We start from the raw sequence: 137,763 nt of genomic DNA, 5'->3' as shown, positions 1-137,763 counted from the left end.
CAGCCAGGCAGCCCCGAGCGCAGAGAGCAGAGGCTCCCAGCTGAGGGAGCCGGTGGGGCAGGAGGCACTGAGGGCCTCCGGGGCCCTGAGGCACAGCCAGAGCCGGAGGGGGCCCTGGGCCTCCCGGCCGCCCAGGGAATGTCAGAGGTGATGGAGCCCGTGTTGGAAGATGAGGATGTGGCCCCGGGGGATGGCCGAGCCTCCCCAGAGGTCACCTTGGAGTTAGAGACGGCCATGGGCAGGTCTGCGGGAGTGGAACGAGGACCCGAGCAGGAGGTGGTAGGGCTGGAGGACCCAGGTGGCTTGGCCAGAGAGGAGGCGATGGAGCCACCCCTGGGGGAGGGAGGTGTGGAGGCAAAGAAAGTACAGGACTTGGAAGGGCCCAGAAAGGAGCTGGAGGAGGCAGGCACTCTGGAGCCGGAGGTCTCCACACTGCCGGGGAAGAGCAGAGACCCGCTGGAGACTCCTAGGGACTGGGAGGATTCAGAATCTGGGGCCCCTGGGAAAACAGAGGAGACAGTCTCAGCTGAGACCTTGTGCCACGAGGGAAGTGATACCCCTCAGCCCAGGCCCCTGGGGTCAGAGGGAGCAGAGGAGGATGCCAAGCCGCTGCTGGGGCCCCCCAGTCTGAGGCCCACTGAGTCCTGCTTGCCCACCCTAATCCCTGAAGATGCCCCTGGACCCCAGCCCCTGGCTGAGGGGAACCAAGAGGCCAGCTGGGGGCTGGGGGGCAGGGCTGAGGTCCTGGGAAAGGCGGACGGTGAGCAGGAGGATCTGGGCTCTGGGGGGATCCCTGCGGGCCTCCAGGAGGAAGGGGAGGAGAGCAGAGAAGAGAGCGAGGCGGATGAGCTAGGGGAGACCCTTCCTGACTCCACTCCCCTAGGCCTCTACCTCAGGTCCCCCGCGTCCCCCAAGTGGGACCTTCCTGGAGAGCAGAGGCCCTCCCCTCAAGAGGAGCCCGGAAAGGAAGGCTGGGGTCCTGCAGTCCCAGCCTCCAGGGGCCTTGGGGCCCACCCCTCAGAGGAGGAAGAAGAGGAGGGAGATGAGGAGGAGGAGGGACGTGGCCGTGACTCTGAGCTGTCGGAAGAATTTGAGGACCTGGGGACTGAGGCTTCGCTCCTTCCCGGGGTCCCCGGGGAGGGGGAAGAACGTCTGAGCCAAGTGCCCCAGCTGCTCCTGGAGCCTGCAGCCTGGGATCGTGATGGGGAATCTGACGGATTTGCAGATGAGGAAGAGAGTGGGGAGGAGGGAGAGGAAGAAGACGAGGGGAGGCAGCCAGGGGCAGGGCGCTGGGGGCCAGCGCCCTCTGTGGGCAGCCTCCCCGCCCCGAGCAGCCCTCAGGGAGGGCACCTCCTGGGGTCTGAGACCGTGGATGTCAGTGTCCCCTGGGACGATGGCCCGAGGGGGGCGGCACCCGACGCCCCCATGACTGCCCTGGAAACTGAGTCTCAGAACAGCACTGAGGCCTCGGGCTCAGAGGAGGAGTCTGATGCTGCTTCCCTGGAGAGGGAGGACCAAGTCCCTGGCCCTCTGGGGACCCTCAGTGGGGTGGAGGACACCCTTGGTGGCGGTGGCCCAGGCCCCAGCCTGAAGGAAGAGCTGGAGCACGTGAATGGGGGTGTGGTGAATGGGCTGGAGCAGTCCGCGGGGGTAGGCCAGGGGAAACCGGGGGCCGCTGGGGGGCACCGAGGGAGCCCCTCGGAGGAGGACGGAGGTTCCTTGAAGGCCCCTTGGGCAGGGGCTCCTCTTCACCTGGGCCAAGGCCAATTCCTGAAGTTCAGTCAGAGAGAAGGTGATGGAGACTCCTGGTCCTCAGGGGAGGACTAGAGAAGGCACTCCTACACGGAGGCATTGGGCAGAGGGGTGTCCCCCGACCCCCTCCCTGCTCGGGGCAGCACCCTTAACCTATGCTCTCTTGACCTGTGGTTTCTACCCCAGAGGCCCGGCTGGCCAAGGTGAAACGGGTGTGGCAAAGGGACCCGGTCCAAGAGTGGAGACTCCGGGAATAGATCCCAGCCCCGGCCCTCTGCATAGCAGGGACAGCCTGCCCGCACTGTCCCTGAGGCTGAAGCCAACTGAATCTCTGTAGGACTAGTCCCTCCTTTCCACTGCACCTCCTTTCCTCCCCATCCCAGTAGCTGCAAAAGGCCAGGGCTCAGTGGCCCCTCCAAAGGGAGGGGCTGTGGTGGTCTGTGTGCCAGGGCTTACCAGCTCTGCCCTTCCTCCCTGCACCCTCATGAGATGGTTGGCCGGTGGCTAATGAGGGTGAGGGGGTGCTCCTGTGTCCTGACCCCCCCATACACCTGCCATGCTGTGGCCCCGTCTGGCTCATCCCTGCCTAAATAAAGTAATGCCTCCACCTACAAAGTCTGGACTCTTCCTTCCTCAATTCAGGGGGGCCTCAGGGTTGACACAGAGGCAGAAGAGCCAGGGTAGGGGGAAGCAGGAGACACTGGTGTTGGGGAGGGGCTGCCTGCTGGGGAGAGAAGATTCTGGAAGGCCTCATGGTGGAGACAAGCCAGGCAGATGAAGGCTACAGGCAGATGAAGACTGCAGGCAGCAGTGCTGGGGACCGGGGGAAGGCTGGGGGTGCTGCTTGATCGGGAAATGGGGGTGCCAACCCAGGTGACCTTGGCGCCTGCAGAAGCCAGGCTTGTCATCATCTCTGCCCACAGCGCTGATTACAGGGATTAGGGCTTGGGGCCACCCCCACCCTCACATGTCCTCCCTGCCAGCCCCTCAGCGCCGCCAGCATAATAAGCCCCCTTGCCCCCAAACCCAAACAATTGTCTGGCCTTCTGTCTGCTCAGACTGGCTGGGTCAGAGCCGGGTGAGGGAAGAAGGAGGTCTGTTCTGCCTTAGTCTGGCTGTGTAGCCTCAGGTCAGTGCTTAACCTCTCTGAACCTCAGATTCTGCCACACAATGACAAACATGGGCCTCCCAGGGCACAGAGAGCAGGGAGCAGACTTAGGGGAAGCCAGAGGCGCACAGGTTAGATCTTCCTTGCAAGCGGAAGCAGGAGACAGGGAAGACAAGAAAGTGGAGGTGAGGGGGGATAAACTGAAGCTGTCGGGTGAAATGAAAGAGCAGTGACCGGCTATGCTGATGCCTGGGGTTAGACTGGGGGTCCACCCAGCCACAATGTCTCCCCAAGAACACTCCCCTCCCAGGAGTTCTCTGGGTCCCTGTATAGGGCCAGGAGGGACCAGGGCTGCCTAGATTAGGCTGGGCTTGAAGGCCTTGTAGTCAGGATACACAAATAGAAGCCATTCCCCATCTGAGCTCTGGAGGGAAGAAGAGCAGGCCAGCGACACCTTAAATATTCTGGGTGGGGGTGGGGCAGGAGCTGCCAGATGAATGTTCCCCGATGGAGAGACAATCCCAAGGCCAGAGGCAGGCCTTTTCTTTTCTTGGGCCTCAGGCTGAGGCCAGGGGAAGATGAGATGAAATCTCAACCCCTCTGACTTCAGCCTGACAAGGAGGGGGTGGACAGGAGGCCCCCAACAGGACCCCACTGTCTGCTTCTCTACCCACACATTCTCCACCTTCGGGGAGTCTCTGTGTTGGTTATCCAGGCCTCATGTCACACACACCCTGGCCCTTGGGATCTAGGATGCTGGCGGCCCTCCTGGCCTCCACTCTCCTTCCTGTACCCGTTGCTAACAAGGCCATGTCTGATTTCACCAGGCTGCCAGGCTGGGGGCCAGCATGCTGGCATCCGGGCAAATAAGGCCCCCCTCCCTGCTCCTCTGATGGGACAGACGAACCCTGTACTTGGTCTCCCCAGGCCCTCAGGCACCCCCACTTAGGCGAAGGGCCAAGGACAGAGGCTGAGCCCTTCCCTGTGTCCAGGCCATCCTGCTAACCACCCCCCCACCCACAAACACCAGGGCCCCTTGTCCCCTGCAGAACTACCCAAACTATAGCCATTTCTGCTGACCATCTCTAACAGGGGGAGGAATGTCAGTTAGAAGTGAAGACTCTAAAGGAGGTATGCTGTGGGAGATGTGTCCTCTCTGGCAATGGAAGTCTGTGCAGCAGGAGAAATGACGGTTGGACAGCAACAGGGCCTGTCAGCTGTTAATGGGGCATGTACTGTGCGCCATGGACCACGCAAGCACTGGAAGTCCGGGGTTCCTGACCCTGAGAGCTCTGCCTTTTAACTGAACAAGGGCTTCTGAGTGGAAATCATATTCGCAAACAGAGCCAGGCAGGAGACTGTGGGAGCATACAGCACGCGCCCACCTGATCTGAGCCGGGGGAGGCTGGGAGGAGGTGGTCAGGGAAGGCTACTCTAGGAGCCTAAAAGAGGAGCAGGAGCTGGCCAGTGTAGGGAGGGGAGGAAAAGTATTCTAGCCAGAGGGAGCAGCATGTACAAAATCCTGGGGCAGGAAGAGAAGTCTGGGCCTTTGAGGAACAAAGAAGGCTTGTGTGACCAGAAGGTGGAGAATGAGGGGTGAACACGTTCACAATAAGGCTAAAGAGGAGTTGGGGGGCCAGGGGCTAGGGCCGCCCTCGGCAGCCAGCAAGTATGGCTTGCACCCTGAGGGAGATGAGTCTCCTCTGAGGTAGTGAGACGGCACGCACGTCCAGGTCTGCGTGTTAAATAGAACTTTCCGGCTGCTGCGTGAGAGTGGATTGGGGTGGATAGGAGGGCTTCAGGGTCTCGCTGTGGTCCCGGCAGGGGATGAGGGTAGGAGCTGGACTGGAGAGCAAGCACGGAAGGGAAACAGAGTCTCAGGACTCGGTGATTCATTGTGGGAGACAGAAAGGTGGTGGCGCAGATGGTAAAGAATCTGCCCGCAATGCAGGAGACCCAGGTTCGATCCCTGGGTGGGGAAGATCCCCTGGAGAAGGAAATGGCAACCCACTCCGGTATTCTTGCCTGGAGAATTCCATGGACAGAGGAGTCTGGTGGGCTGCAGTGCCTGGGGTCACAAAGAGTCAGACACTTCACTTTACTTCTGGCCTAGAGGTCACCCAGGACAGAGCCCCCAGGAACTCCAGCTGGGAGGAGACACTTGGGCAGGAGCCTGAGAAGGAGGACCAGGGGACTGTGGTCCCTCGGAGACGGTGTTGTCTCGAAAGCCCTGGGACAGCGTGGCCTTGGTCTGACACGGGGCCTGGGGGCCCGAGGGTGCTCAGTAACCACAGGCTGAAGGAATAAGTGAATGAGTGAATGCTTGATGAGGTCAGACAACAGGAAGCACTCGGGAGGCTGGAGTCCCAGGGGCGGGACCCAGGCGGCAGCTCCCGCCATCCCCCGCCCTCCCCAGCACGAGGACAAGTGGGAGGTTATTCTGGGGCCTCCTCTGGGTAAATATAGCCTCTGAACGGGGTGGGGGCAGGGTGGGGGGCCGGAGGTGGCTTCCTCGGTTTGTTTGGAGCAGTTCCTTATAAGGCTGTGCGGGCGAGGCGCCTGCGAGGGTGAGGTCAGGGGCTGAGTTCTCCATTCAGCCCAGCCTGATGCTGTCCCTGCCACCCGGCTGCTACCGCTGCCAGAGTCGCAGAGGAAATCAAAGGCCTGGGCTTTGGGCTCTGGCCAAGGGAGCTCAGAGGGCCTCTTAAAGGGCCCCTTCAGCCTCATGTCTATGCGGGGGCCCAATCTAGGTGGGACAGGGGGTCTGTCCAGGGTCCTCTCGGAAAGTGATGCCGGAGGCCTCGGTTTTCCCATCTGCACAGTACGGCTCAGACTGGGTCATTCCCTGAGGCTCCAAGCAGCTAGGAGACCCCGCGGTCTAACCTCTACCCTTCCCAATGCAGGGTCCACACGTTTTGCTCTGATCTCTCCCTGGTAGCTCAGCTGGTAAAGAATCCATCTGCAATGCAGGAGACCCCGCTTCAATTCCTGGGTCAGGAAGATCCCCTGGAGAAGGGAACAGCTACCAACTCCAATATTCTTGCCTGGAGAATCCCATGGACAGAGGAGCCTTTTGGGCTAGAGTCCATGGGGTTGCAAAGAATCGGACAGAACTGAGCAACTTTCACTGAGACCAAAGACTCAGAATCCATTCATTGCTTCCCAAGGGCCTGGTCCCTCAGCTCCCCTCACTCCCCACTCTCAGCCCCTCAGCTCCCCTTGCTGCTCCCCACTCTCAGCCCCTCCTTGGGGGACCAGCTGCTGCCACTTGGCCCTGTGGTGTCACAGCTGCTGTCAGAAATGCCGTCCTGGCAGGCAGGGCTGGAGGAATGTGATTTAATTTCAGCTGGAATGTGCCCTCTGCGGCTGCCCCTAGAAAGGGGAGCGAATGGACACTAAGCCCACCTAAGCCCAGGAAACCCAAGAAGGCTCTGGGCTTGGGGACAGGCCCCTGGGTCCCCGTGAGGCCCCCACTCCCAGCCCAGAGGGAATGGTAAGTTGCAGGACAGGTGCTGCTGCAGAAGACGTCATGTGAGTGTTGCTCGAGCGGATCAAGGAAAGACCCGGGTACCTGCTCCAAAGTCCTCAGGCCCACTTGGAAAAGACAAAGGGGAGGCTCAAGTGGGCCACCGGGGAAGGGAATTTTTGGCTCAGGGGCAGGAAGAGGGACAGAATGGCCTCAGGTGAGGGCCCAAGGAGTCTGCGATCAGAAGCAAGGAAAACACCATCCTCTGTTTCCTCTTTGATGATCCAAAGATTCCACATCCACTTCTCCATCCACGCTGGGGGCTCCTCTCCCTTCTCCCCTCCCTTTCTAACACAGCACCCCCACAGCCAGATCGTGTTTCTTTTCCAACATTTGAGAAGTAATAGACTCTGCCTCCTGCTCCCCGACCCTCGCCCTGACCCCACCAGCCCAAGGTCTCCAAAGTGGACGCCCCTCCTGTAACCCAACTCCTGTTTCTCACGCTGCCACGTCTGGCCCCCCTCTTTCCCCAAGGTACAGACCCCAGGCCCCAGAGTCCCAGGTCCGAGAGGCCCCCCCGTCTTCTCTTGCAGTCATAAGCCCCCTCCCGCAGCCCTTATTCACTCTCCCCACCCCCATGACTCAGCTGTGGCACCAGAAATAAACCGAGGCAGGTGCCAGGGGCCACTGTCGAGGAACCGCCTCCCAGCAGCTGCCGGCTCAGCTGCTGACCAGTGGAGCCCCAGGGCCCCAGGGGGGTGGAGAGGTGTCTGGCCCCCTCCTCCGTCCTCCCTGCTAAGGAGAGACACCCCCTCGCTGTCAGCCTCAGAGACCCCCTCTCCTTCCTGTCCCCCCTTTCTGCCTCTCCTCATCTTCCACTCTTCCACTTCCTCCCCTCCCTCCTCCCTGGCTGTTTCCCAACTCTTCAATCCTTTGATCTCTCCTGGATTCCCTCTTTTTCTATTGGTCTCATTTGCCTGGAAGTTCTGTGTTGAAAGAGAACTTTGGTTTACCTTGATGGGGATAAAGGTGCAGATAGACATTCTTGCCAAGAATACTAAGAATCCTTAGATACCACTTGGGGTCCAAAGAACATGGGCCCGGGGGTGTGGGCTGCTCCTTGGCTCCAGTCCAAAGTGGTCAAGCAACAGGCTTCCCTCTGTTAACTGCTTCTAAAGACCTCGAGGAAGAATCATCAGGGAATAAACACAGAGGTCACAAGATCTACCCACTCAGACTACTGACAAGAGTCTAGAATCTTTCAGTAGGGAATTTCTTCCCAGAGTTCTCCCTTCTCCCTCTTTGTTTTTCTCTCCTCTCCTTCCCAGGCCTTTTCTCCTGCTCTGGCCCAGGCTTTCAGTTCTCCCTTCCCAGGAGGAAGCAGGCAGTTTTACAGGAGGCAGACAGGAAGTGAGATCTCAGGAAGGACCTCTAGCCTGGGGAACAAAGGAAGCTTTCCACTGCTGGAAGCCGGGTACCTGGACCCTCACTCCAGGCAGGGTCTGACTGCAACTCCTGGGGAAAGCTCTCCCGCCCACGGGGGTCTGACAGGCTGAGCATTTTTGGAAGTCTTTGGGAGCTACTGTGTCGCAGAAGGCAGCCAGGACAATGGGGCCCTGTCTCTCTCTGCACAGGAGACAGGCTCACAGACAGAGCCTCAGGACGGGGACAAAGGCCCCAGTGAGGTCAGGACAGTGTGCGGGAGTCGGAGTGGGAGAGTGGGAGAGGAATGGGGAAGTGGGATGTGGGTCAGAGCAGCCTGAGCAAAGCCAGGGACTCTGGTGGATGGAGGACCTCTGGAAAACCCTCCTCCCTGGGCTCTCAGGCCCATTCTCAATGCTCGAGCCCTAATCTAGGCTGGGCCTCCTCTCTCCACATATACCCAGACATTCTCTGACCTCCCTCAACCCCAGGGAAAAGGAAACCCTGCGGAGGGACCCCATTTTAGACATGTGGGAAGGTGGCTGGGAGCTTAACCGCATATCCAGGGGCTTGGCAAGGGTGGGCACGTGGTCAGCTGTCTGCTGTGTCCTGGAGGCAGAGGTAGATACAGGGGGGCCCCTATTCGAGCCGCCCAAAGAGTTGGGGCTGACACTCCATGAGGGGCCAAGTCCCCCTGTTCAATCCAAGAGAGGCCACACACACACACGCGCACACACACACACACACACACACACTGGTCCAGGGGTTAGTTTCTGTACAGGGTGCTGAGTCATCTCTAGATGAACTCTCCCTTCCCCAGGAAGCCCAACAAAGCCAGGAGAAGGCTTCCGTTTCCGGCAGCCCTGCCTCAGCAGCTCAGCAGGTGTCAGGGGAAGACGGGGGAGGATTCTCGCTCCAGCCCTATATCTACCTCTGGAACTCTCTTCATCCACCGATCAGTGATGGCGGATACCTGCCTACTGCTGTCCTGGAGATTCAGAGAGAAAGCTGATGAAAAGGCTAGGAAACCAAGGCCCCTTCCAGCTCACCACAAGGGTCTCTCGGGGAAATTCAACCTGCTACCCAAACTCTATCTCTGTGAGGATATGTTTCTCAGACAACCTCCCATAAGAACCCAAGGACAGACACTGCCCCTTCCTCAGCCTTCTCCTTTTCAGACCCCATCTTCAAAGGCCCACTTTGGTCTTGATCCACTTATAATTCCAGCTTAATGCTCTTGACCTCCCTAACAGTGCAGTGAGTGGGCAATACAGGATAAAGTGGGGTTCTGCTCTGGCCCCAGGATCATCTTCCTGGCAGCTCCATAAGGAACAGCCCCACTCCCTAACCACGCTAGGCTGGGTCACAGGGGGAGGACAGAAGCTGGGACAGGAGAGCCTGGGGCGCAGAGAGGAATGTGGTGCTTGGTGGTAGGTAGGTCTGGGAGGTCAGGGCTGGCATCTCAGAGATCAGCTGGTTCGGGGTTTACATACCTGGAGAAGGCCCAGCTAGGCAGGAACAGCCTGGGAGCCCCTAGCTGCCCCAAACAAGCACTTGTCTTTCTAGGTCCTCTCTCTCTTCTCTGGGTCTCTTTACGGCGCCCCCTCTAAACTTGTTGCTCTTCTGGATCTGTCTCCCTGTACTTTAGTTTTATCAGGTTTTGCTGACTTCTACAAAAGAGAAGAAATGCCTGCTTGTATGAATGTGGTGCAAGAGTGGGCACAAGCAGAAGTGTGTACACACGACAGTGTGCACACGTGTATTCATGAGTGTGGCCAAGTGTGGTTAAGTGTGAGGAACTGCAGCAGTAAGATTCACCCCCATCACAAGACAGACGGCGTCCTGACACACACTTTCACCAGGAGGCACAAGAAGGCACAATTCCGAGCACTGCGATGAGGTACACACACACACACACAGCCGGTCATTCTCTCTTCAGTGTTTAGTGAATGACCTCATCATCTCAGTCTCCGCTGACTCACAGACCCCAGGGCCAGCTCAGCCTGGCCGGAAGTCCTACCCTCCCCCTGTCCCTAGCCCCGCAGCCAGCCACCCAGGCGCTCCGCAGAAAGACAGATCCCCGGCGCCCCCTGGCGGTACGCTGGGACGCCTACAGGTCGGCTCCACCCACGCACGCGCACACAGGCGCGCTCAGGCCGACGTGCCTGCAGCCGCAGCGCCGTCTGCTGGCCATAGCCTATGGGCCTCGCAAGTCATTCCCCAGAGCCCTGCCTGCAGCTGGGCTGAGGAATCTCTTCTCTGCCCTTATCTTGTTTCCTTGTTCCTGCATCTCTCCTGCTGGAATAAGCCTGCTTGAAATGTAACCCCCTTCGTTCCCTTCACGCTCACACTCCTCTAGAACCTCAGAATGGGGACACCAGGCACCCACCTCTCTGTCTTCCTCTCTGAACCCTCAGCCCCTTTCTCCCCAGGCTGAACTTCTCCAGTCTGTTTTACTGGACACCCTGGGCACTCCAGCTTCTTCCAAATATCCTTATGCTGCTTCCCAAACCCTGCGTTTCATTCATTCCATAAACACTGGGCTATTCTGTGCCAAGAACTCATATCCACTGACATCTTGACTTCACTGACCTTCAGAAACTAATAAACACAGAAGGTCTATATATCCTGTGAGGTCCGGCGGAACTCCACTTTTTCCTCTCTCTTTCATACACACACACACACAGGCATGAGACTTGTTTGGGCTCAAATGCAGCTTTATTTTCTGCTTGTTTTACAGGTACCCTATCCTGCAAACCCGTTCTCTTGGGAAACTGAGAATGAGTGGGCACGGGACCTCCAGGGGAATGGAGGGGACAGGATGGCTGGCAAGGAGAGGGCAGTTGAGGCACTTAGAGACCTACTCAAGGCCATGAGGGAAAAACCTGAGGCCCAGAATAGGAGTGAGAGGGCCTAAGGCAGGACTGGAGATGCCCAGATATTGATGTTACAGAAAAAGCCAAACAAATTTTTGGCCAACCCAATATTTCCCAGAAGCCCCTCCAGGCACTACCATGTGGACTTCAGCTCCACCCCTCTCATGCTGTCACTCCCTGAGGTGGAAGCGCATGGGTCTAGGGAGGGTTGGTGGCAGAGGGCAGATCCGGGGGCCTTGCCCCTTAGGGACCTGGAGAAGGATTGGGAGAGGTGTTCAACCGAGCCTTCCAGTGCCCCACGAGCCTCCTCTGACGTCCTTCTTGGGCCTCTATTGGGCGCAGAGCTCGAGCCTGGGAAAGACACACACTCACCCTCCACCCTTGGACTCCTTGTCTTTTCTCCTCTCAGAGTCTGCCCTCTGGTGTTCTTGCTCCTTGACCTCTGATCTCATCAAAACACTTTCCCTGACTCAGCCCTTAAGAGCCCAGACTGTGGCTGCGTATTCTCAGACAGCAGCACTGAAGGGGACCCCAAGAGCATTCAGCCCACCTCTTCTGTGCCCCAGTGAGCGGCAGTGATAACTCCAAGTTTACCTAGCCAGTGATGGACAGAGCTAGGACTGGAGCCCAAAGCTATACGGGCTGGTGTCTCCCACCTTTCTCCTCCTGGCACTCACAGGCCTGCGGGGCACACAGGAGATCTGGGGGGGGGCCCAGTGCCCATTCTCCTGGCAGCGGATCAGTGGTAGGTTGCGCTGGGTCAGCCCCTCCCGGCACCGGTAACGAAGCACTGTGTCGACTTCATAGCGCAGCCGTGGGCGGCCAAATACTTGAGCCAGGGGCAGCTCTGGTGGGGGCCCACAGGACACTGCAGGGAGAACACAGTCAGGAACTGGGAGCCCGGCTCGAACAGTTCCCAGAACTGGGATGAAGGAGGAGAGGAGTAGGCCACAGCCTGACACACAAAGAGAGCAGGTGGCGGAAGAGCTTCCCTGGGGGCTCAGGGGTAACGAATGAATCCACCTGCCCATGCAGGAGACATGGGTTTGATCCCTAATCTGGGAAGGGCCCAAATGCTGCGGGGCAACTAAGCTCCCCACGACTGCTGAGCCTGTGCTCCAGAACTCAGGAGCCGCAGCTGCTGAAGCCGGGTGCCAGGAGCCTGTGCTTCTCAACAAGAGAAGCCGCCACAATGCTCGTGCACTGCCGGCAGAGAGTAGCCCCCCTCACCGCCACTGGAGAAAAGCCTGCACAGCAACAGAGACCCCGCCCAGCCAGAAATAAATAGAATAATAACATCGTTTAAAGGAGCAGGGGTTCCTAGTGAACCCGTCTGATTTGTCATCCCGCCCGTGCTCACAGCCTGGGGCACATTTCTGCTTCCTCTGTGGTTTTCCACTCCTGCACGCACAGCAGTTCCAGGATTCCCTGGCCCCCGCCTCTCCTTCCCCTTGCCTGCCCTCACCCAGCCCCATCTTGCAGGTGTAGGACAGGTGGTAGTTGCAGGGAACATCACTCCACTGTCCCCGATCGTGCCACACCATAACCACGCAGTTCTCTCCGGACAGGAAGTAGCTGTCTGGCTGCCCAGGGTTCCAGTTCTCATAGAGCTGGGAGGGTGCGGGGAGGATGGAGGAGGCAGTGAGGAGCTCCAGCGCCAGGGACTCGGGGAGGAGTGGACCTGGAGGACTTGAGAAGGAGGTCGAGGAGGGGCGCCGAGACAGGGGAGGTTGCAGGGGGCCCCGACGGGAAACACGGTCAGGGGACTTGGGGGTAGGGGTAATGGGAACCAGATGAGAAGAAAAGAGAAGGGGACACAAGGAAGGGCCAGGAAGAGGGAAGGGTAAAGGGCCAGGAAAAGGAGACGGAGAGACGGGGGTCACTGGGGGTACAGGGTAGAAGTGCTTTGAAGAAACGACCTAGCCCACGTGAGGGGCGGTCGGAACCTCTCACCAGGGGGACGCCATCTGACCACAGGAAATCCCCTTCGATGGTCCTGTCATTGAGCCCGATCCACTGGTACTCCCGGTATCGATCTGGGGAACAACCGCGGAGGCGAAAGTGTGCAGTGAGCTTCGCCGCCAGCAGAGGGCGGCCGTTCCCCGCCACTGAGCGGTCCGTGGGCGCTCGCGGGGCAAGTCCCCGCAGCCCCAATCCACGCTTCCCGGTATCCTTATTTCTCCCTCCAACCTCTGCACGTGGGCAGGGGCGTCGGGGTGAGGGGAGAGGGAAAATATCACTAGGGCTAGAAAAGGGAAACTCTGGAAAAAGTTAAAACTTTCAACAGCGTCAGAGTCTGGGAGAGTAGATGGAGGCAGGAGAGCCAGGGAGGTGGGGAGCGACTATAAACGAGCCCCCAAGGAACCGCCAGGCTTATGCAGGTGCATTTTCTGCGTATTTCTCAGCCCTCCCCTGCCAGAAGCCCCACTGCCCACGTGTGGAGTGGGAAGGAGGGAGACAGGAAGGAAAAGTGAATGAATGAAGGAGCTAAACCAAGTAGTGAGTACCTGAATTAATGTATAAGGGAGTTAATTAACACACTCTTTAACTGACTGACTGATGAGTGAGTGAAAGTGTGGATGAGAGAACAGGTGACCAGGGTCGCCTCCCTCCCTGTCCCCAGCCCACTGTTGATGAAGTCCTGTTCCTCCGGCGTGCTGATGCTGGCGAGGTGCGCGCCATACATCCGGCACTTGTTCTCCGCCTCCTCCCAGCTCCTTCGGGTAGAAAAGTGCTTGTAGCAGGCGCCCTGGAAGGCGTCCCAGCCGGGGCTGCAGAAGTGGAGGCCTGGGACACAGAAGGGCAGGCAGCTTAGCGGGGAGGACCCCGGAGCTCCGAGAGGCCGGGTCCCGAGGCGGAGGCTGGGCTCCTCCCAGCGCCGCAGAGCGAGGGGGCGGGGCTGAGGGCAGGCGGGCGGCGCCCAAGAGCGGGCGCCCGGTCAGCAGCTGGCGGGGCCCTCGCGGAGGGCGGCCCTGATGCCTGCCTTCTCTGCAGCGAGACACCAGGGTGAAGGCTGGAGTCCCGACCTGAGTCTCCGCCATCCTCCATTCGGAAGAAAAGCCGAACCTTCCTCTCCTCCCAGGAGAATGGAAACCGACAAGTGCTGACTATGCCTGCCAAATTCCAGGCTCACAGACTCCCTGAGAGAGTCGTTTTTGGTCCCACTTAACAGATAAGGTAATTGAGGGTAGGCCACAGAGAAGTGTGATTTGTCTAAAATGGTAATTCATTCTCTGCGTTTCCACTGCAGGAGGCCTGAGTTCATCCCTGGAAGGGAACCGAGATCCCGCCAGGCGCGCGGTGTGTCCAAGAGCAAGGACAACAAATGGAGGCTCATTAATGACAAGTCCAAAGGGGTAGTGTCCCCTTCCCCCTCCGCCCCCTCCCCCAGAACTAGTGTACTGCAGCAGGGCCTAGGCTTCAGATCTCCCCCAACCACAGCCCCTCAACACACTCACCAACATCGCACAGGTCCCCCCCATAGCCAGGCAAACACAGGCAGCGGACCCCCTCCTCCTCCTCCAAGCACGTCCCGCCATTGCGGCAGGGGCTGGGGACACAGCCACCTGAGGGGGAGAGAAGTGAGGTGGGGGAGCAGGGGAGCGCAGCTGCAGCCAGCCCTCCAGCCCTGGCTCCCTTGTCCCGGGGGCGATCACAGCATCCTCAGTGTTCCCCCTGAAGCCTGAGTTCTGGGTTTCTCCTCTCCCCACTGCCCCGTTTCAGCACTGGCTCAGTCCTATGCTGGTCATTGTCATGTCCGCCAGTGTGGGCTCTAACAGGGACCAAGGGGGTGTGTCCAGGAAAGCTCTCAGGATATAACTCCACCAAGGGGAAAGCTATTGGGCTATCAGTCACGCATCCTGGACTCTTACCTAGCTTCTGGCTCTGCTGGGTGACATTGAGATGGTCACTTTACTTCCCTAGGTCTAGAGTTTAGTCCCCCACCCCCTGTCATTGTGCCAGGTCTTAGCATGATTCTGTGTAGTCTAGACAGGCTGGGTGGAACTGAAGGAGAGGAGAGTCACCATAGCAATAGTGAGTTGTGACCTGCCCTTTACTGCTTCTGAGACCTGATACTGGGGTGGTCCAGGAGGGAGCTAACCCCCTCCTCCTGCTGTCCATTGGGCAGAGTCAGGCCCAGAAGCTGTTGGGGGAAGAGCCAATGTACTTCCTTCACTCTATGCCCTCTCCTTCCCCACTGTCCCCAACCCATCCAGGGAATGGAGCTCAGCAGCTCCCCCTGTCCTGCAGCACTGGCTGCACACATTCTCTCAACATCATCCAGCCTCTTTGCCTCTCCTTCTTATCTCTTCAGACTCTCTCCCTCACCAGGATCCCCTTTCCCCCTCCACTTGGGGCCTCCTGAAGGTTCCCCCAGCCTAGGAACCCCTTCAACTCCTTCCTTCTGGTTCCCTCTCCTCCAGGCAGTCTTCTTGGACTAACACACTACCCTGAAGGCCTGCAATCTGTTATCTAGGTCCAGCTCCATCTGGCTAGGCCGTCTGCCTCCTTTTCTGGACTCTCTCTCAGGATCCTGGGTGGCTGCCCTTACACTGGGCCTGGGTGCTGAAGGGGCTGACAAATTCGACTGCTTTCTGTTCTGGATGACTGGGAGAAGATGACCTCACAGACTGACAGGACAGGTCAGGGTTCTCAGCCCAGCTTGGGGCGGGACCTTCAGACCGTGCCATCCACTCTTAGTGGCCAAGGCCAGTGCCCACAATGCTTCACTCTGGCCCAAGATCCCACTGCCTGGTGGGGATCAGAGCAGAGGTGGGGGGAGGAGAAGCTGGAGTTGGTTCAAAGAATTTTTCTGGGATGACCTAGCTGTTTTGGATAAAATGAATCAGCTGTTCCAGCACCTCTCCCCCTGTCATCACCCCTTCTGCCAACAGTTTCTTCCAATCTGGTGTTGCTGCCTCCCAGGGTAAAGCAAGGAGGGGAGGTGTTTTACTTAACTCTTTAAGCACCAGGTCCTACAGAAGGTAGGAGTCCTGAACTCCCTTTCTATTTCTCACACTTTTCTGCTCCCCCTCTGATTCTCTCTGCCCAACCCTCCAGTCCTGGCGGACAAAGACTCTCAAACTTGGTCTGTGGAGTCCCACCCAAGCCAAAGTTCCCTCTCCCTGGCTGTGAGTGGCAGAACCTGACCAGGAGGGGTGGCTGTGTTGGTGGTGAAGGAACTTCTCAAGACTTTCTGGTATTCCCATCCCCCTAGCCCTTTTGGATCAACAATTATACACACTCAGAAAGTTCTCCCTGCCTTCCTGCTGCAATAGTGGGCTGGAGCACCACTCACTCATCCCCCAGGTGGGGTAGCTAAGACTTCCAATGGTGCTTCCAATGGTGCTCCTCTCCCACCAAAGCCCCTTCCCGTCCAAGGCAGCACTCAACTCCAAGGCCAGTAGTCAAAATGCATGAGCCCAGGTGTGATGCAGAGACCCTGAGCCCACCCTGGACCATCTAGAAGAGTGGTCCTGGGACTAGGAGGATCCCAGCCTTCTCCAGAGATCTCCATGTGGAAATTCAGCCTTCACTGACTAGGTAGGGCTTCTTGCTCTCAGACCCCAAAACCTAACTCCCCATTCCCCCTCCCTTCACACTTTCCATCTTCCCCTGCTGATTTGTGTCTTCTCCAACATTAGAAACTTTGAGATCCTTCGGGTTCAGGGAGGGTAAAATAGGGGGTGAGGGTAGTCATTAGCGCAGGAGTTAGTGGAGGAGGGAGAGATCATGGGCATGAAAGTGAGATCCTAACCCCCTGTGGATGTTTGCGGGATGGGAACAGGGTCTTGGAGCACCTGGATGCCAGGGAATGGCCTCCACACTAGGATGGACTCTCTCTGTCAGTACTCTGTGTGTGCGGCTCTAGATGGGAGCCATGAGGATGGGTCAGAAATGAATACAAAGGGACACATACGCGCACGCACACACACACACACACACGCACACCTCTGGGCTGCAGAGGTTTCTCCCTGTCAGAAGTGAGGGACTACAGCTCCCAGCACTCCCACAGACTGACAAAGACTTCTCAGGGGGTAACGTGTAAATCTCAGGAGACAGGAAGGAAGGCAGAGACAAGCCTGAGGAGAGCATGAAGGAACAGCAAGGGGCTGTTAGACCACTAGGACAGGAAAGGGTGCAGGCTGAAGATGGAAAAGGAAGAGGCGCAAAGACACACAAAGACCTAGGGAGAGAGACAGAGAGACAGACATGGAGCCACAAGAAGCACCAAAGAGCTACCCGGCACACAAATCCATGGAATGAAAGGGGCAAACAGCTGGGGGTGGAGACAGAGGGTGCCAGAGTTTTGGTTATAAAGCAGTTTAATAGAGATTTATTTCCAAGGCTTGTTTCCATGAAACAGTTGAAAAAAGTACTTCATAGAAGTAGTTGCTTAAGCTCTGTGGGGATAAGGGCTCTCCTGGACCCCAAAGGTTGAGGGGTGGGAATGGGACTCCAGGCTTCCCTGATACCAGTGGGAGGCAGCTGAAGGGGGGAGGCATACAGGATGGGGAGGGAGCAGCAGGGGAAGGGCCTGGGCCTTGAAGAATGCAAAAGGCTATGAGGGCATCCACTGAACAAGGCCTGAGGGTGCTCTATGGGGCCAGTGAGATGTGAGTCACAGGTCGAGAACTGAAGCTAGGAAAAAGTTCCAGGTGGTTGGTGGTGGGGCTGGGGGCCACACTGAGGATTTCAGAAACAGGGAGAGGCCACAGGGTGGGAGTGACGGAGCTGGGGGTTACAGGGTGAGGAGTCAGAGAGCTGGGGTGGTAGTCACAAAGTGGGGCATCCAGGGGTGGAAGCCTGCAGGTAGCGGTGGGTAGGAGAATGAAGGTCAAGGACGAGAGAGTCTGGGGCAATGGCGGGTTAAAGGACTGTGGGTCAGGCGATCCAGAGCTGCAGGGGGAGGAGGAGGAGGACAAGGAGGGAGGCTGAGCCTTGGGCACAGTTACCTGATGAGGGGGCCACGGCCACTCCACCACGGCTGGCACTGTCAGTGGGCAGCACCGGCTGGGCACGCACTGAAGTCCCTGCTGGGACAGTTCTTCTGGAATTCTCTTCAGAGGGGGTCTCCAGATCCCTGGTATCCCCAGGGGCCCGTGTGGCTGGAAGCAGGGAAGGGGCATCCTCGGAGCTTCCTGTCTCCTCACTCTCTCCTCGAGGGGCTCCAGAGAGCTCAGGACCCCCAGTCTCCTCCTCTATCTCTCTTGCCCCAACTGGAGTGGAAGGTGGTGGGGATGCCAGGTTCCCCTCCCTAGGAGTGGGCAGGGTCTTGGTGGGTGGTCCAAGGACCCTTGGAGGCCTGGGAGCCTCTGGCTCTTCATAGGGCAGTGGTGATGCATCAGGCTGGAGGGCAGCCCTCACTGGAGGGGATGCCTGGGTGAGTGACTCCTCTGGAGCTGGCTCAGTGGGGAGAGGGGCCTCTGGGTCCAGGCTGCTGAGCTCACTGGGCCAGGCCCACAGGGCCTCATCCTCCACCTCCTCCTCTTCTTCTTCCTCTTCTTCACCTCTGTATTTCTCTTCTTGTTCCAACACCTTGCCTTCCTCTTCTGAGGACCCCAGCGGAGGCACAATGGATTGGGTTTCAAATTCTAGGCAAAGCACAGATGATTCAGCACCAGGGACAGCACCCGCCGGAGGACAAGAAGAAGGAAGGGGAAGTGGGGAAAGAAGTGGGGCTGGGGAGAGTGAACCCTGGGGGAGAGGCAAGAGGCTGCCCTGGGGAGGAATTGTCTTTGCTCTGAACCAGAAGAATTTCAACCGGAGTTGCAATATTGAGGCAACACTTGACAGGGCTCTGTGAGCTGTTGTTAGTCCAGGAAAACCTGGTGGTTGCATCTCCCTCTACCAGTCTGTTAAAATTCTGTTTATTTTGGATAGGTGATGGGGAGGAGGGACCAAAGAAAGGAGATCCTTCCTTCCCAAAGGGCAGCTCCTTAGTCCAAGCATCCCAGACCTAGCTATTTGGGAGTAGGCTTTGCTGAAAAAGCAAAGGTTGGGAGAGGGACAAGGGTGGTGCCTTGCACTACTGTGCTGTTGAGAGGGCAGAACCACGCTGGTGACAACCCTGGCCTCAGCCCAGGCTGGCCCTTCTGCCTCTAACTTCTTCCAGGTGAAGACATCCCCAGGATGAGAGATTTGAGTTACCTAGGAGGGTTCTAGGGGCCTCTGCTGGGTCTTCTGGAGTTGAGCTTCCACCACCTCCATCCTCTATAATGGGAATGGAGTAGATGGCTCCTCGGGACTCGCTTTCCACAGTTTCCTGGGGAAGTTTCAGTTCCTCCAGGGTCTCAGTCACTGTGACAATGGCTTCCAGTGCATCAGAGGCCAGGTCAGAGGCTGGGTTGGCGGCCTCAGGGATGGCAGAAGGCTGGGCAGAGTCTGTGGCAGAAGGAAAATGCCAGTGAGAGGTTAGAGAGGTGGCCCTCCCCCCAACCCATGCCTGCATGTGAGGGCTCTGGGTTAGACTCAGAGATCATGGAATTCTCTTAATTCTCTCTCATCCTCTCTGTGGAGCACTCATGGCACCCAGGGAGCACCCTCAGACTTCATCACTCCTTCCTCAAGCATTAATCAAGTGTCCACTATGTACCATGCCAAGCAATCTCCTGGGCACTGAGGACAGAGTGCAGAGCCAAACAGCATGATGCCGGCCCCTACAGAATTTATTATATTCTAGATACAGATAAACAAATAAACATACATTATAATTTTACCATCTAAAGAACGATTAAGCAGAGTAAGGAGATGGGAAGTACTACTTCAGATAGACTGAGATAGACTTTTCCAGGAGAGAAGTCATCCCTTGGAGACAGAAGGATGAACAGAATGGCCTCAGCACTTTGGGACCCTGGGTTTGGGGCAAGATGTGAGGGATCCCAGTCATTCTAAGACTTTAGAAAAGGATGGGGACAGGCTGCCATCACCATAGGAGAGCTGAAGGACAGAGAACAGGAAGGACATTCCACCATCACCACCAGACGATCTCAGTGTTGGGGCAAAAGGGCAAAGTATGAGCAGACCTATCATTTCAGGATCCACTCTCTTCAAATAACCAGAGTTTTAGAATGAATTGACTTGTTCCTGGGGAAGGGAACCAAAAGCAGAAAACCAATGAAGGGAAGGTGGAATTGGGCTAAGAAAAGCCCTGGGGGCTGTCCTTGCTCAGCCAGACAGGACAGGACAGCATGTCCTGCCTGCCTTTGTCACCTGCTCATACCAGACAAGCAAACCTGTGCCCTAGGCTGCTTCTGTCTCCACCTGCTCCCCACTCTAGTCATCCTCTTCCCTAGCCCCTTCTCCTGATTCAGTTCCTCCTTCCATTTCTTCCCAGAATAGTGCTTGGCACATAATTGTAATCAGTGTTAGAAATGTCAGCCACTGTTATTATGACCATCCTCACCACCATTATCCACGTTCCGGTAAGCCTATTCAGATGGACCTGTCTTCCTGTGGACTTGACATCCCTACTCCGCCCAGCCTCAGGCCAAAGCTGTCTGGAGATCAGTCCCAGTGGAAGTAAAGCTTTTCTCCCAGTCTTTCCTCATGCTGGGAGTGAGACATCTTGCTTCAGTCAGAATGGGGGCTCCCATGGCAGAAGTTGCATCTTCCTCCGTCAGACTAGGGGCTCCCTGAGGATAAAGACTGTTTCTTCTCCCCCCATTTCTGCCTCCAGCCCTGTACCAGTACTACTGAGGGCTCCCAGCTGGGGCAAGGACTCAGATACTCCATGGCAATGCCTCCCTGACTGTCAGTCACCCTTGGCCTGGGCCGTGTGCCTCTCCTCTAGCTCTCATATAAGATGTGGGCAGGAAGCCATCTCTACACCCAATTGTCCTTAAAGATCTGCTCCCTGTGAGGGGTGGGGGGTTACGTCTGTCTGTCAATATTTGGTGTTAAAGAGTTGATACCTTCAAGCTTAAGCTGAAGGCTCTGGAAACCCCGCTGAGGGCTCTGGAGGATATTTGGTTAACTGAAGTGGATCATTCCTTGGGTTCAGGGAATGTTGGTCATCTCTTCTCTGTTCATGAGCTGACCAGAGATGGAGACATGATTGGCAGCCCAGTAGGGGAGAGGCAGTATTGCGACAGAAAGAACAAGGCCAGAACTACTGATGTGGGGGCGGCTTAGGCAATGCGGAGAGGTGAGCCCTCCTTGAGGCCACGCAGACCAAGTCAGAGGGCACAACTGGAGTGAGAGAGCATCGCCCACAGCACCGTGAGGCAAGTGGCAAGGACCCAGGAGGAACTGGTCGGGGCTGGGGTGGAACCGGGGGGCTCGACTGTGTCTGCCTGAGACTGGTCTCTGCCTCTGCAAGGGAGTGGGCTCACCTCGGAAGCAGTAGACGTTGAAGCGGCTGTGCTTGTTGGGGAAGCCGGTCTGGTTGGGGAAGAGGAAGAGAGTCTTGACACCAGGGAGGCCCCCACCACAGCGCTGGCTGGGGGTGATGATGGGGTAGCGCACACTGCCATCAGCCAGCCAGCCAGGGCTGCAGCGGTCCAGGCCACCATCCCAGGCTGCATACAGCTGGCCAGTGGTTGCAATCTTAGCACCCCGCTCCTGGCAGTATATGCGTGCCTCCTCCAAGGTCAGCTTGTCTGGAGGGGCACCCAGGAACAGCTCTCCTGGGGAGGAAGAAGAGGATGGGTTACCAGGAAGGTAGCTCCTTACACCCGGGGCTCCCACTGGGACTCTGGGCAAGCTCCTCTGGGCCTCAGTTTCCTCATCTGTGACATGGAGCCCATCACCCTACTTTACAGGATCGAAGTCTTGATAGAACCTTAGGATGGATAACATTGCTCACAGGAACCTGGCCCAACTTCCTCATTCTGCAAAGAAGGAAACTGAGGCTCAAAGATGCTAAAACATAAAGAGATGTATGGAACCTTCTGTGAGTCCGACGGTAAAGAATCAGCCTGCAATGCCGGAGACTCGGGTTTGATCCCTGGATCAGGAAGATCCCCTGGAGAAGGGAATGGCTACCCACTCCAGTATGCTTGCTTGGAGAATCCCATGGACAGAGGAGCCTATTAGGCTATAGTGCATGGGGTCGCAAAGAGCTGGACACGACTACTGAGCCACTAAGATTATCCACCAAAGAGACGTACAGCAGGTGGCAGCAGAGTCAAACTCAGGCTCCTATCCCAGTCCCCTGTCTGGAGGCTTCGGCCGTGGACCTGTCTCTATGACAGTGTTTGGAGAGAGGGACACTGTTTCCCTTACTCCTAGCTGCACACTTAAACACAGTATGGTAAGATCCAGCAGAGGCTCCGGAGGGCCTAAGGGCAGCCCTGGAGAGGGTTCTCTTCCCCTGGGAACCTCCCACCCCACAATCACCATTTAGTTCTTCAGCATAACAGTAAACATCATAGAGGTCATCCGGGTCGACCACTCCGTAGTTCCGGACGCCAGGGAAGCCATCCATGTCTCCATAACAGGCCTCTCGTGGCGTCTGGATGGGATACCTGGAGAGGAGGTACAAATGCCTTCACCAGGAGCCGTCCCGTGGTGACTCCTCCAAATCACATTGCTTTCAACGCAGCCAAGTGTCTTTTCAGCTTTGCAGAAAAGCACCCCCGCCAGCACACGGTCCTAACCCGCCCGCCGCAGACCAACTTCAGCTCCCACAGGCAGGGAGCCCTGTATGGCCCGCCTGAGGCAGCAGCCGGCAGGCCCTGGTAGAACCAGAAGCCACAGCCCCCTCAGAAACAACTAGAAATTCGTGGTCGATAGCCCAGCCCACCTCACGGTCTGGTCGGACAGCCAGCCAGCGTCACACTGTTCATAGCCCCCGAGGTAGGCGGCATAGAGCTGCTCCGGAGTCGCGATTCGGGCTCCGATGCGGGCACAGGCCTCCTGGGCCCCAGCGAAGGAGAAAGCGTAGCGGGCAGAGCCCTCCCGGTACAGAAAGACGACCCCTGAGGGGCAGAGAGGACCCTGAGGCAGGATCACCCAGCACACTGACTTCCCCTTCCCCTCCTTGTCACTCCCCTGTAGCCTCCTTGTCACTCCCCTGTAGCCTCCTTGTCACTACCCTGTAGACAAAGGGTAGAGTCCAGATTGCGCTCACTCTGCAGCCTGAGGGACTTAATTTAGACTGTGGGTAGAATTTTCCTCCACCTGAAGAAAGGAGGTAAACTCCTTTTCCAATTCGGTCTGCGCCTTCTAGGTGTCTGCTTCCGCCCCACACAGTGGCTCCCCTCCCCCTCTCCGTCTCCGACCTCTCACCTTTGACCTTGACCTCCACAGCGTCGCTGCTGTCGTCGATGCCGTGCTGGACCTCGCAGCGGTAGATGCCTGAGTCGTTGGGCCGCAGCTCGCTCAGCACCAGGGAGACGTCGGTGAGTGACGCCGGGTAGGCAGGCAGTGCCACGCGGAACCGGTAGGCCTCGCTCACCTTGACGCGTAGGCCCCGCGCCACCAGCACCTCGGCCTCCCGGCCGCCGGACAGGAAGGTCCACTTAACCCGCGGGGAGCCCTGCGCGGCCCGGCGGCTCGGCGACGGCCGCAGGTAGTGAACGTGGCATGGGATGGTGAGGGCGCCGCCCAGCACGCCCTGCAGCGGCGCGTCGCCCGCGATGCGCACACGGAAGGCCCTGTCCTCTGTGGACGGGACGAGTCGGCTGGAACTTCGCGTGGTGGATCTGCGCACCCCATCCCAGGATCCTGACGCCCCGCCCTCGGGTTTTCGTAACCCCGCCCCCCAGGAACTCGGGGCTCGGGACGCTGAGTCCCGCAAACTCACCTGTAGGTCCCCCAGGCCCACCCCTCAGGGTCGATAGACCCATCCACAAAGTCTCTCAGCTAGTTTTGCCCCCAGAGCCTCCCAGTACCACCCTAGGATTCCTGGGCCCTACTCTGGGTCCTCAAACCTCACCCCTGGGTCCTGCAACCCTCTTCTCAAAGTTTCCCTAGTCTGTTCCCTTCAGAGTCCCTTTCTGGATTTCTCTCAGTTCCATCCCTGTTCAGCCTCGCAGCCCCATTCATCGTCCCGGAGGGTCCCCCACCCTCCACCCTGGAGACCGACAGTCTTGTACTTAGTGCCCCACCCCCGCCCTACTCCCCAAATTCCATCACCCTTTCAAGGGCCCACAAATCATCCCTGACTTTCAAGTGTCCTTGCATAGGCCCTCTCCCACCGTGCTCCCAATTCCTCCCTGGTCCCTCGAGGCTGGCAGAGGTTGCTTAGGGCTGGACAGAGGCTCCTTCCTACCACAGGGGAGATGTAGGAGACAAACGGTGACCCTGAGTGGGGTTGCTTACCTGAGCTGTCTCCTTCCAGAGCATCAGCCAAGGCCACAGGGATCCAGGCCAGAACAAATGTTGCCAGGAGGGGCAGGAACAGTAGGGCCATGCTGCAGGATGAGGAGGGACTGGAGGAGGAAAGATGGGGTTAGACCTTGGGATGGACTTCTGACTCCCTACCGGATACACAGAAATCATACATATCCTGACTCCAGGAGCCCACTGTCCCCACCAAACTATTTATTAACACTACTTCTGATCCCTCTCTCCCCCCAGGGGATTCTTATTCAGAACCAAGACCTGGGTGCTGTCAGCTCACCACGTGACTTCAGGCAAGTTCTTTACTCTCATTAAGCCTTTATTTTCTTACTTGTAAAGGAGCACCGTTATTACCACTTCACAGGTTGTGATGAGGCTATGTGCTTTGAGAGTGCTTTTCATCAAAAAAGAAAAACAACAAAAACAAATAAACCCTGCATACCGTAAGAGCTCAATAAATGCTTATGGCATATAGCATAATGGCAGATACTGTTATGCTTAGAGTCCCCTCTGTCCCTCCCAGGGCCAGATTTCTTTGAACCCTCCTTCCCTGGTGGCTCAGACGCTAAAGCATCTGCCTACAATGCGGAAGACCTGGCTCAGGAAGATCCCCTGGAGAAGGAAATGGCAACCCACTCCAGTAGTCTTGCCTGGAGAATCCCATGGATGGAGGAACTCAGTAGGCTACAGTCCATGGGGTCGCAAAGAGTCGGACACAACTGAGCAACTTCACTTCACTCCACTTCACTTCCTCGCACAATACCCATCCAATTTTTCCTCATTATAGCTTCCTCCCTGAGTACCGTACCCACCTAGCTTCCTCCAGGAAGACTTCCTAGACTAAACCCAGGCAATGTACAGCTTCTCTCCAGTCTAACCCCTCCTTGACCTCCCCGCTCTACACTGCGCCATTACTTATAAGGAAACTCTTTACCCCCCAGCACCCTCCACCCCCTCCTTCTTGGCTGCTTTCTCCCTCCTTCCCAGCCTTTCCTTTCTGCCTGGCACGGCCTTTCCCACCAAATCTCCTGGCTCAGAAACCAGCTGGGACAAAGCCCCTGTCTCTGCTAGTCTGGCCTCCATCCAGCCTCTTCCTCCCCCCAACTCCAGCACCAGGCTAAGGGGGATGTGTGAGAATAAATGAGAGGGACCATTTCCCATCTGTCCTTGGCCATCAGAAGCTTTGAGAACTCAGACTATTCCTCCAAAGAGCTCAAGGCACTTATTACGCTCTCATAATGGATGGATGGGAGTGGGACACTGAGAAAGGGGCTCAGAGAGGGATAGGGTTGAAACTGAGTCCCCAGTGAAACCAAGTCAAGTACCAAGCCAGTGTGCCCCAAGGAGGGAAGCTGCAGAGCCAACTTCATTTTTAATGGTTGGCTTTTCCCTGGTGGCTCAGAGGTTAACGCATCTGCCTCCAATGCGGGAGATCCGGGTTCAATCCCTGGGTTGGGAAGATCCCTGGGGAAGGAAATGGCAACCCACTCCAGTACTCTTGTCTGGAGAATCCCATGGACGGAGGAGCCTGGTAGGCTACTGTCCACGGGGTCGCAGAGTCGGACACGACTGAGCGACTTCACTTCACTTAGCCTCAAAAGAGCATGGAGTCCCAAACTGCCATGGAGAGATGAAGATGAAAAGAGAGAGATGAAGCAGGAGAGATGAAGGTTAGACTACAAGCAAGACTTCCTTGACATCAGGCTTCTTCCTACTGGCTACTCCCCATCTTCCCTGACCAATCAGGCTCTTCCCTTGTATATATATCCCATTTCCTGAGCCTGAGCTGATAGGAAATTACCCTCTGCTCCCAGATCCTCCCAAAGATCCCAGATCCTCCTAAGGACGCCTCCCCACCACTGTGATCTCCATTTCCCCCAGGATGGCTGGGCATCATTTCCTCAGGGTCAGAGATGGGGGTGGAATGGCAGGAGCCAGATTCCCAGAGACTCTCTTTGACCTTTGAGAGGGAGGAGGTTCTTGCTGAGACCCAATCAGAGGATGCTGGGAGCAGCTCTGGGCATGGGAGCACTTGAGAGGACTGCTCTCTGGGGTTGGAGAGGGGACCATTTGGCATGAACAGTCAGTGCCTGCCGGGTGCTTGGGAGACTGTTTTGCCATGCCTTTGAGCTGTGCCAGGTCCTGAGCTAGGCCCCTCTCTGGCGCCTTCCCTCCCCTCTCCCTGGGCTAGAGCTGGAGCGACTCACAGCTCTTTGACGGGCGGCCCAGAAACCCATATAGTTGGAGCCACTCTGGGACCAACACCGAGGACTTCCTTTCACCCCTGTTATGTAGGTGGGGGAATGAAGGGAGAAAGTCTGAAGCTGATGAGGACCTGGATGCGCTGAATCATGGAGCGTATCCCACCCCTCCCTCCAGGATTGGGAGTCGCTGATTAGCAAGGCCAAGAGGGTGGCCCTGATTGTGTGGTTCTCAGGAGCAGAGAGTTCTACACACCTTCCACCCCTTCACCAGTCCCACCAAGCTTGGGCCTCAGCCCCTTCCTTCTAGGAGTCCTGAGAAAACTTAAGCATCCCCTCTTTTGGACCAAGATTTAGACTCGGGGATCCAAGCCTTAGCCTCCATCCCACACATCCTACCACCTCCGTTCCATCTTCTCATCCTCCAGAGCTGGACACACCACTCCATCTCTCACCTCAGGAGCTCAGCAGTCTTCCTGTCCCTTCCCCTGATGCCACGCCATTCATTCCTCCGCTCCAGCTTCTGGATTTCTGCCCTTGTTTTGAGTTTCCCCAGCTGTTCGGGAAACTTCCTTCATGTTACATTACCATTCCTGTCTGACTATGGATGTCTATCCCCTCACAGGTTTCATAAACCCAGTCCACAGAGAATCAAGACCATGCTGTGTGTGCTGTGCATGTGTGCGCCCAGTGCCCTCCATCTCCATGCTGAGTGTCCACCGGCTGGCAGTTCAAGGTCTGCCCCATAGGAACTGAGCTCCAGTGCTCAGCAGAGACAGCAGGGATGCACAGGAGGCCAGAACTTTGGTCACCTCAGGAGGGAAGCTTTCAGCTATCCCCTTTGAGGCCATGTGAGGGGCAACAGGAACCTACACAATATCAATGAGGCCTTAACAGGGCCTACAGGAGTAATTGCAGTCATTGTAGAAAAATAGGCCTATTTATTGGAAGCACAACTAATAATATGATTAGCAACATCGCCAGCTGAGCTGTTGTGTAGTATAAAACCTGAAATGTGGGTGATGCTGTTATCCACGGCAAAGTTAGCCATGACAATACAGGCGCTGGTAATACTTGGGGTGGGTCTGGGGTAAGAGTGTCCCTTGATCTCACTGGTATTATCTGGAATAGGAATAACACAGATGCTAATGGTGCTATAAAATTGATGGCAAATCTTAGTCCTGTTAGAACCCAGTGGGCTGAGCTATTCTGATAGGAAGGGAGTATGGAAGTACTTGGCGGGGGAGGGGGGTGCTTCCCAGCCCAACAGCAGTGCTAGGAAGGAAAACAGGAGTGGTAACTGGAATCCCAGCTAACATTTCTGACGGTCTACCTGAGCCAGGTCTCTTAACTAAATGCTTCCCATGTATGCCTGTGTTCGTGCTAAGTTGCTTCCAGTCCTGCCTGACTCTGCGACCCCATGGACTGCAGCCTGCCAGGCTCCTCTGTCCATGGGATTCTCCAGGCAAGAATTTTGGAGTGGGTTGCCATGCCCTCCTCCAGGGGATCTTCCCCACCCAGGGATGGAACCCTTCTCTCTTATGTCTCCTGCATTGGCAGGTGAATTCTTTACCACTAGTGCCACCTGGGAAGTCTTTTCCATGTATAACCTCAACTTTAAGAAAAATACTCTTTAGGCATCACATCAATGAGGAATCCGAGGTTCAGGGAGGTCAACTAACTTGCCCAAGGTCACTTAGCAAGTAAGTTGGGATTCCATTTCCAGTGGGCGCCAGGACCACCCAATACAACTCCTATCGGCTGTCGCGCGAGCTACGAGGAGATTCCCCTAGGGTGGCCCGCCTCGGCTCCTCCCGCACTGCTGCCGGCACCGTGGGTACCCAGCGGCGGGGCATGAAGGTCGGAAATCTCGGCCGTGGTGCTGGGAGTGGAGCCCGCAGCAGGGAAGACGCGAGAACCCAGAGGAGCGTTCCCATGAGCCCGCGGACTCGAGGGGGCTGCGGGTTAGACTGCAAGCAGCAATGGGGGTGCCAGCGGCAGAGCTGGAGATGGCAGGATAGCAGGGACCGTGGGCGCTCCGAGCTGGCCGACAGCGGACCTCGCCGAGGTGTCAGGGGTCTGCGGGGTGAGCGCGCCCGGGCCGCGGGAGGCAAAGGCTGAGGGGTCGGGGGCGCAGACCACAGGGCAGCCGCCGGGAGCGCCCTTCTCTCTCCCTCCCATGTCTGGGAGGCCGGGATGGCGTCACACTCACCTACCGGCAGGCAGCTGAGGACCGAGATGGGGGTGCGGCACCGCGAAGTTTGCCGCCTCCTCTGGGGGTCTCCTCTGGGTCCACGGCACGATCCTGCAGCTGCGGCCGAGACTGCGGCGGGGACTGCGCGGACGCGAGGAGAGGCTGGGCCCGCAAGACGCTCGGAAGAGGGCGCCGGGCCGCCGGGCGCCGCACAAAACCCCCTTTCTTTCCCCCCGCCCCCGCCCCGCCCTTCCCCGAGGCCGCCCCTGCCCCCAGGCTGGGAACGCGGGGGGCTCGGGAAGATCACACGACCCGCTGCCTTCTCTGCATCGGTTCCCGGCGGCGGCAGCCGCGAGAGCAAGGACAAGCGAAGTAGGGCATCGTCCTGGGGATGAGAAGCCGAAGTCTTGGAGTAGGGAGGGAGGGAAGGCAGAAGGGGCGGGCAGGGAGCGCTCGCGATCTACAGGATGATGTTGCAGCTAGAGGGATGGAAGTTAGACTGTCGGAGGGACTTCCCGTCTTTCAGGGGGAGAGGAGGAGGGACTCAGCCAGTAAAGAAAAGGATGAAGGGAGAATGGGAGGGAGGCCTTGCTCCTGGAGAGACATCACACTTATAAGTGGGGGAGGGAACCTCTTTTTTGGAGGCAGGATCAGGTGCAAGTGACCTTAACCACCTCCCTGGAGGAAGCTCTGATTGGGTTTTGTCTTCCGCGATGCTCCCACTCCCTGCACAGAGGAGGAGCTGACTTTGCAGCTGGAGGCACGGAGGTTAGGCAGCAGATTCATGGGTTAAGGAAAGCAAGTCAGGACCTCTCTAGACATGGAGGAGGGGACGTGGCACTGTGAGCGGACATTACCGGTCATGCAAACCAATGTGCAAAATGCAGGCGTTGCTGGGAGCCCAGAGGGCCCACAGGCCAGAGCTGTCGCTGATGAATGCACAGCCTGGTGCCAGGGGGTGGGCCTTGAGAGCTGCCCAGCGGCCGGGGACTCCTCAGCGCCCAGAATACCAATGACACCCCCTCGACAGCCCCAGAGCCTCTGCCTCCCTCCTCTTTCCCAGGCTGTCTCTCCCCTTCCCTCCTCCCTCCTGGGATTCCAGGCGAAGTCCATGGTACAGACCGTGGGCAGGACAGCCAGCTGCCTGGATTCTCTCCCCTGGATACCAGGGATGGCATCGAAGATCGATTGTCAGGGGCTTTGAGCCCCACAAACTCCAGCAGCACCTCCAGAATATCCCAAGTAAAGCGGGCTGCCTGTAATGCAAATGCAACCTCAAGGCAGGTCCCTTGCCCATCCAAGTCCCTTTTGTATACAATTCTGAACTGCACTCTATTGGATGCCCCAACTGCCCCACTCATCACTGCCTGGGCTGCCATTCCCTGTGCTGTGGACTTGGCTCCAAAGGTATTGAGAAACTCACAAAACATACAAACAAAAAAATGCCGAACAGAAAACCCTCCTCTCCAAATCCTTAAGGATCTAAAAGGCATTATTCTAGCCCTTCCCCAGAGACCCATCTACTGTAGAGACAGGGCAAGAAAACCAGGCAGTAGCAGGTTGTAAGGTCCCTCAGTAAGAGACATGCCCCAGGCAGGGATGCAAAACTGATGGGGACAAAGCAAGGTGCCTGGGGAATCTGGGGAGAAAGAAACCTCAGTAAATCCATTTCATTAAACAAATATTAAGTGAGTGTCCATTATGGACCAGGCACTATTTTAGGTCTTGGGAATGCTGTCACATGTTTTCTAGTGGAGAGGAGGGGATCTGAGAAGGCCTCTGAGGACAGATCTGAGCAGTACCTGGGTAGTCCTGGGACCTCCCTTTGCTCTCCTCAGACCTTGCATCCATCCCCGAGCTGAGAGACAGTCTCAGCATTGGTGCCTGCATCCAGCCTAACCCCCTCTCAGGCTCATCTCCACATGGGGCTTGATGGAGCTTGAGCACAGCCAGGCAGAGCCAGGCAACTGAGTGGCTGAAATTCAATCCCGGTGGTGGCTCACATGTAACCACAATTCTTGCCTCGGGGAAACCTGGCTGTGACCAGAGAAGACAGACAGTGACCTTCCTCGCCACCTACCCTTGTGACTAGAAATGTGGGCACACATTTTGGCGCCCTGGAGGAGTCCAACCTCCAGCAGCACCTGGGTCTGGACAAAGGCTGGAACCAGACAGTCTGTTCCAAGAGCCAGGCCCCTGGTGGGAAACCAGACCTGGTGAGAGAACAGTCGGCCACTGCTGTAAAGATCTTGATGAGAGCAGCACTCTGGAGTCATGGTCAAACTCCTGTACCACCATTTGCAGTGACGAAACCTTGGAAAGATCTTTGTTTCTTTGGAACATTTATTCTTGTGTGCAACAGGCTGAATAGTATCTACTGCCCTGGGTAATATCTACTATACTGGGGATGGGTAAGGGAGGCACCTGACCCATAGCTTAGGTTCAGCAAAATCTAATTGTTTTTTTCTTTTTTAATTGAAGTAGAGTCATTTGCAATATTGTGTTAGTTTCAGGTGTACAGCAACACAATCTAAAATCTAATTATTTTCCTTTACTGATCATACACACAAACTGTAATCTGCACCAGATTTCCTGGCCAATTGACCAGATGGCCACTCCCCTGTAAATGGGGTAGAGGGCTCATTATTTGAGAGAGGATTCCTTTCCCAGGGGAGGAAATGTGCACCATCCCAAGACTTTCCATTATTTCCAGATGTGAAAATTCATACCAAAGTCTAATCTTGCCCTTGATCTGGCAACCTTTAATCAGGGACTTTCTTTACTTTCATCTTGACCCATGGCCATGGGACAACCGCTGCCACCATCCCCCCCGTCCCCCCGCCACTGCCAATTTCTATCCTCTTTCTGAGAAGAGATGAGAACCAGGACTTTCCCTTCTAGGACTCAGAAAGGGATCCCCAGGGACTGGCTGGAAGCAAACAGGATTAATGGAAGCAGGAAGACTGAAAGTCAGTTTTCAGGTAGAACTTTCTGCCCCAGTAACAGGAGGAGCATGTCTCAGGCAACCTTAGTATCTTCTGGACGAGGAAACTGAGACTGGAATGGTGAAGTAACTGTCTAGAGTCACAAGGCATGTACTTGACATGACCAAAATCAAGTCTCCAGACTCCCAGGCCCGGGTTCTTGCCAGGGACTGCAGCTGTCTTTCTCAGGAGAGAGAAAATGGGGGAGGTAGAGAGAAGAGAGGAGTAAGTGGGGGCAGCTCTCCTTCCTCTCCCACGTGCAATCCAGCTGGCTGTCTCCCAGCCTCCTGCACCCTGGAGAGTTTTCCAGTCTCTCTGGATGAGAACAATCAATCTCCAGACCACTCCCCCCAACCCCCACCCCGCCAATATCCTCCATCCAGGACAAAGCTGAGGCCATGACCCAAGTTCAGGAAACAGAATCTCCCCTCTCCTCTCCAAGTTCTAGCATCTCAACTACCCCCACCTCCCCCCCACTCCCCGCCCCGTCTCCTGTTAGCCCTGGGCCTTCCTCACTGGTCTGCCAATCACAGTCACAGTGGCCACTGAGAGACCTTGTCCTTCCAGCTTCTTGGACACCTGCCCCCACTTTCCCAGACTCGGGGGTGGGGGCCCAGGCAGCTTGGTTCCTCTCTGAGGCCCTGCACACTGCACAGGCACCTGGATCCTGTGCCATGGGGACATGGGAGTGGGGCTGAGACGGGGGATGGGCACGGCGCTGAAGGCTGGCACAGCTGTGTTTGGAGAATAGGGGCTTTGATAGCTTCTGAAAAGGGCCAGGAAGCACGGGACCCCAGCCCTAGGGAGGGAGGGCACAGGAATGGGCTCCTGAGGGCTCCTGCAGCTGACTGTGGGTGGGAGGGGAAGTAGGGTGGTGTGGAGACAGTGCGGGAACCTGCAAGCTGACCAGCGCTGTGGGAGAGACCCTGCAACGTGAGCGGGAGCCAACTGTCCCCTCTGAGCTGACAGACCCTCGCTCTGAGGGCTGCAAACTCGTGTTCAGAGGAGACCACAACTGAAGGAACTGGAAGCCGTAACCCTGAGTACTTCCAAACCTAGTTCTTAAGAAAAAAGTCCATGCCGTCTGCAGGCTCCCTGCTGCCCCTCTCCAGCCTCCTGATGGGGAAAGACAGCTCACTTTTTCTATTCTGGAGCAGGTAGGTACTCTCTGAGTCTCAGTTTCTTCACTTTTAAAATGGTAATAACACTTTATTTTATGATTTTGATGTTGGAACCATATAAATGCTTTCTATAATTAGAACAAAAAATTAAACTGGAAGAAATTAATTTTAAATTAACTTAAATGGAGGAAAAGTGATGCAATCCCTAAAATTTTAAAACAAAATGAAACAAATTATATATGAAGTTGGAGGTTAAACCACATAGAAGAATTTTCTTTCAAGTGATTATAACACTCAGCATTTTCTATAGATCCCCAGGAACAAAAAGAACCATGGAGATATCTTACTGTTGGCATTATTATTTTGAAAAGTGCTATTTATGGTGATAAAGCAAACAAGTAATTATAGTAATGGTGTTCAGAAATAAGATTTTCAGTGCAAGAAAGGGAAAACTAAGCAAAAACTGCTCATCTTAAAACTGAAATGGAAATAATGGCATGAACTCATGATTTACATATCTATCTTCTGAGAGAAGTCTCCTGAAAAGGCTTAGAAGCAATGACAAATCAATAACAGTGAATACCTCTTATGTCCAGACTGTGGTCTCTAAATAGTACTTTTCACTAAAAGGAACTCTTTGGAGAAATTCCAGGTCTGGGGCAGGAGAGTTTGTTATACTTGAGAATAAAGAAGTTATAAGACGCAGGTCAAGTTCATGTGAAAAGGACCCAGTAGCCAACTTGAGAAGATTCCCACTGGCCAAAGATGAAACAACATGGGCATTAAGCTGAAATGACTGGAAGAGATTGAGACATGTGAAATGGATCCAGAGTCTATGAGCTTATAATGATACTACAAAATAGGATCACTGGTCACCTCTGGATAGTGATAAGACATCAACTCAATTTTGAAAATGAACTGGGTACAGCAGATCCTGTTGGTGGCCCCATCCGTCTGCCCTTAGCAATCACCTCAATAGACCAAAGGCTGCTGACTGCCTAAGGATTAGTTTCTGATGCGCAGGTACGCCTGGCTAAGTGCATCGCAAGCCAGAATGGCCCTGGAAACGGCCCTCCATCAGTGGCAGAGGGCGAGCTGACAGACTGAAACCCAGCCCCTTGCCTCTCAGGAAGGAACACTGTGAGGCAAGTTCCTGCCAGAGCTCCCAGCAGCTTTAAGCTTCAGCTGCCCTCAGTCATCACCTGCCTAATTTTATTTACTGAATTATTAATTGGATTCCTCCCCTTCCTATTAAGGTCTCCCTTTCCTATGGGAAAGATGGGAATACCAGACCACCTGGTCTGCCTCTTGAGAAACCTGTATGCAGGTCAGGAAGCAACAGTTAGAACTGGACATGGAACAACAGACTGGTTCCAAATAGGAAAAGGAGTATGTCAAGGTTGTATATTGTCACCCTGCTTATTTAACTTATATGCAGAGTACATCATGAGGAACGCTGGGCTGGAAGAAGCACAAGCTGGAATCAAGATTTCTGGGAGAAATATCAATAACTTCAGATATGCAGATGACACCACCCTTATGGCAGAAAGAGAAGAGGAACTCAAAAGCCTCTTGATGAAAGTGAAAGAGGAGAGTGAAAAGGTTGGCTTGAAGCTCAACATTCGGAAAACAAAGATCATGGCATCTGGTCCCATCACTTCATGGGAAATAGATGGGGAAACAGTGGAAACAGTGTCAGACTTTATTATTTTGGGCTCCAAAATCACTGTGGATGCTGATTGCAGCCATGAAATTTAAAGACGCTTACTCCTTGGAAGGAAAGTTATGACCAAACTAGATAGTATATTAAAAAGCAGAGACATTACTTTGCCAACAAAGGTCTGTCTAGTCAAGGCTATGGTTTTTCCAGTGGTCATGTATGGATGTGAGAGCTGGACTGTGAAGAAAGCTGATCACCAAAGAATTGATGCTTTTGAACTGTGGTGTTGGAGAAGACTCTTGAGAGTCCCTTGGACTGCAAGGAGATCCAACCAGTCCATTCTAAAGGAGATCAATCCTGGGTGTTCATTGGAAGGACTGATGCTAAAGCTGAAACTGCAATACTTTGGCCACCTCATGCGACGAGTTGACTCACTGGAAAAGAGTCTGATTCTGGGAGGGATTGGGGGCCTGGAGGAGAAGGGGACGACAGAGAATGAGATGGCTGGATGGCATCACCGACTTAATGGACATGAGTTTGAGTGAACTCCAGGAGTTGGTGATGGACAGGGAGGCCTGGCGTGCTGTGATTCATGGGGTCACAGAGAGTCGGATGCAACTGAGCGACTGAACTGAACTGAACTTTCTATTAAGGTCTGGGCATTTTCAGACCCCTGAGTCCTGAGCACACATGGGTGGGCACAGCTCCAGCCCAGTTGTGCATTTGTGACTGGGTGTGAGTACATGCAGAGACAGGAGAAAGCTGTGTGAGCAGGAGGCCCGGCCCCACATAACCCATCTCTGCTGCACCCCTGCTTCTCTCTCAGCTCACCCTATCACCTTGTGTGGTTTGTCTGTGATTAGAATTCAGAGGAGGAGGTTTATGCCTGGTCCATGGCTGGGTCACTGTGACATATTGATGGGAGCTAAACACAGGCTGTCACCACACTGCAGCCCCACCCATGGGTGGCCCTGAAAGGCAGTGGTGAGGGAATATCCTCCCAGGGGGTTGTTTCAAGCAGTACACTGGCCATCTACTTTGCAGGGAGAGAGGTGGCTTGAAGGCAGTATATACGTGGACTCTTGAGCAGGGCAAATGGCTTGTTGGTTGATCAGGCCAGGGGAGGGCAAGACTGGAAGGTTGGAGGTAAGGAAGTCTAGGCAAGAGCCATAATGGATGGACCCTCAGGAGTGGGCATTGTGTCTGATGGCAGTTCCATTTAAGAGCATTCACTGCAGAGGAGACATTGAAGAGCTAGGGAGACACAAGGACTCCAGTGGATAATAGCCAGCCTTTGTCCTCCACCATGCCAGGGCTTGCACAATGGGCCTGTGAATGGAGTTACTGTGGTAATGAATGTGGAGACTAGATAAGGGCTCACCAGCATGGGCTCCCTGTCACCAAGGCTGATCTAGCTGCTGCCAATGCTGGATGTTCAGCCTGTCAGCAGCAGAGACAGATGTTAGCTCAACATGGTACCATCCCTCAAGGACACCAGCCAGCCAGTGGGGAGCATATTGATTACAACATACCTCTTTCAGTCTGGAGGTGGGGAGCAGTAACTCCTTACTGGGATTAATGCATATTCTGGATTTGGGTTTGTTTTCCCTGCCCAAGTACCTTGGCCGTCACCAATATCTTTATTGAAGGACATAAAGGAAGGGTTTATCCATATGAGATGCCATGCAGTATCACCTCTAACCAAGGGGATCTACTTACAGTGAAGTAACTGTGCCAGTGGGCACGGGACCACAGGCTCCACTGACCCTACAATATGCAACATCTCTTTGAACCTGCCAACCTAGTAGCACATTAGTGTGGCCTCTTTACAGCATATCTAAATACCAGCTTGGGGGAAACATCCTCTGGTGTTGCGGTACTGGCTTTACAACGAAGTATATGCATTTTAAACCAGTGGTCATTACGTGGTGCTGTGTCCCAGTTAGCTAGAAATCATGGGTACAGGAACCAGGATATGGAGGAAGCAATACCCCCTCACCAGTGACCCACTTAGGGAACTTGTGCCTCCTGTCCCTATAAATTTAAGCTCTGCAGGATTAGCAGTCCTAGTTCCTAGGGCAAGAGATGCAACTACCAGGTGTCACAGGAAGGGTATCACTAAACCTAAGGCTGTAGCAGCTTGCGGGTCAGGTTGGGCACTTCATGCCAACTGACCAGTAAGGAAAGAAAGAATTCTATTGACAAAGATATTTGATCTTGATCATCCCATGTCCAGTGGTAATCATGAATAGGCAGTTCCAGCGATGTCGGCCTGTTAAGGGCATGATGATGAAAGACTGAGGCCTTTGGGGATGAAGGTCAGGGTTTCTCCATTTCAAGGGTTGGTCCATTTCATAGACCAACAGAAGGAAGGGTAGAGGAGGGAGAGGTTGCATATTGACTACAGCCTTGGAACCAACTGCAGGCACTGTTTGTCCCGCTCACCCTCCTGTTGTAAGACTTTCTTTTTAAAAACTTGTTTGACGATACCACAGGGCTTGTAGGATTTTAGTTTCCCTCAGTTCAGTTCAGTTCAGTCACTCAGTCATGTCCGACTCTTTGCGACCCCATGAATCACAGCACGCCAGGCCTCCCTGTCCATCACCAACTCCCGGAGTTCACTCAAACTCATGTCCATCGAGTCGGTGATGCCATCCAGCCATCTCATTCTCTGTCGTACCCGTCTCCTCCTACCCCTAATCCCTCCTAGCATCAGACTCTTTTCCAGTGAGTCAACTCGTCGCATGAGGTGGCCAAAGTATTGAAGTTTCAGCTTCAGCATCAGTCCTTCCAATGAACACCCAGGATTGATCTCCTTTAGAATGGACTGGTTGGATCTCCTTGCAGTCCAAGGGACTCTCAAGAGTCTTCTCCAGCACCACACATCAAAAGCATCAATTCTTCGGCGATCAGCTTTCTTCACCAGGGATTGAACCCTGGCCCTAACAATGAAAGCACTGAGTCATAACCACTAGACTACCAGAAGAATTCCCAATACTCTTTTCAAAGAGTTAGAGATTGTGATCAGCTACCACCTTGAAGAATCGGTGAAGGAACAAAGTGATCTTGTTATGGAGACACAAACGGGTCTGAGCAGTGCAAAGTGGGGAGCATGGCTGTGGGCCATGTCCTTCGCATCCACCCCTGAAGTGGAAGGCTTCTGGGAGAGCATCTGTGACTCTACCTGGGGGTGTTTTCTCCTGGTCTTGGGGGCCTGTCTGTGCTCAGGGCTAGCCAGGAATGCTAAAGGGTAATGCTCCCAGAAGCAGCCCTCAACTTTCAGACAGGAAGTTGACCAGTAATACAATAAGTACTCTACATACAAATGAGTTCCATTTGGAGAGCACTTCATAAATCCAGTTTGTTCATAAGTCCAACAAAGTTAGCCTAGGTACCCAACTAACACAATCGGCTATAGAGTGCTGTTTTGTAATAGGTTTATAATACTTTATACACTAATTCAGTTCAGTCTCTCAGTCGTGTCTGACTCTTTGCGACCCCATGAATCACAGCACGCCAGGCCTCCCTGTCCATCACCAACTCCCGGAGTTCACTCAGACTCATGTTCATCGAGTCGGTGATGCCATCCAGACATCTCATTCTCTATCGTCCCCTTCTCCTCCTGCCCGCAATCCCTCCCAGAATCAGTGTCTTTTCCAGTGAGTCAACTCTTTGCATGAGGTGGCCAAAGTATTGGAGTTTCAGCTTTAGCATCAGTCCTTCCAATGAACACCCAGGACTGATCTCCTTTAGAATGGACTGGTTGGATCTCCTTGCAGTCCAAGAGACTCTCAAGAGTCTTCTCCAGCACCATAGTTCAAAAACATCATATATGTACATAAAAAACCAACACAAAAAATAAAGGCAACATTTTTAACTTTGTAGGACAGCACCTTGAAAGTACAGTAGTACAACACAACAGCTGGCATACAGGGGCTGGCACCAAGTGAAAAGGCAAGAGGAATTATTGACTGGAGGAGGGAGATGGGAAAGCTGGAAGACTGTCAGCAATAGGAGACAGAGGGCAAGCCACAGTTTCACTCTCAGCTGACGTTGATGGCATGGGTTCTGGTTTCTCTATGGTGTCAATTCTATCTCCCCTCTTGAAACAACAATCCAGTGATGAATGTTTGCATTTTTGAAAGCTTACAACTTGAAGGTTCGTATCTGGGCACTTACTGTACTTTAGTTTCTTTGCCCCTCAGGTGGTATTTCCTGGGACAGGTTCTACACCGCCTTCCAGAATTCCCAAGCAGGATTCAGCCCCGGTCGCTCCACCAGCTCTATCACAATTTTTCACCAGCTTTCTCCCTTTTCCTGTCTCTCTTTTTCAGTCTTCTACCAGTGCCCCTTGGCATGACCCCCCAGATAAACTCCTTGCACTCAAAGTCTTGACTCACATCGGCTTTTGGGGAACCCTTTTGTCTTAGTCAGTTCAGGCTGCTAAAACAAACGACCACAGCTGGGGTGGCTTAAATGTCTCACAGTACTGGAGGCCAGCATATCTGGCGTCTGGTGAGGGCCTACTTCCTGGTTTGCAGACAACTGTCTTCTCATTGTATTCTCACATGGTAGGGAGCGGAGAGAGGAAAAAAGCTCTCCCAAGTCTCTTCTTATAAGGGCACTAATTTCATCATGAGGGCTCCATCCTCATGACCTCATTATCTCCCAAAGGTCCCATCTCCAAACACCAGCACATTCAGGATTAGGATTTTAACATAGGAACTTTTAGGAACAGGGAGACAAACATTCACTCCATAACACCTATCAAAGACAAGTGGAAAAGAATCAAACGTTTAAAGATTTTATTTATTTGGCTGTGCTGGGTCTTTGTTGCAGTGTGCAGCCTGTGGTGTGGTGTAAGGGTTTTAGTTGCTCCCACGGCATGTGGGATCTTAGTTCCCTGACCAGGGATTGAACCCACATCCTCTGCATTGGAAGGCAGATTCTTAACCACTGGACTGCCAGGGAAGTCCTGAGAATCAAACATTAATCCTACCCTCCTGAATGGCTTATCTGTCGGGTTAACAAAATAGTCGATAAGGAACATTTTTCTTTATAGACAATTCACAGCTAATAACTGAAGGAGGAATGGCAAAATTAGAACATCTCCATTTCACACTCCTAATAAAATAATGGATCTAGAAAGTGATCATCAGTGGCCATTAGATAAGAAGTTGAGGAGTGTAGCGGGTTAAAAAAGTGGCTACAAAAAGATATGCCCACATCTTAATCCCTGAAAACTGCAAGGGTTAACTTGTTTTGAAAAGGGCCTTTGTGGGTGTAATTCATTACATGAATTCACTCCTGAAATGCAGTTAATGTTTTTGAGAAGGGATCATCCTGGGTTAGCCAGGTAAGGCAAATGCAATGACAAGGATCCGAATGAGAGACAGGAGAGGGGAAGGAAGCGGAGAGTTCAGTGAAAGTCAAAGTCGCTCAGTCGCATCCGACTCTTTGCAGCCCCAAGCTATACGGTTCATGGGATTCTCCAGGCAGAATACTGGAGTGGGTGGCCATGCCCTCCTCCAGGGTATCTTCTCAACCCAGGGATTGAACCCAGGTCTCCCACATTGCAGGCAGATTCTTTACCAGCTGAGCCACCAGGGAAGCCGAGAGATTTCAGTGATGCAGCCAAAAGAGCCCAGGAATGCCACCCGCCCCCAGAAGATAAAAGAGACAAGAAAGAATTCTGAGAGCCTCCAGAGGGAGTGAGATACTGCCAGCACCTTTAGTGTGGACTTCTGGCCTCCAGACTGTTGTTAAGACAACAATTTCTGTTGTCTTAAGCCACCAAGTTTGTGGTAGTTTGTTACAGCAGCCATGGGAAACTAATACAGTGAAGAACTTTGTAATGAATGGATTGGACTCACACCACCTGAAGTTACTGATCAATCTTAGCATCACTATTCAGTCCAACAACCAGATACCATGTGCCTCCTGAGGTGATGAAGGAGGAAGTACACAGTTGTTGTTCAGTTGCTACGTTGTGTCTGACTCTTTGCGACACCATGAACTGCAGCATGCCAGTTATCACTTATGAAATATTCCTAGGGAAAAGAGTGAATATAAGCTTAATCTGAGCTACTGAACTGAACTGAACTGACTGAAGCTTAATCAAACTTCCAAATGTAATTACAGGGGTTGGAGGGATATATTTAATGACACTTCAAGGATACACTCAGCCAGATCCAGAAGGTGAGAAACTTGACAGGAAAGTGACCTAGTTTCATAAACAAGCAAACAAGATGGCATAAAAAAAAATGAAAGAGGAAGAAGTGTTATGGTTTAAAAGATACTTAACCAAAAAAAATCAAATGCAATATAGATCCTGGTTTGAGCAAATAAACTATAAAGTTATATTTTTTAGACATTCAGAAGAAAGTTATTTGAACTAAATATTAGATAACATTAATTTCATTTTATTGAGGAATATGATAGTAGAATTATGATTTTTAAGTCACTATATATTAGAAATACAAACTGAGTATTTACAGGTGAAATGATATGCTGTTTAATATTTGCTTTAAAATACTCCAGCAAAGAGCAAACACAAATGAGAGGACTCAAGAGATAAGAATTTTGAAATCGTCAAGCTGGAAGATGGAGTCATTTGTTATTCTATTCTATTTGGTGTATGTTTTAAATTGTCTATAACAAAAAGATAACAGTAATAGCAATATGAAGAGTAGTTGTAAGAATTCATGGTTATATATTTTAATGGGCAAAGAAACAAGGCTTTGCAGCAAATGAAAAGCTTCTCCCATGACCATTTCTCATATACCGAAGAAAAAAAGCTATCTTCTTACAGTCTGAGTTGCAAGGCCTCAGATATTGACGTTCTGGGACTCTGACTACATAATACACTAGAACTTAGAAACCCAGAAGAGTAAGGCAGTGGGTGACTACCAGTAGGTCCCAGAATTTAGACTGCTCTCCTTGCTGCTGGTGGTAGACACGGGTGCTTTCTGTTCACCAGGTATTTCCAGTTCTTTCAGGCCCTCTTGTGGTGGAGCGGGACCCGTGATTAGTTCTGGAGAATGGACAAGACTGGTGTCCCTGGGACCTGTAGCTTTTAATTGCTTGTATAAGACCCTCTGCTGCTGCTGCTAAGTCGCTTCAGTCGTGTCCGACTCTTCGCGACCCTATGGACTGCAGCCCACCAGGCTCCTCGGCCCCTGGGATTTTCCAGGCAAGAGTACTGGAGTGGGATGCCATCGCCTTCTTCGATAAGACCCTCTAGAGCTCTTTTATTTTTTCCTTCTGGTGTGGTGATTGATGACATATGACATGGTGGCTGCTCTATCAATCCGGATAGATACCTGAATGACTAAAATGAGAAGAGTCCACTTGTTGACCATAATGAACATGTGGCCAATTAAGAAATAAATCTTTATGTTTTAAACCACTGAGATTTGGGGGTTGTTTGTTATCAAAGCATAATTTAGCTCATCCTGACTAATCACCGCTGTACAGCAACAAATTCCACGGGCTGCCTGCTAAGAACTTGAATAATAATTATTATTGTTATTCTGTTACCATCATTATTACTCATTAATTATTAAAGGGACCACTTACTGAGGGCCTCTTATGTGTATCAGGCATGTACTACCCAGTCCATGCATTGTCTCAATTACTACTCACAACAAATTCAGGAGGCAAGACCAAGATGAGATGACCCAGATGAGAAAATCAAAGCTTAGGAACTGTCACAAATATTTCATTTGCTATATGACAATTCTTGAAGATGATATTCATTCAATCATACTTTGTCCCTCATATAAAGTCCCATGGGATCAATTCTCTTTATCAATGATTGCAAGAATCCTCTTGGAAAGCCATCTTACAACATGGATCAAGCATCATCGAAAATTCATACTCAAAAAAAAAAAAGAAAGTTCTATTCTTTTCTCCAGTCATGATTATTCTCTAGCCCAGGCTTTTTGTGGTATAGTTAGATTGCTTGAACAGGGAATTTCCTATCAGTCCAGTAGTTAGGGCTCCCCACTGTTCACTGCCTGGATGGTGGGGGAACTGTGGCACAGTCCAAAAAGAAAAAATTGCTTAAACAGAAATAAGTAAATAAAATATATAATATACATTAAGGAAAATGAATTAATGACATTGGAGTTTGTCTCTTGAGTTACAGGTATATTTCTTTTAGCCTGATGTTAAGAGTGTTCCCGGTTCAATTAGCCCTTTTGCCCTGGCGGCCATGGCGGTGGTGAACGCTAAACCAAATGCACAACCCCCCTGAAGTATTAGCCCTCTGAGGACTTTATTTTGTCAGTTTGCCACCTCCTCCCGAGTTTATTTCCTGTCAGTTTTAACAACGGAGTGACTTTCCTGCCTTTAACAGTAGTCATGCAAACTCTTCTGGGAGACTGGCAGGATACAAACACATTTTGAAATATATTTAGGTCCACCTTCTGTTTGTTTTGCTGTGCCCAGGGGCTAGGCCTGGGGCTTTGGAGCGCTCCTAGCCAGGAACCTTAGGTAGGGGTGTGGCGCCCCCGCGTGGTGCCTGGCACAACATCACTCTGAATTCACTATCCAAGGCCAGGCCGCCCACGGTGTGTCCAACTCTCCTAAGGTCTTTTGGTGCCCTCTCCTCCTTCCAGTAGGTGGCTCCATGGTACAGAATCTGCCTGCAGTGCAGAAGCGGGAGAAGGGTTCCATTCCTGGGTCGGGAAGATCCTCTGGAGGAGGAAATGGCAACCCACTCCTGTATTCTTGCCTGGAAAATCCCGTGGACAGAGGAGACTGGCAGGCTACAGATCATGCGGTCGCAAAGAGTCGGACACGACTGAAGCGAATGAGCACAGCACAGCACCTCGAAATCCCTACTCTCTGGCAGGCTCATCCCTGGGCAGTAGCCCCTCCTTTGCCTCTGTATTCCGAGGCGCTGGCTCAGCACGCTGGATCCAACGTGATCCCCCTCAACCCGCGCGCCCCCAGGCCCACGCCTCGCTGACAGCTTCACCCAACACAAAAAGTCCTCAGGTTATTTTATTGCCAGACAGAAGTCAGTTACTGCCCCTGGGACGCCTCTCCCGTCACCTAGCCGTGGCTGCGTCGTCTGCCGCGGGGTGGGGGCCGCGAACCGCCTCGGGTCAAGGGTTCGCAGCTGCGCGCTACCACCCGGGCGCCACCACTTCCCTTCCCCGACGCCGGGCCAGCCCGGATCCTCGGCCCGCAGCCTTCGGTCGAGAAGGCGGGTCAGGAGGAGCTGCTCCTCGCCCGATGGAAGGGGAGGCTCTCGGGAAAGTGGCGAGAGACCCCCGCCATGACTCCCAGGCTTTGTCGCGTGCGCTGGAGGGGGTGCGGTGGGCTCCTATTCGGAGTAGCAGTAGGTCCCGTAGGCCGCCTGCTGCGGTCTGGGGAAGCCGAAGCTGCGCACTCCGGGATCCGGGAGGCCCCCGCAGCGCGGCCGAGGCGTCGTGATGGGGAAGCGCACGCTGCCGTCCGCCAGCCAGCCGCCGTCGCACTGGTCCAGCCCGGAGAACTTCCAGGCGGCATAGAGGTGCCCGACCTTGGCCACCATGGCCCCGCGCCGCCGGCAGGCCGCGTGGGCTTCAGACAGCGTCAGCCGCCCGGGCACGAAGAACACGTGACCTGGGAACCGAAGCAGGTCGCTGACTGACCAAGAGCAGGGCCGGCCGGGGCGGGGCGGAATTGAGGCTCCCAGCGGGCAGAGTCGGGGTGGGGGAGAGGGGCAGCTGTGGATCGGGGGCTCCGAGCCTGGGTAGGAGTGGGAGTGTAGAGACTGGGGGTGCAGGTGAGGTTGTAAAGGACAGGCTGCGGGCCGGGTGGGCAGAGTGACGGAGGGGTGAGGCCTTCAGGGGGCCACGCAGTTGGCCTGTAATCTCGGGCCTCTAGCCGTCTACCTTCCCGGCCGCCTTCTCGAGGCCCGAGTCCTGGCCCCCTCGCCCAGCCCCCGCCTCCTTCTCAGGTTGGATCCTCCGTCCGGTGAAGGTCAGGCCCGGGCCGCTCCGAACGCGGAGGCTGGCCCGCCCCGGCCCCTTACCCGACAGCGCGGAGGTGAAGCAGAAGGCGTCGTAGCGGTCGCGCTTCCGGTCGCGGGGCCCGTAGCTGCGGATCCCGGGCCGACCTCGGCCACCGCAGGGCGCGCGCGCCGTGAGGACAGGGTAGCGCACGGAGCCCTCGAGCAGCCAGCCCGCGTTGCACCAGTCCAGACCCTCGGTCCACGCTGGCGGGAGATGGCGGGGGACGGAGGAGGGGTATCGGGGTTAAACGCGTCACAGGCGGGAGCCAAACCCGGAGTTCGCCTCCGCTGGGGTCCAGGCGACAGCCCGGAGGGAGCCTGGGCGGTGCCCGGGCTCGGCCACTCACCCTGGTACAGCTGGGCGTAGGTGGCCAGACGTCCGTCCTGCTCCTCGCACGCCTGCTTCGCCTCGTAGTAATTGAACTGGTACCGGCCCCGGCTGGGCTGGTACGGAAACACCACACCTGGCAGTGGGGGGCAGACAGCCTGGAGACGGCCGGCAGAAGGAGAGGGGGAAGGAAGGGCGGTGCAACCTAGGAGAAAGGGCTGGGGACTCCGGGAGCAGGCAGGGGGAGAGGCTGGAGAGGAGCCCCGGGAGACCTGAGACGGGACGGCCAAATCACCGCCAGAGGGGAAAGCGGCAGCCACCGAAGGGCCTCACCCTCCAGGCGCAGGGTCAGCGCCACGCTCTCGTCCTCGATGCCGTTGATGAGCTCACAGCGGTACCGGCCCTCGTCTTCCAGCCGCACGCCCGCGATGACCAGGGAGGCGTCCAGCCGATGCCCTCTTCGCATCCTAGCACGCCCCCCCAGGGGCCCGTAACCCCGGGCGTGCAGCCCGTTGGTGATGAGGATGGGCGTTTCCCGGAGTTCCCCGGGCTCCACTTTGCTCCAGCGCACCTTGTAGCTGGGAGGCGGGGCGCCCAGGACGCAGGGCAGCGTGGTCGTGGCCCCACGACGAGAGTGAATGACGTCGTGGATGGGGGGCAGGAGGTAGTGGGGGCCAGGGTGGGGTGCTGAGCAGAGGGGGCCACAGTGGCAGGAACCCCTTGACCCCCATTTCCCCAAGTGCCTGTCCAAAGCCAGTGTTCCCCAGACCCCCCCAAACCTCTCTCCATTGCTCACTCGGAAATGACTCTCAGTCCCTGAGGACCTCCAACAACCCTTCCCACTTTCCCCACCACTGTTCTCCAGATTCTGGGCCGAATTAAGGTCTTACCTTGGTCCCCCAGGGCTCTGTGGAAGGTGGCGAAGGCCCAAGGGAGAAGGAAGTGGCAGAGAGTAGGGAGACTGATCCTGCTTTGCATGGTGGGAGTCAGCCCAGGCTGTGGGGCACAAGGTTGGGCATTCCTGAGCTCTAAGGGAATGGGGTGGGGAGATGATGAACTCCCATCGGGATTCCTCAGAGGGGACTGCTTGGCTGGAAGCCAGGCGGCAGATAAAGGGGCTGAAATTGTTAGCAAAGGAAGGCGACAGGCAAGGGGCAGTAACAAACTCTACTCTCCCACGCCACCCCCGCCAGGCTTCCTGGGCCATCCTTTTTCCTCTCTTGTCCCTTCCGTCAGCAGGTCCTGACTGAGCCTCCTCTCCCTATCCATTTTCAGCACAAGGGCTCCTTCCCAAGTCTTCCCTTCTGGATTGCCACCTCTGGTCTCTATCTTCACCCAACACCCATTCTCCATCTGAAACCAGAGTAAATATGATCTTGTCACTCTCCTGCTTAAAGCAGTGACTCCTCGTTGCCAATGGGGATCAAATCCAGTGTCCTAACCCAACTTCCAAGGCTCTCTGTGATCCAGCCTCTCAGGGCACCTCCAACATTGCCCCCTACCCCACTCCTCACCACCTGTGCCCTCGGCCCTATGCTCCAGACATGTTCTGGCTCCAGCACAGTCCGAGTTCACCCTCACCTTCTGACAGGCAGTCAGTTTGGGCCTCCCCTCCTCGGGGGAACCTTTCCTCTTGCCCCTGCTTCATCACACTGCAGCGCGCTGTGATCTGCCACTCTGGTTTTCCTACTGCTCTGGACTCGGAACTTTTTTCCTTAGAAGTATTTCTATTAGCTAAATTAGCAGTGTGAATTTGAAAGTTAAATACATATGCATATGTAGACTACATCAGTGAACTCCAGTAATTATAAAGTTATAAAGTATAAAATGATAAGGCTACTAAAAATTATTTTGAACACAGCTGTCTCTTTCAGTAGCTGATTTCCCCCCTTCTTTATCTTATCTATTCTTTATCACCTTGGCCATTTTTTTAAATAATCGGGCTAAAGACCCCTCAGCCTAGTTTTATCCCTTTTTAAGATCTGATTCCTCTACTTTCTAATCATATGACTTTGAACAAGTTGCTTAACCTCTCTCTGCTTCAATGTCCTCAGTAAAATGTGGGGGATAGTACCTACCTCATTGAGTAGTTGTGGAGTTAGATGAAGTAACATACATAAAATGCTTAAACAGGTCCTGATATCTATGGATAAGTGCTCTGTATATGCTAGTTGTTATCTGCAACTGCCGACATAGTTTCTGGCACATGGTCGGTGCTAAATAAACATGTGTGTTAATGAATGAGCTCACATGAAGGACTTTTGGGAAGAAGAGCAGGGACATGGCAAGAGGAAGGAAACTTTAAGGAGGACTCGGAAGGCTAAAGAGCCAAGCTCCATCTTCCAGCAGATGAAGATCAGAGCTGAGTATGCGGCAGGAGACAGAGGTTAGGTGCAGAAAGGACTTCCCAATGGCTAAGAAGAAAAGCACCTGCAACAGGGAAGTCAGTGAGAGAACATGTCTCCTGTACACAGGACAAGCTGGTAAGCACCTGGTTGAGACAGTGGGAACTGGTAAGAGATAGTGGGAACTGAGATCAGTTGAGGGATCCATAGTAACCACAGCCAGAACCAACACATTAAAGTTAAATGTGCCTGAAACTGCTCTAAGCACTTTTCAAGTACACTTTTATATTTACTCCCCTTAGCAATCCTATGAGTTAGGAATGGTTATAAATTCCAATTACACATGCTCAAAGGAGCTCCCATGTCAGGATTCTTGAATGAGGTCACACAGCTGTTAAGGGGAGGGGTTTGCTGGGACTTGAATCCAGGCTTGACATGACGTTCAAGCTCTTAGTCACTGGCCTGTATTTCTGTATCTCAAAGCAGGCACACACATTCCTTCTTCATGTCCCTTACAGAGAATGAGAGAGTGGCCAACAGCTCCAGTGCCTACTCCCTGTTTTGTTTTCACTCATAAAGCTTTATTTAAGAGAAATATTCAAAAATTTTATGGGATACTTTTAGATATAATACAAAATCATTTTTTCTGATTATTATTTTATGAACATTCTGATCAATAATATGCTGTAAGATACTTTGACACTGACCTGTTAGAAGCGGGCCTCTTCACAGAGATGGTGGGTGCAGTGATTGGCAGCTTTTTGTCCTGCTGGAGAAAGTTTCCAGAAAGTTGCCTGGGTCCTGGGAGGTCTTAAGTGTAAGAGCCTCAGGCTTAAGCCCCTGATCAGACTTGGGCCCCTGATCCGTGTGGCCTCTCCTTTTGCACCTTTGAGAAAATGCTTCTGCCCTGAGTTCAAAGAAGCCAAGGTACCAGAAACTTCCCCACTCATCATTCCACTAAGCCATGTTAAGTGACTCGGGTCCAGCTTTGCGACTGGGCACTGTGTCTGCGGTACTGACTGCCCTGGGCCCTGGGGGAAGATACAGTATGAAAAGGGAACCCAGGAAGTGGGATGGAGTGAAGGAGGCAACCCAGGAATAATTGCCTAAAATAGTGCAGACAGTGGGGTGCCTCGTTTCTTCTAGATGCTCTTGGACCAGAGAAGGGATGGATTGATTGGTGGGTATAAGGATGTTGGACTGCTGGGCAGGGGGATGAATTACAAATGAGGCTCAAAGATCTGTATGTCAAGTTCCAGCTGCCTCTGCTTTTCTATATGATCCTCTAAGCGGCACCCCTCTCCCTCCCCCAACAGAGTCCTCACCTCTGCCCTCCGGTGCCTGGGTGCGCATTGCCTATGAGAAGAGGCTGTCAAGGTGGGAACCAGACTTCCAGGACCTCCACTTGCTTCAAGAAACCTGACCCCTTCTGTCCAAGCCCCCTCTGTCTGTCATCTGTCTGTCCTTTCCTTCTCCGTCCCCTCCCCATCGGAAGCACAATTTCCCATTGTCTCCTTCTTTCCCCCTATTGTTGGATAACAGGGGCCCTTTCTTTATCCTCTGGGTAATGGCAACGAAATGTCAACAGCTGGGGATGTGGGATGCAGAACCGGCTGGCACACACCACCGGAAAAAGGGCCCGGGTAGGGGCGGGTTCAGAACAGGGACTGACATCCCCAAGGAGAAGAAAGTGGGGAGGGAGACAGAGTTGGTGAGAAGTTGAAATGGGACCTGCCTTAATACTCAAGCTTCAAGTCTCGAAAGAGATTTGGGGTAAGGCCAGGGAAGTGGCTGGGCGCCGAGGAGGGCAGAGTGACTAGCTAGCATTGCAGTAGGAGAGAATGGAAATTAGAGAGTAAGGAAAAGATTTTTCTTTCTCTGGGAAGGACTCGGGAATTTCTGAGGATGGAAGGACTTTGGAAAGCTCTCAGAGAGGTCATTTTATTTGTTCCCTAGTTCCTCACCTCCTCCTTCAGCAGATGGATGAAGCTGTCAAGAGAAGGGAGGTCCTTAATCCCCCGAGTAGAGAGTCACTTCTCTAAAATTCCCGTTATTAGGAAGTTCTTTCTGAAGTCTAAACTCCTAGAGCTTAAGCTCATTTTTAAAACCTATTGAGAGAATTTACAAACAACAAAGTGCAGATCGTAAGTGTGCAGCTCAATAATTTTGACATGTGTACACACCCTGGAACTACCCAGGCCCAGGTCAAGATTGAGAATCTCTCCAACACCCAGAATAGCCTATTTCTGTTTTGTGTGCTATCGATGCAAAGGGAGCACTCTCTCTCTAGTCATTTCGAAAAGTTTCAAGCTGCAAATTGCCTCTTGGCCGTTTTTTCCTCTGCCACCCAACATCGGTGGCTTCAAATGACTCATCCTACACTTTCAAAACTGGAGGGGACCTTGGCATCGTCAGCGTCCTCATGTACCAGGTGGAAGGGTAAGTGACTTGTCCAAGACCATACAATGCGGTTGTTGACTCAAGCCTAGAATGTTCTGCTTCTCCAGCTGATTCCTCTTCCATTCCTTTCTTCAACCTTTGGAGTCAGGCCCCCAGCTACAAGGTCTCCCCTGGGGCCATATTTGACAGCATGGTGCCCACCGGGATGATGCTCTTTAGGGACTGGATTGACTGTCTTATCTCATTCCTCCATCCCTCCCTAAACTCTTCCCTCTTCTTCCCAGAGAAAGGGACAAATGAAAAGAGACAAACAGCTGCCTGTCTCCTCTGCCAGGACACCCTGATCCCGTGCATCTGATTGGCTTCAGCCCAACACAAACAGCCTCCCGCAGAGAGGGAGCATAAAAGGCTCCACAACCAGTGGCTGAGCCCCTATTCTCCAGCTCACCTCTTTCTCCTATCACTTCTGAGTCGTGGTTTGGAAGTCTCTGGTGTATAAATTCGTAAAAGGCTGAGTTTGTCAAAGAGGGAGGGTTAGAACTGTGATAGATTCCAAAGAACCCTTTGAGTACGGAATGAGACAGGAACAGACCAGGAATAAATATACCCTGAGTAACCAAATTGTGTTTAGTTTGCTCAAGGTCACGCTCATTCTCAGTTCTCCTGGAAAGACACTGTGAGATTGCTCAGGCTTGAGATGCCATCTTTTCTAGCATCTTCTGAGGACAGGCCTTTGCCATTCCCACTGCCTACCAACCAGGATGAAGTGGAATCATCTAGGATGAGCCTGGAGTTACTACACCTCTCTCCCTGACACCCCAGGCTCAGCCCCCACCTTCCAGGCTCATTCAGCTGACCAATTTGCTGGATCTTTGGTGATGGCAAGCAGGGGCTCAGTTTCCTATGGGACTGTTGCATGGAGGACTGGAGGAGTTGGCAAAATGGTACTGTAGGGGGCATGGCAGAGGGACCAGGCGTGCCTGGCGGGGCTTCCCGCTCTTTCCAAGAGAGTTTACATTCACACCCAACCGCGTGCCCACCTCCCTGTCTCCCTGAGCACTGTCTTCAGCAGACGTTGCAGGGCCGTCTCGTGCTCCTTCTCTGATGGCTCTCACCCTTGTCCTCTTGCCTGGGATCACCCAGGCCTCCCTTTTTTTCTAACCCAGGCTCAAGCCTTTTATGGGGCTGGATTCTGGCCGCACTGCAGGACGTTGTCGGGGGTGAACATGCGGGACTCAGCCTTGTGGAGAGACATGTTTTCCTCTCAGGACACCTCAGTGTACTCTGAACAGTGTTTGTACTGTGATTAGAGTCAAGGGTGGGAAGGAAGGGGAAGATGTAGTCCCTGCCCTTGCGGGGGACCTGCCAATCTGAAGCGGGCATGAGGCCACGTGGCCTAATGGGAAAAATTCTGGACCATGAATCAGGAATCCTTCTCCAGATGCTGACTTCATATGAGGCTCTGCCAACCTCCTGGAGCTTCAGTCTCTGTAACTGTCAAATGGGCACCATACCTGCCCAAAGGGGCTGGCTGGTGTGAGGGTGATGGAGCAGCCTTCTACCAAGTGAAAGGCATGCTATGAATGATGTTCATTGTTGCAACAGTTGGTTCAAGTTAGAACAGGGTTAGAAAAGGGGAGAACAAGACGGGAGAGAGCCGAGACCCATTAGGCCCACTCACCCTTCAAGAACAGGGGCCCCCGCGTGGGGCCAGGGTCTGTGTAAACAGTGAGAGTGTCCCTCTCTATATGCCATCTTACTCTATTCCCATCTCTGTGGAGAACAGGAAGAGATCACCACCATGTCTCAGATGCCACATGGAGCCCTGACTGTCCCTCATCTCAGGCTGCCCAGCCTTGTTCCCTGTTTGTCACTCCAGCCCCTTGATTTGGGGCTCTTGAGAAGTGGACCCTACAAAACCCACTTCAGTACTGAGCAGAACCTAGAAATTAAAAGTGAAGATGTCCAGAGGGAGCAGCTGGTTGTCTCTAAAAGATCTTGGAAGACTGCAGTTGGGATGTCTTGCCCTCACCTCAACCTGGCAAATGCTCAGGTTTGTCAACCACCTCTATCCTTATGGTGGGATGGAGCCAGAGTAGGGCTTTTCTGAAACCCCTCTTTTCAGAAGGGCTTCAGGATATAGAGAACTGTTTGAGCAACTCAGTAAATGAACTTATGAAGCTCTTGACCTTATGAAGTGCTCAGTCTAGTGAACTAACACCTCTCCTGTCTTAGAGGGGCATGCTCACTTGCTAAGTTGTGCTTGGCTCTTGGTGACCCCATGGACTGTAGCCTGCCAGGTTCCTCTGTCCATGGAATTTCCCAGGCAAGAATATTGGAGTGGGTTGCCAATTCTTTCTCCAATCTCAGAGGTAGATGAGGGTAAAATAAAATGAGGGAAGGTGCAGAGAACAACAACAACAACATCTAGAAGCTATTTTCATGGTTACTAAGATTTAGCAAGATTTATCTTTTGTAAGATTTATATTTTACATATAACTAACCATGTTACCTTGGAGAAGGAAATGGCAACCCACTCCAGTGTTCTTGCCTGGAGAATCACAGGGACAGAGGAGCCTGGTGGGCTGCCGTCTATGGGGTCACACAGAGTCGGACACGACTGAAGTGACTTAGCAGCAGCAGCAGCAACCATGTTACCCACCCATTCTGTTTGTCCCAGTCACCTCGTGGTTACATTCAAGTGGGCCTTCTCTTTTTTGGCTGTGTGGAGTCTTAGTCGAGCCACTCAGGATCCTCGATCTTCACCGAGGCATGCAAGGTGCAGCATGTAGGATCTAGTTCTTGGAGCAGGGATCGAACCTGGGTCCCCTGCATTGGGAGTGAGGAGTCTTAGCCACTGGACCACCAGGAATGTCCAAGTGGGCCCTTTAAATTGTATTTCTGTGGTGCAGCCACTATGGAAAACACTATGAAGATGCCTCAAAAAACTAAAAATAGAGTTGCCAAATGATCCAGCAATCCCACTCCTGAGCAAATATCCAGAGAAAACTATAATTTGAGAATGTTCACTGCAGCACTGTTCACAATAACCAAGACATAGAAGCAACCTAAATGTCCATCTACGGATGAACAGATACAGGTGTGTTACATATATACAATGGAATATTACCCAGCCATAAAAAGAACAAAATAATGCCATTTGCAGCAACACAGATGAACAAAGAGATGATCAAACTAAGTGAAGTCAGAAATTGAAAGACAAATACCATATGTGAAGTCTAAAATATGACACAAATGAACTTCTCAATGAAACAGAAGTAGACTCATGGACATAGAGAATAGATTTGTGGTTGCCAAGGGGGAGGAGGATTGGGGAGGGAAGGATTGGGAGTTTGGTATTAGTAGAAGCAAACCGTTACATGTAGGAAGGATGAACAACGAAGTCCTACTGTATAGTGTAAGGAACTATATTCAACAGCCTGCGATAACCCATAATGGAGAAGAATATGATAAAGAATGTGTATATGTGTGTAACTGAGCCACTGTGCTGTACAGCAGGAATTAATACAGCATTGTAAATCAAATCTACTTCAATACATTTTTTTAAAAATTGTGTTTTTGACCTCTGCAAATTCCTTGAGTTCCCGAGTCCTCGTTTTTATCATCCCTTCTCATGCTCCCAGGCCTCAGGCTTGCTCTCTCAAATTCCTGCTCCTGTCCTTCAAGCCAGCCTTGGTGGGCTCGAACGCGATTCTGTACATAGTCTCACTCTCAGCTCCCGTGGCTCAAATTTAAGCCCAGAAGTGAGAAGATTTGCAGGTGTTAATCAACCATTCTCAGACCCAAATGTGAATAATTTTAAAAAGTTAAGTCCCTGGACTTCCCTGGTGGTTCAGTGGTTAAGAATCTGCCTGCCAGTGCAGGGACGCGGGTTGGATCTCTGGTGAGGGAGCTCCCACGTGCTATGGGGCAACTAAGTCCACGTGCCACAGCTACCAGGACCAGCGAGGTGCAACTACGGAAGCCCCTGAAATGAGAAAGCAGTGCACTGCAATGAAGGGTGGCCCCCACTCGCCACAGCTAAAGAAAGCCTGCGTTCAGCAACGAAGTCTCAGCATGGCCAAAAATCTTAAAAATAAAAAACAAATCTAAAAAAGCAAGCACCAAATTATTGCTTTACATCCTGTCACTGACAGATATAAATACTCTCACAGTATCATTCCCATTTTATGGATGAAGAAATTAATATCTAAAGAAAGTTACTAAATTGTTAGTACGTAATCCAGACAGCTCACCTCCAGAGCTAGATGAGTTCTTCTCTTCTGGAGAAGAATAATTCCTCCAAACTTCAGTTCAGTTCAGTTCAGTCGCTCAGTCGTGTCCGACTCTCCGCGACCCCATGAATCACAGCACGCCAGGCCTCCCTGTCTATCACCAACTCCCGGAGTTCACTCAAACTCATGTCCATCGAGTCGGTGATGCCACCCAGCCATCTCATTCTCTGTCGTCCCCTTCTCCTCCCGCCCCCAATCCTTCCCAGCATCAGAGTCTTGAAGAGGTAAAATGAGGATTGCTTCTTCTTTTTTTTTTTGATTGTTAAGGCTTCCCACGTGGTGCTAGTGGTAAAGAACCCTCCTGTCGTTGCAGGAGACATAAGAGACATGGGTTTGGTTCCTGGGTCAGGAAGATCCCCTGGAGGAGGGCATGGCAACCCACTCCAGTATTCTTGCCTGGAGAATACCATGGACAGACGACTTTGGCAGGCACAGTCCATAGGGTTGCCCAGAATTGTTTTGATTATTGGGGTTTTTGTTAGTTTGGGTTTTTTTTTTGGTGTCGCTCTAGTGGACTGTCTAAAAGCTTGCTTGACACTCAACTGGTTCTCTTGGAGATTGTAACTTTGCTGTTGAAGTGTATTTGATAAATAATCTACAATCAAAAAAGATAAAATATTAATAGTCCTGTAGAGTTAGTGGTTAGGCTTCCCTGGAGGCTCAGTTGGTAAAGAATCCACCTGCAGTGCAGGAGACCTGGGTTTGATCCTTAGGTTGGGAAGATCCCCTGGGGAAGGAACTGGCAACCCATTCCAGTATGCTTGCCTGAGAAATGCCATGGCCAGAGGAGCCTGGTGGGTTACAGTCTGTGGGGTCTTAAAAGAGTCGGATACGACTTAGTGACTAAACCACCACAACCATGGTTAGTGGTTAACTTGCTAAAGTTGATAAAACAATAGGGTTTTATTGCCCAATAGAGAAATTAACCACAAAGGTATTTTGGTTCTATTGTCCTGGAGAATTGACCAATCATATCTAAATTAGCAGTCTTATTTCAGTATTCCCTTTGTTTATTGACTATATAAATTCCCTGTTTCTCAAATGCTCTTCAAAGCAGCTCCTTTGTCTTCTTCTAGTTCCCTCATTAATGAGTTAAGTCAATCTTTAATGTGTGTTAACAAATAACTTAGAGAAATGTGTTTTTCCACTTCTCAACTTCCCTATACTGATGGCTGTTTTCCCCTCCAACAGCAGATCCACTTGTAGAACTAGCACAGGAGTGTCCTGCTAGCCTGAATCTCTCTGAGGGTAGGCTCCTTTGTATCAGAAGCCTGCAGAGGGCCAGCAAAGGCATGAGGAGGAAGTGGCCATTTGCAGCAAGAGTCCTCTACAGTACTTTCTTGTAGTTAAGGCTACAAAGGCTGCTGCTGCAGGGGGCCACCATTGTTACAGCAACTCAATTTCATTAGCTACATCAGAGACAGTATAATGCCTCCATTATGCTTCCTCCAGGAAGTCACCGCCTCCCCCAACTTAACAGCTTTCTCACATGGCATATAGGAGGCATTCAAAAAATGTTGACTGAATAGATAGATAAAATTGAGGTCTTCTTTCTTTAATTTCTGCAAGTTTAACCAAAAGGCAGGGCATAATGTTGGAGTTTCACAGGCTCTGGAATTTGAGTGTCTGGAGATAAATCTCAGGCAACCTACTAGCTGGATAACATTAGGCAACTTACCTTCTCGTCATTGTTTTCATAGGAAAATGAGGATAACAACATCAATAATTAGAACTGAGCCTGACTCATATTGGAGAAGGAAATGGCAACCCTTTCAGTATTCTGGGCTGGAAAATCCCATAGACAGAGGAGCTTGGTGGACTCCAGTCCATGGGGTCGCAAAAGAGTTGGATACTACTTAGCGACAAAAATAACAAACTGACTCATATAATGCACTCAGTATATTTTAGTCCTTACCGTTGGTAAGGGGAAGAAGTGTCAAAGGAACAGAATCAATCAAAACACAGATACTGATCGATTGATTCTAAGGGATCACCTGATCTTAAGCACACAAATACCATAAATGCATACAAGTCAGTGTTCCACTTATTTTTATCACAAAATACAACAAAATTAATGCATGAACAGAATAAAAAAGAACTAAACTACAAACAAAGGAATAAAATGAAAAGTAAAATCCTTCCTTCTTCTTACCTTCTCCTGGAGCAATTAAACTGCAGGAGGAGAAGGGGACGACAGAGAATGAGATGGCTGGATGGCATCACCGACTCGATGGACATGAGTTTGAGTGAACTCCTGGAGTTGGTGATAGACAGGGAGGCCCGGCGTGCTGTGATTCATTGGATCGCAAAGAGTCGGACACGACTGAGCGACTGAACTGAACTGAACTGAAGCTTCTTCTGTAAATGCCCAGAAAGTTTTAAAGAAACTTCAAGAATGCAGATAAATAGAAACATACATCAGGTATATATTCTTTTTAAAATCTATTTGAGATCACATACAAACTGTTCCCTACTTTGCTTTTTTTAACCTAATAATATGTTGTAAGCATCTGTTCCTATTAGTGCATGACATAAAACTTCATTCTTTTCCATGTCTGCATAGTATTCCAGCTGTGATCCACACAGTAAAAGGCTCTCACATGGTAAAGCAGAAGTAGATGCTTTTCCAGAATTCTCTTGCTTTATGATCTAACGAATGTTGGCAATTTGACCTCTGCTTCCTCTGCCTTTTCTAAACCCAACTTGGACATCTGGAAGTTCTTGGTACAAGAACTTCAGACGGCTGAAGCCTGGCTTGAAGAATTTTGAGCATAACTTTACACGCGTGGGAAATGAACACAATTGTATGGCAGTTTGAACATTCATCAGCATTGCCCTTCTTTGGAACTGGAATGAAAACTGATGTTTTCCGATCCAGTGGCCACTGCTGGGTTTTCAAAATTTGCTAACATATTAAGTGCAGCACTTTAACAGCATCAGTTTTTAGCATTATTTTGAAACAGCTAAGCTGGAATTCCATCACCTCTACTATCTTTGTTCATAGTGATGCTTCCTAAGGTCCACTTGACTTCACACTTCAGGATGTCCAGCTGTAGGGGGGTGACCACACCATCATAGTTATAGTTTTTTTTGTATATTTCTATGTATTATTGCCACCTCTTCTTATTAATCATTTCTGCTTCTGTTAGGCCCTTACCATTTCTGTCCTTTATCATATTCATTCTTGCATGATATGTGACTGTGTGGATCACAATAAACTGTGGAAAATTCTTAAGATACGGTTTACCAGATAACCTTACCAGTCTCCTGAGAAACTTATATGCAGGTCAAGAAGTAACAGTTAGAACCTTACATGGAACAATGGATTGGTTCAAAAATTGGGAAAGGAGTACGACAAAGCTGTATATTGTCACCCTGCTTATTTAACTTCTATGAAGAGTATACCACGTGAAATGCTGGACTGGTTGAATCACAAGCTGGAATCAAGACTGCTGGGACAAATATCAACAACCACAGAAATGCAGCTGATGCCACTCTAATGGAAGAAAGTGAAGAGGAACTAATGAGCCTCTTAATGAGGATAAAAGAGGAGAGTGAAAAAGATGGTTTAAAACTCAACATTCAAAAAACTAAGATCATGGCATCTGTTCCCATCATTTCAAGGCAAATAGAAGGGGGGGAAGTGGAAGTAGTGACAGATTTCATTTTCTTGAGCTCTGAAGTCACTGGTAACATTGACAGCAGACATGAAATTAAGACACTTGCTCCTTGGAAGAAAAGCTATGACAAACCTGGACAGCATATTAAAAAGCAAAGATATCACTTTGTGACAAAGGTCCATATAGTCAAAGTTATAGCTTTTCCAGTAGTCATATACAGATATGAGGGTTGGACCATGAAGAAGGCTGAGCAATGCTTTTGAATTCTGTGGTGCTGGAGAAGACTGTTGAGAGTCCCTCAGACTGCAAGGAGATCAAACCAATCAATCCTAAGCAAAATCAAGCCTGAATATTCATTGGAAGGACTGACACTAAAGCTGAAGCTCCAATACTTTGGGCACCTGATGTGAAGAACCAGCTCACTGGAAATGACCCTGATGCTGGGAAAGACTGAGGGCAGGAAAACGGGATGACAGAGGATAAGATGGTTGGATGGCATCATAGACTCAATGGACATGAGTTTGAACAAATTCCAGGAGATAATGAAGGACAGGGAAGCCTGGTGTGCTGCAGTCTATGGGGTCACAAAGTATCAAGCACAATTGAGCAACTGAACAATAACAACAAAGCCATATATAAAATAAAGAGCCAGTGGAAATTTGCTGTGTGATGCAGGGAGCTCAATCTGGTGCTCCGTGACAGCTTAAAGGGGTGGGATGGAGGTTCAAGAGGAAGGGGACATGTATATACTCACAGCTGACTCATGTTGATGTATGGCAGAAATCAACACATTGTAAAGCAATTATCCTCCAATTAAAAATAAGTACATTTTTAAAAGTGAAGCCAGAATGAGTCATAGAATAATAATTTTTAAATTGGAGGACCGCTTTTATTGCTTTCTTAAAAACGGATCCCACAATGAGGCACCTAATTGCAGACAATTTAACGAACATAAAAACATTTAAAAATGAAAATCCCTCTTAATCCTACCATGTAGAAAGAATTAAATTTTTACATTTTGTTGTCTGTCCTTCCAGATTTTCAAGGCATTTTTGTTTCTTAAGTCGGAGAAGGCAATGGCAAGCCACTCCAGTACTATTGCCTAGAAAATCCCATGGATGGAGGAGCCTGGTAGGCTGCAGTCCGTGGGGTCGCTAAGGGTCGGACACGACTGAGCGACTTCACTTTCACTTTTCACTTTCACACATTGGAGAAGGAAATGGAAACCCACTCAAGTGTTCTTGCCTGGAGAATCCCAGGGATGGGGGAGTCTGGTGGGCTTCCGTCTGTGGAGTCACATAGAGTCGGACACGACTGAAGTGACTTGGCAACTTGGTAGCAAGTTGGTTAGACTTTTTTCATGATTTAATATGCAATACATCACACAGCCAGCAGGTGGCGGGAGAAGGCTGCATTACCGTCATTGACAGGCCCTGCGGAGCGCTGGGCTCCGCCCTCGGCTGGCGTCCTGTGCCCCGCTGGAAGATCACCACCTGTTTAAGGCGGAGAACATTCTGAGATAGGAATACTACAGCAGACACTTTAAAGTTCTCGGGGCGTCGACCAGACCCAGAGTACCCTTCAGACTCTTGCTTGCCAAGGCTTAGCTTCAGTTCAGAGAGAGAGTCCCAGTTTCTCAGAGTGTTTTCCTTCTTGATATTTGCGGCAGCAGTGTCAAAGGAATGAGATGTTTCTCTTTTCAACTCAGGCCTTTTTCCTACCTCTGCTCCCACTCATGTTGGTGTCTTTCATATTTCCCCCGTTTCGAAATTTTTCCATGGCATTTTTACTTAAATTTTCCATTTCATTTTTTAAATATAAAAAACAACCCAAGTTGGAAGTATCTGCTGTCTTGAAAACTTTACTCCTCTGGGCTGACTCTAGAATGGCCGCAAGCACTACAGAGGAAAGTAGACGTCTTAGGTGGTTCGCCCCCTCAGTCATTCTCCCCACCCCCCCACCACGTCCAGCACGGACAGGCTCTGGGGTGTTCAATCCCCTTCACAGGAGACACTGAGGCCAGGGAGAGCCAGAGACGAGAACTACAGGGGCAGTGATGCCGGACTCTGAGAACGGTCTTGATCCAGACTGGAGAGAAGCATGGTACCAAGGAGCAGTGGCAGTGATGATTCAAAGAGAAATAAATGTTTGTTAAGCAGAACACACACTACTGCTGCTGCTGCTGCTGCTGCTAAGTCACTTCAATCGTGTCCGACTCTGTGTGACCCCATAGAGGGCAGCCCACCAGGCTCCCCCGTCCCTGGGATTCTACAGGCAAGAACACTGGAGTGGGTTGCCATTTCCTCCTGCAATGTGTGAAAGTGAAGTCGCTCAGTCATGTCTGACTCGTAGCGACCCCATGGACTGCAGCCTACCAGGCTCCGCCGTCCATGGGATTTTCTAGGCACCAGTACTGGAATGGCTTGCCATTGCCTTCTCCGAGAACACACACTAAACTGCGTCAAAGAACAACGGCCTGTGGCTGAGACCATTCTATTTCCTTTTTCTGTGCTGACTGGCCCTCAGGTTACCTACTTACAAATAGGGAAGATTATGTATAACATGGGATTAGGCTGAGAATCAAATATATTGATGTTTGTGAAAATATTTCAAACTGTAAACCACCGTTTTAAATAAAATCCACTATTTTTAAATAGCAGAGCACTCTACACAAGAAATTGTATTATTGTTATAAATTGTTATTGTTATAAATTCCAAATGGTTAATGGAGTAGGAAACTTAGAAACTGCCTAGGCCTGAAGATTAGGAAATACTATCAGCCTAAAGAAAAACTCTAAGAGACAGAAAAATAATATGATGTTAGGGAATTCCCTAGTGGTCCAGTGGTTAGAACTCCTCGCTTTCACTACTGGAAGACTGTTGGTTTCAATCCCGGGTGGGAGAAATAACATCCCAAAAGCCTTGCAGCACAGTCAAAGCCCCTCCCCACATTATACTAGATAAACATTGTCAATATTTGTGATACAAACTTTTTAAAAATCCCCATACTGTAGTTGCAAACACAAGTTCTTTTCTCTTCCCTCAATCTTGCAGATCAGTAATAGAATAAATAAATAAATGAGAAGAGGTAGAGGAAAATGTTATACAAGTTTATGCACCAAAAGTATTTGTTAGCAGAGTCTGATTTTTATGACACTGACTTAGAGTAAAGAAAAATAACCTAATAGCGAGTTGTTAGGATTTCATTCTGCTCCAGAAACTTAGAAAGATATTCAAGTGTTGGTCATCTCTGGGCCACACTCACCTCCTCTTGAAGATCCCCTTGTCACCAATCATTAAAAAAGTGAAAGTGTAAGTCGCTCAGTTGTGTCCGACTCTTGAGATCCCAGGAACAGTAGCCTGCCAGGCTCCTCTGTCCATGGAATTCTTCAGGCACGAATCCTGGAGTGGGTAGCCATTCCCTCCTCCAATCATATTTATCCTTATTTTCATACCAAGTTTCTTAGCACCAAGGAACTCTGATTTGTATCCATCTGCTGTTTTAAAGTTACTTTTCCTGATAAAATAGGTTAATTGTAGTAAAACTAAAATTCAGAAAAAAGTTACAAAGAAAGGGACACACCCACAGTTCTTTCATCTCAGAACGACTGCCTCTAACGTGTTAGCATTCTTCTCTTGTTCTTTTACTGTATATATGAATTTTTTAAGATAATTCACATACCATCAAATTTACCCTTTTAAAGTGTACAATTCAGTGAGTTTTAGTATGTTCCCAAGTTTAGCCATCACCACTGATTCCAGAACATGTCATCAAACCCAAAAGAAACCCTGTATCCATTAGTAGTCACTCCATTTTCCTCTTCCCAGTTGACCCATGTCAATGGATTTGCCTACTCAGACATGGCATGTAAATGGAATTAAACAGTATGTGGACTTTTCTGTCTGTTTTCTTTCACTTAGTATATTTTCATAGTTTATCCATGTTGTAGAATGTAGCAATACCCTATTCCTTTTGATGACTGGATGATATTCCACTGTGAATTTACTATATTTTGTTTATCTGTTCATCAGTTGAGAGACATTTGGATTCTTTCCACTTTTAAACTATTATTATAAACAGTGCTTCTCTGAACATTTGTGTACAAGTTTTGTACAGACATATGTCTCCAGTTCTCTTGGGTGTATGCCTAAGCGCAGGATTGCTGGATCATACAGTAATTCTACATTTAACTTTCAGAGGAACTTTCAAACTGTTTCCCAAGGCAGTTGCACTATTTAACCTTCCCACCAGCAGTGTATGAGGGTTCCAATTTCTTCACATCCTCACCAACACTTGTTATTGTTTATTTTAAAAATTACAATTATCCAGGACTTCCCTAATGATCTAGTAGTTAAGACTTTGTGCTCCCAATGCAGGGGGCACAGGTTCAATCCTTGTTGATCCCACATGCCTCATGGACAAAATACCAAAACATAAAACAGAAGGAATACTGCAGAAAATTCAGTAAAGATTTTAAAGATGGTTCACATTTTTTTTAAAAGTCTTAAATTACAATTATCCTAGCATGTGTGAAATGATACCGCGTTGTGGTTTTCACTTGTGTTTCTCTGATAACTAGTGATGTTGGGTATCTTTTCATGAGCTTATTAGCCATTTGCACATCTTCTTTGGAGAAATGTGTATCCAAATCTTTTACCCATTTTTAAATTTACAAATATTTTCTTCCATTCTGTAGCGAAACTTTTTACTTTTTTTCTTTCTTTTTTTTTTTTTCTAGCTGCACTGCAACACTTGTGGGATCTCACTTCCCTGACCAGGGATTGAACCCCAGGCCACGGTGGAATCCTAACCCCTAGGCCACCAGGGAAACTCCTTCTTTTTACTTCTTTATGGTGTCTTCTGGAGCACGAAAGTTTTAACTTTGATGAAGTCCAATTTATCTATATTTTTTCTTTGGTTGCTTGTACCTTTGGATAATTAAGAAACTATTGTTTAGTCCAAAGTTATGAAAATTTACATCTATACTTTAAGAGTTTTAGAGGTTTCACTCTAACTTTAGGTTTTTTTATTAATTTTGAGTTAATTTTTGCACATGATGTGAGGTAGGGGTCCAACTTCAGTTTTTGGCATGTGGCTATCCCATTGTCTTAGTACCATTTGTTGAAAAGATTTTTTTTTTTTCCTCATTAAATCGTCTTTGCATTCTTGTGGAAAATTAATTGTCCGTAAATGTATGGATTTATTTCTGGACCCTCATTTCTATTCTACTGATCTTTATATCAAGGCTGCGCCAAAACCATAGTCTTGATGATTATAACTTTGCAGTAAGTTTGGAAACTAGGAAGTGTTAGTCCTTCAACTTTGCTCATTTTCAAGAAAAGGGACCCCTGGCATTTCTACTTGAATTTTCAAATCAATTTGTCAACTGATGCAAAAATCCAGCTAGGATTTTGATAGAGATTGTGCTGAATCTGTAGACCAATTTGGAGAGTTAGTTCAGTTCAGTTCACTCAGTTGTGTCCAACTCTTTGTGACCCCGTGGATGGCAGCACGCCAGGCCTCCCTGTCCATCACCAACTCTGGAGTCTACCCAAACTCATATCCATTGAGTTGGTGACGCCATCCCATCATCTCATCCTCTGTTGTCCTCTTCTCCTCCTGCCTTCAATCTTTCCCAGCATCAGGGTCTTTTCAAATGAGTCGGCTGCAGTCCTTCCAGTGAACACCCAGGAGTGATCTCCTTTAGGATGGACTGGTTGGATCTCCTTGCAGTTCAAGGGACTCTCAAGAGTCTTCTCCAGCACCACAGTTCAAAAGCATCAATTCTTCGGCGCTCAGCTTTCTTCACAGTCCAACTCTCACATCCATACATGACCACTGGAAAAACCATAGCCTTGACTAGATGGACCTTTGTTGGCAAAGTAATTTGGAGAGTACTGTGATCTTATTAAGTCTGCCAATCCATGAACACAGGTATTTTTCCATTTATGTAGGTCTTCTTTTGTTTCTTTCAATGACATTTTTGAATTTTCATTGTACAATTATTGCACTTTTTTGCTATATTTTATTAAATTACTAGGTTTTTTATTTATTTTGATGTCATAGTCAATGAATTTTAAACATAGATGGCTCTTACTATTTAGGGACCAGTTTGTACCTGCTTTTTTCACTTCAATCATATTATAGGCATTTCCCCCAAATTATTAAGAATCCTTCAAATTCATTTTTTAAGACTATGTATTAGTGCACGGTATAGTTCCACTCTTTGAGCAAACTCTGGGAGATAGGGAAGGACAGGGAACCTGGTGTGCTGCAGTTCAAGGGGTCACAAAGAGTCAGACATGACTTAGTGACTGGGCAATAAGCAACAGTTGTTCCACTGTAAGTTATTTTGCCATTCTCCTGTTGTGGAATATTTAGGTTCTTTACATTTTTTTCCATTTTATAAGTATTCCTGTAATAAATATTTCTGTTGATCTTTCTATGTCTGCATTTCAGATTATTTTCTTATAAGTAGTCATGGCCCCTTCCACCACGAAAGAACACAGCAAGAAGCTGCCAGATATGAATCAGGAAAAGGGCCCTCACCAGAAGGTCATCAACCTGGTGTCTTGATCTCGGACTTCCCAGCATTCAGAACTGAGAGGGGCCAAGATGGAGGAGTAGAAAGACCCTGAGCTTACCTTATAAATAGTCATATATTTTTCCTCTCTCATAATGGCTTTTATTTTGTACAACTTTTTTTTTAAGCACAAACAATTTTAATTAGAATATAATGACAGAATGATATTTCATAATTTTTTAAATATAAAATAAAGTCAATGACTCAAAAAAGTTATCTGCTGCAATGAGTTTGAGGGGAAATTTTCATAATCTATACCATTACAGATATAAAGTAAAATGGTTCAACTTTTTAGTACTTGACAGGAAACATGATAAAAAGGTCAATATGAAATCATTTGATTATAGTAGCAATATCTAACATTTGAAATGCATCCATGCTCTTTTGTATAATCATATTAGAGTCAAGAATATTTATTTTCACATCTGTTATAACTGCTATTGCAAAGGAGAAATACTATTGTCTTATTTTCAAAGAGATATACACAGAGCAATTCTTTTCTCCGGGAACTTGTGCAAACCAATATAAGATCTAAATTCTTCACATAATATATAAAACAGGAAAAGCCGCTTCAGATTTATTTTTTGAAGTCTGGAATGCTGGCACTTTCCAATTAGGCGACAGTTCTTCATTCCTGTAATCTGGCTCAGAGCTGCTGCTTACTGTGGGTCTAAAGCAGAGACACGATTTCTTTTTAGGCTTCTTCTTTTCCACTGGTGTTTTTCTATTTATCTGTCTGACCAGGTCATAAAATATCTCATTAACATTGATCTTTGACTTTGCAGAAGATTCTAAAAAGGCACAGTTACACCACTGTCTTGCTAAATTCTGACCCTGTTCTTTGCCAACTACTCGCTCATCTTCCAGGTCACATTTATTGCCAACCAAAATCATTGGAACCTCTTCTGTGTCCTTAACTCGTAAAATCTGTTCCCTTAGGTCTTGTAAGTCATTAAACGTGGACTGAGCGGTAATAGAATATACTAGTGCAAACCCTTGGCCATTCTTCATATACAAATCCCTCATTGCTGTAAATTGCTCTGTTCCCGCTGTATCCAGGATTTCGAGCATACACTGTTGGCAGTCTACTTCAACTCGCTTTCTGTAGGAATCTTCTATCGTTGGGTCATATTTTTCAACAAAAATTCCCTGAACAAATTGAACTGTCAGAGCAGACTTCCCCACGCCTCCTGAACCAAGGACCACTAGCTTGTACTCATGCATGATGTGGTCTGTTTAAATACTGACAATGCCCGCGGTCCGGCACCTCCTCCACCTCCTCCCTCCTCTGGGCCGTGGCTCCTGCTCCGGCTCTACACGGCAACGGCGGCTGTAGCAGCCTCGAGAGCAGCGATGGCCTATTTTGTACAACTCTTGTGAGAAGTTTGAGACCCCCTGAAATTTTGAACTCCTGGAGGCCCATTTCTTCTTTTGCAACCCCACATAGCCCCCAGGGACAGGCCTGCAGGGGCCCTGACTTCTTCTCTTACCCCCACAGCACTGTGTTCTGACCTTGCCACAGCTCTCATCACTCACTGATGTTAAGTTCATGGTAACTTGTTACACCCCTACATGATCGAGAGGCCCAGCAGAACAAGGGCTGGACCTTTAGTCCTTGATCTATAGAAGACCCTTAATAAATGTTTATCAAATGAGTGAGCCAGGCAGAGCAGGAGTTCAGGTTCCTAGGCCAGACTCGGAATCTCAGCAAGTTATGATGTTGTTGTTGTTCAGTTGCTCCGACTGAACAAGTCGTGTCCGATTTTTGCAGCCCCATGGACTGACAGGCTTCCCAATCTTTCACTATCTCCCAGAGTTTGTTCAAACTCATGTCTGTCCATTTCATTCTCTGTCGCCCCCTTCTACTCCTGCCCTCAATCTTTCCCAGCATCAGGGTCTTTTCCAAGAGTCGGTTCTTCTCATCAGGTGGCCAAAGTACTGGAGCTTCAGTTTCAGCATTAGTCCTTCTAACGAATATTCAGGGTTGATTTTCTTTAGGATTGACTGGGGACTCTCAAGAGTCTTCTCCAACACCACAGTTTGAAAGCATCAATTCTTCGGCGCTCAGCTTTCTTTATGGTCCAGCTCTCACATCCATACATGACTACTGGAAAAACCATAGCTTTGACTATATAGACCTTTACAGGAAAGTGATGTCTCTGCTTTTTAATATGCAGTCTAGTTTTGTCATAGCTTTTCTTCCAAGTAGCAAGCGTCTTTTAATTTCATGGCTGCAGTCATTGTCCGCAGTGATTTTGGAGTCCGAGAAAATAAAGTCTGTCACTGTTTCCATTTTTTCCCCCCATCTATTTGCCATGAACTGATGGGACTGGATGCCATGATCTTAGTTTTCTGAATGTTCAATTCAACAAATTATGGCCATTAGGTTTTCAGAATGGCTGACAAAGAGTATGCTGAACAGAAATTATGGGCTGAAAAGGGCCCTTGCCCTATTCCTGAGTTTTCAAACTTCTTTTATGACCACAGTATAATATGTAATATTAGATATACAGGGGAGATAGAGTGAGGAAATGGTGGAAATTGAAACTCTATCTATGGAATTTTCTCAGTGCCCCTGAGACACTACAATAAAACCAAGTTTGTAAAGATTATTGCACTAGTCCAACATTCTAACTTTATAGACCAGGGAAAGGTTGCTCTTGAGCAGGAAAAGGACTCAGATCTGAATGCCATTTACGAAATGTTCCTTAATTGAATCCAACCTCTGAACAGTATATTTGAAGCATTCCACATCACTTATGAAAGCATCTAAAAGCCCACTAATCAAGATCCATTGTTTAAAGTATTGTTCCCATGTAGCATATTTTAAAAGTAAAATTAATTTCATGTAAAAAAAAAAAAACCCTTACTGGAATGAGGTAGTACGACATACTGAGCAATTGTGACAAAGCTTGAGTGAAATGGCAGCTTTTCTCTTTGAAGATCCTAGGGGGCGCTATAGGGACGAAAATAAGGGAAAACTTTTTTTTTCCTTTCAGATTTTAGTTCCCGGGTGGCTCAGTGGACCCTAAGAACACTGTGGGGATGAGAGGATGTGCAACCTCTCTTTCTGACTTCTTTGCAATATGTTCTTTCCCTCTCCTGCTCAATGGATTCTCATACTTACAAGGCAAGTCTGAACTCCTCAACCTGTCACGCATTCCGGGATTTTGCCTCTTCAGTCCCACTAGAGCTTCCAACTTTGATCGGGCTAGACGAAGTGCTCCTCGAAGTCAGGGCTCGTGTCTTATGCATCTTTATGCACCAGTACCAAAGAACAGGTCCTGGCACACAGTGGTGAATCAAAATGTGTTTGATGAACCTATTGAAGCCTCTTACCTCTAGGATTTTATTTAAAAAAATCAAAACAAAAAACTGTCCCCGCAGGCTGAGTATTCATCCCCTGAATTATTAATCACCTCAGAGGTACTACCTCCTTCTCTGCCTCCACGAATCTCTCAGGCCACTCCCGATGCTTTCACCTAAAATTTTCCTTTCTCATATCTGTGCCTGAGACTAGCCAATGTCGGACCCAAAGCGACTCTCCGCACCCCAATAGAGCCAGGTAGGGCTGAAGTCCCTTAGCTGCTCAGGGCCTGCTGGGAGGCAATAAGTAGGATACCTCTCGAATCTCCAGAAACGCGCTGGCTCTGGGGCTGGGTTTCTATGGCAACCATCCGGCAAGCCGGCCTCTCGGATAGTGTCTCTGGGGACCACAGAGACTCAGGCCCAGCGTGCATCTCTATGGTTTCCACAGCCTAGAAGGGTCGAAACAGCGCTTCCGGTAAGATGGCTGCGCACGAGTCACGTCTGTCACGTGTTTCTGCGGAGAGGACCTGGCAATGACGGTAAGGGGCTACAGTCAGCCTAATGGTGACTGTCGTAGCCCGGGCTCAGGAGCAAATGTGACAGAAAGAGAATAGTATTACCCAAGTGAAGCTGCGGTCGGAGGGCTGGAGTTTTAACCTCCACAGGAAGGAACCCTTCGGAAAGGAGCCAGCTCTTTAGAACCTCTGTAAGAATGGTAGCCCAGGGCCCCTTCTCCAGAAAACTCACGTTGACTGGAAAGAAGACAGTTCCTGAAAGTGTGCTCACAACCTTCGCAAAGACTGCGGAGCACAGCCTGGGATCTAGCTTCTGCCCACGGTTACCTGTTCTAGGTCGGTTAAGGAAATTCCTACCTGTGTCATTCAGTTCAACAATTAAGGACTGAACGCATTCAGGAGCTGCGTTAAGTGCATCAGGGGTTGGGGAATAAGACTAAACATAGGCTGTGGTATATAACATAATTTCGAATTAATGCGACAAGGCATAGACTATGGTATGTCTTAGAGTTTAAAGCGTAAATGGCTATGAGCCTGTGTGTAGTGATTGAGAACACGAGTTCTGCAGTGCCTGAGATCCTAGATCCAGCTATTGGATTTGTGCAAGTAGCTAAACTTCTCAATGCCATTTCTTCAGTTGTAAGTTACAGTAAAAACACCTCCTGGCAATTCCCTGGTGGTCCAGCGGTTGGGACTCTGCACCTTCACTGCGGAGGGCTGGGGAGTTCAGTCTGTGGTTGGGGAACTAAGATCCTGCAAGGAACCTGGGGCAGCCAAAACAAAAACCCAAAACACCTCCCTGTGGGGTTGTTGGAAGGATTAAATGCAATAATATGCGTAAAACAGTAAGCAACATGCTGGCATTGAGTAAATGCATAAGTGTTAGTTGTTTTTGTTATAATAGATCAGAAATAACTTCTGAGAAGAGACAGAGTTTTGAAATGTCCTTAAAGCCCTCAGCCTTCTCTGTTGGGACTCTCAGAGTCTCAGTTATGTTTTCAGGTAATCATCTTTCAAAGTAGAAATGTGAACAGAAATGTGAGTCACCCTAAATTTGCTACTTTTCATATCTAACCAGACCATATCCGCACCCCAATCATCATTCTTAAGCTTAATATGTAATGTTTAGGAGGGGTAGGTAACTTAACGACGTGTCTGATTTTTTTTTACTAGTGTACTTAGTAAACCTTCTTAAACACAAATGAAAATTTTAGCCTTCAAAGTCTTCACTTGGGGAGGCTAGGGGATTACTCCAGTAGTGCCATTGTTGTTGTTCAGTTGCTAAGTTGTATCTGACTCTCTGTAGCCCCATGGACTGTAACCCGACACGTTCCTTTGTCCATGGGATTTTCTAGGCAAGAATACTGGAGTGGGTTGCCATTTCCTTCTCCAAGGGATCTTCCCAGACCAGGGAGCAAACCTGCATCTCTTGTATTGGCAATCTGATTCTTTAACACTGAGCCATCAGGGAAGCCCCAGTTTTGCCATTAATCAACTTTTAAAATGGTTCTGCAATGCCTCTAATAAGTGATCTTAATACAGAAGTTAACTTTAGTAACTCAAATCAGCAGTGATTGTCTTAGTTTTGAATGTCTTGTGTAATAAGCCATCTTAACCATTTCAAGGCAAATTTTGATATATAAGTTCAGTTCAGTCGCTCAGTCGTGTCCGACTCTTTGCGACCCCATGAACTGCAGCACGCCAGGCCTCCCTGTCCATCACCAACTCCCGGAGTCCACCCAAACCCATGTCCATTGTGTCGGTGATGCCATCCAGCCATCTCATCCTCTGTCATCCCCTTCTCCTCCGGCCGTCAATCTTTCCCAGCATCAGGGTCTTTTCAAATGGGTCAGCTCTCCACATCAGGTGGCCAAAGTATTGGAGTTTCGGCTTCAACATCAGTCCCTCCAATGAAGTTGGATAATGGCATTGTGGAGTCCAAAAAGGAACACCTGAATTACTATAAAGAAATACAACTACAGTGGGCCCTTGAACAGCCTGAGTTTGAACTGCACGGGTCCACTTATATGTGGATTATTTTTCAATAAATACTACAGCAGTACCATTTTGGTTAGTTGAATCCTGGCATGTGGAAGACTGAGTATAGAATTTGGGTTTTGGTATCAACGGCAGGTCCTAAAACAAGTCCCCTGCTGATAACTGAGGGATGACTGTAGTTGGGAATGTAATAGAAGCAGGCCTACTATACAGTCAGGCATCCTGGGCTCATATTTCCAGCTGCATCTCTTAACAGCTGTATAGGAAACCAGGCAAGAAACCGAGACTTTATTTTTCTCCTCTATAAAATAAGGATAATATCTGTCTTACAGAACTGTCAGGGTTAAATGAGACAGTATAACAGTATGGGTCATCCCCCTGTTAAATATAAGAGCACCTTTCTAAGCTGGACAGTTTCAAAAGGGGTGCTCCAACAAGACTGAAAGACAGTGGTGGAGTAGCCCCCACACCAAGTAAGAGGACTGTAAATGCTGGGCACAGGCATAGGACACAGGCTGTATTAAGTACTGCCATCTTATAACTGGAGGAGGAGATGGCAACCCACTCCAGTATTCTTGCTGGGAGAACCCCATGGGCAGAGGAACCTGGCGGGCTACAGACCAAAGGGTCACAAAGAATCACACAAATGAGCACAGACATATAATTCAGGTTAACGAACATCTCATTGCTTTGCTTTGTTTTTAACATGGTAATAAATCATGGGAGATGTTGTCAGGTAGTGGTAAAGAGTGGGAATTCTGCAGACCAGCTGCCTGAGTTTGAATTCTACATGCATCAGCTGTGTGACCTTGAGCAAGTCATCTAACCTCTTTAGGCTTGTTTCCTCATTTGTACAAAAGGATAGTAATACTTTCCTGAATGCAAAGTTTAGGAAATCTTCCTGGACTGGGACGATTACATGAAATGACCCATGCAAAGCCTTAGCAAAGCCCACCGTGTGGTGAGCTCTCCATAAATTTAGGTATTATCGTTAATACCAGTCCTCCTTGACCTTCAGCATGTTGACCCCTCAGTGGTCAGGGAGCTCCCTAAGGACCAGGCCTCCCAGCTCGGTCTCTGCTCCAGCTCCAGGAAAGAATTCTTATAAGAGCAGTCAGGATGGATTTGGCACATGATTTGAGCACTTTCTCCTTTCCTCTTAAAGAGATGACAGTGACTGCTTCTTCTCCAGTGAGAGCCTGAAGACAGTGACTTTTCTCACCATGAGTATCACCCCCGAGGTCAAGAGTCGGGGGATGAAGTTTGCTGAGGAGCAGTTGCTAAAGCATGGATGGACTCAAGGTGATTCCCACGGGGCCCCTTCCACATCCCCCAACTCCCTCACTACCCTCTGCCCAGGGGCATTATCCTGGATTAACCTCTATGTAGTCTGTTCAACGGAAGAGGAAAAGTTAAAAGAGAAAATTTGCAGAGGAAAATTGCTGACATTTCCAGAAAAGGCAAGAAATATGACTGTGGATAGTGAGAAGGAAGTGGCTGAGAGAACTGGGAGTGGGAAAGAGATGACCTCTGTTCTGAGAGAATTATGGGAAAAGAGAGTTTGGGCTCAGACATGAAGACCGTATGGAGAGGTGCTGGAAAGAGTGGAACTGGGAGGGTTTCTGAGAGGGACAGGGCATGCCCAATGCTGGGTGTGTGGAATGACAAGCAGTGGCATGTGCCGGGGTTGCTCTGGGAGGCAGTGGAATAAACCAGGTCATTCACTGTCTTCTGCAGGCAAAGGCCTGGGCCGGAAGGAGAATGGTATCACTCAGGCCCTCAGGGTGACACTGAAGCAGGACACTTATGGGGTAAGACTGAACAGATTGCGGGAGGTCAGTGGGGATGGGAGATGGGGGCCTTGAAGATAGGGTGAGGGAGAGTAATGACAGGTCCTGAGTTCATTCTTCTCTGGCAGGTGGGACACGACCCTGCCAAGGAGTTCACCAATCACTGGTGGAATGATCTGTTCAACAACACTGCAGCCAACTTGGTGGTGGAAACTGGGCAGGTATAAGCTCTAATGGTAGGCGTGTAAAACACAAGGGCCTGGGACACGTAGGGGTGAGGGGAGACATGGCACCCACTCACTCATACTTCCCCACAGGACGGAGTACAGATAAGACGCCTGTCTAAGGAGACCACCCGTCAGGGTCATGCCAAGCCCAACTTGCTGTATCAGAAGTTTGTGAAGGTATTACACGCTGGGGGTGAGAGGGCCCATCCCTTTCCCCTTCCCTGGTCTCTTGGGGTCTGAACAATTGCCTTGCATGCCCTCCCTGTTCTCAGGACTGTCCTAAGTAGGGTCCTGTGGCTAACCTCGCTGTTGCTGACCTAGACTGCCCAGATCCTCAGCAAGAATTGAAATCTTCAGGCTGCGTGGATCCCTGCCATCTGCTGAGGGGGCTGCAACAGGGAGTAGGAGGTGGGGACAGTCAGGAGCTGCCAGAGGAGAGCAGGAAGGGGACATCTGTTTCAAAGGACTTAGAAGCCAGAGACCTGAGAGATTATCGGCCCCATTGTCTTTTACTTTGCAGATGTGGCCAGAAGGGGGGAGGTGGCTCACTGAAAGCCCACAGGTGACTAGTAACAATAAAAACCTGTTCTAGCCAAGGACTAGAACCCAGGTGTTCAGACTTCCCTTTTCTAGCATGCCAATGGAAGGGAGCTGACATTTAACGATCTTCTATTACCTGCTTACAGGCTCTATGTGTTATCCAGCAGATCTTTCCCATTCATCTCTGTGGCCATCTTTGCCCCAGTTCAGACAGTCATCTCCTGCATAATTTTTCACAGCCTCATAACTAGCTAGGCTCCTCACTCTAGTCTCAATCCCCATGCCAATCAGTTCATCCTCCACAAAGTATCCAGAGTGTTCTCTGTAAAACACAAGTTTCACTGTGTCACTGGCTCCTCCTTGACCTAGGATGACATAGTCTACAGGTGTCAAACTGGCTCAGATGGCCCTTTAGGCCTTGTCCTTGCCTTCTTCCCTGGCCTGTTTCTCGTCACTTCTCAGGACCTCTATTTACACGTTAACCAGACTGATTCGGAATCTTTTTCAGGTACCATGTTTTTTCACCTTCAAATTTTTGCATATGCTCCCTCTGTCTGGGACATTCTGCTTCCTTTACCTACTGACCTTTTCCTTGTCTTTCAAAGCTGAGTTACTTGTAGGAACTATTCCCCAAACCCTGAAGTCTGAGTCGGGTACCCCTCCTCTAGCAGAGAGAATTGTTGTTTAGTCACTTAGTCACGTCTGACTCTTTGGGAACACTATGGACTGTAGTCCACCAGTATTTTCTTCATAATTGCCTACATTCTGCCACATCTCCTTCCCTGTTAACCACACAGGATCTGTGTTGGCTGCACCCATCTCATTCTTACTCCACCCTCTATCCCCAGCCTTTTAATCCATAGTCGGTTCTTAACCTGGTTAAATGAAGAACTGTGCATAGGTCTTGGGCCAGGGTTGGGGGGCGCACAGGTTGTGAAAAGAACCATCTTTCTTGTCTGTTGCTGGAACCATGAGATGACCACCAGGGGGCACTTGTCCCACTGTGAAGACCTGATGACCCAAGCACTTGTCCCTCCCTTCTCCTTGTTCTGCCCACTAGCTAGCTGGCTGTGGGCCAGGGGGCCAGGACTGCCCCTGCCCCACCCATTCCCAACTGCAGCCCACTTCTTGCCCAAGTTGACATGCAAGTTGGCACACCTCAGTGGAGGTCTGTAAGGAGTGATGTTGGGGGCTGACAGATCTGTGCCTCTGGCTACTTGAGATGGTGGTTGGGAGTGGTTTCCAGAAGGGAAGTGGGATGACGGTGTTGTTGAGTGGGCCTTGTCCATCCCAGTGATTCCTCCTTCTAGACAGCCACACTGACTTCAAGTGGAGAGAAGCCAGACAAGGACTGGGAAAGCTGCAGTGATGATGACAGCCAGGAGCCCAAGCCTCCAAATGTGTGAGACTTCTTTCTAGTGCTGGGGCATATGGGAGGAGATGCCTTCAAATCTCAGAAGAAAGGACCAGTATAATGCTTGACTGTGGTCTTCTTGGGGGGTGGAACTGTTGTACTAATCTTTGGCACTTCCAGGTCCTGAATAGGAACTCACTGGTGAATGTTTTAGAGGGGAGGTCAAGCCTTTCCACCAGATCCATTTGTAATTCCTGATTCCCACCCCTCTCCAACAGTCTGACCGATGAGATGCTGCTCCAGGCCTGTGAGGGACGAACAGCACACAAGTAAGTAGTGGTTGGCTTCTTGGGCTCCCTTCTTTTCTCCCCATCATGAGCCCACCATTGAAGGTGGCCTGTGCCACTCTTTTCACCCCAGAGGAAATGACTCCTACTCTTTGGCCATTTTTGAAGCTGCCTGAAGATAGATAGCTCCTCCTTACCAACTTTCCCTGCACTCTCAAAGATTAGGCCTCTTTTCCCTGAGAGCCTCTCTCTGACTTGGGCCCCATCTATTTCAGGGCTGCTCGTCTTGGGATCACAATGAAAGCTAAGCTTGCTCGCTTAGAGGCCCAGGAGCAGGCCTTCCTGGCTCGGCTCAAAGGCCAGGACCCTGGGGTCCCTCAACTGCAGTCTGAGAGCAAGCCCCCCCAGAAAAAGAAAAAGAAAAGGAAGCAGAAAGAGGAAGAAGAGGCTACAGCAACTGAAAGGAGTGCGAAGGAGTACTCAGCACACACGGACAAGAGCGTCAGAAAGAGCAGGAAGAAGAAAAGACAGCATCAGGAAGATGGAGTCGCAGGTGGGAGAGCGGGCGCGGCTCCAGAAAACGAGGAGGGGGCCGCAGGGACAGACGGACCTGCGGAGCTGAAAAACAGAGAGCACGTCGACCGGCCCCGCAGGAAAAAGCGGAGGCAGCGGCACCGTGAGGAAGAAGACTTGAACACAGAGCATGGGGAAGCTGAAGAGGGTCTTCTGGATAGTGGGACCAGAGAAGCAGAGCGCAGATCACGCAGTGATCAGAAGAGGAGGACAGGCAAGAAGAAAAGACGGCAGCATCAGGAGGAGGAAGTCTTGGATGGACCTGGAGTCAACGCTGACCAGAGAGCAAAAAAGAAGAAACAGAAGAGAGACTGAAGGCCGGGTCACGGCGGGAGCTGAAGCCTGAGGGACCTGAGCTGATGCCGGTCTTATGCACCCTCTCAGTGAGGAGTCCCTCCCGAGGAGGAAACAGCTGTGGAACCGCTGAGAGGAGAGTGGTAGTGCCATGTCTTGAGTCGAGGGAGAGGCAAGTCCCCCTTACAGCATCTAACCCAGAGATGGTAAACTCAGGCACCTGCAGGGGCCAGGCAGCTAAGGGACCAGGATGCGGGGAGCTGTGGCAATGGGAATGCAGACATCTGAAGAGACATCTTGGCTAAAAGAAGCTGAAAATGTAGATCTATGGAAAATATACTGATTTTTTTTATTTTGAAGGCTAAGAAAACATGCAAATTCAGCCCAGAGATTGCCAGTTTCTAACGATACCAAATTGAATAAACATCAGCTTGTTCTTCGAGCCTGTAGATAAGTTGTGACTGTCATCTCCATTCTCAGCCCGGGAAGGTCCTGAATACAAATTAGTTTCCTTAGAGGCCTCCGAAGAAATTCCTTCTGTTAACGTCTGATAGTCTTGCTATGCTGTTAAGTGAAAGGAGAGAGTTCACAGAACCTCACCCAGCTCCCTGACTGCATCCCTATAAGAACGCTGTGCGTGTAAAGGATGCACACCTCACCTGGGAGCCTTTTTCAGCATCTGAAAGTCAACTGTCATTGCCCCCAATTGCCATAGAAACCTCTCTTGTATATTGTTCCCCCAGAGAGAGTGCACCACCTCTCCAGTGTTGCTCTCTGGCTATGCCACCTCCTAACCATTATTGTCAGAAGAGCTCCCAGGACTCCACAGTCGGGGGAGAGGCACTAAGTCTTTATTGAAAAGAATTCCCCCCACCTTCTCTCACTGCAGACGGTAGACACATTCGGTGGCAGGGTAGGGTGGTAGGTTCAGCTGGTACTTCTTTTCCAGAGCAGGTGGCACGAAGCGACCCCCCAGGTAGTGGTAACGACCAGTAAACTGGGTTGCAGACTTTTTGGGTGCTGTCAGGGAGATGAGCAAGTCTGGCTGGATCCCTCCAGAGCTTCCCTTCTCCACGTCCCATCCTGAAAAGAAGGTGGTAGTCAGAGCAGAAGGGACCAGGATGTCCAGTCCCCTTCTACACCTTGCTCTGCTCTAATCTTAAAGGAGTGGGAAGCCCCCTGGGTCCCCACCTGAGGAAATCATGTCCTTGGAGCTGCACATACTCCTGGGCTCTGGGCTCACAGTCAGCATGTAAAGGGCATTCCTAAACTCTCTGTTCCTCAGCCCTACTTTGGCTCTGTTCTGCACCTCTGGACTCTGTCTGAACCTTAAATCAGGAACAAGAACTCCTAGGTACCTAGCTCAAGACAGGGTAGGGCCCTGATCCCCCCAATCTCCTTGGACCCAGCACCTGAGGGAATGTCGATGCTGGCAATGGGCACAGTGAGTCCATTCAGGACGCTCAGGATGCTGCGGAATGGCTCCCGAACCTCACCCGTGAAGCTGAAGCCAAAGATGGCATCCACCACCAGCTCATACAGTTCATCAATCAGCATTGGCTGTGGGAGAGCAGGAGGAGGAGAAGATGTCAGAGCTAGTAGCTTCACAAAGAGCCCTTAACAGGAAAGGACTGTCCTCTGTACCCAAAGGCCATAGACGCTGGGAGAATTTTAATCTCATTCAAATGGCATTCTGAGGCCTAGAGTGCAAGTCACTGATTGAGGCCAAGCTGAGTCCAGTCACATTTTCCGCTCTGGGTGTCTGCCAACCACTGGAGAGGCTACAGTGTAGGACAGCCTGAGACCTGGAGTCAGGAGGGATGGGCTCTGGCCTTGCCTCTGCCGTGAACTGGTTTGTGACTTTGGACAAATCACTTACCTTGTTCTGCATCTCAGTCTCTTCATCTGTGCTAAGGAATTTTAAAACGTTCTCAACTTTCCCACTCCTAAATCCATCGTCTGAAGAAAGGGTTTAGGATAAGGTAGTCACTTCAGTTCCCAAGAGGGGCACATAATGTGTTTACTGCATGCTAGGGGAAGAGGAATTGGCTACAGCGTGGAAACAGTGACCAGGGGAGATTAAGGGGAAATAAAGCTTGAGAGAAGGGGGTGCTGGCAACTCATAAATGGAGCATACCCTATGACACCAATTCCATTCAGGTAGCATACTTTAGGCACCTGTGTCAGGCACTCTCCCTGCCCGCTAAGAGTTAATCTAGAGAGGAAGAGTTGTAAGTGAGCTCAGCCTGGAAAGGTGAGGGAAGAGCAGGATACAGGCAACAGTTACTGAGGAGGGCAGTGAACTGGAGCCACCTACCTCTGGGGGCATTTCACCAAGGAAGGGGATGTCCATTTTCTGGCACTGCGTCACCAGTGCAGTGAAAAGTGGCTTGTTAGGCCTTTTAGGGTAATAGATGGTCGGCTGGTAGCCCTATGAGGAAAGGAAGGGGAGTAATTCAAGCCCAGGTCTTGGAAACCTCTCCCCCACAACCCTTCCCCGGGCACTCACAAAGAGTTTGAGGTGTCGGGCACAGACCAGGCCATCTCCTCCGTTATTCCCAGGGCCACAGATGACCAGGACGGTAGGGGGGCTCCTGGACAAGGACGTGGTGGGATATGCCTGAAGGCAGAGTCAAAGGGGATTCAGAGGGTCTTTGGGCAGTGACAGACCAGGCTTGGCCTGGCCGTCCCTCCCCTCACTTCATTGTGCCTAGGCCAGGGCGGCTTGTACAATGGCTTGCCCCAAAGGTCGAGAGTTGTGCCACTGACCTTAGCAATGGCTGTGGCACAGCTCAGACCGGCCAGCTCCATAAGTTGGTCCACGCTGAACTGGTACTCATTAAACAGCTCCTGGTCCACGGCTTGGGCCTCCTCCTGGCTGAGGAAACCCACGGCCTGAGTCCCCACCCCTCAGGTGCTCCCTCGCGCGGGCGGCGCGGCCGCCCCAGGTCCCGCCCCCTTGGGTTCCACCCAAGTCCTTCGCCCCGCTTGCCCGCCCAGAACCTCGCCCACCTCAGGTACTTCACTGCTGAGCTCGCCATGACTCCTGAGTCCCCACGGCCACTCGAGATCAGCCGCTGCGGCACCCACCAGGTGGCTCCTGCGCGACAGGAGCCGGCCTGGACTCCGACGCGCGACAGGCGCGGGCCTGCAACCAGCAGCCCGAGCCCCAGCAGGGCCCGCAAACCGGACATCCAGCCAGCCAGGAGGGAGCCCGCCGGCCCGCCCGGCGCATGCGCCGCACTTGGCCCTGCCCCCGAGGGGCCGGGCCCGCAAGCAGCCTCGCCGGAAGCGCTCCTAGCGCTGGCAGCTCCGCCGCCTCTCCTCTGCCGACTGCGCGCGCCGACGCCCGGGTGCGTTCCCACCCCGGCCCCGCCTTCGTCAGGCCGTCTTGTCTTACGGTGTGGATCCCGGCCCATCGCCGGAGCATGTTCATACTGCCTCACAAGTGACCCGAAGTGCTTTGCTCCCAAGCGCGCGTCGATAGTAATTCTTCGTTTCTTCATGTTTTTGAGTGGCAGTTCTGTTACTGCTAAGCTGTATAGCATAGCAGTTAACCCGGGTTCCTGCCCTACTGAGTGAACTTGGCTCTCCAGATTTGCTGCCTGTCTATAAAATGGGATACGAGTACATACGGGGCTGTATTCCATGCAAAGCCGTAGACAGCAGCAGGCACATAGGGCTCAATAAGTTAATGTTCTTATTAACACTACTAAGCATGAGTTTGAGTGAACTCCGGGAGTTGGTGATGGACAGGGAGGCCTGGCGTGCTGTGATTCATGGGGTCGCAGAGTCGGACACGACTCAGCGACTGAAACTGAAGCGTTTCATATAACTTGGGACCCCTCTCCCCACTAAATTAGCCTCCCTTATCTCTGCTTACCTGGCTTCCCAGGTAAAGAACCCGCCTGCCAATGCAGCAGAAGTAAGAGAGGCGAGTTGGATCCCTGGATGGGGAGGATCCCCTGGAGAAGGAAATGGCAACCTACTCCAGTATTCTTGAATCCCATGGACAAAGGAGCCTGGCCGGTCACAGTTAGTTCATGGGGTCACAAAGAGTCAGACACGACTTAGCGACTAAACAACAACAGGATTGAGGGGGGTGTTTTTATGCTAGTTTATTCTTTTCCTGTAACATGAATTCCATTCCTGGCTAGTTCACTGAGAAAAGCAAAAACCCCTCCTATTTTAAAAGAAAAAAATTATTCTGGCTGTGCTGAGTCTTCTTTGCTGCCAGGGGTTTTTTCCTTATTCACAGCGAGGGGGGCTACGCTCTAGTTGCAATGCTTGGACTTCTCGTTGCGGTTGCTTCTCTTGTTGCAGAGGCCAGGCTTTAGGGCACGCAGGCTTCAGTAGTTGCAGTTCCTGGGCTCAGTAGTTGTGGTTCCCCAGCTCTAGAGCACAGGCTCAGTAGTTTTGGCACATGGGCTGACTTACTCTGCGGCATGTGGGATCTTTCTGGACCAGGGATCGAACCCATGTCTTCTGCATTGGCAGGCAGATTCTTTACCACAGCCGGAACCCCTCCTACTTTTAACTATTCTTCTGATGCTGTGTAGTGCTGTCCTTAGTCACTCAGTCGTGTCTGACTCTGCAACCCCGTGGATTGTAGCCCGCCAGGCTCCTCTGTCAATGGGATTTTTCGGGCAAGAATACTGAAATGGGATGCCATTTTCCTTCTCCAGGGGATCTTCCCAACCCAGGGATCGAACCAGTGTCTCCTGTATCTCCTGCATCACAAGCAGATTATTTAGTTACCCACTGAGCCATCTGGGAAGCCCATTCCTCTGATATTCTCCTTTTTTATTATAGGAGGCTTATGATCTCCTATTGGTTGTAACCTTGCTTTCATCTATGTTTATTTTACATGTCTGATGTGGAAAATTGAATGTATCAGACTGTGATTGTGGTGGAAAATTGTTTTGGTTAGACTATGTTTGTGGTTGACTCATCCTTGTTTTTTAGTTTATTCATCTTAATTGGAAATAGAGTTTACATAATCTTATCTAAGAATTCACTAATTTTGTTTTATAGCTTCACCAGTATATAAGTAGCTTCACTTTTATATATTAGTCATGACTTAGTGACTGAACAACAAGACTCCCTACAGGCCTACTTGAGAAAATTAGTCAATTCTGAAGATTCATTTCCAAAACACAATGTGAAGAATGTTTCTTTGACATAGATAACGTTTTGAGTATATGTACCCACTGCTGACATGAGTCTTCTCATTTTATCCTTACAACAACTGTTATTATCCCTGTTTTACAGATGAGTAAGTGAGAATGTCACTCAGTAGTATCCGACTCTTTGCAACCCCATGGACTGCACCCGGCCAGGTTCCTCTGTCCGTGGAATATTCCAGGCAAGAGTATTGGAGTAGGTGCCATTGCCTCCCCAGGTGATCTTCCTGACCCAGGAATTAAGCCCGGGTCTCGTGCAGTGAAGGCTGATTAGGAAACTGAGGCTCAAAGATGTTGAATGATATGTCCAATGATACACTGATAGCTGTCGGTGGAGATAGGACCCAGGCAGCTTGACCTAAAGTCTGCAGTCTTAAGCATTACTCTATGCTGACATGCCTCTCCAGATGCAGAGCTATATATCTGAAGGGTTATCAACTGCTGACTTCATTCAGGTGAGCTGTAACTATAAAATAATAAAACAAAACATATCCCACCATACACACTTAGAATTTATGAAACAACCAATGAAGGCTATCTTCAGGAAGGCAGTGCCCAAGCTATTCCACCTTGCTGCCTTTCACATTTTGGAGTTTACTCTAGAAAATGCCTTCAAAATCAATTTAAGAAGGGCATGTCGGGCTTCCCTGGTGCTCAGTGGTAAAGAATCTATCTCCAGTGCGGGAGACACAAGTTCAGTCCCTGATCTGGGAAGATTCCACGTGCAGAGGAGCAACTAAGTCCGTGCGCCACAACTACTGTGCCTGTGCTCTAGAGCCCAGGAGCTGCAACTACTGAAGCCCATGCGCCTAGACAACCCAGGCTCTGCGACGAGAAGAGAATCCATTGCCATAAGAAGCCTAAGTACTGCAACTGGACAGAGCCCCTGCTCAACACAACGAGAGAAAAGCCTGTGCAGCAGTGAAGACCCAGCACAGTAAAAAAATAAAAATAAAAAAATTTAAAGAAAGGGGGCATGAGGATTGAGTATTTGCTGAGTTCCAGATGTTCTGCCTATATTATCTAATTTGATCCTGTCCATCCTATGATGTATTTTTGTCCTTATGTTATAGATGAGAAGTTGAGTAGCAGAGATAAGTAATTTCCCTAAGGTAATATAGCTATAAAATGGTAGCGCCAATGATGGTTGATCCTGACCTAGGACCAATACTCCTGTGTGGCAGATGCTGCTACTTATCCCTCAAAATCATTCTCCTTTCTTCTTTCTTCATTTAAAGGCAGTCTGATTGGCTTTGTTACAGTCAATGAATCTACATCTAGTCGAGACATCTCCAATGCCTGACAAGATAATAAGCTCCATTGAGTTGAGGAAGATTAACAAAACCTGGTTTTGTGCCTGAAACCCAGTAGGTCCTCAGTCTACAAATATTTTAATGAATCCTTAAAATCTCACTGTGAAGTAATTCACAGTGCAGTAGAATGCCTCTTGTCTGACACGACTAGGACTAGATTATTTTATTTCAACAAATGTTCGTTTGCCATCTGTCAAAGTGTGACCAGGGTCTTGCCTTTGAGGATAAGGCCAAAGATCGTAGTTATCCATCTTCTTTCTTGCATAAACTTCGCCACTTACATATCACCTACCAGTTTGAAGTTTGCTTCCTTAAAGTGGAACAACAAATTGATGGTATATTTAAACCAATCTGAGTGTAAAATTCACCTAGATTTTTATGATGTCCCCCAATTTGTAACAGTCTCTCTGCTCACATCTAATTCAACAGCAGTTTTTAAAGTCACTCACCTGAATTGTGTCTTCTAAAGAGTCTATTTAGTTGTCATAGAAACAGCTTGTTTTCACACTCTTAGTTCATCAGTTTAATTACAAACTACAATAACACATACAATTGGAATAAACACATTTGGTATCAAACACGAACAACTGTTGGTAGGCAATGGCTTAACTGGGGGAGTTGAACTGCACAGCATCCTAAAAGGTACTCACTGCCTAGGTATGAATCTCAGCTTCACTTACTAGTTGTGTGACTTGGCAGGTAAACCACTTAACCTTTGTGCCTTCTTTTCCTCATGTGTGAGAGGGGACTCATCTGCTGTGAGGACTAAAGGAGAAGACACTTGTGAAGCACTTACAACAGGGTGTGGTATGTGCCAAGTGAGCAATGTTACAAAATACTGTTGTTGCAGTGGCTAGCAGTGGTACCACTGCTATAGGCCCGCGGTGCCCTGCACCCAGCATCTGCTTTCTCTTGTGAAGGAAGAGGAGTGCATCAATAGCCCCGTTAAGGTGTATCTTCTGTAGCATGAGATCCCCATTTCCCATGTGAGAAAATGGAGTCAGTGACCCTAAAGTGTCTTAAACAAGATGTCATGCTTTTAAGAACTGGCAAGGCCAGATTGTGAGGTTTGATGCCAGAAAGAAAGGGGAGAAATTTACCATTCATTTTCCTTTTTTCTTTTCCCTATTAAATCCAAAAATCCCAATGAGAAGCACCCAGAACGCCTTGGTGCTGAGACTGCCAAGCCCTCGTCTAGCCTGCTCGGGGGCCCCCTTGCAGACATTGTATGTATTCCATGCCCATGCAGTGCTCACCGGAAACGACGGGGAAGGGGTTCAGTCCCAGAAGTCCCTGAAGTGTGTCTGTTGGGTAGGTACTGCAGAGGCCATACTGTGGCCAGCAGGGGATGGTCACATGATTGTGCAGAAGCCAGACTCCATGGATCTCCTCTGAGGGTTCCTGCCGGGGGGTTCCCTGGGCTGTTTGAATGACCTGAAGGAGGCAGAGAGGGGCTTGCCAGTGGGAGTGACTAGGGAGAGAAGAGAAGGCAGCTTGCTCTGGCTCCAGCTTCTGTAACCCTCTCTGGCCCTACCTCTGCTGATGGGCTCCAGGGCAGGGGGCAGTACGCTGAAGCCGTGTGTTCCCCCATTCAGCAGGACTCTCCCTTTTGCCGAGGCCTACACTCAGGCCATGATGGAGGTGGGGGACACTCCGGACCTCCAGAGCTGGGTGAAGGTTGTCCAGATTGCTAAAGGGCAAAGTCAGAGAGGCTCAAAGCACCATGACCCCAAGCAACAGACCACCTCTTCCCCCAGCTTTAACAGTGATCATGTTCCATTAAAGTCATCCAAAGTCACATCCTCTCCTACTTCTTTTATCCATTCTCCAGGCTTTATCCCTCCTCCCAGGTACCCACCTATTGCCACGAGGCCCGTTGGGTACCAGAAGGCCAGGGTTCTCCATTCTGAGGGGGCATTGGCCTCCAAATGAGAGATGGGACTTGGGCCTTGGGCCTGGATGGAGAGACGAACACATTCATCACAGGCCTCACTGCCCCAAGAACCATCACGAGGGGAAAGAGACATCTTTGGGAGAAGAAGCAGGAGGGTGGGTATCAGGGGATGTTTTGGTCACTATGAGGAGGGTCCCCCTGTATAGGGCAGGTGCTTGGCAAACTTGGACTGACTAGATGGGAATGATTCACCAGTGTGCCTAATGCCTGGAAGAAAACACACTGAAAAGCAGACATCAGTGAATTCAAGTCACCAAGAAGCAAGGAACTCTGTCCTCAGAGTGCAAAGCCTTTGGGGGAAGAGACTTGTAAGCTAAGGTAAGAAAAGCATCCAGTGCCTGGCATGTAGTAGGTGTGGAAACCTTGCTGCTCTAAGTACAAAGTTCTAGATGTTAGGAAAGCCTCAGGAGCAGGGGGGCAGAGGCAAATTCAGGAAAGGGTTTAGGCAAAATGGTCCAGGGCCTTGAGAGAGGAGCAGAAAGCGGGGAGGGCTGGTCCTGGCCTTGGGAATATGACAAGTGGGAGGGTGGGGTAAAGGAAGTAAGAGCACTCACATTTGGAGGAAGGCGATGCTAGAAGCAGCCTCCTTAGACTCACCCTCCAGCCTTGGTGCCCAAGATGTCGTGGGAACATTCGCTGACTCTTCCTCTTTCTCCTTGTGGCCTTCCTCCAACTCATCTTCCCACCCACCGGAAGATCTGTAGAGGCAGGAAATGGGGCAGAGTGATACTCTGGCCAGGTCCCCTCCTCCCCATATCCCACCCACTGTGCCAGGCTGTGACACCTCCCAACATACCCCTGAGGCCACATCCATCCCTGAAGTTCTGCTCCCACCCTGCTTACCTATGCTGCACTCCTGGTGTGCCCCTGCCTACCCTGGCTGGGGTCCCTTCCACCAGGCCGGCTGCACCTGGAGCCGGGGATCTCCCTGGAGCTGAGGTCTAGGAATGAAGAGGGGTAAACGGGATCAGTTTGAGAAAAATGGCCATCCCAGCTGTGGTTGTGGTGTGAATGTACGTTCCTTCCACACACAATGGCCCCAGAGAGACAGAGAAGTGCTAGAGACATCTGGGCTGTGCCTTGTGTCTAAGGATGAAACTATAGGGCAAGACCCTTTGTTCTGTTAAGATGCCCAGTAGTAACTCTCAAGTTAGAACTCAAGCTCATGGACTATCAGACCCGGCCAGAGCTTGATGACCACCTCATCCTTCCTGGGGCCTCCAGGGACAGAGTCACAGAAAGTTGGTGGCCAACTTCGGATAGAACCTAGGTCTTCTGACCCCTAATCCAGTCATCTGCTTATACCAAGATAATTTTACTTGCAAACTATAAATATGATGTCCTAGTCTTTCAAATAAGAGAGGATATAGATGAAAAAGTGAAAGTGTTAATCACTCAGTCGTGTCCAACTCTTTGCAATCCCATGGACTATAGCCCGCTAGGTTCCTTTGTCCATGGAATTCTCCAGGCAGGAATACTGGAGTGAGTAGCCATTCCCTTCTCCAGGGGATCTTCCCAAGAGAGGACATCAGTTCCGTCACTCAGTCGTGTCTGATTCTTTGAGACCCCATGTACTGCACGCCAGGCTTCCCTGTCCATCACCAACACCCGGAGCTTATTCAAACTCATGTCCATCAAGTCCGTGATGCCATCCAACCATCTTGTCCTCTGTCGTCCCCTTCTCCTCCTGTCTTCAATCCTTCCCAGGATCAGGGTCTTTTCCAATGAGTTAGCTCTTCGCATCAGGTAGCCAAAGTATTGAAGTTTCAGCTTTAGCATCAGCCCTTCCAATGAACACCCAGGACTGGTCTCCTTTAGGATGGACTGGTTGGATCTCCTTGCAGTCCAAGGGACTCTTGAGTCTTTCTTCTCCAACACCACAGTTCAAAAGCATCAATTCTTCGGTGCTCAGCTTTCTTTATAGTCCAACTCTCACATCCACACATAACTACTGGAAAAACCATAGCTTTGGCTAGACAGACCTTTGTCGGCAAAGTAACATCTCTGTTCTTTAATATGCTGTCTAGGTTGGTGATAGCTTTTCTTCCAAGGAGAAAGCATCTTTTAATTTCATGGCTGTAGCCACCATCTGCAGTGATTTTAGAGCCCAAGAAAATAAAGTCTCTCACTGTTTCCATTGTTTCTCCATCTATTTGCCATGGAGTGACGGGACCAAATGATCTTAGTTTTTTGAATGTTGAGTTTTAAGCCAGCTTTTTCACTCTCCTCTTTCACTTTCATCAAGAGGCTCTTTAGTTCCTCTTCACTTTTTTCCATAAGGGTGGTGTCATCTGTGTATCTGAGGTTATTGATATTTATCCTGGCAATCTTGATTCCAGCTTGTGCTTCATCCAGCTCGGCATTTCGCATAATGTACTCTGAATAGAAGTTAAATAAGCAGGGTGACAATATATAGCCTTGACATAATCCTTTTCCAGTTTGGATACAGTTTGTTGTTCCATGTCCGGTTCTAACTGTTGCTTCTTGACCTGCATACAGATTTCTCAGGAGGTAGGTAAGATAGTCTGGTATTCCCATCTCTTTCAGAATTTTTCACAGTTTGTTGTAATCCCCACAGTCAAAGGCTTTGGCTTAGTCAATAAAGCAGAAGTAGATGTTTTTCTGGAACTCTCTTGCTTTTTCCATGATCCAGTGGGTGTTGGCAATTTGATCTCTGGTTCCTCTGTCTTTTCTAAATCCAGCTTGAACATCTGGAAGTTCATGGTTCACGTACTGTTGAAGCCTGGCTTGGAGAATTTTGAGCATTACTTTGCTGGCGTGTGAGATGAGTGCAATCATGCGGTAGAGACATAAAACCTAGCAAATAAATATAACAAATATTCAAGCATAATTTCAATTCCTGGGGTAAGTAGGTTGCCTGAGAAATCTCACAGGGTGAGGGAAGAGGCAGTTGAAGAGACATTGACCTGTTGAGAGAGGATGGGAGGTAGAGAGGGAGGGAGGAGGAGTTCGGAGAAGGAGGGGCACAGGTAAAGACCCACAGAGAGCTGTCCCCTAGAGAATGAGCAGAGAGAGAACATCCTTGGAGCACTGCTCCCATCCTGTGGCTCTTTTGGGAACTGCAGCCAAGACGAACCTTCCTGTCCTGCAGATTTGGCTCAGCTATCTTCGATGGTGTGCGTGCGTGCAAGCATGCTCAGTCACGTCTGACTCTTTGGGATTCGATGGACTGTAGTCCACCAGGCTCCTTCTGCCCATGGGATTATCCTGGCAAGAATACTGAGTGGGTTGCTATTTTCTCCTCCAAGGGATCTTCCAAACCCAGGGACGGAACCTGTGTCTCGTGGGGCTCTTGCATTGGTAGGCGGATTCCTTACCACGGAGCCACCTGGGAAGCCCCATCTTCAATGGCAGCCTTTGGCCTTCACCCACTGGGCTAGTTACCAATCAGCCAAAGCCCTGGTGTTGGGGATGTGTCACAACCCCTCACCCACCTCCCCACCCCCAGGTGGCCTCTGGAAAGCGGTATGTGTCCCACATGCAGGCCCTGGGGCAGATGAACACAGATGAGCAGTCAAGGGCAGCATCCTTGACACCACTCCACTCATCACCACCCCTTTCTCTGGGTAACCTCTCCCCACCCCCTGCCTCTTGTCTCGGGTGCCATCTTACCAGGGTGTGAGTCGGAAGCAGCCCACCCCGGGCCAAGTGGGTCCTTATTGCATCTGTCAGCTTGGCCACCAGCCGCTCTCGCACAGAATCTGACTCCTTCTGGGGAGAGAGTGGATAATGGGGTAGTGGGGAAAGCCTGGGCTTCAGGACTGGGGAAGAAATAGAAAAGAAGGAGGGGAGGGCCTTTGTCTCCTCTCTTTCTAGCCCATCCCTGTGCCTTTGCCAGCATCCTGCCACCACCTCCCAGAACCGTGGACAGAGGTGGATTCTTCCTCACAATAGTGTCCCAGGCCCCAGCACACCGTGTGCCCAATGCACATTTGATGAGTGAATGGATGGTGGGGAGAGACAGGAACATCAGCTGGAGAAAGCATGTCAGGAGAGCAACTGGAGGGCTATTGGGAAACAGTTCGATTCTGGGATGGAGGGTCTCACCGGACACCGGGCCAGCGCTTCCTTATAGTACTTCAGAGCCTGGTCATGCTGTCCCAGTCTGGCTGCAGCAGCCCCCAGACCCTCACAGGCCTGCCATTGCCCCTTCACGTCCCCTGGGGAAGACAGTCTGAGAGGTCCTCCCATGGCTCCCAACCCCACCGACCCTCCCCTCCAGAGGTCCTCCCACCAGCCCCAAGGATCCTCAGGCTTTGCCCCACCCCAAGCCACCTGCAAACCGCTCCCCTCACCAGTGTCCTGGGCAGCCTGCAGAGCATGCAGGTAGTTGTCTCTGGCGGCCTTGTGGTCTCCCAGCTGGCTCACTGCAAATGCCAGGCTGCCAAAGCTCCAGCCCTGCTCCCTCCGCTGCCCCACAGAGCCTGGGGACAGAGCCCACCCCATCCTAAGAGAGGACTTGGCCTGCTGGGGCACCAGAACCCTGCCCCCCAATGAGGAAGGGAGGGTTGCCAGGAGTCCTGGTGCACAACCCAGGCACACATACAGAATTACCATGAAGGCTTGAACTCTTGAGACCCAGCCTGAGTTTTGGTCTGAATGCCTCCCCAGGCTACTTTGAGCCACATAAAAACCCAGGGAGGCAGGCAAGGCAGGTATTAATAGCTCCATTTTTATACACATGCAACCTGAATCTCAGAAAGCGAAAATAATGTGCCGAAAGTCACACAATCATTTAGAAGAAGCACTGGGCTCCACTTCAGGCCTCCCCTTCAGCCTCTGGGCCCATAACCCTCTGTCCTGCCTGGCTATCCCATCTCCTGCACCCTCCCACCCCCACTCTCTCTCCCCTGGTTCTGGACTTCCCAGTCTAATTAGTTCTAAAGCATAACCATCATTGGCTCTAGAGTTCCAGCCTTGGGGCCCCAGCTGGAACCACCTCTTAGCCCCTTGGTCTCAGTCTCACTCCCAGTCCCTGGTACCCACCGTGCAGGTCAGCAGCCTTCTGGTGGAACTCCCGGGCTTCCTGATAGTTGCCGAGGGCATTGTGGGCCATCCCAAGGTTCCTTAGCACCGTGGCCTCCTCTCCTGGCTCCCGGCACAGGGGCAGGGCTTGTAGGAAGGCCTCTATTGCTAGCGGGAACAGCTGGAGATGGGAGTAGCCCAGGCCTAGATCGTTATAGAGTTGCCCTAGAGGGCATGGCCAAGGTCACTGGTCAGATGCTACTGAAGCTGTACTTGTGCAGCCTCTGTCCCCCCCTCCCAGGGTTCCCCCAGCCCTCAGAAATGCCTCTGCTTCCACCCCATATCTCAGAGCATCACCTGGTCTGAAATCTCCCAGATCCCACACCTTCTCAGCCCCAAGGCCTCACCCAGCAGTCCCCGCTCAGTGCTTCTCTCAGCAAGCCTCCGACTTTCCTCCAGCACCTGCATGACTTCACCCACCCCATGCTGCCCGCTCTTCAGCATACACCCCGCTGCAGCCCCCAGTGTCAGGGCTGCAGCCTGGGGCTGCCCTGCTTGGGCATAGGCCCGGCTCGCTTCTTGCAGGCAGTGGGCTGCTAGCCCAGGCTGTCCCAGAGCTCGGTAGCAGGCTCCCATTTTTGCCTGGGCTTGTCCCTGGTCACCTAGTGGCTGGTAGTGGCACAGGGCCTTGTGGTACCAGGCCAAAGCTTGAGGAAGGTCACCCAGGGCATGGTAGGCCAAAGCCACATTGAAACACTGGTCGCCATGACACCCGCCCTGGGCCGTCTCCTGAGGTTGAGCACGTAGGAGCAGCTCAAGGCCTCTGGCTGGGTCCCCAGTCTCCACGTAGGCAGCTCCCAGGTTGAAGGCACAGGCCCGGAGAACAGGGGTGTCTCTGATTTGTGGTGACTTGGAAGCCAGGAGGAAGGCCCTCTGGAAGCTGGTCAAGGCCTCATGGTTCTGGCCAGCCAATAGGCCCCTGTGGCCAGCCCTGGTGAGGGCTTGGATGGTGGCCTCTTGCTGAGACCACTTTCTTTTCTTCTTTTTCTTCTTGGAGCTTGAGGACGAGAGCGAGGGTTCTTGGGGGGTATCCTCAGTGTTGAGGGAAGACATAGTGCTGACAATAGGGAGCAAAGGGGTTCTTGGTTATCCTTGGTCCTCCAAAGGACCACTGTCCCTCTACAGCAGCTCAGCCCTACTTCTGCCCTGGTGTGACCCTCAGGGTTTCAAGGATTTCTCTCTGCCATCTCACTTTGCTTCACCTATCCCATTGGACACCACATCAACTCTCACTCTAATGTCCTGACTAATTGTTCATCCTCCAAGACTCATTTTAAGACAAGGAGGGGGCAGGGCACAATCTTTAAAAAGGTGACTTAGCCTGAGGACACAACATAAACTGATTGAACCAACTGGGTCCAAGATGGCGGACTCAACTTCCACTTGACCTTGAGCCTCAGGATACTCTCAATGTAACACACCCCAGGTGCCATGATGGTTCTAAGGATGACCACAAAATGTCAAAAAGTGGGTGGTGACCCAATTCCTTGAAATCCCCACCCCTTTTCCAAAACAACTGGAATACTCCTCCCAATCATTAGCCTATGTAATCACCTCAATACTGAGGATACCCACCAAAAGCGTATGTAAACATTGACAGCCTCACACACTCTGTCTATGAAGTGTGTTTCTTCCCTGAATAAACCTTCTTTCTCCTCACTATGGCTCAACATTGAATTCTTTCCTGTGTGATGCCAAGAACACATACTTGGCATCCACCCCAGGGACCTGAACCTGGGATGTGACCATCCTCTCTCCAACCACTCTCTTTCTTGCAACAATTTCAAGTAACAGCTTCTTTCAGAGAGCCCCTCCCCTCAACCAACTGGGTCCTTCTTCTGTACTCCCATAGTGCTTATCTGTACTTAGGTCTTTTACGGCATTTTCCACACCGGGTTAGGGTTGTTGACTTTCTTGACCATTTCCCCTACTAGATTTGGAGCAACTTGAATGTTCTAAAACAGTAGATTCTCAAAATATGTTTCCCGAATGAGAGGAAAAAGTTGTGGAGATGGATGGTAGTGAAGGCTGCACAACAGTGTGAGTATAAATGCTGCTGAACTGTATGCTTGCTGCTGCTAAGTCACTTCAGTTGTATCCAACTCTGCGTGACCCCATAGACAGAAGCCCACCAGGCTCCCCCTTCCCTGGGATTCTCCAGGCAAGAACACTGGAGCGGGTTGCCATTTCCTTCTCCAATGTGTGAAAGTGAAAAGTGAAAGTGAAGTCGCTCAGTCATGTCCGACCCTTAGCGACCCCATGGACTGCAGCCTACCAGGCTCCTCCATCTATGGGATTTTCTAGGCAAGAGTACTGGAGTGGCTTGCCATTGCCTTCTCCGGAACTGTATGCTTAGAAAAGGTTTAAAGTGGTGAATTTCATGTTAGATATAGATTTTTGCCACAATGAAAAAGTTTATTCAATGAATGAATAAACGAATGGATGAACCAACAAAGCACGGACGGGGCCTCTGCTCCACCGCCTCCTTCACTCTGCATCCAAAGACATCCACTCATAATCTGCATACTCCTGCTGTCTAATCTCAAGGTAGCGTTCAAGTCAGTTCAACAAAAACTCAGTGCGCTCCTGCTGTGTGCCAGGAGCCATACAAAGCACTAGGGGCACAAAGCTGACCAGGCCATGTAACTGGCAAGGAGCCAACTTTCAGGAGCAAGGCTTCTGTGTCTCCGTTTACTGCCTACTCCCTATTTCACAGGGAACTTCCCTTTCCTTGACTTTCTGTCTGCTTGCTAGTTTTGGTTGCTTAATATCCTGCTGTTGTCTCCAGGGCACTGTTAAACCCAAACACCTCTCTCTCATCAGCATGTGTTTCTAGTTAGTATCCCTCCCCTAGAAAGGCAAAGCCTTTTTCCTGAATTTTTCCCCCAAGAGACAGGAAAGGGCGTGGAAAAGGCCCAAGAGCTGAGTTCTCAGTCCCTCCCATTTTCTTCTTCTTCTTCCCTGATGCTTTTTTTTTTTTTTCCGGAGAAGCAAGCAAAGGTAATACATTCTCTTTTTAAAGAAACTACCCCTGCTCCTAAGAGCACCCAGAAATTCTGTTTCTTTGAGGCCCTCCTTCCTGGGCATTCCTGGCTAACCCCACCAGACCCTGGGGCCCCAGGCACAGGCGCCTTACCTTCTTTGATCTTCTCTGTAGCTGACTTTCTGGAATGGTCCCTCTGGCTAGGGTTACCTCTCTCAGCTCTTAGCTCAGAGCCCCTGGGGTTACCAGACAACCAGGTACCGCCCTCAATGCCTAGGGAATTCTTTGATTGACAGCTCAAATATCCTATCTTAGTGCTGAACTCTGCTGGTGTTTGGGCACAGATACCTGGATTTCTTTGCCCTTCCTGCCCCACCTCTCCCCACTCTTGCAGACACATGCTTCAAGTCCTTCACGTCAAGCAAGAATCAAAGCAGCAAGGGCTTGTTGCTAGTTATAGCTTCAAAGATTATCTATCACATTCCCTCATTTCACAGAGGAAGGGACCTCAGAAGAGCAGGTGTGCCTGAGGTCACAAAGCAGTCATGAGGCTGAGATTAGAGCCCAGGTTTTCTGATTCTGGGCTAACTAGCCTAAGGTCCCTTCCACTAACCGTGATTGCAAGTTTTAATGAGGCGTGGGTTGTCTGTCCCAGCAGTGAACCCTTTCGAACACACACGAACACACTCATACACTGTGCTTCTGTGTGATAGTTTTACATTTGGGAAGAGGGTGAAAAGTTGATGGTCAGGAAAGGCCTGGAGATCAGAAGAGCCTCTCTGCCCCCGGACTCCTTTTCCCAGCTCCACTGATCTCCACCTCCAGGTTCTGCTTAATGAGAGAACAGCAGGACCCAGGAAAACAGGCACCTACTGCCCTAACTCACCTAGGGTGACCTGCATCAGAAAGCAAATGTCCTCATTTATCTAGGAGAAAGGCCTCTTTTAAGTAGAGAGGCCATGGCCAGAAACACAATTATAAGAAGTAGTTGGGCTCACCTACATTTGCCAGGCAGACTTGGTTGAGTGCCTGCTGTGTGCAAGCCTAGTGCTGTGTGCCGCAGATAGTGCCCATGCCCGAGGCGGGCTCTCCTAGCTGCCTGCAACTTCTGCCCATGGGCTGGGCCTTCAGGATGCTACCACAGCATGCTGCTGCTGCTGCTGCTAAGTCGCTTCAGTCGTGTCTGACTCTGTGCGACCCCATAGACAGCAGCCCACTAGGCTCCTCTGTCCCTGGGATTCTCCAGGCAAGAACACTGGAGTGGGTTGCCATTTCCTTCTCCAATGCATGAGAGTGAAAAGAGAAAGTGAAGTGGCTCAGTCGTGCCCGACACTTAGTGACCTTATGGACTGCAGCCTACCAGGCTCCTCTGTCCATGGGATTTTCCAGGCAAGAGTCCTGGAGTGGGTTGCCATTGCCTTCTCCGTACCACAGCATAACCAGAGTCAAATATGCTGCTCAGTCTGTTGCTCACTGAGCAGCCTCTCTTAAAGGAAAAAAAAAAGATTTGGGAAGGGGGCAGGGACTGAAACTGATCTTATCAAGGTTACAATGACCTCTTAATAATCTAGTGATCATTTCTGGATCATTTTTCTTGTTTGACTCCCTGCTGTATCTGACATATCCTTGCAAATCTCTGCTTCCATGGCTCCATGAGCCACTGTGTCCTGGCTGTCTTTCTCCTGTGCTGACAACTCCTTCTCCATCTCCTTTGCTTGCCTTCTATCCACTTCTTTTTTTTAACCTCTGAGCCACCAGGAAAGCCACTTCTTTTTTTTAAATTTTTATTTATTTGGCTGCACCAGGTCTCAGTTGTGGCATGCAGGATCTTCTATCTTTGTTGTGGCATGTGGGACCTTTAGTTGCAACATGCAGGCTCTTTAGTTGCAGCATGTGGGATCTAGTTCCTTGACCAGGGATGGAACCCCCTGGCCCCTACTTTGAGAGCATGGAGTCTTAGCCGCTGGACCACCAGGGAAGCCCCTGTCCACCTCTAAAATACCAGTGTTCCCCAACACTCTGCCCTTTGCTCCTTTCTTACTTTACATACTCTTCCTCACTTACTTCATCCAGTCCTCTGAATTTTTTTAATTGAAGTATCATTTATTTATAATCCTATGTTAGTTTCAGGTGTTCAGCATAGTGATTCAGTATTTTTGCAGATTATTACCTATTATGTGCTGTGCTTAGCGGCTCAGTCATGTCCAACTCTTTGAGACCCCTTGGACTGTAGCCCTCCAGGCTCCTTTATCCATGGGGATTCTCTAGGCAAGAATACTGGAGTGGGTTGCTATGCCCTCCTCCAGGGGCTGTATCCTATTATAGGCTATTATAAGATATTGGATATAATTTCCTGTGCTATACAGTAAATCCTTGTTGCTTTTCTATTTTATGTATGGTAGTTTATATCTGTTTCTCTCATACACTTAATTTGTCCCTCTCCTCTTTGGTAACCACAAGTTTGTTTTCTGTGTCTGTCAGACTGTTTCTATATTGTATATACATTCATTGTATTATTTTTTATATTCCACATAAAAGTGATATCATATAGTATTTGCCTTTTTCTGTTTGACTTGTTTCACAAAGCATTATTACTTCACTGCTCTTACCAACAGCAATTATCTGCTCCCTCTGTGTATCACTGACCTCTGAGTTACTTGATCATGTATTTATCACTCAAGCAAGTTTCTTCAGGGCATTAACTGTGTTTGTTTATCCCTACATTGGGCTTCCCTGGTGGTGCTAGTGGTAAAGAACCCGTCTGCCAGTGCAAGAGACATAAAAGACGAATGTTAGATCCCTGGGTTGGGAAGATTCCCTGGAGGAGGGCATGACAACCACTCTAGTATTTCTGCCTGGCGAATCCCATAGACAGAGGAGCCTGGCGGGCTACAGTCCACGGGGTCGCAAAGAGCAGGACACGACTGAGCGACTTCACTTTCACTTTAAAGCGACTTAGCACTCACACATTTCTGCATCAGCACCACCTTGTTCAGGGCATAGCACAAAACAGGCCCTCAAGTTAGTGAGACCAAAGAACACTATAGAAACAGTTAATGGGAATATTAGGGGGAAATGAAAGTGGCAGGGGCAGAAGCAGAGGCTGCTTGAAATAAGACGGTTTAGCAGCGAAGAAGCCCTGGAGAAATAGCGACCCGAAGAACCGCAAGAACGGTCCTCGCAGCCTTGAGTGGTATCCTTCTTCCTACCAGGTGCCACACCGCCGAAACCTGGTACTACAAATCCCAGAGCCCCCTGCGGCATCGACCGGAAGTGTCCTGTCCGCCTGTGGCAACGGTGAGGGGCGGTGGCTGGGCGGCGGGAGATTCAAACCTGGAAGAAGGAGGAACATGGAGCGGAGAGGAGCGGGCCCGGGCCGGGCGATCTGTGAGTGCTAGAAGGGGCCGAGTAGGACCCGGTTGTGGTGCCACTGGTCGGGGACACGGCGGTCCTGGGAGAGGTTGGGGCTGGGGCTGGGCGCGGTACCCGCTGGACGAGGGGCGGCCGGACTGTTTGAGTGGAGAGGGAGCACCCAGTTCTGACTCTGGCGGGCAAGAGTAAAGCTGTGAGCTGCGAAATGCTCTGACTTCTGTGTCGCTTTTCAAAGCTTACAAAGAGTTTTCTCCCTTGTTCCCAAATTCTGAGGCTCCGGGGCTGGGAGAACGTAGGTGGTCTGGTTGGCTCCTTAAAAATTCAGCAGTTCATACTTGCCAAGCACTGCCAGGGGACTGGACGCCTAACAAAGCATGGGGGACTTCCTTGACTTTTTGGTGCTTCTTTGAGACAATGCCTCTTAAACTTAGAGCGTTAGCAACAGTAGGCCTCAACTTGTGTCCATAATCTGCGTTTATAACCGGCACCACTGGGCTTCTTCCTTAACCCCACCTGACTGTGATGCGGGTAGTCTATGTACCATATTTTCAAAAACGCTGCTTTAGAGTGAGGTCGGAAAAATGGAAGTGCAGAAATGTTTTCATCTGACCTGAGTGAAAGCAAAATCTTCTACTCCTTTCCCTTCTTCTCCATTTGGATTCAAAAAGCAAAGTCCATGTCTACCGATCAGTTGAAGGAAAGCTAGTTTCAGACCTGAAAAGGACAGGAAAACTGATTTTTTTTTTTTAAGACTCTGTGTATGTACAAAGTCCCGCCTATCTCTCACAGTCCTCAGTTCATAATTCTGGAGTGATGTCATTCACTTACTGGTTTATTTTCCATGCTTAGCAACCAACACTTGTTCCTTGTACACCCCCTCAGAGGAACTGGTGGATTTCCTGCTGTTGGCCAGTGCTTTCAAATCTGAACATGGAGGGGTGTGTGTGTGTTTTAACTTGCTTAACTACCAATTCAAAGAAGCCCTGCCCCTCCCCCAAGTGATATCATAGGATAAGCAATATAAGGAAAAGAGATAAAGAATCGGAATGACATAAAGTGCTGACTCAAAGACAGATTTGCTGAACTCTCTTTTCAAGTTCTCTGACTTTATTTTCTCGGTGTGTATATGTAGCTTTCTCTCATTTTGTCTGATTTTGTATTGTCTTCCCTAAGGAGACTGACGGATGGGAGAGAAGAGTTGGGGGAAGGATAAAAGGAGGCTATGGCTAAGGCAGAATATGAATGCTGCCTCATTTAAGGGATTTCCTGTTCTTGAGTTTGGGAGTCAAATTGTCTGCATTTTATTTAGCTTGGAGATTATTTTCTTCCTCAGGTGACCTATACCAAAAGGGAGAGTAAATACACCTTTGTGATCTTTTAAAATTCTCTGTCATTCCATTTAATCTCAAGTTGACTGGCTTTTTTTTCACATGGTACTCTGTTGAGTTGCCTTTCCTTCCTTTCTGCTTGGATTTCCCTGGTGGCTAAGATGGTAAAGAATCCACTTGCAAAGCAGGAGACCTGAGTTCAATCCCTGGGTGGGATCCCAGGGATCCCCTGGAAAAGGGAATGGCTACCCACTCCACTGTTCTTGCCTGGAAAATCCCATGAACAAAGGAGCTGGCGGGCTACAATCCCTGGGGGTCAAAAAGAGTCAGACAGGACTGAGCAACTAAACAAAAACTTCTCGAGAGTAGGGGTCCGCTAGTCTAGTGCGACATGCAGGAGGTATTGGTTGAATGAATGGTTGCTAACGATGCATCTTAGTTGGTTCTGTTAACCTAGTCTCTGGGAGAGTACATGAGGAGGATGACAGAAGTCCAGTTCTTGGAGAACTCAGAGCCTAATTAGGGATAAAATGAGGAGCCAAGTTCCCAGCCAAGGAGGGATCTGGACATCCATGAAGGGAGGCACTGAGGGAAGGGCTATGAAGTTTTGGGAAGGAGGAGGTCTGGAAGATGGCTGGAGAGGAAGATGGCTGGAAAGGGAAAGAATGCCTCCAGTAGAGGAAGGATCCTCCTTCTGACAGGGTGCTGACTAGGATATCTTTACTGAATGGGAGCAGAAGATTGGAGCCAGTGTCCTGGGAATAGGGGGACAGGCATATGGGAGCTGCCTCCAGTCTCTGAGCAGAGTTGCCTAAGAAAATCTACTAAGAAGAACCTGGCTACGGCCCTCTGTTTAATGCTCCCTTCTTTGACTCCTCAGATGAACGCCTCACAGCAGAGGAAATGGATGAGCAGAGGCGGCAGAACATCGCCTATCAATACCTGTGCCGGCTGGAGGAAGCCAAGCGGTGAGCAGAGGGTCTGCCTCTTTCTGGCCTCCCAGACATCTGCCCCCAAAGCAAATGGAAAAAGACAAGAGTCCTTTCTTTGGGAAAGGGAGAGTTGAAATAGCATCTTTTATTTTTTTAAAGACTTTATAGAGCTTATTTAGGTTCACAGCAAAATTAAGATAAAGATGCAGAGATTTTTCATATATCCCCTTCCTAGAAACATAGATAGCCTCCCCACCATCAACATCCCCCACAAGAGTTGTACATGTTACAATTGATGAACCTACTTTGACACATAATCTCTAAAAGTCCATAGTTTGCCTTAGAGTTCACTCTTTGAATCGTAGGTGTTCTATGAGTTTGAGCAAATAAATAATGACATGTATCCTTCCATAATTATAGTATTAGTTTCACTGCCCTAAAAATTCTCTGTTTCACGTATTCACCCCCCTCTCCCACCCCACCCCCAATTCCTGGCACCGACTCATCTTTTTACTGTCTCCATAGTTTTGCCTTTTCTAGAATTTTACTTACCTGGAATAATGCAATGTGTAGCCTTTTCAGATCGATTTCCTTTTACTGAGTAATATACATCTAAGTTTCCTACATGTCTTTTCATGGTCTCATAGCTCATTCGTTACTAGTGCTGAATAATGTTCCACTGTCTAGATGCAGAGTTTATTAATCCATTCACCTACTGAAGGTCATCTTGGTTGCTTCCAAGTTTAGGCAGTATGTTTTGCAGATGTAAGTTTTCAACTCCTTTGGTTAAATACCAAAGAACACAATGGCTAGATCACATGGTAAGAGTACATTAACCACCAAATGGCTTCCCAAAGTGGCTTCCCATCGATGAAGGAGAGTTCCTGTTGCTCCATTGCCTCAGCAGCACTGATGCTGTCAGTGTTCCAGACTCTGACCATTCTAATGGGTGTGTATTGGTATCTCATCATTGTTTTAATTTGCATTTCCCTGATGACATAAGACGTGAAGCATCTCTTCAGATTCTTACTTGCCATGTGTTTATTTCCTTTGCACATCTTTCTTTCTTTTCTTTTTTCTTATGAGAGGAGGATAAAGTTTATTAGAGTGGGAGATGCTGTTAGAACAGCAGGCCGGCTCAAGGGAGAGCCAAACCTGTACATCTTTTTTGGTGAGGTGTCTGTTAAGATCTTTATCTCATTTTTCAGTCAGGTTGTTTGTTTTCTTACTGTTGAGTTTTAAGAGTTTTTGTATATCTTGGGTAACAATCTTTTATCAGATATGTCTTTTTAAAAAATAATTATTTAATTTATTTATTTTTGGCTCTGGGATCTGAATTTCCTGACCAGGGATTGAACCTGGGCCCTGGCAGTGAAAGCACCGAGTCTTAATCACTGAACCGCCAGGAAATTTCGTCAGATGTGTCTTTTGTAAATGTTTTCTTTTGCAAATATTTTATCCCGATCTGTGACTGTCATATCATTTTCTTGACATTGCCTTTTGTAGAACAGAAGGTTTTAATTTTAGTGAAATCTAGCTTATTAATTATTTCTTTCAAGGACTGTGCCTTTGGTGTTGTATCTAAAAAGTCATTGCCACACCCAAGGTCATCTAGGTTTCCTCCTATGTTGACCTCTAGGAGTTTTATTCCAGTTTTGCATTTTACTTTGATGTTGATGCTCCATTTTGAGTTGATTTTTGTGAAGGGTGTGAGGTCTGTGTCTAGATTCATTTTCTGCATGTGGATATCTAGTTATTCCAGCACCATTTGTTGAAAAGAATGTCTTTGCTCCATTGTGTTACCTCTGCTCCTTTGCCAAAGATCAAGTGACTATATTTACTTGGGTTCTGTTGGTTCCACTGAGCTATTGGTCTATTCATTCACCATTACCATACTGTCTTGATTACTGTGGCTAAGTCAGGTAGTGTTAGTATTCCAACTTGTTCTTCGATCTCATGTTGGCTAGTTTGGGTATTTTGTCTCTCCATGTAAACTTTAAGAGTCTCATGCTCTACCAACTAAGCTAGCTGGGCGTACCTCCTTGTGAACTTCAGAATCGTTGTATGGACAACCACAAAATATCTTGCTGGGATTTTGATTAGGATTGAATTGACTTATAGCTCAAGTTGGGAGGAACTAACATCTTGACAATATTGAATCTTCCTGTCCATGAATATGGAATATTTCTCCATTTATTTAGTTCTTTGATTTCATCATCAGTTTTGTAGATTTCCTTATGTAGATGTATACCTAATTTCATTTGGATGGGGGTGCTAATATAAATAGTATTGTGTTTTTAATTTCGAATTCCACTTGCTCATTGCTGGTATATAGGGAAGCAATGGAATTTTATATATTAACTGGTCTCCTACAACCTTGCTATAATCACTTATTATCTCCAGGACATTTTTTGGTGTCATGCTTTCAGATTTTCTGCAAAGACGAGTGTGCCATCTGTGAACAAAGACAATATCACATCCTTTTATCCCCCTATATACTTTAATATATATCTCTGTATATGGACATTTGCCTTCATAACCACAATGCCATTATAACATCCACCTTAGTTATTCCTTGAAAGATCAACACTCAGGCCATTTTCAAATTTTCTTGATTGTCTAAAAAGTCACGTGTTTTTACAGTTGACTTATCCAGTTAAGGATCTGAAAGAATTCATATATTACATTTGGTTGTTATGGACTATTAAGTCTCCTTTCATCTAGAACAGCTCACCTCCCCTTTTCAGTTCTTTCTGTCACTGACTTGTTGAAGAAACCAAGTCATTTGTCCTTTAGAACATCCTACATGCTGGCTTTGTCTATTCACTTCCTGTCTCACTCAACTTGTTCCACTCTACCCCATGTTTCCTATGAATGGATGGATGTTGGCGCTTAAGGAAGGATAAATGCTTAATTTTTTCCTTTCAGTCAATAGTGTAATTTTAATGTTCTCCCAAAAAGTAGGTAGGATGGGGTAGATAGGAAATCAGGTGTCTGTGGCAGATAAAGCATAAAATGAAGTGTGACTTGCTCTTCCCACATATTGGGCTTCTCAGATGGGAGCCCTTATTCTCTCCCTTACACACTCATCAGCCATAATAATACTTGATATTTACATTCAAGGTGTTTTCACATTCATTAACTCATTTAATCACGGCAGCTGCCCGCTGAAGTGGAAGTACAGGTGGTATCTTCATTTTGCAGATCATGCAACTGGAGGCTCAGAGAGGTGAATTTGGGAGATGGTGTGGAAAGCAGGTCTCCTGACTCCTTTCTGTCTGTTTGTGCTGCTCCCCTTGCTTCAATCCTACTCCCCTCTTCGTCATCAAAACTGGGTTTTGGGCTGTGTAGACATGACCTTTGTGTGCCTGGGTTCTGAGAACATGCAGAATAAGAGAAGTGAGCAGGTACAGTTTGGTTCAGCACTCAAATGCATAACCAGGCTGAGTGAGAGGTTGTATCATGTAACAGGTAAGAGACTGATTAGGCCTCACTGAAGATGGCAGCTTCAGTATCTGTCCTGGAAGATGCATGGGGCAGGTGGGGGCTGAGGATTGGCCAATCCAGGCGTTTGAGGCAGCTTGGGAGACTGTGGAAACAGCCAGGCAGTGGGCAGAGGTGGGTGTTGGGGGCAGGGCAGGAGCAGGAGTCAGGGGAGAGCGAGAGGCTGCTTAAAGGGAGAGAGGGAGGGAGGAAGGTCCTGGGATTGGATGAAGTGCTGTGGCCTGCCCGAGTGGGTCACAAGCTGCTCTCATGCTCTCAGCTGGATGGAGGCCTGCCTGAAGGAGGAGCTGCCTTCCCCGGTGGAGCTGGAGGAGAGCCTCCGGAACGGAGTGCTGCTGGCCAAGCTGGGCCACTGTTTTGCACCCTCTGTGGTTCCCTTGAAGAAGATCTATGACGTGGAGCAGCTGCGGTACCAGGTGGGGAGCAGAGGTTTCTACCTTCTACATTCTTCCTCTCAAACTCCCTCTTCTCAGAGCTGTGAGAGTGGGATGACCATTAATTTATTGTCCAGACCTGGCTACTGTTGAGGATGAAAAGGATGCTATTAATCTTTGTACTAGAACAACAGGTTTCAATGGGTATCTCCCAGCCAGGCAGTGTGTATCATCCTTAATAGCAAAGGGCATTTGCTAGGTGGGTTTTGAGAGGCCCTGATATGAGAACCTCCAAGCAAACTTTTCTACCTATAGTCTACACTCAGGCTGTGGGCTTTACCACCTTGAAGGTACTTCCAGGGCACGCTTTCCCTTCCCTATGTTCTAGCCAGCCCAGCCTGCCTGTCCTTCCCATTCCAGTTCTGGACTCCGCTTTTCCCGGAAGCCATCCTGGCTTCCTAATCCCACCCCCGTGCCATCCTTCCCGAATGCCCCACTGGCACATCCATACCTGGTGGTGTCTGTCTGTCTGTGTGTCTCCATCCTGGCGGCATGGGAAATCCATAGGGCACGGTCCTCTGCCCTCACCAGCCTGCCTCTCCTTCCCATTCCAGTTCTGGACTCCGCTTTTCCCGGAAGCCATCCTGGCTTCCTAATCCCACCCCCGTGCCATCCTTCCCGAATGCCCCACTGGCACATCCATACCTGGTGGTGTCTGTCTGTCTGTGTGTCTCCATCCTAGCGGCATGGGAAATCCATAGGGCACGGTCCTCTGCCCTCACCCCTTGAATCTTCAAGTTCTGGTCTAGACTCTACCCATAGCAAACCCCGAGAACTGTGGAAATAGATTCTCTTCTCTTTCCTTCCCTTTCAGGCAACTGGCTTGCATTTCCGTCACACGGACAACATCAACTTTTGGCTGTCTGCAATAGCCCACATCGGTCTTCCTTCGGTAACTCTGGGCCTTAAGATTGGGGTTCATCTTTGCTCTTTGTCAGCACCCCCACCACACACATGCTTTATCTCCCTGGGACCCTTCAGTGTTCATCTCCATGTGTCTTTGAACCTTGTTACTTGGTCTCTGCCTCTATTCCCTGTGGGTATGTCAAGTGAAGGGAGGTGAGGGCTTCCTGGCCCAGGATGCATTGTTCCCATTAGTCAGTGAGGCCCCTGTGTATTGCAGGAGGTGGCCTTATGTTGACTGGCCGTCTTTCCACCAGAATTTCACAGCGTGAAGCAGGGACACACCACATTCCTAGGTGACAGACTTGGAAGCCTGGGCCAGGACCCCAGCTGGACACATGCTGTGTGTCCAGCTTTGACTCTCAATTTGTTTCTCGCCTATAAAATGGGGATAAGGATCCCCTCCATCTACCGTATAAGGTTGTTAGGAAGATCACATGATCTGTTTGATCTCTTTTTGTAGATTGTAAAGACTATACAAATTAAGGCGTGGTAAGACTATGCCGTGTTTTTCTGCACTATAGGAGAGAACTATAAGACAAGGAAATGGAAGTTAAGAAAGAAGCTTTAGTGAGAGGCAGAAACAATAGAAACATGTGTCCTTGGTGAGGCTAGAATGCTTTTAAGTCCCTAGATTTGGTCCTTTCTTATGTATCTAAGGCAACCGAGATGTATTGAGGTTAAACTTCATTACTGTCATCAGCTGGCATGGGAAATCATGCCAGGGGTGACTTGGCTCTTAGAGGGCTCCCCGCTGGTTAGAGACCTCTGGCTTGGACACAGTGATGGCACGTCCTGATCCTGTGTGGTTCTTGGCAATGTGTGTCTCATTGGGCCCTTTTTGGGGTCATGGCCAGCTCCCAGCATGCCACCTTTCTGGTGAGAGTCCAAGGTGAGGGGTAGAGGCTGGCTGTGTCTGCAGGATGAATAGAGGTACCTATTTCTCCTGGAGCGGGTGGCCTGCACCCTGTAGATTTGATAGTCTCGTCTGACGTTTGGTTACTGTTTGGTTTGCCTGTGTGTCCATGGCTGGGCCTCAGCTGCAGCGTGGCCCCAGTGCCTTTCTTTTACACTGAGTATGTGGATGAGTGCTGGCTGTAAAGAGTTGGGGGGATTGACCCAGAAGCCCCAGGCATCAAAGGAACACACTCTCCAGGTCAGAGCGGAAGCACCATTCCTCAGCCCCACTTTCCATATCTGGTGCTGCTTAGAAGTCTCCAGGGGCAGTAATTGGGTGGTTTCCCCTCCAGACCTTCTTCCCAGAGACCACGGACATCTATGACAAGAAGAACATGCCACGGGTGGTCTACTGCATCCATGCACTCAGGTGAGAGACAAGACTTTGTCATCTGGGTTCCTTGGGTGGATGCGACCGACAGTCAACAGCAACAAACGCTGACACAGGAAGGACGGAGGGTGGACCACCGGAGCACTTCTCGGAGTGACGTTTTCCATCTACCTAGTTTTGTCTGGATTTGTGTGTGTGCCGGAGGGCACCTTTACGTGTGACCTCTGTGGGTGAAGGGAAAGGGCAGGCAGCGAAGAGTCTTCAGCTTGTGACTGGGGTGCAGAGAAGTCCAATTAGGATGTAACAGGAGGGTCGCATGCTGTCACAGTCAGTGTGAAGAGAGAAGGCTGTTTAGTCCTGCTTACAGCCAGCCATCGGCAACCAGTTGGCTAAATCACAGAAAGTGGTTGACCTGTTCCTGTGTCCACCACGTCATCTCCTCCTGACTTCATTTCTCGCGTCCTTTCAGGAGACCATGCCTTAGCTCAGCAGGTCTCTGCTTGCTATGCCCTTTGCATCCTCCAACTCCATCCAGTGACCTGCTGCTGCAGTGTGTCCTTCTCTGTAAAGCCTTCGCAATCCCCACAGACCTCCTATAACATCTTACTTATCTGCTCCAGCATTGCCTTGGGTTGACTTACACTGCCCATCTCCCTGTAAATGGGGGATGAGCTGTGGGTGGGCGCTGAATGGTCTTCATCTCTCAATTCCCATAGTATCTTCTGCAAACCTATTCTAGGCAGCCTGTCAAAATGAGTAGGCCCCAATGCCTTCCATTCTTTTCCAGTCTCTTCCTCTTCCGGCTGGGATTGGCTCCTCAGATACATGATCTATATGGGAAGGTGAAATTCACAGGTAAGCTCAGCTCCTCCCCCAAACTTCACAGTCTGCGTGGGGTCTTGGGGGTTCGGAGCCTGATGAAGGGCACCTGTGCTATCATTGCAGCTGAGGAACTAAGCAACATGGCCTCTGAACTGGCTAAGTATGACCTCCAGCTGCCTGCCTTCAGCAAGATCGGGGGCATCCTGGCCAATGAACTCTCAGTGGATGAGGCTGCAGGTAGAGAGCAGGCTCACCTGTTGGCGTTGCTCAGGGAGTATGGGAGGACTCTGAGCCTTACACCCCCATATAAACTTTGGTTACCTCTCATCATAGGCAGGGCCATTAGGCTACCTGGCTTGCCTGGCCCTGTGGATAGAAAAAAGGGTAATGTCAGAGTGGCCTGCAGCTGATTATGCTGTAGCTGGGCTGGGGTTTGCTCTGGCCTCCTGACCTTGTTTTCATGTCCCCTCCTAGTCCATGCGGCTGTTCTTGCCATCAATGAAGCAGTGGAGCGAGGGGTGGTCAAGGACACCCTGGCGGCCTTGCAGAATCCCAGTGCTCTGCTGGAGAATCTTCGAGAGCCTCTGGCAGCCATCTACCAGGAGCTGCTGGCTCAGGCCAAGATGGAAAAGGCTGCCAACGCCAGGAACCGCGTAAGCAGACTTGGATGGCAGGGGCCGAAAAGTTGGGTGGCCTAGAAAGTCTCTAGTGAAACCAGGACTCCTGTCTGTCTTGTCTCTGAGTAAAGTTGCCTGGAGAAACTAACTTGTCAGTTACTATAGAGAAATAGGAGAGGAACTGAGAATGATGAGAATTCAGAAGAGACAATGGGGGAAAAGGTTCTGGGGCAGGGCTGAGAGGTTGGAATGTAGAACTGGATGAGACTGGACTGGAGACTCCCAAGGTTAGTTCAGCTTAACTGTGTCAGTACCGGGGGGGTGGGGGCGGTTAGGTCACACATTTTCCCCAGATTCCTTCTAACCACTGATCTTTGGCTTTGAGAAGACCCCCAGAAGACCAAATAGTTATACAGGGAGGGAGGAGTGAGAAAGATTGAACTGGTTTTCCCAGGTCCCCCTCTCAATGTAGCTTTTGCAGAATGATGGAGAAAGTCAGGACATCTATGACTGCTGCCTAACTCAAGCGGAAATCCAAGGCAACATCAACCATGTCAATGGTAAGAGGGACAGGCCAGGACAGGTTTGAGGGATTAGCCCCCACCCAGGGAGTTTTGAGGTTGGCTTCTCTCAGGCCAGAAGGCCCATGACCTCACTTGGGTCAACCTTTATTTCAAAGTCAAGGCTATATGTGTTCTTTACATGTGTCAGTGTCTGGAGAAGCAATCTCTGTCAAGGGTGCTTCTGTTTGAATGGAGAGCCATGGAGTGGACAGAGGCAAAGGGGAAGGCCATTCAGCCCTTGGCGCTGGGGGCAGTTGGTCTGGGGTCCTTCAAGAAGAGAATTTGGAGGATGGATGGATGGGGATGGGGGATCAGGGCAGGAGAGGCTGCTTGAAGACCCAGGATGGAGTGTGCACCTGCCTGTTTGGGGAAGGTATCCTCAGGGTCTGGAGTGATGAGCTGGGAAGACCATGAAGATCAAGCTAAAGAATTTAGGCTGGGCCCTAGGAGCCCAGGGGGCAGGGGTGGGGGTAACCCTGAGCAGAAAAGAAGCGGGCTGAGCCGGGAATGATGAGGGGTTGGTTTTCTCACACTGTCCATTATGGAGTCTTGGTCTTTTCAGTCCATGGGGCCCTAGAAGTTGTTGATGATGCCCTGGAAAGACAGAGCCCCGAGGCCTTGCTTGAGGCCCTTCAAGACCCTGTCCTGACCCTGCGAGGAGTGAGGAGAGACTTTGCGGACTGGTATCTGGAACAGCTGAGCTCAGACAGAGAGCAGAAAGCGCAGGTCAGGCTCTGTCAATGACTTGCTGCCTTCTCTACCTGACTGTGGGTTGGTGGAGAGCCTCACCGCTGTCAATTCTTTGTATCTAGTATGTGCTGACTACATGCTGTGTGTGTGTGTTAGTCACTCAGTTGTGTCCAGTTGTTTACAACCCATGGACTGTAGCCAGGCTCCTCTATTCATGAGATTTCCCAGTCAAGAATACTGGAGTGGGTAGCCATTCCCTTCTCCAGGGGATCTTTTCCCACCTAGGAATCAAGCCTGGGTCTTCTGCATTGCAGGCAGATTTTTTACCATCTGAGCTACCAGGGAAGTCTATTTAAATGGTTAAATTACCTCAAAGTCTAATGGACCAGACTGATCAGCTTCTGCCCTCTGAGCATCTCTCATACTGACCAGGGGACCCTGGGGGGCAGCCCAATAGGCAGTGGTATGCTCCGCCTTTGCTGAATTGAGGCTTCAAGTTAGCAATCTTATTTTCAATGCTTTTGACTTTCTCCCAGACACTATATTTGTGTTGCCTGTGTTGTTACTTCTGATGTTTGCTGGCTAAGAAAAAGCCAGAGGTTAGAGATGAGTTCCTAGGGCTGGGCGGGCCAGGCTAGTCTGCCAAAATGGGGCGGCGGGGAGAGGGCGGAGAGGTGGGATTGAGGGTAGGTGACTGGGTGGACCTGCGGTGCTCACTGGCAGCTCCTGTACATTCATGGCCCCAGGAGGACTCTCTTCTACTGCACCTCTTCCCTCTTCCAGGAGCTGGGCCTGGTGGAGCTTCTGGAAAAGGAGGAGGTGCAAGCTGGTGTGGCTGCTGCCAACATAAAGGGTCATCAGGAACAAGCCAGTAAGTCACCTCCAGACTGAGACCTGCTCTGGCTGTATCCCTGGTTCTTGGAAGAGTGTGTAATTCCTTGGCTGGCTTCTGTGTAGAGCAGTGCAGACTGCTGCTCCATTTTCCGGCCCCTACCTAGTATGCCCTATTCTTGGCTCCCAAGAGGGATGCTACAGTTAAATTCATTAAGGCCTTGGAGATAATGACAGTCAGTTCTGCACCAGGCTGAGCTCCTGGGGCAGGCAGTTTCCTTGTAAGCACTTGCCCTGTATTTTGACTGTTTCAACCTGCTTGGGTTCCTTTGGCTTCCAAAATATAGTTATGGCTGAGATGAGAGAGAAACTCATGATGCAGCTCAGTTTCCCTTAAAAATATGCTATAATTCTTTAGTAAAAGAATGTGAGTTAGTGATTGTCTCCCTCTCAGGGGATCAACCTGGAGATCAAGCGTGAAGAAAAATAGAGCCCCAGGTGTCCTGCAGAGGCCTGTGGACAGCATACCTGGCGTGAACACTTGCCTCTGTCTGGACTTGCTCAGTCACCTTTCACCTTTGTCTGGCAGGCTCTGCAGAGCCCCCAGGTCACTCCTGGCTAACGGCCTGCTTATCGCTCAGTTCTTTCCTCGTACCAGAGTAATCTGACAAATCTGATCTTCTTTGTTGTGCACCTTCAGCCCTTCATGGGTTCTTCCATATTTCTCCAAGACTTGAGTCTCTTTTCCTCCTCCTCCTGGTATGTGAGACCTTCCGAGTATCTCTCCGACCCTTCTCTTCACATCCCACCAGCCCAGCTGAGTCAGACAACTTGATGGTCCCAGCCTTGCCCACCGCCAGGCCTCTGTCCTCTAGATTACAGTTTCCCCACATTGTCACCAGTGGAAACCAGATGAAAATGTCCTGCAGAGCTGCCTCCTCTGTGAAATCTTCCTCCTGTCTCCCCTGAAGTCTCTCCTCCCCTACACTGCCAGGGTACTAGTGGGGAAGGGAAGTACCTTTCACAGCAATGACAGCAATGCTGTGTAGTAATCTGTATCCTTATTTTTTTCCAGTAGATTTTGTGCTCCTTGATGCCATTGCCCATATCTGCCTGGCATTTTATAAGCCCCAGCATTTGAAAACTAAAACTGCATTGATTCACCATGGCCCCTTTGCAGCCCAAATGGCTCCGCCTTGAAGCTAGTTCCCTATTCCTCTGCACTGTCATCAAGATTTGGTCTCTGGAGCCTCTTGACCAACCTCATCTTAGCTGCGCTCCATAATCTCCTGTCAGTCTTGCGCTCACCGCCTTAGGAACTCACCTCAGCTATGACAGCCACTCCTTGTTACCTGCTGAGCTACTCAACTTCTAGGCCTGACAAATTGCTTCTTCCAGAACCTCTTCTTAAAACGACCTAGCCCCTTTTCCTCCTGAACATTTAGAAATACATCTGGAACCTAGCAGAGGTTCAAAGCCATTTCCACTCAGAGATTGCCAGCAGAACCTATTTAGCTGGGAGAGTGGAAATGGCACTGGATGCCCAGCCTCCCGGCCTCTCTCTCCTCGCCTGCAGTGCTCCGGGCTGTGCAGAGGATCAACAATGCTATCCGGAGGGGAGTGGCCGCCGACACTGAGAGGGAGCTGATGTGCCCAGAAGCCCAGCTGCCTCCAGTGTACCCCTTTGCCTCGGCTGTGTACCAGCAGGAGCTGGCAGTGCTCCAGCAGCAGCAGCAGGGGGTAAGCCCTAGAAATGAGGGTCCAGCTCTCGGGTTCCCAAGCAGCTGGAGGGATCAGAGCACCCATGAGGGCACCATTAAATGCTGGCAATGACTAGGGGTGGGAGGTGGGCTGCCATCCTTGCCATCATGAGTATATTATAATGGCAAATACCTTTGAGCAAACGCTGCTTTAAATACTCATTTAATGCTAAAAGAACCCTATAGGATGAGTATTATTTCCATTTTAGAGATGAAGAAATAGATGCTGAGGTTAAGTAATTTGCCCCAAACAGCTATAGCTGGCAGTGCTGGGAGTGCATGCAAAGCCGTGTGTACTTGAAGCCTATGCTTTTTACCACTCTGCTATCCCACCCCCCCTCGTCCATGCAGCTTCTCTGACAGTGAAGTGATAGGGCCTTCCCAGCCTGCTGGAGAAGTTAGAACACATCCGAGGGTCCAAGCAGAGACAAGGAGGGAGGTGTAGATGGTGTGAATGGAAGACAATTTCACAGTAGGAGAATGGAGGGGGCAGAGCTTGGGGTAAACCTGGGAAGTCTTCTTGGAAGAGAGGAGACTCAACAGAGAATCCTCCCCACAGCAGGCATTTACAGAGCCTCAAGTCCAGGCACAGCACCTGGGAAGGGGATGGTCTCAGTGAATGTGAGGAAGTCTATGACAAGGAAGCAAAAGATAAGTCCTAAGAAGTAAAATATAGTGACTAATGTGGACTTTAGAGCCAGACTGCCTGAGTTAAATTTCAGCTCTGCTACTTCCCAGCTATGTGACCTTGAGCCAACTATTTACTTCCTCTGCCCCTCGATTCATGTATAAAATAGGAACAATAATATGTTATCTCACAGGATTATTGTAAGGATTAAATGAGTTAACACCTGTGCTTAGAAATGAGCCTGGCATGAAAGTTTTAGCCATTATTATTATTTGCAGCATTCTGTTTGTAGAGGACAGGAAGGGTGCTCCAGACAGGGCCGAGCACAGGGTGAAGACTGGGCAGGAAAGGGGCCCTTCGGTGTGTGGTAATGCACAGAGGGGCCCACGTTTTTCTTCCTCTCTGTGTGCCCAGGGCTGACTGCAGTTCTTAGTGTGTGGTCAGGACCAGTAGAACTCACTGGTTGAGTGTGGGCTCTGGTATCTGGCAGTTAGGTTTAACTTATATTACTTAACCATGGTCTCATCTGTGAAATGGGGATATCAATGGTACTTACCTCTTTGACTTGTTAGAAAAATTAAGTGATAGTGTGCCCAAAGTACTTATACATTGAATACGTAGTAAGCATTATTAAGTTTAATTATTCGTGAGTGGATTAGGCCATAGGGGTTTTGAGATGTAGACTCTGGGATGTGGGAGAGGCTTGGGGGCAGGAGGGCAGCTGAGCCCCCAGCCCTTCCCCAGTCAGTGGGGACTCGGCCCTCCCTGTGTTGCAGGAGCTGGCCCAGGAGGAGCTCTTTGTGGCTGTGGAGATGCTCTCAGCCGTGGTCCTGATCAACCGGGCTCTGGAGGCCAAGGATGCTAGCGGCTTCTGGAGCAGTCTGGTGAACCCCGCCACAGGCCTGGCTGAGGTGGACAGGGAGAACGCTCAGCGGTAAGAAAGGTGTAGCCGCACGCTGAGGGAGGGGATGGGTGATGGGGCGAGTGTAGCCAGGACTCCAAGTTCCTGTGCTCGGAGGCTAGCCTTCTGCATGAGGTCCTGTTCCTGGGCCCAGGCCCACTCTCTGGGTCTATTTGCAGTTCCCTGACCTATGTTTCTTCTGGGAGTGGCTGGGTTCACAGTCATTCCCGATTCCTCCGTTTATTTAATCTTTCATCGCTAATGTTTGAGTACCCACTCACATGCCAGATACTAACCTAGCTGCTGGGGACAGTAGTGGACAAAGCACAGTTCCTGCTGTCATCTGACTTTGTGCTAGCAGAGGAAGAGAGGCAAAAAACAAACACGTTAAATGATTAGAAGAGCTATGGTGATCAATGGGCTTCCCTAGTGGCTCAGTCGGTAAAGAGTCCTCCTGTAATTGGGGAGACCTACGTTTGGTCCCTGGGTGGGGAAGATCCCCTGGAGGAGGGCATGGCAACCCACTCCAGTATTTTTACCTGGAAAATCCCATGGACAGAGGAGCCTGGCGGGCTGCAGTTCATGGGGTCGCAAAAAGTCGGACGACTGAGCGACTAAGCACAGCATACTTGTGATAAATAAAACAAGGCAGAGAGGATAAAGGACGTGGACCTGGTAAGGGTGGTTTGTGTCTGCTACATGGAATGGTTATAGAAGGCCTCTTTGGTAAGAGTGTCATTTTGAGTGAGACCTAAATGGCATAAGTGATTGCCATGAGCTATCTGTAGCACAGACTCTGAAAAAGAAGTGTCCTTGGTGTGCTTAGAGAACACAAGACCATGAGGTGGAGTGGAAGGAGGGGAGGAGAATAATGGGAGGTGAATTCTCAGAGACCTGACCATGCAGGCCTCTGGCTTTTACTGCAGGTGAGGAGGAAGCCGTGGGAGGGATCTGAGTGAGGAGGGAGGTGATGCGATCTACTTTTAACAGGATCACTCTGGCTGCTGTGCCAAGAATCTCAACTATAGGTTAGATGGGAAAAAGCAAGGAGACCTGTTAAATGTCTGTTGGAGTAATCCAGGCAAGAGATGATGGAGGCTTGGCCTAGCGCCATGGCAGTGGAGGTGGTGAAAAGGAGCCATATTTTGGATATATTCTGGAAGCTGAACTGACATGATTTGGTTATGTGGTGGATATGGAGTGTGAGAGAGAGTCAGGTGTGACTTCAAGATTTTTGGCCTGAGAAGTTGGAGTGAATATTTACCAAGATGGAGAAGACCGCGGAAGATACAGACCAAGTGGGGGAATCAGGAGTTCAGATATGAACTGCTCAGCTTGAGGTGAGTGTTAGACATTCATGTGGAGATGCTGAGCAGGCAGCTGGCATTTATGAATGGGTTGTAGGTGTACTTTGGGGAGTCATTAGCATATGGTGCTTCAAGCCATGAGATTAGGTGAGATCACTAAGAATGTGAGCATGGAGAGAGAAAGGCTTGAAGACTGAGTCTTGGGATGCTCTGTGCTTAGAGGTGAAGGAGGAGACTCAGAAAGGACAACCTATGAGGCGAGATGAGAACCAGAAGAATGTGATGTCCTGGAGGTTAGGTGAGGAAAGTCCAGAAGCTTCCCCTGACCTCTGGCTGGTGAGGCACACGCTCCCCCCCTCATCCTCACTCACCTGGCTGCCAGGTACTTTGATGCTCTGGTGAAGCTGCGACAGATACGCGGAGTGGATGGGGCCTTCCTGAGCTGGAATGACCTACAGGCTGCAGTGAGCCAGGTCAACGCCCAGGTCCAGGAAGAGATTGATCGTGAGTGGAGTCCAGGACAGGGGGATGACGGCCCAACTCGGACAGCCCCATCCTTTAGCCGTAAGTCTGGGCCCTCTGCCCACCTCAATCTCCCTTTCCCAGAGGTCCTTGCAGTCAGCCTCATCAACGAGGCTCTGGACCAGGACAACCCTGAGAAGACCCTCTCCTCCCTTCTGCTTCCTGCTGCCAGCCTGGATGATATCAGCCTTCCCGTTGCCCCTCGGTACCATCTCCTCCTTGTGGCGGCCAAAAAGCGGAAGGCCCAGGTGAGGTTTGGGCTGGCTGGGTTGGTCACCAGCACAGGAAGAATATCCGCTGTACATAGAGCTGTGCCCAGTATGCACCCTGGGAAATCCAGTCTGATGGACATGGTCCCTTCTGGGGGTGGGAGGCAGGGGGGTTCTGATCTGGCCTTGGGGAAGAAGGGCAGAGCTCCAGTTGACAGCACAGAGTGACCTGTGGGCACCTTGTGTGTGGGAAGAGCACAGGTCTGGGGGGCTGAGAACCCAGGCTGCATTCCCTGCTCTGACGCTCATAGCAAATCCCTAACATCCCTGAGCTCTCCTTATACATCTGTAAAATACTACATGCCCTGTCCTACCTCCCTACTGGAATGGGGGTAAAAAACCAAGTGAGCTGACGAATGTGGCAGGGTTTTGAGCCTGTAACGCCCGAGTAGGTGGCAGCATAGTGAGTGGCTGAGGGCTACCAGTCCTGAGCCAGACTAGCTGAGTTTGGATCCTGGCATCTGACCCTGCACGTGTTACTTACCCTCTCTGGGCCTCAGTTTCCTCACCTACAAGCTTGTGATAAAATGAACTTACCTCAGAGATATAGGGTTTAAGTGAAATAATATGGCAGGGACACCAGCTAATGTTGATCGAGTTCTCACCCTCTGCCAAATATTGTCTTATGCACTTTAAAAATGTTAGTTCATAAGTGCTTTAGAACACTGCCTGGAATACCAGGGCTCAATAGAATGTTAGTTCAGAAAGTTCACCTATGAATGAGGAGAGTGGGGAAGGAGTAGAGTCTGGGCTTGGGGTTGGGTAAATCTAGGGAAGGAACAAGCCTGACAGTGAGGCGGACACAGGCTCCCTTGACCTGTGCGGCAGTGGAGCGTGGGGAGGAAGGGGAAGGTGGAGGTCAGGGTTAGGATTGGGCTGAGAAGCTGTGTGTTGAAGTGTAAGGGAACAGGGAGGAGGAGTGGGGAGATCACCCTCCGATGTGGGCTCTCCCTGGACATGGCTGAGGCATAAGGGCAGGAAAGGGAGCTGTTGAGAGCGTGGTGGATGCTGAAGGTTTAAGAGGGTTCTGGGATGCTACGGCCCAGCCAAGTTGATGCCTGGCCTGAAGGCAGGGTGGGAAAGAACCCTGTGGGCCTGGCAGCAATCCAAGGGAGCCACAAGGCTGTGCCCATGCAGCCTGGGCAGAGGGGCATGGAGGCTGCTTACCCCTGTGGCTCCCCGAGTCAGCCTGCAGTTTGGCTCCCCTGGGCACCTGGGCTTGGGAACCTGGGGAGACCAGCCTGAGCTCTCATCATATCCCACTGTTCTCAACTTATCAGGTGACAGGGGATCCCGAAGCTGTGCTGTGGCTGGAAGAGATCCGCCAGGAAGTGGTTAGAGCCAACCAGGACACAGATGCAGCTCAGAGAAGTAACCAGGCCGGGGTGGAGGTGGGGGCGGTACTGGAGGGGAGAGGGTTTGGGGGAGGCAAGGAGATGTGGACTCAATGGGAGCCCAGACAGTCAGCCTCCCCAGTTACCTCCTTCTCTATTTCAACCGATTTGGGGAGGCAGGCCAGAAAGAGAACAGGAGGGCTGCTGCTTTGACCATAAGGATGGATTTCCTAGCAGTCAGCTGGGCAGGAAATCCTCTGGAGTCGAGAGCCCCTGGTCCACCCACTGCCTCCTTCCATGCCTTCCTGTGCACTTTCCTCCTGCAGTGTGAGCATGTGAGACAGGTGGGGGCCAAAATCCATCCCATTTTCTACTGGTAGCTTGAGTTTGGGTTTCAACAATTAGCTCTGGTTAGAGAATGTTTAGTCTCGAAGTTGGCAAAGAGGGGTTGGCTTTGTGGAAAAGTAAAGGCCAAATCAGCACAGACACTGGCATTCTTGTGTGGGATGCTGATGATGTTAGTTCTCAGTGTCTGGAATCCATCTGTATATCTGTTAGTAACTGGAAGGCAAGGGCTACATCAATTCTCCCCACTTCTTGGACTTTATTCTCCTGCTATGAAACTGTCCTGTGGTGTCTCTGACCATGTCTTGCCCTAAAACTTCTGTACAAGCCTTCCTTTTACCAAGCCGTAGTCCAGCCCTGCCTTCCCTGGTGGCTCAGTGGTAAAGAATCCGCCTGTCAATACAGGGGATACAGGTTTGATCCCTGGGTTGGGAAAATCCCCTGGAGGAGGAAATGGCAACCCACTCTAGTATTCTTTCCTAGGAAATTCCATAGCCAGAGGAGCGTGATAGGCTACATTCCATGGGGTTGCAAAAGAGTCAGACACGACTTAGTGACTAAACAACAGCCCAGCTCTACACTGCCTTCTTCCAGGAAGCCTTTCTTGATTGCTACCTTTCCCTTTAAGCACAGCTGCATGCTGCTTCTTTTCATCTGTCCATCCTGGGATGTCCTTGTCCCTTCCATCATACAGCGTGATTTTGAGTCCTCTTTCTCTGGATTCCTTCACAATAGACAGGACAGAGCCTGTGGAAGGGGCTCAAGGAAAAATTGACCACTTCTTCTCTATACCCCTGTTAGTGGCTCTTGGTGTGGCTGCCATCAATCAAGCCATCAAGGAGGGCAAAGCAGCCCAGACAGAACGAGTATTAAGGAACCCTTCCGTGGGCCTCCGAGGAGTGGTTCCCGACTGTGCCGATGGCTACCAGCGGCTCCTAGAAGCTGCCATGGCAAAGAAGCAACGCCCAGGTAGCTGCCTCACCTTGCCTCTCCCTTCCTGGCCGGCCCAGCTACCTCTCACCTCCTCTGAGCCTTCTTTGCTTATTTGCCTTCTGCTTAGGAGATACAGCACTGTGGGTTCAACATGACATGAAGGACGGTACTGCCTACTACTTTCACCTGCAGACCTTCCAGGGGACCTGGGAGCAACCTCCTGGCTGCCGCCTCAACACCTCCCACCTAACTCGGGAGGAGATCCAGGTTGGTGGAGCCCCTGTGAGAGAGGGGGCTCGTGGATGGGAGGTTTCCTGTGGGAGAGGCTCCTACCACCAGGACACCACAGGCCCTCTTCTTCTGCTTCTGCAGTCAGCTGTCACCAAGGTCACCACTGCCCATGACCGCCGGCAGCTCTGGAAGGCCAACGTGGGCTTCATCATCCGGCTCCAGGCCCGCCTCCGCGGCTTCCTGGTCCGGCAGAAGTTTGCTAAACGTTCCCACTTTCTGAGGACCTGGCTTCCAGCAGTTGTCAAGATCCAGGTAGCAGACCCTGGCCTTCTGAGTTGTCAGAGCTGGACTTCCCTGAGGTTCAGAGTTTCCTCCTGCTTCCTCTTTGCTAAGTGGGGTCGGGGTGGTCTTTTGGCCTCTGTACAGTAGTAGTTAAGGGCATGGATACTGGGGCCCAGACTACTTGGGTTTGAATCCCCTCTCCACCACATTAACTAATTGCTTACTCTCTCCCAGTGTCCTCATCTGAAAACTAGTCATCTGAAAGTTGTAGCACCCCTCTGCCAGGGTGTTATGAGGTGATATCTAAAGTACATTTAAGCGGTACCTGGCAGATAGGCAAGAACGTGGACAAATGCTGGTTACTGTTGTTCTCATTGTCACCATCCAGAGGGTATGAGCGCTGCTTCTGAGCTTCCCCACAGAGAGAGTGGACAAGATTTAGCACAATGTCAGGGTTTAGACACCAGGAGGGCTAGAAAGGGCTAGTGAAGAGGTGGTAGCAGTGATGGTTAAACAGAAAAGGGATGGAATCCCTTAGGGAAAGCACTTCTACCTTTCTCTCCAGCCAGCCCTTTCCATTTTTATTCTTCCAACTTTTGTATGGTTTACTGTGGCCTCTGAGACCGACCCATAAGTCACTCATGCACGAGGCCTTGGCCTGAGGCACTTTCCAAACCAGGAATAATGGGAGCTGAGCAAACAGAGGCCTCCTCAGGCAGACGTGATCTGGAGGGTCTCATGGCAAGGTGAGCAGTGTAAAGAGACTTCATTTAATGAACACCTCCAAATGCCCAGTGTCTGCAAAGGATGCCACCTGGCACTGGGCAAGGGTGAGAGATGGTGAGAGACAGATGCGTGCTCATGCCTCTCCCATTGCAGGAGCTGGAATACAGTGGGTGTTAGGTGTTGTGGTAGTGGGGACACAAAAATAAGAGCAGAGAGCCCTGAGGGAGCCAGAGGCACAGAGACGGGCAAATGCCCTCAGTGACGAGAAGGGACATGTGGTCACTGAGAGTGCGGGTTTTAGATCCTGAGGCTGCAGTTTGCATTTTGGTCCTGTTACTTCTAGATACCTTACTGAAGCCCTTGCCAGCATTCGGTTTCCTTATTCGTGATGATGGCACGTGCCTCACGCTGGTTGTGAGGGTAAAGCAGGAAAATTACATGTAGCACTTAGTGCGGGGGCGTGCTCTATTGGTGAAAGCTGTTGTGAGATGTTAACTTTTGGGGCACTGATCCCAGAACTCAGAACCTTAGCCATCAGCATTTAGTGTCTGAATCAACCCTCCTGAACGCAGCCTAGAATTTCACACCAACTAAGGAGCAGAGAAGCCGCAGCAACAGTGGGAGAGGGGACAGTCAGAAGTTGAGTTTGCACCCATTCTAGAGCTGTGCTGACCCTGGCCTGGGTCTGGGAGGCAGAGAAGGGAGAGGGGGCCGGAACCCCAGGCCACCTGCTCTCCGGCTCGGGAGAGTGAGAGTCAGAAACGAAGCAGCTTGGGTCTCCTGAGAGCTCTAACCCTGTCCGGGACTCCAGTCAGGGTCCTAAATTCTCACCAATCCAGACTGAGAGGCCTTCTCTCTTGAAACAGAAGCCATGTGGGGATGGGTGGGTGGTTAGAGCAGAGAGGAGACTCCTCCGCCTTTCCCTATAACAACTAAAAGTATGTCAGTACCTAGAGTGGGAGGGGAAGGAGTGCTGAGAAAGGACATAGGCCTGGGGCTCCCTGGCCTCTAGGCTCCAGAATAGACAGCTGGTACCATGGGACCAAGCTGCCTGTTTTATATCCTTTCCCAACAGAAGGATGGTGTAAGTCTTAGGGGAAAAGCCTGCCCAGGAGAGTTTGCTTTAGGAAAGGCTGGGAGAGCAGTTGGCTGAAAGGGGATGCTCTTTTTAAAAATGTTTTGGCTGTGTCGCATGGCATCTGGGATCTTTGTTCTTTGACCAGGGATTGAACACGTACCCCCTGTACTGGAAGCACAGAGTCTTAACCACTGGACCACCAGGGAAGTCCCTGAAAGTCAATGCGCTTAACACACTAAAACATGACATCAGCAGTAGCAGAGTGTCCTCCAGGGTCTGAGTGTCCAGGAGAAGTTTAATGTGTGCCCTAAAAGATAGGTATCAGTAGGTAGAGATAGTGCTGGGGTAAGGGCATAGATAGACAAAGGTTTGAGGCAGCAGATCGTAAAGCATGTTTGAAAGAAAGTGAAATGTCTGAGGTGGCTAGACTTCTTAAGGAAGTGGGGACCAATAGACAGTCAGATAGGAGTATGGGGTCAGATGGTTGAGATTTCCTGGAACCTGGGGCTATGAGAAGCATGGTCCAAATAGCGTTTTAGGAAAATTCACACAAGCTTGGGGTGAAAGGGGAAAGGCCCACAGGAAGGACACCAAAACAGAAGGGAGTCATGCGATTTGTGTCTTAGAGACCAAAGCAGGTGTGATTATTGAGGAGAGGGTCATTTAGACGCCTTTGCAGCAGACTAGTCAGTGAGGAAAGACCATCAGCCTGACAACTGAATTACTGGGGACCTTGGAGGAAAGATTTGCTTAGAGCTGAGGTTCAGAGCTACGTGGTAGAGTTGTAAAGAGAAGTGTGAGTTATGAGAACATGAATGACCTGCTGCCCAGATGGCCATTGGCAGAGATGGTGGGCACACAGCTCTGTGCCTGCACACACTTTCCAGCCATGCCACTATGCACATCTCCAGACTTTGGATTGTGTGATAGTGTGTGGGTAGTTTTTTTTTTAATATGTATTTATTTGGCTTCATTGGATCTTAATTGCAGCACACAGGATCCTCGCTGTGTCATGCAAGGTCTTTCATTGCGGATCACAGACTCTCTAGTTTTAACATGAAGGCTTAGTTGCTCCATGGCACGTGAGATGTTAGTTGCCTGGCCAGGGATCAAACCCACATTCCCTGCATTGCAAGGCAAATTCTTAATGACTGGGCCACCAGGAAAGTCCTATAGGTAGTGGTTTTATGGGTGGGTGTGGGCTTCCCTGGTGGCTCAGAGGTTAAAGCGTCTGCCTCCAATGCGGGAGACCCGGGTTCGATCCCTGGGTCGGGAAGATCCCCTGGAGAAGGAAATGGTAACCCACTCTAGTATTCTTGCCTGGAGAATCCCATGGACGGAGAAGCCTGGTAGGCTACAGTCCACGGGTCGCAAAGAGTCGGACACGACTGAGCGACTGAACGGAACAGAGTATGTTGTAGGGGATATGGTATATGCTGTGGTGAAGTTGGTAAGTGTATGCTTTACTAATATCTTTTAAGCTTGTGTCTTAACACTTGTTTCTGTGCGGAGGCGTTTGTTATGAATATATATTTGATTGCATAGTGCATGTGTCAGAGTTTGTGCGCGTGTGTATGTGTTTGCTGGATCTAGGGAGTGTGGCAGAGGGCTTGAGTGGCTCCATGCAGATGTTTAGTTTTCCCCCATTAAGTTGGCAGTTCTTTGAGGACAGAGCCAAATTTGCCTTTCCACTCTCCTTTCCTGCCTCCCCACCACCCTTTACTGGAGAGTCCAGAGTGAGGCTTTTCCCACAAGCTTTTCAGGCAATCGGGACCAGCTGGGGTCATCTTTCTCCCCCTTCTGATTGGCAGGCTCACTGGCGTGGTTTCAGACAGCGGAAGATTTACCTGGAACGGTTGCAGTATTTAAAAGCAAACACAAATGCTGTAATCAAGGTAGCTCCCATGATTTGGGTGGGTTCCTGGCTCTCTTAAAGGACCCTCTGAAAACCACCTGTAGTCTTCTCACCTCCCATGACCTCTGGAGAAGGCTGAATTGGCCTGGGTCTAAGTGCGGGCTCTGAGTCAGTCTGTCTCTGCCCCCAGATCCAGGCTTGGGCCCGGATGTGGGCAGCTCGGAGGCGATACCGGAAGCGTCTGGGCTACTTCCAGAAGAATGTGAGTGTCATTCTGCTCCCCTTGTCCCCATACCCCACCTTTATCCGTGAGACCAGGGCAGGGGCCACCAACAGTCCTTTTTTCATCTGCATTCTTGACAGGTTAACTCCATTGTGAAGATCCAGGCATTTTTCCGAGCCAGGAAAGCCCGGGATGACTACAGGATGTTAGGTAAAGTGCCTGGTTTCCCTCCTCTGTCTATGCAAGTGACTGTCCTTGTAAGCTTCCTGGCTTTCAACAGTGAACGAGGCAGAAAGCCATACCACCCCATAAACTGGGGCCTTGGAGAAGTGGTCTGACTTTCCTGAGCCTTTCTCTCACCAACAGCTAATGCCTACAACCTTGAGCATGCACCGTAGGACCCAAAGTGGGCTGAGGAGTGAGGAGGTGTGCCCCTGCCTTTGCCAATCCCCCAGTTTGGTGGGAGTGATTGGAGTCCCCTGAGAGTCAGGCAGGTCTAGCTATCCCTTCTGGAGCCACACAGCAGGTTAGAGGAAGGTACTAGTTGTCTGTGCAGGAATGTGGAACAGGGCTGGTGACAAAAGTCCCCCTGCCCCACCCCAGCAGCAGATAGCCTCATCACAGGAAAAGTCCTTCGAACCAGCTACTGTCTGTACCAGGCTTTGATTTTCTTCCTCTTACTATGACACAAGTCAAAAAAGCAAAAAAAAAAAAAAAAAGAGAGAGAGAATGGGAAAGGGAAGAAAAGGCTCTTTTCCCTACAGTTCCAGCCTTCTCCCACTTTGACTTCTTCCCTGACCCATGACTCTTCCCCCGTTAGTGGCCCAACCCACAGGAAGGCAGACCTGGAGTCCTTTCTGCAGTCCTGGGGAACTTGAGGGGGTTCCATCTTCCTGCCCCATGGTTCCCAATAGTTGAACATCCCCTAAAGTCTTACAGAGGTCCTTCAGGGCCCTCTTGATTCCTGTGTTAAAGCCCAGGAACCCAGCCTTGGAAGTCTGCCTCTTGGTGAAGTGGACCAGTGGTCCGTCTCCAGGTTGGCCTGCAGCCCTGGGTTTCTGAAGAGGTAGGCCTCCTTCCTTCCCTGGCCCGAGACCACGCTTCTGGGCTTCAAGGCTGAGTACACTGTCCAGGAATCGTCTCCTTCACCTCCTCAGTCCCTCTTCCCACCCTGTCCTGTGGCAGGGGTGCCCCTACCCGTCTCTGACCACAGAAACTCAGCCCATTTGCTTCTGGGCAACTAGCTGCTTTTCCCTCCTTACCTCTCCCCAGCTTGGCCATTTCTATTTTCTCTCTTGCTGTTGCATTAACACCAGTGCCCTGGGGCATCCTTTATCTTCTTTTTCTGCTTTAGTGTATAGTTTCTCTGGAAGAATTTGTTCCCCACCCTCCACCCCCACCCCGGTCTGTTTCCCAACTTACTAGCCATGTGGCCCTAGGCAAGTTACTGAACTTCTTATTGCCTCCACTTTCTCACTTTAAAATTGAGATAAGGATCAGGTCGAGTTGTTGTGAGGATCAAATGAGTTATGCGCTGTATCCAAGATGCCATCAGTTGTCTTTGGTTCTGCCACTCTTCACTCCTCAAAGATCTGTCCTCCATGCAGTAGCCAAATTAGTTTATTAAACCTTGTGATTTTATCACTCTCCTTCTTAAAACATGTCAGGATGCCTCACTGCCCTGGGGATAAAGTCCAGCTTCCTAAGTGCAGCTTCCGAAACTCTCTGACCCAACCTCTCCTGCACCTCTGGCCTCACTGACCCCCCACCCTGTCCCTCACCACCTGCACCCTCCACTCCATGCTCCGACATGGCCTTTGGTGGCACGCTTTTACTTTCCCAAAGGTCCCCATGCTTGCCCCTCCCAGAGCACTAAACCACACTGTAGTGAGTTGTTTAAGTGTCTGCTTCCTTTACTGAATAGCCTTTAAGGACCAGGCCTAGTATTGTTCATCTTCCATATCTGACCCTTTTATTTCTTACTAGCTGTGTAGCCTAGGGCAAGTTCCTTTCTCTGTGCCTGAGTGATGTCATCAGTAAGTTACAGTGTATAAAGTATGTCAAGCACTTAGAGCAGTTTCTGTTCCATAGTGAAAATTATGTGTGTTCAGTTCAGTCGCTCAGTCATGTCCAGCTCTTTGCGACTCCCATGGACTGCAGCACGCCAGGCCTCCCAGTCCATTACTAACTCCCAGAGTTTACTCAAACTCATGTCCATTGAGTTGGTGATGCCATCCAACTATCTCATCCTCTGTCATCCCCTTCTCCTCCTGCCTGCAGTCTTTCCCAGCATCAGGATCTTTTCCAGTGAGTCAGTTATTTTCATCAGGGGGCCACAGTATTGGAATTTCAGCTTCAGTATCAGTCCTTCCAATAAATATTCAGGATATTTCTTGTTATTCCCTGTAGCTCAGCCCTGAGACTCTTCTTTGTTCAAATGCTCATTCCAAAAGAGATTCAAGGAGAATCCATACCCGTTGTTGTATGAGGGTCAGGCAGGGCTGCGTGGGGGCTGATAGGTGAAAGTAAACTCAGGGTGAAGGATGAGTAAGTCAACCTGCCACGAGTGGGGAATGAATCAGAATAGGGGGGCCCTAGGGGATCATCAGAGGCTGCTAGGGCTCTGACTTCAGGGTGGGATGGCACTGACCCAGGCAGAGGAAAGCAGCTTTTGTGTCATCCCTGGTTATAAGACAAGGAGTTCAGAGACAGGACTGGCTGGGAGGCTGCCCACTGCCCTCCAGCTGCAGGCAGAACTATTAGAAAAGAACTGGAGTTGGGTACCTGCCAGCTTCCAGCATCATGGACATTGAAGGTGGGGTTACTGGGGAAGAGGGCAGCGAGGAAGTGTCTGGTGAGACATGTCTGATCCCGGCACCTCATCTCTTCCTGCCAGTCCACACACCCCATCCCCCGCTTAGCGTGGTACGCAGATTCGTCCACCTCTTGAATCAAAGCCAGGAGGACTTCTTGGCTGAGGCAGAGCTGCTGAAGCTCCAGGAGGAGGTGGTCAGGAAGATCCGATCCAATCAGCAGCTGGAACAGGACCTCAATCTCATGGATATTAAGATTGGCCTGCTGGTGAAGAATCGAATCACCCTGCAGGTGAGGGGCCCCTCCGAAATCTAGCTAGCGGCCTCTGGAGAGGTGATGCTGGCCATTCTCTGGTTGCTAATCAGATTATTTTCTGAATGTCTTGATTTTATCATCTGGCTCAGGTCCTTGTTCCAGCGGTCCTCTGCCCTTCTAGTCGTTTGTTGGGGGCACATGTTATAATGGAAAGAGCACTGGACATAAAATTGTAATGCCTGGTTTTGCTGACTCCTCGTGATGGGACTGGAGGCTGGTTGTTTAACCTCTCGGTCTGTTTCCTCATTCGTAAAGTGGGAATAATGAGAGTGCTCACCAGGGCAAATGTAAAAATAGATATGAAAGCTCCTTAACCTGTCAGTTACCATATATATATGCTGTGATGAGGTAGAAGTGATGCAGCAGTATCTCCACCTCCACTCTGTACAACAGGCTAATGAGAAGTCAGAGCAGAAATGAAGAGACCTGGCGCTTCAGTCCCGCAACCCAGTTCTCTTTGGAGACTCACCTGGTGCGAGCAGAGGTGCCAGGTGGAGTCTCAGGACAGTAGGAGGCCCTTCCTCATCCTCGAACCGTTTATCTCCCCTGGCTCACGCCTTGAATACCTTGAGCAGCAGAAAGCCCAGGCTCTTCAAAGCACTGACTCTGGACCATATGTTCTGTGCTCTGTGCTGGCCTGGATGGGTTGCATCACCTGCTCCCCTGCCCCGGCAGGAAGTGGTCTCTCACTGCAAGAAGCTGACCAAAAAGAATAAGGAACAGCTGTCGGATATGATGGTTCTGGATAAGCAGAAGGGATTAAAGTCGCTGAGCAAAGAGAAACGGCAGAAGCTAGAAGCTTACCAACACCTCTTCTACCTGCTCCAGGTGAGCAGAGGGCATTGGGAGGAGACATCTCTATTCTCTCCTGAGGGCCTGGGACCTGAGGCCTTCATGTCTAAGCCTGCGCCTGCGTATCAGGAATCCTTTCCTGACATCCTAATATCTTGTACCCAGGGAAAGAGACTGCCTCCTTTCATTTGTCTGGAATGTTCCTAGTACCCTTGAGAAAGTGTAGCAGTGCTCTCTCTTCCTAGTTCCCGTCAGCAAAGCCTTTCTTTATCTGATCACTAGTCCTTGAGGTACATTATCAGTCTTTCCTATCTCCCCATTGCTTGCAGACTCAACCCACCTACCTGGCCAAGCTGATCTTTCAGATGCCTCAGAACAAAACCACCAAATTCATGGAGTCAGTGATTTTCAGTCTGTACAACTATGCCTCCAACAGCCGAGAGGCCTATCTCCTGCTCCAGCTCTTCAAGGCAGCACTCCAGGAGGAAATCAAGTAGGTTTTCCAGAAGCAAAAAGAATGGGAAGAAAAGGGGTTAAGAGATGCCACTGTTGGCTCCTTCACAAGGGGACAATTTATTGAGGTTTGAAGGTAGAAATGGCCTCAGAAGACCTCTTTTCTCTGCCTCCCAGGGAGGTAAGGCATCTCTTGGGACAGCCCGGGGGAGGACATGTGCTGACATGTTAACATCACAGCAGAGACAGAGGCAACAGGACTGTCCTTAAGAGGAGGGATGCCAACACAGGCTTTAAAGAAAATCTCAAAAGGAAAAGCAGCCCTTCTGTACCAAGGCAGGAGACCAGCTTCAATGACCTCTTAATCCCCAGGTCAAAGGTAGAGCAGCCCCAGGATATGGTGACAGGCAACCCGACTGTGGTGAGGCTGGTGGTGAGATTCTATCGGAACGGGCGGGGGCAGAGTGCCCTGCGGGAGATCCTGGGCAAGGTGATCCAGGATGTGCTGGAGGACAAGATGCTCAGCGTCCACACAGACCCTGTCCACCTCTACAAGAGCTGGATCAACCAGACTGAGGCCCAGACAGGGCAGCGCAGGTGAGCAGATGGGCAGAGGGAGAGCTCTCTTTGATCAGCTTGGTCTTGGGCCTCACTGGGGAAGCTTGAGTGTGCTTTGAAGGTGGCATATAAATGAGCTTGCTGATTTATGTAAATATGACACCAGCCCTATAGGATGAACTAAGGTAGCCTTTTAGACCCCTCTGGTAATTAACATGGAACTGATGTAAATGACACTGGACCTGGTGCGCTTAACATAGAGTGAGCCCAGATGAATATGCAAATGTGTATACTTGCTGTGTCAGTGCTTGCAAATGATTTGTCAGATATACTGGGAGTTGGGATAGGACTCCTTATTGATAGGCATATAGCTGAATATTCAGATTTATAGATGAATAGGCAAATGAGGTAGTGGAAGAAATAAACTGGCCTTCTAGATTGGAGGCATTAACTGAGGTGCATAGGTACTAGGGAGATGGAGCCACGGAGGAGAGTAGGCAGTGCTGGTGGTTTCTCTGGATGACACACAGGCATATAGGTGGGGGTACTGCAAGGCCCTGGCCCAGCCTTCACTATCCCCACAACTGCCAGAGACATGCAGGGCAGCCCTGGTCTACTCTGGTTCCCCTTGGGATCTTTCCACAGACCCCAGAGCCTCCATTTCCTCCCACACCCTTCCACCTCCCCATAGGTGCTTCATCTCTTCCTCCACCCCCATCACTCTAGTCCTCTCTGAGTTCTTTCTCTTATTCTGGCCTAAACCCTGGGCTGCCCTCAGCATGTATGTATGAGATCTTGATGTGAGCTGAGTTTAAGGGGTGGAGCCTCAGGAAGGGGAGGTCTTGGGAGGGGTTACTGGCTGATAGCTTGCCTCTCTCTGCCCACAGCCACCTCCCCTATGATGTCACCCCAGAGCAGGCCTTGAGCCACCCTGAGGTCCAAAGAAGATTGGACATCTCCCTCCGCAACCTCCTCGCCGTGACTGACAAGTTCCTTGCAGCCATCATCTCATCTGTGGACCAAATTCCGTATGTGCAACAGCCTAGGCGTGGATCTCCGGAGGGCTCGAGCATGGTGGGGAGAGCAGGGCAGTCCTGAAGGGTGGCAGGCAGGAGGGGAAGCTGGGCTGGGCGTGCTCGAGCACTTCTAGGAGGTGGGTGGAGAAGGCGCGGAGCCCGTGCTAGAGACTTGTGCTGGATTATAGCACACGTGGATCTAGTGGGCAGTCACTCTGTCCCCGAGCCAGAGAAAGGAACCTCAAGTGATTATGGGGACAAGTGATAGTCTGAATGTAAGTGGTGGAAAATATAGAATTCTTCAGTCTGTAAAGTCAAAAATAAGAAAACATCACACCAGTAAAGCACTTTAGAAAAGTCCTTCCTTTCTTAAAATTTAGTCAATAATTATTTTCTGAAAAGCAAATGATTGAAAATGTTGACACGGTGGGTCTCCTCCAGGTCTCCACTCAGCCAACCAGCCTTTCTGGCACTCAGTGGTCCTGGGGCAAGGTGGGGACGCAGGAGAGGGGAGCCCACAGAGCTCACGCCCCTACTCCCCAGACCTGGAAGACTGGATCAAGGATTTACAATTAGGATTCAGAAAAGATTGCCCTAGGACTGATAAAGGAAAGCACACAGTGAGCTATAAACTTCTCTCCCTGGTACCCCAGGAGGAGGCAATAGCTTTTTAAAGTATTTAATTTATTTTTTTAGGTGGCACATCCATAACGGGAATAATAATAATAAGGACCCAGGGATCGAACCCAGGCCTCCCACCTTGCAGGCAGATTCTTTACTGTCTGAGCCACAGGGAAGCTGTTTGAATTGTGCTCTACCATTACTTTCACAAACATAATTTTACTTGATCCTCGCAAAAGCCCTAGGAGATAGAGAGGGCAAGAATGAACAGTCCCATTTTCCAGACCAGGGAACAAACTTATAAGGGGAGCTCAATAGCCTGAGCTGGCATCTCTGGTTAGTGGCGGAGTCAGGACCAGATGCTTCTACTCCAGTTCATTGTCCTCCTGGTCCTGCCTCTAGCCCAGACCAGGCCCTCACAGATGCTCTGTGATAACAGAGCCTCCCGGGCTGTCCTGGGATGGGGTTCTGGCTGTAGGTGTCAGATACCTAACATACAGGCTCAAGGTGCTTCTGTGGGGAAGGCAGGATGGACACTGGGATCTGGGGTGTCCCCAGGGGAGACTAAAGGGGGCCAAAGAAGAGGCTCCGGGGACAGGCTGGAGGCTTCATGAGAGCTGGCTGGACCCTGGTCCTGGGTGCTGACACAAGGGCATGAGGGAGGGACAAGATCCAGAGATGTTTGGAGGAAGCAGCAGGGAGCTGGCTGTGGGAAGCGGAGGGTCAGCTCTGGTGTCGCTGTGCCCAGGGAAGGAGAGGCGGGCACTCAGGCCCTCACGCTGGGGTGGGGGCAGGGCCATAGTGCAGCTATTGCTTGGCCCCAGGTACGGGATGCGATACGTGGCCAAGGTCCTGAAGACAACTCTGGCAGAAAAGTTCCCCGACGCCACAGAGAACGAGATCCATAAGGCAAGTGTTGTCGCCCATCTCCACCTTGAGAGCTCTGCTTTGCCCTGATGGTGGCTGTGAACCCCCAGAATGAGACCAAAGGACCAAAAAATAAAAAAACCTATGCTATAAAAAGCCAACAAGGCGAATATTCTCCAGCCTGTCAGTCAAGCCTAGCTCACCAACAGGGCTCAGGTGGCAGATGGGAAGGCATCCAGGACAGGAGTTAACAGTAGACAACCCAGGGCTTGTCAGAGCGGGTTCTAGTCCCAGCTATGGCTAACATTTGCTGCATGACCTTGAGCAAGTTGCTCGTCTGCTCTGGGTCTGTTTTCTATACAAGGATGGGGTTGACCCAGGGGGTCCTTCCAACTGAGCTGGGAGAGCGGGGCTGGGGCTGTGGAGGTGGACCACAGGCACTTCTACGACAGTCTCCTCTGCCCTCAGGTGGTGGGGAACCTCCTGTACTACCGCTTCCTGAACCCGGCTGTAGTGGCCCCTGACGCCTTTGACATTGTGGCCATGGCAGCCGGCGGTGCCCTGGCGGCCCCCCAGCGCCACGCCTTGGGGGCTGTGGCTCAGGTCCTGCAGCATGCTGCGGCCGGCAAGGCCTTCTCCAGGGAGAGCCAGCACCTGCGCATCTTGAATGACTATCTGGAAGAGACGCACCTCAAATTCAGGTCTTGGTCCTGTTTCCCTATTCCTCTCTGTTTCCTTCTTCTCCTCTTTCTCCCATCTTCTTTTCACGCACAACTTCCTTTCTCACATCCGTGAGGAGGGGAGGCACAGAGGATAGTTAGTGAACTGGAGGGTAGATTGTTGGAAGGACTCCCAGTGAAGAGAAAAGAGGGCTATTGAGGGAAGCTGGTTTGAGGGGGCCACTGGGAGAGGTGAGGCAGCAGATAGGGGCAGAGAGGCAGAGTTGGCTTGAGCAGTCACTGGCAAGGCGGGAGAAAGGCTGATGGACACAGAACGTGGGGGGGTGCCAGACCGCCCCACGCCCTCACATGCCTTTCCTCTGGAGCTAGGAGGTTCATCTGCCGAGCCTGCCAGGTGCTAGAGCCAGAGGAGCGTTTTGCGATGGATGAGTACTCGGACATGGTAGCTGTGGCCAAACCCATGGTGTACATCACCATGGGGGAGCTCGTCAACACGCACAGGGTGAGGGCCTTTGCAAACTTGGGGCAGTGGGTGGGTGGGCTGGCCCTGGAAGGAAGGCCTGGCTCAACTCTGTGTCTCCTTTACTCTCCATCCTGAAGCTGTTGCTGGAACACCAGGACTGGATCGCCCCTGATCACCGAGACCCCCTGCACGAGCTCCTGGAGGACCTTGGGGAGCTGCCCACTGTCCCTGACCTCATCGGTGCGTGCCATCTTTGACACTGGGGTGTGCGGTGGGGCCTGCAGGAGGGGCGGGTGGGCAGGTGAGCAGGGCCTTGGAACGTGCCCTCTCGAGCTTTTGTTCAGTCTGGGATGTGTGCCAGGAGGCTGGCTACACACTCCCTCTCTCCCTCTGGTCCTGTGATGGACGCAGACTGATGTAAGGGACCCTGTACCATCATATAAATGTGATGTTAAATCACATGAGATAGGACAGAGGAATAATGGCCCGTTTTGGGTCCCAAAATGTGTCTCTGATGAGGGTAGATTTCAGGAGCTGTGAAATGGAAGGAAGTTGGCTTCCAGAGGCAGGTGGGGACAGATAGAAGAAAGCCAGGAGGAGCTCCCAGCCTAGAGAGGCACAGCCCCAAAGACACAAGGGTTAGCTTTGTGGGTGGCAGCCCTTCTGTTGGCGCTCAGGGCTTGAGGGTTCAGGGTGGTCAGAGGGACAGTGTGGGAAGCCTCCCTGGAAGAGGGGCACGTGGAGCAGCGTGTTCGCCACGGCCCCATCTGTGTGTGTGCTAGTCTCTCCTTCCTCACCTGCCTCAGGGGAGAGTGTAGCTACGGATGAGAACGTGGATCTGAGCAAGCTAGAAGTGTCCCTGAGTCTCACCAACAAGTTTGAAGGACTGGAGACAGACGCTGACGACACGAACACCCAGAGCCTGCTTCTGAGGTGGGAGCACAGCCTTGGCCCCCGGGACTCCCTGGACCAGTGAGCTGGCTGCTCTGGAGTGGCCATCCCGCCTTCTTCCCGGACTCTCTTACTCTCCAGAAAGTTCTCCCTGAAGCCTAACTGGCCTTCCCCTTCCTGCAGCCTCAGCTGTTTTCCTTCTGGCGGCCTCAGCTTTTGGCTCCGTGTTGTGACTGAAGGCAGAGGACTAATTTGGACATTGGCAGCATGGTGGTTTGCATGTTGTGCTGTCTACCAAATGCATGCTTTTTTTATTATTTATTTATTTACCTGGCTGTGCCAGATCTTAGTTGCACCATGCGAAATCTTCTTTGTGGCATGTGGAATCTTTAGTTGTGGCATGCGAGATCTAGTTCCCCAACCAGGGATTGAACCTGGTCCCCCTGCATTGGGAGCACAGAGTCTTAACCACTAGACCATCAGGGAAGTCCCTCAAATGCTTTCTTACACTTCATTTAACATAAGGGACAAACAGTGAGGTAGATGATGGTTTCCCTGCCTGCCAGTGGAGGAAAGAAACTCAAGCTAAGTGACTTGCCTAAAGTCCCACAGCCAGGGGGTGAAGGAACTCGTGTTCTAATCAATCCCCTGGCCTTGTGAGCAGTGGTCAGGAGATGGGTGTGGAACTCTTCATCCCCAAGTCTGCACGTGTGAGGAAGGACTTCCAGTAGGCCCGGGCTGGTCATCTAGGCAAGAGAGGAGCCAGGTCACCACTTTGACCCCCCTGCCAACAAGACAGCCTCTCCACTCATCCGTTCACCGAATAAACCAATGAGCTGGGTGTTCAGCTCTGTCTTGCCGTGGAAGGCCTTACAGCAGGGCCAGACTAGAGGTGAACACACGTCAGAGGGCACCAAGAGGGAGGTGGGTGTCAGGTGCATGAGAACTCAGAGGGACACCTGGATAGGAAAATGTTTCACAGAGGAAGAACTGCATCCTTCAGCCAAAGGACTCAGAAGAAGGTCATTTGTGGGAGGCGTTGTGGCAGAGGACACAGGGGCATAAGAGAGTACAGTATGTTCAGACGTGGTGGTTCGGTGTCACAGGCCATCAGTCCACCCGGGTCTTCCTCCTGTTTATGTTGTCTTCATAACATCTCCCCTCATCACTCTCTTTCCTTACCTCCAGCCATGCTGGGCAGCCATCATGCAGCTCCCTGCCAGCCCCAGTCCAGACCCTCCCCCGTCCCTCACCTCTCCCCCATCGCTCCCCTCCTTCCGCAGCACCAAGCAGATGCTGGTTGACATCATGCAGTTCCACTCGGGAGACTCCGTCCAGGAGATCCTATCCCTCTCGGCTTCCAGGGAGGAGGTGAGTGACATCCTGACTCCCAGGTCCTGTCTCATCTACCCCACTCCAGCATGGCTGGTTCCTTTCCTGGGGCCCTGCCCACAGTCGGCCCCAAGCAGACACCTTGCTCACCAGTCATGCAAGCTCTGGGGGGCTGAGGCCTCTACCCTTAACCCCCAGAGACCCTCAGGCTGCAGAGTCCCAAGACTGCACCTCCTCCCTACTCCCCACGGAAACAGGAGTGAGCCCTGCAGGAAACCAGTCCTGCTGCAGCCCTGCTGTCAGTGGCAGGAGGGGTTGGGGGCACAGAGAGGCAGACTGGGCAGACTCCCTGTAAGAGTCCCAAGGCGCTGGCGCTCAGCATAGGGAATGGGCCGCTTGAGGACCTGAAGGCCGGAGAAGGTGGTTCAGTGTGGGAGGCCAGGGGCAAGTTGGACCAGCTGGATCACAGGCTCAGCCAGGGTCTTCCCAGAGCACAGGTGGGGACAGCCAGTAGAGGCCTGTCCCAAAACATGAGACAGAAGGAGGGAGATGCCCCCAGGTCCCCTGGAGCCATCACAGATCTCCACCGTTGGGAAGGCGCAGCCAGTGTCTGCCAGACTTTTGATGCCGTCCTCCTGCTGGGTCTCCCTGGGCCTCTCGTCCTCTGTGCTGACACCCAGGGCCCTGCAGCATCTATGGAGTCGTACACTGTGATGTTCTTCACCACCCACCCCTAGGGTGGGGGCCCATGGGTGGGGCAGAATGTCAGCACCCGCTAGACCCCTCCTGCCCCTCTGCCCCCCAGGAAGCAGCCCACAAGCGGCTGATGTGCCGACGCCAGGTCTGTGAAGCCCAGACCCCGGAGCCGCTGCGACGACACCGCTCACTGACGGCCCACTCCCTCCTGCCGCTGGCAGAGAAACAGCGGCATGTCCTGCGGAACCTACGCCGACTCGAGGGCCTGGGGTTGGTCAGTGCCAGGGACGGCTACCAGGGGCTGGTGGACGAACTGGCCAAGGTAACAGTCTGGAGGGAGGGAGAGAGTGTGTGCGTGTATGCATGTTCATAGTGTTGACACTTCAAGGGCAGGCCTCTCCCTGGGAAGCGCCCACACAAAACTGTCACCAGCCGCGGGAAGGCCAAGCGACCTCCAAGGGCCTTTTTGAAGGAAAGGTCTCAAAATTAGTCAGGGACCAGAGTATTCTTAAAACACTCTTTTACTAAAAAGCACGCTTTGGACTTGTTACTCCTCAGTAGGAGGGAGGCCCTGAAACATCCTTTGAGGGTTTGGGGTGGGGTCCTTGAGGTTGTTCCCTTCCTAGAGAAAACTGCCTTGAAGTATTCCTCTTCCGGCTTGTCCTGAAGATCCTTGGCCTGAATCAGTCCCTGAGGCTCCCTTGGTCCCCCACCCACAGGACATCCGCACCCAACGCAAGCGCCGGCAGCGGAGGAAAGCAGAGCTGCTGAAGCTCCAGGCCACGCTCCAGGGCCTGAGCACGAAGACCACCTTCTATGAGGAGCAGGGCGACTACTACAGTCAGTACATCCGGGCCTGCCTGGACCACCTGGCCCCCAGCTCCAAGTAGGTGCTCCCTTCCTGCACTCGGAAGGTGACCTGTGACCTCTCCTCCCACCCGTGTAGGCCGTTGCCCCACTGTTTACCAGCTTTGGAATGGACATCTCCCCCCAGCACAACATGGTCCCTTCCTGACACTGCCTTTGAGTCTCCCTCATAAAGTCTTGGGCTCAAGTGTCTTCCACCAGTGAGAAGTCTTCCTCAGGCTCTAATTTCCTTCTGCCAGCCACCGAGAGAATTAGTATCTTCGGTGTTGAAGAGTTTGTTAAACGAACTGTCTGGGCCTTTTCTTCCTCAGGAGTTCTGGGAAAGGGAAGAAGCAGGTATCTCTCCACTACACGGCTGCCCAGCTCCTGGAGAAGGGTGTCTTGGTGGAAATTGAAGATCTTCCCACCTCTCAGTATGTGTCTTTGGAGGGCAGAATGTCAGACCCTTCCCAGGCCCTAACCTGGGAGGCGGATGGAGGATCTCTGGGCCGGGCCCTGGGTGGGAGGGAAGGAGAAGCGTGGTCCCTGCCCTGAAGGAGCTATTAGGATGACGGGGAAGACAGGACAGCTCCAGACAGAGAGCAAAGGGCAGTGGGCGTGATCTGGACCAGTTCTAGACACCCCAAAGCATCCTGGGAAAGCATCCTGGAAGAGAAAACAGCGTTTTAGGGCCAGCCCGAGAAAAGGGCTGAGGTGTGCTGAGCAGAAGTAAAATTGGAAGGAGGGAAAGAGAGAGAGGGAGTGACCCAAGGGAAGCCTGGCTCTGGGTGACACACAGTGCTGCCTAGGTTGAGCAGCACTGGGTGGGAGAGTCGGGTGTGGCCCTGGTAAGAGGCAGTGCATCCCTGTTTTGAATCCTGTTCTTTGATAGTTTCAGAAATGTGATCTTTGACATCACCCCTGGAGACGAGGCGGGAAGGTTTGAAGTAAATGCCAAGTTCCTGGGTGTGGACATGGAACGGTTTCAGCTCCACTATCAGGTGAGGGCACACTCCCGTGAGCCCTCCAGGTACCCAGTGGGCCTGAAGATGGAAGGCCGGCCTGGCTTCCCTGGGCCTTGGACAATATCAGCTTTGCTCCCTGTCTAGTCCACATTGTCTGTTCCTGAAGACAAGAGTGCTGGTCTGTGTAGCCCAAGCCTCTCGGTCCCCATGCCCTGACACATACCCCACAGCCAAGCACAAGGAGAGTGGAGTGGGCTGGTGGTGTCAGAGCAGATTAATATTTTACACCCTATCCCATGTCAGGGGCTTTACACATTACCTCATTTAATCCTCTCCAGAGCTCTCCAGCATTATCCCTATTTTATAGGCTCTGAGGCTAAAAGGTTAAGAAGCTGGCCTAAGTCATAGGCCAGTGTTCAGGGAAGCAGTGATTTTAAATCCAATCTTGCTGCTCTGCTGCTTTGCCTTTTAAATGATTTCAAGACCTGGCTCTGCTTGAACTGACATTTGGTCAGGTCACTGCCCCTGTCTCTTCGTCATGGTTTCCTCATCTGTGGACGGGGTCGCCACGCCCGCTTTGCTGGCTAATGCCACCGGAGACTGTGTACGGCTCCAAGATGTTTTGTAGACTTTGTGGGCCACAGTGAGAACCCCTCCAACTCCGCTCCCTGCCCCTTCCCTCCCTCCTAGGACCTGCTGCAGCTCCAGTACGAGGGTGTGGCTGTCATGAAACTCTTCAACAAGGCCAAGGTCAACGTCAACCTTCTCATTTTCCTCCTCAACAAGAAATTCTTGCGGAAGTGACTGAGGCAGGGGGTGCTCCCCAAGCCCTTCTTACCTCACTGGTTGCTTTTCTTAACACTAATGCACTGCTCCACTTTCCTGCAGACACCCAGAACTCAGGCCCAGGCAAGGCTCAAGGAGTCTCGCCCTTTCCCCAGCTGGTAGGAGTCTGGCTCCCTGGCCCACAGGCAGGGTCTGTAATTGGCTCCAGTCTGGCCTTGTGGCTTACAAGCCACAGAACCCCATGATTTTCCAGCCTGATAGAAAGGAATGAACCCAGGGCCTGCCCTGCGAAGGCTACTGCTCTAATGTCTGCTGCCGCCCTCCCAATACGATAAGCACTGTCCCAGCGGCCTGATTCCTGCTGCCTCCCTTCTCTCTGCAGACCCAAGCCAGGGCTGGGCTCCCTGTCCCCACGCCCACTTCAGCAGCAGCATGTGTTCTGTCCTGCTGAAGCCCAGGCCATTCTGCTGCAGTGACGCCTCCTACCCTCCCACCCCTGACCCTCACCCCGGGTGGACGGCGCTCGTTAATGACCCCGGGTGGACGGCGCTCATTAATGGCCAGTCGGCCTTGTGACACACAGTGGCCTGGGCAAGATGACCCTCCATTAACCTCAAATCTCATTCTCTTGTTTACAGTCTGTTTTACATGTGGGTCACCAGGGTATTTATTCTCTCCTGTGCAACCTTAATCATGGCTTTTATTCTTTCTTCCTGAGCTCAGAGAAAGAGTTCCCATTGCCCTATTCAAACTAATACTCATGCCAATCTTTTATACCTTGTATATAAAGTCACCTTGGGTCCCTCGTGTTTAAGACCTCATTATTTCAGCCTCATACGGTACAAAAAGCAGTCTTTCCCTTTTCTCTCTCACCCAACAGGATTCTTGCATCTGAGGGCTAACTTCCTGTCCTTGTGGCCCCTCTGATTTCACTTTAATATAAACAGCTGTTACCTCCACATCTGTTGTTAACCCCTTATTTCATCTGCAGAGCAGGCCTCTGAGTTCTGGGATAAATCTGCCGTGGTGAACGGGGGAGTCTTTCCTGCAGCGCCCCTCTCACCTTTCTGCAGGTGTCCGCTGTGGACCCTGCCTACCTGAGCTCATTGGTTCTTAATGAGATGTGGCGTTTATTCCTCTCTTCCCTCCCCCAGGGGACAGAGAGGAGGAAGAAATGCTTAGATTTTGATTCCATTTCTATTGGCCACTCTGAAGACTGAAGCCAAGAGGAGGGGAAACCAGTCCAGGCTCTGCTCCACTCGTTTTGCACACATCTGCAGCAGGTTCTTTTCCTGAGCCTTGGGTGACAACACCAAAGGCACCTGAGCCACAGCTTCTTGGTATCGTGGGCTCTACACTCTGACCCAAATCCCCTGTCCCTGAGGAAAGCCCCCACTCTTTTCCCCCTGGGTTTCAGGAAGCTGGGAGCAGGGGACAGTCTAGATGTACACCTATCCTGCCCTCTGAACTCCCAAGCAGCTCCTACCGGGCAGGCACACACACGTCTGCCCAGTGCAGCCTGCCTCCCTGCACGCCTTCCCATTTTGTCACTCAGGGTCTGTCTTGCTGTCGCATTCAGCCTCAGTCACATCCTCCCCCCGCCGCTTAACATGTCACAGCACAGACGTCAAGTACCGCCTCACAGTGGGTGACAGTGCCATGGACCAGTGGATCCAAGTTTCTACACATGCTCGCTCATCAGTAAAAGACTGACATTCACCAAATGATTCCAGCACTGTCCCACTGTGACGCTCCCCCACAATCACAGGATCCCTACCACAAACACCATGTACAGAAAGTCCCAATAGCCACTGTGATTGCTGGGATATTTACACACACATACTGCTCACAACAACTCCAAAGGTAAGCAGTCACCATTTTCATTTAATAGATGATGAAGCTGCGGTTCAAAGGGTCAGACAACTGCACAAAGCTCCACAGCTATAAGGGGAAGGAAGTCTTTAAACTCAGGTCCATCTGCTCAGGTTTGTTTACATTCCCCTGTACTTTTCTCTTCTCTGAAACATTTCCACTTCCATTACCCCACACTCCCATGCCACTCTTTTCTTGCAAGCCCACCCTACTCCACCCTAGTGTTGGTCCCTGATGAGCTCCTGTTCATCTTTTCCTAACTATTGGTGCCCAATCCTGAGATACAGGCATTTAGTTCCGATGAGTGGGACTAGACACCAGTACAACCTCTTCGGTGGACAGTTTTGCAGCATTGGAAGTAACAAGAGCAGGGACTTCTCTGGCTGAGACTCTGTGCTCCCAGTGCAGGGGGCCTGGGTTTGATTCCCTAGTCACAGAATTAGATCCTGCATGCTGCAATTAAGACCTGGTATAGCCAAATAAATAAATATTTAAAATATATGCATATTTAAGTGCAGGGTACCTAGACGATTCAATGGGGAAAGAGTAGTTTTTTCAACAAACAGTGCCAGGACGCTGGATATCCACATTCAAAAGAATGAAGTTGGACCTGTACCTCACACCATAAGCAAAAATTAAAACATCACAGACCTAGATATAAAAGCTAAAACTATAAAACTCTTAGAAGAAGCATAGATATAAATTTTCCTGACTTTGGATTCGGCAGTGGTTTCTTTAGATACTGAAAGCACAAGCCACAAAAGTAGATTAATTGAACTTCATCAAAATTCAAAACTCTTGTGCTTCAAAGGACATCTTCAAGGAAATAAAAAAAAACAACCCACAAAAATGGGAGATGTTTTCAAATCATATATCTGACAAAGGATTTATATCTGCAATGTATAAAGAACTCTTACACAACTCAAAAAGATAACCCAATTAAATGGGCAAAGAATTTGAAAAGCCATTTCTCCAAAGAGGATATATGGATGGCTAATAAGCGCATGAAGTAATGCTCAGGGCTCCCCTAGTGGTCCAGTGGTTAAGAATCTGCCTGCCAATAAACGTGGGTTCGATCCCTGGTCTGGAAAGATCCCACATGCCCTGAGGCAGCTAAGCTCCTGAACCACACTTACCGAGCCTGTGCTCAGCAGCAAGAGAAGCCTCTGCAGTGAGAAACCCAGGCACCACAACTAGAGTAGCCCCTGCCCGCTGCAGCTGGAGAGAGCCCCTGTGCAACAGTGAAGACCCAGCACACCCAAAGTAAGTAAAATCTTTTTATGAAAAAGACCGTGAAGTCCCAAGATTATTAGAAAAAGATGATCCTCAACATTATTAGTCATTAGAAAAATGCAAATCAAAATCATGAGATACCACTTCACTCCCACTAGGATAGCTAAAGTACAATAGGTAATAACAAGTGTTGGTTAGGCTGTGGAGAAATTACAGGTCATGTTTTGCTAAGGAGGCTGTAAAATAGTGAAGTCTCTTCGGAAAACAGTTTGGCAGTTCCTTGCTAAACACAGAGTTACCATATGAGTCAGCAATTTCACTCCTAGGTATAAATCCCAAGAAAATCGACAGCATATGTCCGCACAAAAATCTGTATACAAATGTTTATAGCATCATGATTCTTAATAGCCAAAAAGTGGAAATAATCACATTGCTCATCAGCTGACAAGTGGATAAACAAAAGGTGGTGTATCCATACAATGGAATATTCAGCCATCAGAATGAAATGCTGATATAAGCTACAACATAGAAAAGTCTTGAAAACATGCTAAGTGAAAGTCAAACAGTTCCCTGGTGGCTCAGTGGTAAAGAATCTGCCTGCCAATGCGGGAGACTCCAGTTTGATCCCTGGTCCAGGGATATGCCACATGCCGTGGGGCACCTAAGTTTATGCACCGCAACACCTGAGCCCGCGCCCTAGAGCCCACGAGCCTCAACCACTGAGCCTGAGTGCTGCAACCACTGAAGCCCATGTGCTAGAGCCCTGCTCTGCAACAAAAGAAGCCACTACAGTGAGTGGCCCACACACTGCAACTAGAGGGTAGCCCTGCTCGCTGCAACGAGGGAAGGTCCACGTGCAGCAATGAAGATCCAGCACAGGCAGAAGTAAATTAATTACATTTTTTTAAAAGAAGGAAAAAAAGAAATGATGAGCTAGATCTGAGTGTACTGATGTGAAAAGCTGTCGGTGGTACGTGTTATTTGGAATGATACATGAGAAACGCGGCAGTGGCCCACCTTTGGGGAGCAGGAAGCATCTTCCTGTGCTGTTATTACAGTGAGCTTGTACTAGTCTTGTGGAAAAGAAGGTCAGCACATGCTGTGGGTCTGGAACCGAGGGCTGAGCAACACCGAGGAGTGGCATGATCCTTGTTCTCGAGCAGTGCTGTTCCAACGAGGTGCTGCACTCGGTACCTGGTCAGCTACTAGGACACGTGCAGAAATCGACAGCAAGCATTTAGAAACTCCCAGCTTGCAGTTTTACCCATGATTCTCATGATAAAAAACTGAGATTATATTTTATGGGTCTCTTCATTTCGTTTTTCTAGTAACTAGATTTTTTTGTATTTCACGACAATATCAGTCAATAACAGATTGAAAATTTTAAGGAGTTGCCCTTTACTACAGACTGTTTGAGAAGAATTGTTCTACAGGGCATACTTCTAGTCAAGTGACATAGAATGCATTAGCACTGATGAATTGAACCAGAGGGACTGAATGGAGTAGCTGAGATCACACTATATATGCAATTTTGGATTCTGCTATATTCATTGAGCCATGAAAAACATTCTCCATTTCTTTCAAATTTCTTCAAAACATTATGTAGGCCATATAGTTCATGCATTTAACATTCGTACAATATCGGACAGTTTTCCAATATCAATAACGTATAATTCCACAATGAATATTTTTGACTTCAGTTCAGTCACTCAGTTGGTCCAATTCTTTGCGACCCCATGAACTGCAGCACGCCAGGCCTCCATCAATCAATGGCCAGAGTCTACCCAAACCCATCTCCATTGAGTCGGTGATGTCATCTAACCATCTCATCCTCTGTCGTCCCCTTCTCCTCCTGTTCTGAATCTTTTCC

General features: G+C 50.6%; 7 protein-coding genes, 1 long non-coding RNA gene and 1 pseudogene across 9 annotated transcripts in view; 3 read left to right on the top strand and 6 right to left on the bottom strand.

Moving 5' to 3' along the window:
* The window catches only part of NES (nestin), an 8,879-nt gene extending 6,512 nt beyond the window's left edge, over positions 1 to 2,367 (top strand). The window contains exon 4 of the mRNA XM_055402788.2: positions 1 to 2,367. This exon is cut by the window's left edge and continues 2,309 nt beyond it. Within this exon, the coding sequence (XP_055258763.2) occupies positions 1 to 1,827 (1,827 nt within the window). The 3' untranslated portion in view covers positions 1,828 to 2,367.
* An 8,173-nt stretch (positions 2,368 to 10,540) lies between these two features.
* Positions 10,541 to 23,981, bottom strand: BCAN (brevican). The gene is made up of 13 exons (XM_055402989.2): positions 23,891 to 23,981; positions 22,856 to 23,230; positions 22,371 to 22,545; positions 21,965 to 22,092; positions 20,959 to 21,252; positions 18,776 to 19,009; positions 17,581 to 18,219; positions 14,083 to 14,190; positions 13,253 to 13,411; positions 12,578 to 12,660; positions 12,090 to 12,234; positions 11,302 to 11,492; positions 10,541 to 10,975 (listed from the first exon to the last, which is right to left on the bottom strand). Exons 1-13 carry the CDS (start codon positions 23,979 to 23,981, stop codon positions 10,868 to 10,870), a joined length of 2,730 nt encoding a protein of 909 aa, XP_055258964.1. The 3' UTR covers positions 10,541 to 10,867.
* Positions 23,982 to 43,074: 19,093 nt separating this feature from the next.
* On the bottom strand, positions 43,075 to 48,828 carry HAPLN2 (hyaluronan and proteoglycan link protein 2). Its single transcript, XM_088834955.1, has 7 exons — positions 48,715 to 48,828; positions 47,458 to 47,519; positions 45,296 to 45,401; positions 44,739 to 45,092; positions 44,425 to 44,541; positions 44,099 to 44,281; positions 43,075 to 43,686 (listed from the first exon to the last, which is right to left on the bottom strand). The coding sequence occupies exons 3-7, from the start codon at positions 45,381 to 45,383 to the stop codon at positions 43,406 to 43,408; spliced, it is 1,023 nt and encodes a 340-aa protein (XP_088691081.1). The 5' UTR covers positions 45,384 to 45,401; positions 47,458 to 47,519; positions 48,715 to 48,828; the 3' UTR covers positions 43,075 to 43,405.
* A 6,872-nt stretch (positions 48,829 to 55,700) lies between these two features.
* On the bottom strand, positions 55,701 to 67,395 carry LOC148778205 (uncharacterized). The gene is made up of 3 exons (XR_016037325.1): positions 67,272 to 67,395; positions 66,777 to 66,933; positions 55,701 to 55,803 (listed from the first exon to the last, which is right to left on the bottom strand). It is a non-coding gene; the product is annotated as an uncharacterized LOC148778205 (long non-coding RNA).
* Positions 63,975 to 64,945, bottom strand: LOC129541434 (ras-related protein Rap-1A pseudogene; annotated as a pseudogene).
* A 27-nt stretch (positions 67,396 to 67,422) lies between the features above and the next one.
* Positions 67,423 to 74,721, top strand: GPATCH4 (G-patch domain containing 4). 2 transcript variants are annotated; one of them, XM_055403058.2, is made up of 8 exons: positions 67,423 to 67,497; positions 70,637 to 70,773; positions 71,209 to 71,282; positions 71,390 to 71,482; positions 71,579 to 71,665; positions 73,339 to 73,430; positions 73,661 to 73,711; positions 73,945 to 74,721. In XM_055403058.2, exons 2-8 carry the CDS (start codon positions 70,695 to 70,697, stop codon positions 74,555 to 74,557), a joined length of 1,089 nt encoding a protein of 362 aa, XP_055259033.2. In that variant the 5' UTR covers positions 67,423 to 67,497; positions 70,637 to 70,694; the 3' UTR covers positions 74,558 to 74,721. The 2 variants fall into 2 exon arrangements, with proteins under 2 accessions (XP_055259033.2, XP_055259035.2); XM_055403060.2 differs by lacking the exon at positions 67,423 to 67,497 and adding an exon at positions 67,585 to 67,809.
* A 145-nt stretch (positions 74,722 to 74,866) lies between these two features.
* On the bottom strand, positions 74,867 to 77,778 carry NAXE (NAD(P)HX epimerase). Its single transcript, XM_055403062.2, has 7 exons — positions 77,549 to 77,778; positions 77,306 to 77,414; positions 77,046 to 77,156; positions 76,854 to 76,967; positions 75,949 to 76,096; positions 75,411 to 75,619; positions 74,867 to 75,100 (listed from the first exon to the last, which is right to left on the bottom strand). The coding sequence occupies exons 1-6, from the start codon at positions 77,728 to 77,730 to the stop codon at positions 75,417 to 75,419; spliced, it is 867 nt and encodes a 288-aa protein (XP_055259037.2). The 5' UTR covers positions 77,731 to 77,778; the 3' UTR covers positions 74,867 to 75,100; positions 75,411 to 75,416.
* Positions 77,779 to 81,634: 3,856 nt separating this feature from the next.
* TTC24 (tetratricopeptide repeat domain 24) lies at positions 81,635 to 89,085 on the bottom strand. Its single transcript, XM_055403055.2, has 10 exons — positions 88,380 to 89,085; positions 87,994 to 88,197; positions 87,303 to 87,431; positions 87,055 to 87,167; positions 86,620 to 86,718; positions 83,830 to 83,927; positions 83,584 to 83,684; positions 82,891 to 82,987; positions 82,567 to 82,722; positions 81,635 to 82,466 (listed from the first exon to the last, which is right to left on the bottom strand). Exons 1-10 carry the CDS (start codon positions 89,083 to 89,085, stop codon positions 82,385 to 82,387), a joined length of 1,785 nt encoding a protein of 594 aa, XP_055259030.1. The 3' UTR covers positions 81,635 to 82,384.
* Positions 89,086 to 94,289: 5,204 nt separating this feature from the next.
* On the top strand, positions 94,290 to 133,597 carry IQGAP3 (IQ motif containing GTPase activating protein 3). The gene is made up of 38 exons (XM_055403392.2): positions 94,290 to 94,402; positions 96,596 to 96,683; positions 100,411 to 100,567; positions 101,400 to 101,477; positions 102,739 to 102,815; positions 103,564 to 103,631; positions 103,722 to 103,835; positions 104,073 to 104,251; positions 104,688 to 104,775; positions 105,341 to 105,504; positions 106,252 to 106,339; positions 107,876 to 108,039; positions 109,464 to 109,621; positions 111,278 to 111,399; positions 111,502 to 111,665; positions 112,967 to 113,057; positions 114,167 to 114,334; positions 114,426 to 114,565; positions 114,671 to 114,841; positions 118,427 to 118,510; positions 118,661 to 118,732; positions 118,834 to 118,903; positions 121,590 to 121,798; positions 122,498 to 122,650; positions 122,944 to 123,107; positions 123,440 to 123,664; positions 124,513 to 124,653; positions 126,087 to 126,171; positions 126,598 to 126,830; positions 127,179 to 127,311; positions 127,410 to 127,512; positions 128,079 to 128,205; positions 129,447 to 129,534; positions 130,301 to 130,513; positions 130,911 to 131,077; positions 131,370 to 131,471; positions 131,930 to 132,038; positions 132,693 to 133,597. The coding sequence occupies exons 1-38, from the start codon at positions 94,366 to 94,368 to the stop codon at positions 132,804 to 132,806; spliced, it is 4,908 nt and encodes a 1,635-aa protein (XP_055259367.2). The 5' UTR covers positions 94,290 to 94,365; the 3' UTR covers positions 132,807 to 133,597.
* The last annotated feature ends 4,166 nt before the right edge of the window (positions 133,598 to 137,763 follow it).

Source organism: Moschus berezovskii, chromosome 4, assembly GCF_049115385.1.
Source record: "Moschus berezovskii isolate FMDL1 chromosome 4, NW_MosBer_1.0, whole genome shotgun sequence".
NCBI classification, from domain to species: domain Eukaryota; kingdom Metazoa; phylum Chordata; class Mammalia; order Artiodactyla; family Moschidae; genus Moschus; species Moschus berezovskii.
This window is presented reverse-complemented; position numbering and strand designations above follow the sequence as displayed.

What these genes read in the sequence shown, in the direction of transcription:
- BCAN (XM_055402989.2), bottom strand. Translation starts at nt 23,981, where the DNA reads ATGGCCCTACTGTTCCTGCCCCTCCTGGCAACATTTGTTCTGGCCTGG. An exon ending in TTATGCTGAAGAACTAAATG is followed by an intron (nt 21,253 to 21,964) that starts GTGATTGTGGGG and finishes CTTCCTCCCCAG; the next exon opens with GAGAGCTGTTCCTGGGTGCC. An exon ending in GGGGGACCTGTGCGATGTTG is followed by an intron (nt 13,412 to 14,082) that starts GTGAGTGTGTTG and finishes TCTGTGTCCCAG; the next exon opens with GCCTCCACTTCTGCAGCCCC.
- HAPLN2 (XM_088834955.1), bottom strand. Translation starts at nt 45,383, where the DNA reads ATGCAAAGCAGGATCAGTCTCCCTACTCTCTGCCACTTCCTTCTCCCT. An exon ending in CAGAGCCCTGGGGGACCAAG is followed by an intron (nt 45,093 to 45,295) that starts GTAAGACCTTAA and finishes CCCTCTGCTCAG; the next exon opens with CACCCCACCCTGGCCCCCAC. An exon ending in CTACGCCCAGCTGTACCAGG is followed by an intron (nt 44,282 to 44,424) that starts GTGAGTGGCCGA and finishes ATCTCCCGCCAG; the next exon opens with CGTGGACCGAGGGTCTGGAC.
- GPATCH4 (XM_055403058.2), top strand. Translation starts at nt 70,695, where the DNA reads ATGAGTATCACCCCCGAGGTCAAGAGTCGGGGGATGAAGTTTGCTGAG. An exon ending in TGTATCAGAAGTTTGTGAAG is followed by an intron (nt 71,666 to 73,338) that starts GTATTACACGCT and finishes TCCTCCTTCTAG; the next exon opens with ACAGCCACACTGACTTCAAG. An exon ending in GAGGGACGAACAGCACACAA is followed by an intron (nt 73,712 to 73,944) that starts GTAAGTAGTGGT and finishes CATCTATTTCAG; the next exon opens with GGCTGCTCGTCTTGGGATCA.
- NAXE (XM_055403062.2), bottom strand. Translation starts at nt 77,730, where the DNA reads ATGTCCGGTTTGCGGGCCCTGCTGGGGCTCGGGCTGCTGGTTGCAGGC. An exon ending in CCCGACACCTCAAACTCTTT is followed by an intron (nt 76,968 to 77,045) that starts GTGAGTGCCCGG and finishes CTTTCCTCATAG; the next exon opens with GGCTACCAGCCGACCATCTA. An exon ending in TTGGTGAAATGCCCCCAGAG is followed by an intron (nt 76,097 to 76,853) that starts GTAGGTGGCTCC and finishes GCTCTCCCACAG; the next exon opens with CCAATGCTGATTGATGAACT.
- TTC24 (XM_055403055.2), bottom strand. Translation starts at nt 89,085, where the DNA reads ATGTCTTCCCTCAACACTGAGGATACCCCCCAAGAACCCTCGCTCTCG. An exon ending in GAAGGCTGCTGACCTGCACG is followed by an intron (nt 87,432 to 87,993) that starts GTGGGTACCAGG and finishes CTCTGTCCCCAG; the next exon opens with GCTCTGTGGGGCAGCGGAGG. An exon ending in TTGGGCACCAAGGCTGGAGG is followed by an intron (nt 82,988 to 83,583) that starts GTGAGTCTAAGG and finishes CTCTCCATCCAG; the next exon opens with GCCCAAGGCCCAAGTCCCAT.
- IQGAP3 (XM_055403392.2), top strand. Translation starts at nt 94,366, where the DNA reads ATGGAGCGGAGAGGAGCGGGCCCGGGCCGGGCGATCT. An exon ending in GGTCCAGGAAGAGATTGATC is followed by an intron (nt 111,400 to 111,501) that starts GTGAGTGGAGTC and finishes TCCCTTTCCCAG; the next exon opens with AGGTCCTTGCAGTCAGCCTC. An exon ending in GAGACGCACCTCAAATTCAG is followed by an intron (nt 126,831 to 127,178) that starts GTCTTGGTCCTG and finishes CTCTGGAGCTAG; the next exon opens with GAGGTTCATCTGCCGAGCCT.